The sequence below is a fragment of the Myodes glareolus genome, chromosome 7 (genome assembly GCF_982192425.1).
Source record: "Myodes glareolus chromosome 7, mMyoGla1.1, whole genome shotgun sequence".
Taxonomy (NCBI): domain Eukaryota; kingdom Metazoa; phylum Chordata; class Mammalia; order Rodentia; family Cricetidae; genus Myodes; species Myodes glareolus.
This window is the reverse complement of record NC_142032.1, coordinates 54,254,483-54,379,476: the sequence shown is the minus strand read 5'-3', so window position 1 is coordinate 54,379,476 and position 124,994 is coordinate 54,254,483. Positions and strand designations below refer to the sequence as shown.

At 38.4% G+C, this 124,994-nt stretch overlaps 1 protein-coding gene and 1 pseudogene across 1 annotated transcript; one reads left to right on the top strand and one right to left on the bottom strand.

Moving 5' to 3' along the window:
• Window positions 1–65,335: 65,335 nt before the first annotated feature.
• On the top strand, window positions 65,336–96,973 carry LOC125415707 (solute carrier family 22 member 19-like). The gene is given in 11 exon segments (XM_048458176.3): window positions 65,336–65,940; window positions 69,806–69,909; window positions 70,265–70,419; window positions 70,521–70,689; window positions 71,236–71,359; window positions 74,191–74,306; window positions 75,611–75,825; window positions 77,259–77,367; window positions 95,401–95,440; window positions 95,442–95,605; window positions 96,794–96,973. Coding segments are annotated over 11 exon segments (1,659 nt in total). The 5' UTR covers window positions 65,336–65,538; the 3' UTR covers window positions 96,855–96,973.
• Window positions 96,974–110,897: 13,924 nt separating this feature from the next.
• LOC125415832 (solute carrier family 22 member 19-like) overlaps window positions 110,898–124,994 on the bottom strand; it is a 16,712-nt pseudogene continuing 2,615 nt past the window's right edge.

Genomic DNA, 124,994 nt, shown 5'->3' with positions numbered 1-124,994 from the left:
TTGATTTCTGTTCAGAAAATCCACACATTAGTAACACTGGGACCAGAGTTCCAGTGTCTCTGGGCTGCTCTATTAGTGGTCTAACTATGACACCTGCTGGCCCATATTGTTATTCAACCTTAAAATTCTCATCTGAACCAGAATTTTAATGAAAATGAGTCATCTGATAATGGCAGACAATATCACAATTCAGGAATTTAAAACCTTTTCATTTTTACTATGGAGGAAATTCTAGAAGAGGTACCTTACCTCCCTGGGACATATACATTCTTAGCCATAGCTGTTATTAGATTGTAATTTCATATTATATACTTAAATAAATTGTTTGATAACAGATTAAGAATGATAAACTTTTAGAAATGATACAAACTTTTCAGACTAGTAATAAGAAGTTGACTGAAAGGATTCATATCATTGAAAATGATAACCATAATTTAACAGGCAAAATTCACTCCATGACAATAGGTTTGTACTGAAAGTTATAAGTTAGCAGATAAAACATTACTCCTGGAAGGCAATCTACATGCCATCCAAATAATCTCTAAGGATGAGATGATATCATTAATTAAAGACTTGGACTCATATGTACATGATGAGAATCAGAAGTTAACTTATTGATGAAATGGTTAGAAATATTCACAGATTAAGAAATTCACACTCTACAAAAGACAGTGGTATGCAGATTTGAAACCACTGAAGAACTTTTCAGAACTGATAAGCAAAGAAACAACTGAAGACAAGAGTAAAGACCTAACATCACCAGTATCTCTCAGAGTCAGAGATGACTTTCCAAGAGTTTTAGTTACTTATCCTGTTACTTTTTCTGAAAAGCCAACAAATAGTAAAAGGACATACAGAATATAAATGGTAACCTATACGTATGAAAGGTCCAAAAGATACTAAGGAAGCAGTAGCATCTTATGGCCTGCATCCACTATATGTGAGGCAATTGGCAAAGACATAGGCTTCAAGAAATAAGGTTACTCCACATGATTGGCTTCAATTAGTCTCAGCTGTATTAGACCATGTCCCATAGCTACAGTGGGAAAGTTATTGGAGAGAGGAAGCTAAAGCACTTGAACATCAAAGTAGAGTCAAAGGTTTTGAGGCCTCCCAAGATCAAATTCTTGAGGGATGTTGTGCTTATTTTGATAGTGAAGCTATATACAATGAACATAGCTTGTCCCTATGTTGTATAGCAGCCTTGGCTGCTTGTGACAAGATTCAAAAACTAAGAAAAAGAATTGAATCATATACTAAGGTTATACAAAGCCCAAGAGAACCATTTAGTGCATTTTTGCAAAGATTAAATAAATCTGTACAAATAGGGGTAGCAGATCCAGAAACTAGAAGAGTACTCATTGAAACTCTGACTTTGAAAATGCTAATTTAGAATGCAAAAAGATATTTGGATACTTAAAGCTCAGATAATTACCAATGGACAAATGGATCCTACACACAGCCAATGTTGAGTCCTTAGAGTATAACACTGAGGCCTGGGTAGAAGAAATGATTTCCAAAGGTATGAAGAGACATCAAAATACCAAATGTCTTAATTGTGGTAGAATAGAGCATCTGAAAAAGTATTGTAGACAGGGCATTCCTAGAAATAATGTTTATTCTGGGAATGACACAAATAGAAGGCCCCAACCTTCTGGATAAAGCAGAAGATGCAGCAAAGGCTGACATTTGACCAATAAGTGCAGTTCAAAAAGAGACAAAAAGTAACACATTACCATTGAAAAACTCCTTGGGGGCTGCTCACAGACCCCCAGGTTGAAAGTGGTCTAGTCTTTCCCACTCAATATGGAAGACATGCCTCCCCAGGAAAATTAGAAAACCCAGTGCCTGTTGTAAAAAACTATACCGATCTGCATGGTAGAATGACAATGGAGGATGAATCAAAAATTCCAATAGAAAATGTATATTTTGTCAGATGTTTATAAATGATCAAAGACCAAAATACAGAGAATAAATAAATACTATTATAATTGAAGGATTGCTAGACACAGATGCAGATGTAACTATTATTACTCCAGAATCTTGGCATCTGAATTGGCCTCTTCAAGAGGCAGATGTTCATTTCCTAAGAATTGGAACCCTATCTCTGGTAAACCAAAGAAAGAGATGGGTTGAATGCATAGTGACAGATGGACAGAGATGAAGGCTGAGGCCATATGTGGTTAAAATAACAGTGCATATATGGAGTTGTGATATGTTACATCAAGGGAATACACAGATTAATAATCCTGAAGGCTCAGAAACAGACCATAAACTAATTCATGTTTCTGGGAAGGATCTCATAAGGTACTATAAAAAAAAACTCACCTTGACCTGTTGATAGGGCAGAACTTAGGTAGACAGGGAAAGCTAAACTGAATGCTGGGAGAAAGAAGGCAGAGTTTAGGAGTCATGTAGTCCTGACTGGAGACAGACTCAGGAACTTCACCCGGCAAGCCACTGCCACATGGTTCTACACGGATTACTCGAAATGGGTTAAATTAAGATGTAAGAGTTAGCCAATAAGAAGTTAGAGCTAACGGGCCAAGCAGTGATTTAATTAATACAGTTTCTGTGTGGTTATTTTGGGAGTCTGAGCAGCCAGGAAACAAACAGGCAGCCTCCTTACAACAGTTACCAACCATTCAGGCTGTACAAAAACACAGAAAAACAACTGCAAAACTCTCAGAGGTAACAATGGCCCCACCCTTAAAATGGTTAACTAAAAAACCTATATAAGTCATGCAATGTCTTTAACAAAAGACAAACTGCTGACTTAGAACAGCTGGTACAGGAGCAACTAGATGCTCAGCATATTGAAGAATCTACCATTTCTTGGAATTCTCCAAGTCAGTATTGTGTGCTATTTTAATGGTACCAAGGGATTCTAAGTAACCTCTCAGCATAGTTGCTAATTCACAATATGTTTTAAATACTGAAACCACTTAATTTATAGCATATATATATATAATTGATTTTATTATTTATTCAGGTACAAGATATAATAAGAAATAAGAATTATCCCATATATATATAAAACACATCTCAACCCATACATGTCTGTCAGAACTACCAGCACAAAGTAATACAGAAATCAATCAATCATTTATTGAAAATGTGCTGAAGGCCTCAGAACTTAATAAAAAGCCTAATATCAACAGCAAAGGGTAAAAGGACTTTTACATCACATGACAACAAACAAAGGACATTATTAGATGTCCTACTTGTTATTTTTACAACCAAACACCACTACCTGCAGGAAGTAACCTAAAGGGTACTCAAAGGAATGAAATCTGGTAGATTTCTAAAAAACTAAAATATGTATACCACACCATTGATACCTATTCAGGTTTTCTTTGCTTTCTTTTTCTTTTTGTTTTTTTATATGTTATTTTTTTCATATTTTTATTTCATTAAAAATTTCTCTTTTTCCATTTTACATACCAATCCCAGTTCTCACTCCCTTCCCTCCTCCCATTTCCTCTGCCTTCCCCACCCCTACCCCCATCCACTCCTCAGAGAGGGTAAGGCACATTGCTTTGAGGAAGAACCAAAGCCCTCTCTACTATATGTAAGCTGAGCAAGGTATCCCCCCACCAAAGAAAATGAGTTCCAAAAATCCAGAACAAGCAATAAGGATAAATCCTGATCCCACTGCCAGTGGCCTCTAAGTATGTCCCAGCTATATACTTGCCACCCATATTCTAAGGGCCTAGATTCTTCCTATACTGGTTCCTTACCTGTCCTACCAGAGTCTGTTAGTTCCCATTAGCTCAGGTAAGCTGTTTTAGTGGATATCATATCATAGACACCATCATAGTCTTGACCTCTTTGCTCATATTCTCACTCTTCTCACTCTTCGACTAGACTTTGGGAGCCCAACCCAATGAGCTGTTGTGATTCTCTACCTCTGCTTCCATCAGTTTCTGGATGAAGGTTCTATCTGACTACAAGGCAATCTCAGTTCCAACACTATCTTCACTATTGCTTAGAGTCTTAGCTGGGGTCATCCTTGTGGATTCCTGGGAAATTCTCTAGTGCCAGGTTTCTATTTTTTAAATTAAATTTATTTCATTTTTTATTGACTTTTATTGAGCTCTACATTTTTCTCTGCTCCCCTCCCTGCCTTTCCCCCACCCCCCCCCCACTTCAGCCCTCTCACAAAGTCCCCATGCTCCAAACTTACTCAGGACATCTTGTCTTTTTCTACTTCCCATGTAGATTAGATCTATGTAAGTCTCTCTTAGTGTTCTCATTGTTGTCTAAGTTCTTGGGGATTGTGGTTTGTAGGCTGGTTTTCTTCGCTTTATGTTTAAAAACCACCTGTGAGTGAGTACATGTGATAATTGTCTTTCTGTGTCTGGGTTACCTCACTCAAAATAATGTTTTCTAGTTCCATCCATTTGTCTGCAAAATTCAAGATATCGTTATTTTTTTCTGCTGTGTAGTACTCCATTTTGTAAATTTTTCTTATCCATTCTTCAGTCGAGGACTATTAGGTTGTTTCTAGGTTCTGACTATGATAAACAATGCTAATATGAACACATGTATTTGTGGCACGATTGAGCATCCTTTGGATATATACCCAAAAGTGGTATCACTGGGTCTTGAAGAAGGTTGCTTCCTAATTTTCTGAGAAATAGCCACACTGATATCCAAAGGGACTGTACCAGCAATGCAGAAGTGTTCCCTTTTCCCCCCAATCTCTCCAGCATGAGTTGTCATTAGTGTTTTTGATCTTGGTCATTCTTACAGGTGTAAGATGGAATCTCAGAGTTGCTTTGATTTGCATTTCTCTGATGACTAAGGATGTTGAATATTTCCTTAAGTGTCTTTTAGATATTTTAGATTCCTCTGTTGAGAGTTTTCTGTTTAGGTCTGTATTCCATTTTTAAAATTGGATTATTTGTTCTTTTGATGACCAATTTATTGAGTTCTTTGTATATTTTTAGAGATCAGACCTCTGTTTGATATGGGGTTAGTGAAGATCTTTTTCCATTCTGTAGGCTGTAATTTTGTCTTGTTGACCATGTCCTTTGTTTTCCAGAAGCTTTTCAGTTTTAGGAGGCCCCATTTATTAATTGTTTCTCCAGTGTCTGTGCTGCTGGGGTTCTATTTAGGAAGTGGTTCCCTGTGCCAATGCGTTCAAGTATACTTCCTACTTTCTCTTCTATAAGGTTCAGTGTGGCTGACTTTATGTTGAGGTCTTTGATCCATTTGGACTTGAGTTTTGTGCATGGTGATAGATATGGGTCTATTTTCATTCTTCTACAGGTTGATATCCAGTTATGCCAGCACCACTTGTTAAATATGCTTTCTTTTTTCCATTTGATATTTTTTAAAAAGAAAACAATCTTTTTTCAGTTTTACATACCAATTACAGTTCTTTCTTTCTCTCCTTCTCCCATTCCCTCTATCTATTCTCTTCCACCCCCATCCATTCCTCAAAGAGGGTAAGGCCTAGTGCCAGGTTTCTTGCTAGACCCATAATGCCCCCCTCAATCAAGATATCTCTTTCCTTGCTCTCAGTCTCAGCCATCCCCCATCTTGACTATCCAATTCCCTCCAGTTCTTCTCCCTGCTCACTTTCTCCCCCTCCTACTTCCCCTTCTCCCCTTTCTTCTCCCCGACCCCATTGTTTCCAATTTTCTCAGGAGATCTTGTCTATTTCCACTTCCCAGGGGGATCTATTTATGTTTATCTTAGGGTTCTCCTTGTTACTTAGCTTCTCTGGGGTTGTGGACTATAGGCTCATTTTCCTTTGCTTTATAGCCAGTATCCACTTATGAGTGAGAACATACAATGTTCATCTTTCTGGGTTTGGGTTAACTCACACAGGATGGCCTTTTTTTCCAGTTCCATCTGTTTGCATGCAAATTTGAAAAAAAAATTGAAGATGCCATTTTTTTTAACCACTGAGTAATACTGCATTGTGTAAATGTGTCATATTTTCTTTATCCACTCTTTGTTTGAGGGGCATCTAGGTTGTTTCCAGGTTCTGGCTATTACAAATAATGTTGCTATAAACACAGTTGAATAAATGTTGTAATACGATTGAGCATCCTTTGGGTATATGCCCAAGAGTGGTATTACAGGGTCTTGAGATATATTGATTCTTAATTTTCTGAGAAACCACCATACTTATTTCCAGAGTAGCTGTACAAGTTTACATTTCCACCAAAAATGGAGGAGTCTTCCTCTTTCTCCACAACCTCTTCAGCATGACCTATCATTGGTGTTTTTGTTCTTAGCCATTCTGACAGGTGTAAAATGATATCTCAGAGTCATTTAGATTTGCATTTCCCTGATCGCTAAGGAGGTTGAACATTTCCTTAAGTATCTTTTGGCCATTTGATATTCTTCTGTTTGAGAATTTTTTGTTTATAGCTGTACCCCATTTTAAATTGGATTATTTGTTATTTTGATGTCAATTTTTTTAGTTCTTTATATATTTTGGAGATCAGTCATTTGTCTGATGTGGGGTTGGTGAAGATCTTCTCCAATTCAGTAGGTTGCCTTTTTGTCTTATTGACTGTGTCCTTTGCTTTACAGAAGCTTCTCAGTTTCAGGAGGTCCCATTCATGCTCTTGTTGTCTGTGCTACTGGGGCTATACGTAGGAAGTGGTCTCCGGTGCCTGTGCATTGCAGGCTACTTCCCACTTTTCTATCAGGTTCAGTGTGGTTGGATTTATATTGAGGTCTTTGATCCCTTTGAATTTGAGTTTTGTGCATGGTGATAGATATGAATCTATTTTCATTCTTCTACAGGTTGACATCCAGTTATGCCAGCACCATTTGTTGAAGATGCTTTCTTTCTTCCATTGTATAATTTTAGCTTCTTTGTCAAAAATCAGGTGTTCATAGGTATATGGATTAATATCCAGGTCTTCAATTCGATTCCATTGGTCAACGTCTCTATTTCTATGCCAATGCCAAGCTGTTTTTATAACTGTAGCTCTGTAATAGAGTTTGAAGTCAGGGATGGTAATGTCTCCAGAAGTTTCTTTATTGTATAGCATTGTTTTGGCTATCCTGGGTTTTTTGTTTTTCCATATAAAGTTGGTTATTATTCTCTCATGGTCTGTGAAGATTTTTGTTGGGATTTTGATGGGGATTGCATTGAATCTATAGATTCCCTTTGGTAGGATTGCTATTTTTTCTATGTTGTTCCTACCAATCCAAGAGCATGGGAAATCTGTCCATTTTGTGGTATCCTCTTCAATTTCTTTCTTTTAAGACTTAAAGATCTTGTGAAATAGATCTTTCACTTCCTCGGTTAGTGTTACCCCAAGATACTTTATGCTATTTGTGACTGTTGTGAAAGGTGATGTTTCTCTGATCTTCTCAGCTTCTTTATCATTTGTGTATAGAAGGGCTACTGTTTTTTGTTCTTTGTTTTTTTGGAGTTGATCTTGTATCCTGCCAATCACTGAATGTATTTATCAGCTGTAGCAGTTCTCTGGTAGAGTTTTTGGGGTCACTTATGTACACTATCATATTATCTGCATATAATGAAAGTTTGACTTCTTCCATTCCAATTTGAATCCCTTTGATCTCCTTATGTTGTCTTATTGCTACTGCTAGAACTTCAAGCACTATGTTGAAGAGTTATGGAGAGAGTGTACAGCCTTGTCTTATTTCTGACTTTAGTGGAATGGCTGAGTGAGTCTGTTTCATCTTTTTTTCTAGATCTTTCAGGTGTGCTGTTAAGTCTCTAATGGGAGCTTTCTCTGTTTTCTTTAATTGGGCACTTAGTGCTATGAATTTTCCTCTTAGCACTGCTTTCATAGTGTCCCATAGATTTGGGTATGTTGTATCTTCATTTTTGTTGAATTCAAGGAAGACTTTAACTTATTCTTTCTTTCTTTCTTTCTTTCTTTCTTTCTTTCTTTCTTTCTTTCTTTCTTTCTTTCTTTCTTTCTTGACCCAGGGGTGGTTCTGTAGTTGACTGTTCAGTTTCCATGAGCTTGTAGGCTTTCTGGGAGTAGTATTGTTGTTGAATTCTAACTTTATTCCGTTGTTATCCAATAAGACACAGGTGGTGACTCCATTTTTTTTGTATCTGTGGATATTTGCTTTGTTACTGAGTATGTGATCAATTTTCAAGAAAATCCATGAGGTTCTGAGAAGAAGGTATATTGTTTTCTATTTGCATGGAATGTTCTATAGATGTCTGTTAAGTCCATTTGATTCATCACATCTGTTATTTCTCTTATTTCTCTGTTAAGTTTTTGTCTGGTTGACCTGTTCATTGGTGAGAGAGGATTGTTGAAATCTCCTATTAGTGTGTGGGGTTTGATGTGTGATTTGTGTTTTAGTAATGTTTCTTTTACATATGTGGGTGCTTTTATATTAGGGACATAGATATTCAGGGTTGAGACTTCATCTTGATGAATTGTTCCTGTTATGAGTATAAAGTGTCCTTCACCACCTCTTCTGATTCATTTTAGTTCAAAATTAATTTTGCTAGATATTAGGATAGCCACACTCGCTGGTTTCTTAGGTCTGTTTGCTTGGAATACCTTTTCCCAACCCTTTACTCTCAGGCATTGTCTGTCTCTGAAGTTGAGGTGTGTTTCTTGTACACAGCAGAATGTTGGTTCCTGTTTTCATATCCATTTTCTTAACCTTTCCCTTTTTTATAGGTGAATTGAGCCCATTGATATTAAGTGATATTAATGACTAGTGGTTGTTAACTCTAGTTATTTTTTGGTGATAGTGTTTGTGTGTTTCCCTTCTTTGAGTTGTGTTGGTGTAGGTTTATCAGATATCTGTGTTATTGTGGGTGTTGTTGGCTTCCTTGGGTTGAGGTTTTCCATGTAGTACTTTCTGTAAGACTGGGTTTGTGGATACACATTGTTTAAATCTGTTTTTGATATTGGATTGCTACATCCACGGCTGTCTCACCAGTGTAGCAGAATTGCTGACTGGACGGGCAGGTGTTGCCGGAGGATTGGGATCTGTGCTCCTCGGAGCTGAGTTCCAGGCTGTCCCTTGGCAATCAGTTGTGGTGTAATGCTCCTGAGTCACCATTTGTACTGACTCGACCTGGCTGTCTTTGGAAGCCATATGTATGTCCTTTTCTTTGTCTTTGTGTTCTTTGTGATCCTTGTATATTGCTAACAGATCAGACTATTCCAGGCAGTTGCGGATACAAACAAGACTGCTGAGGACATTTTTGAGTTTTGCCCCACTATTCATTAAAGCCTTTAAGGAAATAGCCAGTTCTGGAAATAGGGAAGTCATTGTTAATATAATTCCTTAATGACGTGGAGCAAAAGGAGTTGCTTTTATCAGGAGAAACCTTAGAAGCCTTCTGGAGGAAAACAGCTGCAGCAACACTAGATGTTTGCTTGAGAAATATGTGCAGGAGGCCTATGAAGCCTTCATTATGGCCAGAATAAGCTAGGCTAATTACAACATCTGACCCTGAGAGTCGGGAGGGGGAGGAAGAAAGTTGAGATTTATGGTATGAGACCAGTTTCAGACAAGTTTGAGATCATGTCTTTAAAATTTCCTAGCAGAAAGTTTTCCCAGGAAGATAGTGACCTTCTCTTCTCACACCCCAAGATATTCTGAGCACAAGGTCACTTAGCCCAGCCAGCCGCCTGGTACAGACTGGGCAAAAGTCCTTGTGCCCAAGTCAAAGCATTTTCAAAGATTCTTTTTGTAAACTGTTTTATGCTTTTTTTAAATGATCTGATGATGTATGCCTTTGCCAAGTTCTTTGTTTGTAAAACTATAAAAGCCTCACACTGAAAAAGTAAAATTGCAGCAGCATTTTCAAATCATATTGAGAGTGACTGCCTGTCAATTTCCTCCACCGTATCCTGAAATCTTCTGTCCTTTGTCCTGTTCCCCCACGGTCTGAGTGGCTCCCCTGAGCTGGTCCGTAGCATTGGATATCTTGTTTTCTTCTTCAATGGTGAATGAAAGCTTTGCTGGGTATAGTAGGCTGGGCTTGCCTCCATGGTCTCTTAGTGTCTCCTGCACATCCATCCAAGACCTTCTGGCTTTCATTGTTTCCATTGAGAAGTCAGGTGTAATTCAGATAGGTTTACCTTTATATGTTACTTGACCTTTTTCTTTTGCAGCTCTTAAAATTCTTTCTTTATTCTGTATGTTTTGTGTTTTGATTATTATATGGTAAAGGGATTTTTTTTAAATCCAGTCTATTTGGTGTTCTGTAAGCTTCTTATACTTTCATAGGAATATTCTTCTTTAGGTTGGGAAAGTTTTCTTCTGTAATTTTGTTGAGTATACTTTCTGGGCCTTTGAGCTGGAGTTCTTCTCCTTCTTCTACCCCTATTATTCTTAGGTTTGATCTTTTCATGGTATCCCTGATTTCTTGAATGTTTTGTGTTAAGAATTTGTTGTGTTTGCTTTTTTCTTTGATCAATGAGTCTATTTCCTTTATAATATCTTCAGCACCCGAGATTCTTTCTTCAATTTATTGTATTCTGTTTGTTATATTTGTCTCCTAAGTTCCTGTTCGTTTACTCCAATTTTCCATATCAAGCCTTCCCTCAGTTTGTGGTTTCTTTATTACCTCCATTTTGGTCTTCAAGTCTTGAACTGCTTCCTTTACCTGTTTGATTACTTTTTCTTGGTTTTCTTGGGTATCTTTGAGGGTTGTATTAATTTCTTCTAACTTTTTGCTTGCCTTCTCTTCCATTTCTTTTTTTATTTTTCCATTCAAAAATTTAAACTTCCTCCCCTCTTCCCAATCCCCTCCTGCTCCCCCGTTCACCCTCCTTCCTCCCCCTCCCTGCTTGAGAGAGGGCAGGGAACCCTGCCCTGTGGGAAGTCCAAGGCCTTCCCCCCTACACCCAGGCCTAGGAAGCTGTACATCCATATAGACTAGGGTCCCCCAAAACCAGAACATGCCATAAAAACATTGTCTGGAAATTGAAAGCAAACAAGATTGCCAGGCAAAAGTTGGGAACATGGGGGTGAAGGTAGGGGTGGGGGTGAGGTTGTGGGAAGGAGAGAGGGGGGAGGGAATGGAGAAGGGAAAGACTGGAGAGTGCTTGGGGGAGTGGGAGGGTGAAGATGGAGGAAGGGCAGATATAGGAGCAGGGAAGAAGATATCTACATTAAGGGAGACATTTTAGGTTTGACAATAGACTTGGCTCTAGGGGGGAATCCCAGGTGTCCACAGGGATGTCCCCAGCTAGGTTCTTGGGCAGCAGAGTAGAGGGTGCCTAAACTGTCCTTGCCCCACTATCACACTAATGATTATCTCGAATATCACCATAGAATCTTCGTCCAGTGATGGATGGAGATAGAGACAGAGACCCTCATCAGAGCAATGGACTGAGCTCCCAAGGTCCAGTTGAAGAGCAGAAGGAGGGAGAAGACGAGCAAGGAAGTCAGGACCGCCCTCCTTTAGATCCCCTCAGCACTGGAGCTGGTTGTGTTTGAGGATTGCAAGGACCTCACAAGCGAAAGGAGGACTTGGGGGAAGGGTGAGTTGGGGGAAAGCCCAGCAGCAGGGACACTCCCAGCTGGCTGGCCAGAAAAGTTAGGGAGTTGTGGAGGGGCCCTATGTTTCGGCCCACTGGTAAGATCCTGGAGAGTGGGGGCGTCTGTCTGTCCAGGCTTGTGGGCCCTGACTCACCTCTCTGGTCTCCTTAACACTGAAGCAGGGTCTGTTGCAGGCTTCCAAAGACCTCGCAGATGAAAAAGCCAGCTTGGGGGCAGGGTGGGCTGAGGTAAAGAAAGCCCAGCAGCAGGAACACACCCTGCTGGAAGGCCAGAAAAGCTTAGGGAATTGGTGGGGGGTCTGGATCCTGTCCCCCAGGGAGGTCCCAGAGAGTGGCACTTTCAGTTATTCGGCTGTGTGGCCACTGATTCACCTGTCTGGTTCCCTCAGTACAGGAACAGGGTCTTTTGCAGGGTTCCAGAGACCTCGAAGATGAAAAGGCAGGCTTGGCGGCAGGGTGAGATGGGAGGAAGAATGCATATATACAATCTGACAAAATAACTTTGTATATATGTACAAATAATGTAAACAAAAGTAACAAATATAATTTGAATTTGTATCAATATACAAAAACTATACCGATGTAAATTATCCATAAATAATAACTCACAAGTATTCACTTTATTACCCACTATTACTATACCCCTTTTTTTTGAACAAACATAGTTTTCACCCCAACCCTCTATCTAGTACAAGTAATAATTATCCACTCCTAAACAGTGTTCCCAATCCTATGGACAAACTTTTTTGGGATAGTGGGCATCATCTTCTAGAATTGCTTCCTGCTGTCATGAGGGTGATGTTCTCTTAATGTGATCTTGCAAAAATTAAGTGGTGGTTAAGTTCCAAAATTATTGTCTAGTATAGTTGCAAACAATTTCTGATCAGTCAATAGTTTTTTTGTTTTTTGTTTTTGGTTGTTGTTCAAAGTTCTCGTTTGGAGTTCTGGCCAGAATATGCACCATTTCAGCAGCTGGTACCCAAAATGGTTTTATAGTAGCAATGTCTACATCATGATGTCAGCTCAACTAGGTGGAGTGGTTGCTGTGGGGCCCCATCTTCTTCTTGGAAAATTCAAAGATTGCTGCAGAAACAGGATCTATAGAAAAATCTATTGTTCATCGTGGGAAACTTAAGCATCATTCATATAAACATATATACAATGAAGAATATGATATAGACAAAATAGGCATGAAGAAAGTAAATTTTTTCCTAAAATCTTCCTTCTGGCCCATACCAGATGGCTCCCAATATGAGACAGAAACTCTGAATGTTCCTTTTAACAACAAGCTTGGATTTAGAGAAGTACAGAGTCATTGTTCAACTCCAAAACTCCAAAAACTGGTTTTGTGTGTGTGTGTGTGTGTGTGTGTGTGTGTGTGTGTGTATGTGTGTGTCTGTGCATGTGTGTGTGTGTGTGTGTATGTATAAATGTAAGTATAACCAGTATCTTTATACATAATCCATATTCCATTTTCTAGATAATCCTTAGTGGATAGTTAATTTTTGTTCTGTCAGCATTCAAACATCAAGGGTCTCTTGAATTTTTGATGATGTGTAATTTTCCTGCAAAAACAAGAGCAGAACCCTGCACCAACACTATATGGCTTTCCTTACTACCTGTATGGTTGCCAATGTTGTGGATGAGCTGTCATTTCTCTGTTTCAATAGGTTTCACTTTTTCAAAACAAATCTTTATTAATTTTGATGGTATCCATAATTTTTCTTCTCCTGTGGAAATAAGAGCAAAACCCCTTTCCTAATGTAGCACAATGGTTTTCACTGTGAGGTTAGCACATCCTTGAAATAAACTGGTTGATTTAGTTCAGAAGACTTCTCTATTATCCAACATCTCTCTGCTGCTGTTGTTCCTTTCTCATTAGTGTTAAGAAAATTCAAGGTTAATAAAGCATTATGCAATCGATTTCTGGGGGGTATTTTCCATCCTTTTCTGTTTGTTCAACATATCCTTTATAGTTCAATTTGACCTTTCTATAACTGCCTGACCTGTAGGATTATTTGGTATACCTGCAATGTGCTTTATATTATAAGCAAAAAACATTTCATTTTCTTAGATACATATGCTGGACCATTGTCTGTCTTTATTTGTGCAGGAATGCCCATGATGGCCATAACTTCTAATAAATGCATGATTACTGAATCAGCCTTTTCTGAGCTCAAGGCATTTGCCCATTGAAAATCTAAATATGTGTCCATGGTGCTGTATACATATTTTAATTTACCAAATTCCATAAAGTGGAACACATTCATCTGCCAGATCTCATTCCTCTGAGTACCCTTTGGGCCATTCCCTGTACAAAATGGTGTTTGATTATAGAAAGAGCAAGTAGGACACCTCTTTATAATCTTCTTAGCTTGTTGTCATATAATAGAAAACTCTTTCTTTAAACCTTTGCTATTTACATGATTTTTTAAATGAAATTCAGAGGACTGCAACACACTTCCAATCAATAATTGATCAATTTCTGCATTACCTTGTGCTAGAGAACCTGGCAGACCTGTATCAGATCAGATGTGTGCTATGTATAAAGAATAAAGCCTATTCCTGATTATATCTTGCACCTGGATGAACAATGAAGTCAATTATGTATAATCTGGTATAAATTCAGCAGTTTCAATATGTAAGACAACTCTTTCTGCATATTCTGAATCAGTAACTATATTGAGAGGTTCTTTAAAATCCCTTAGGTTAGAGAGAAGGGATTAGGGGAGGAATGGGGAAAGCTAGGTGGACTGGGATGGGGGGAGGGAGGATGGACGGATATGAGATCAGGGAAGAATATATCTCAACTAAGGGAGTCATTTTAGGATTTACAGGAGACTTGATTATAAATGGGATCCCAGGTCCAAGGAGAGATCCCCAGACTGTTCTCTAGACAGAGGAGAAGGTGCCTAAACCGGCCTTGGCCTATAACCATACTGATGAATATTTTGCTTATCACCATAGATCCTTCATCTGACGATGGATGGCGATACAGATGGAGACCCACATTGCAGCACCGGACTGAGCCCCCCATGGTCCAAATGAGGGGCAGAAAAAGGAAGAACATGAAAAAAACTCAGGACCGTGAGGGGTGCAATCACCCACTGATACAAGGGGACTGATCTAATGAGAGTTCACCAAGGCCAGTTGGACTGGGACTGAATGAGCATGTGATCCAACCAGATTTTCTGAATGTGGCCGGATCTCTGAATGTGGCTGGTCCGGAGCCTTTCTGAAAACCCACTGACAATGACACTGGGACTTGTTTCCTCTGCATATGCTGGATTTTTGGGATCCAGTCTGTTCGGATACTCACCTTCAGGGACCTGGAAGGAGTGAGGAGGAACTTGAACTTCCCACATGGCTGGAAGCTCTGACTGCTCTTAGGGATGAAGAGGGAGGAGGAGGGGGAGGGGGAAGTGGAAGGGTGTTGGGAGGAGGGGCGGAAATGAAAACTTTCATAATTTAATAAATTTAAAAAAATAAAAAAGTCTATGTTTATAAATTTTATGATCATTATTTAGGTGGAAAATAACCTTCTGACTATAAAATGTTAATCATCTTTCAAATTATGATTTTGGTTATCTTAAGTGAAATTTGAAGTTAATGGCAAATTACTGGTACCTATTACTTTTGCTGTTTCTTTAATCTTTATTGTCCCATTTTAAAATCAGTTATCAAAATATGTGACATAATTCTCTACCCTCCCCTCCATTTAAGTCAACAGGTTGAATATGAGTCTTGTGTTGCTTAGAGAGTTTCTACTTCTGGAATCAGGTTGTCTCAAGGGATCATGAGTTTAGCATATTCCTTTTCATGATTGTAATTGTCCCCTTTGTTTCTGAAGTCTCCTTCAAAACTTAAGTGTTGAGAATCAAGAACTTCCATGAGGTCATTCTATCTGCTTAGCATTAGAGGGACTATTCAAAAAATAATCCACTGCTCAAGACCCACTTTTGACAGATTTATTCATCTACCCAAAGCAGTAAAAATATATATATACAACAAAGATTTGATAAAAACTAAAAACAAAAGTGTTATTAATACTTAATGGTAATCATAATATTTAACAGCTGTTTATACAGTGGTGGAAGAAGTTAACATTTAAAGAGTGCAACTCAAATTTATTTTATAGAACTCATGCTTTGTGGCTCACAATCACCTATAACTTCAATTCTAAGATGTTTGACAGCTCTGGACTACATGGGTGTCTATACTCACACGTTCATGTAACACATACAGATGCACTCCCACAAAATTAAAAAGGAAAAAAGTAAAAAATGGTTAACAGTATCGAGCTATTGCCCCCATGTCCCAGGGAGAGGTGTACCTCTTTAACATGTACAGTATTATTTCTTCTGCAGACCAGAAGGCTTCAATAATTTATAACATAATCATTGTCCTAGTGGTTTCTGGTTTTCATTCAAGGAGCTTTTATTTATACTCTCTAACCTAATTAACTCTAACAATGAACAACTCTAAAGCTAAGCTTGCTTTTGACTGTAGGTTCAATTGCCTCAACCAGAAAGCTGGATTCAACCTAGAAAATACTTTTCACTATTTCCTTCTGTACGTTTCCAATGTTGTATGCTGCTTTAAGCTTATCATCGCTTATATGTGTGTGTGTGTGTGTGTGTGTGTGTGTGTGTGTGTGTGTCTGGTAAGTGTGTACGTGTATTGTGTATGTGTGTGTTTGTTTGCATTTGCTGGTTAAGTGATTAGAGTTTAATGTTAGGTGATGTCGGTGATGTTCTCTACTGCTTTCCTTATTACATACTGAAGAAAGATCTTTCACTTGAAACCTGAGCGTACCTATTGGAATAATCTAGCTAGCCATCATGTCTCAGGGATCCCTTGGATTATAAGTCGGCTCATTCAGCATTTACATAAATACTGGGGATTGAATTCAGGTCTTTATGAAGTTAACAGATAACCCATTTACCCATCTCTTTACCTTTGTGTTTAGAATTCAGAAAAATAACAATTTTGTAATATCTTCCTGTTGATACATATTAATTTTCTTCAGTATGTGAGTGTGTTCATTTCTTCAGTTCATGAAATAATGCTTGTATCTTCCCCTTTGTCGGCTATAGTACTCCTTTGCACATAAAGTACTGTATTTCATGTCATTCCAAGGAACTTTATTATGATATACTTTTCAATTATTGTTTATCTCTGTAGCATATCTTGAATTCTTAAAGCTTGCTTTTATATCTTTTTATCCATTGCCTACTCTGTTTGAAAATTCATATTTCACACATTTTAAAATGTTACATCATTTGATTTTCTGAGTTGCCCATTGAAATTTGTCATATTTTAGAATCATTTTAAACTTTTGTTTTTAAACATAGGTAAAATCAATCTTATGTTCTCATTTTGCTAACTCTAGCAACAGCTCCATCTGCCTATTACTTATATTAGCCATTTTCTATTAATTGTAATGCAAATATTCCTGTTTATTCAGTTGTTTCATAATTATTATGCTGTCACACTTGTCACAGAAAATAATAAATATCTATGTTGCGTTATGTCTCAAACCATTTGCTGTTCTCTATATTGCTTCACGTAGATTGGGTTAAAAGATGATAATGCTTATATACTTTTTAATATACTTTCAATCTGGGTGATAGTTTTTCTATGACTTTGTATCTCAGTATACTTCAGAATTGTTCCTGCTCATTATACAAGTAACACCTTGTTTATTTTTACTTTTAAATTTGTCTCTCAATGTAGTCCAGTCTAGCTTTGTATGCATTATATAGCCCATGATGGATTACCTTAAATTCACATTCCTCATATATCTTCTTTCTTAATACTTACTTTTTTATTTTATCTTATGTTTTTCTTGTCTACCTGAATAATGTTGCAGGAATAAAACACTTTTCCAAAGAAGAAAATTAAGATGACTGATAAGTATGCATATTAAAAGTATGTTCCTTTTAATTCCAAGAAGAATGGACTAACACCCATACTGAAGACAAATCGCACACTTGAAAAAAATAGTTTTTATTAAAAACTCAAAAGATAAACATATCTATCACAAGCAATTGTAACACCCAATTCTGCGTTACCCCTTGGTACAGTTCACGTACCTCTGTCCCATACACAAGTCCGGACAAAGGCCTGGAGATTGAAAGAAACACACAAGAGACCTGGGTCATTTAAAAGGAGATCAGCCTGGATAGAGGTGTTGGTATTCTTTAGTAACATTGATTGCCTAGTATGTGAGAGGTGAAACCAGCTTAACTAGAGACTCTTGTTACCTCTTCTATGCAAGGATAATCAAAGCATTTTTACAATGTGACCACAAGGAGAAGTTCAAATGCCACACATCATTCTGTTTGTTAGTGCATTTATTTAAATTTTATTGAGACTCTAGTAACTTTTTGCTGTGTCTGAGTTTAAAAGTTTCATTTTCCATAAGTTTAAATTATATGACAAGTGATGGCAACGAGAGTTTAGCTCTGATTGGAGTCTTCAGAAAACTGGATGTGGATGAGCAGCTGTCATCAGAATTCTTTATCTTTCTAGGTAGAACGAAGGACTGCTGCTTCTGTGCCCACTGAGAATTAGAAAATCACTTCTTTAGATATTTCTTATGAGTGTATCCAGCCATCAGTAGTGAATCACTGAAAAAAACACCCTTGAAAACAGAAAGTGATTGGGGCTGTAATTCTGGTTGAATGGTCACAAGTACTTGTTCTTTCTGAAGACAAGAGTTCAGTTCCCAGCACCCATGTTAGGAAACTCACAACTGCATGTAAGACAAGCTCGAAAAATCTGAAGATTTCTTTTCACTCTGAGGACAATGTACTCGTGTGCATATTCCCACACACAGATAAAACATATACACATGCTTAATAATAAGTTTAAAAAGGTATCAATTATACAGAATTATTAGTTTCTCAAATACACCAGGAAGTCCTGGTCAATCAATAGCTTAAACCGATGGAGAATAATGGCTGGAATAATGTTAAGATGATACAATGTAACATGAAGAGCATCACTGACATCCAATAAATGATGACAACTTCAACTATCCAATCCCAACACTTAAATTAGTCTTTAATAAATTCCTGCCTATTTAATAATTCTCTTGAAAGTCCATTTAAGAAGTGTGTTTCTAGAATGTTCACATGAAGTGGAATGTACAGATCAGGAGTGCTTAACTTCAGGAGTTTTGACAATTTGATATACTTATGTATGATCAAGATAAGGAGCCCCAGGTTATTCCATTTTTACAGACTTCTGCAGTGGTTCCAAAAAGTCATTCTTCTCATCTTTTCCCTACAGATTAGTTTGGTTATAGAAAGTCAAAGAATTAAACCATGTATCAGTTGTTGGTATCAGGCTTCTTTCATGTCACATTTTTGAGGTTTATTCTTATATTATATCATTGTTTTGTTTTTAAAATTGTACCAACATTCTATTTCTGGTATTAGAAAAGAAAATTTTGTTTTGAATTAATTCTCTCTCTCTCCCTTCTTCTCCCCCCCCTCTCTGTGTGTTCACTCCTGTGTGTGTGTGACTTTAGGTGTGGGTATGCCCTGGCACATGTTAGAAAGTCAAAGGACAATGCCAGGTATCAGTCCTTGTCTTCCACCTTGTTTAATATAGGTCTCTTGTTTGCTACTGCTTATGTCTGGCCTGTGAACTGCCACAGGAGAAATGGTGTTACAGATGCCCACTACTGAATCCAACCTTATGTGGCTTGTAGGGAATAGAACTCACGTCATCATGTGGGCATAGCAAGTACTTTACCCACAGGGTCATCTTCTCAACCCATATGACTATTCCTTTTTAAATTGTTATGTGGAATTACACAAAATCGATAAATATGCCTCATATTTTAATCAATTCCCTGTTAATGACTGTTTCCTACCTGCAATCTCTGTCACTGTGAATAAAATTTTGCTGATGTTTTATTTCACCTACAAAAAAAAAAAAAAGGAGATCAGCCAAATGCCATTTTATTCAGCTTTTTGCAAAACTAATATACTTTGGCTGCTGCAAAAGGATTTCCTCCCAGACAGGTGGGAAATTACCATACCAAAGATGAAACAATGCCCTTCAGCTAATCACCAGGCTAGGGCAGAGGGAGCACAGAGGCAAACAGGAAGCTTAGCTGGCTGGCCAGAAACCGTCCTCAATAATCACCCCAAGGAGCAAGGGTAGACTGGGCTCTACAAGCAGTGAGATAAAAATTGGTATAAAATGGTCTTTCTCACCATTGAAAGACCTGGATAAATCCAGATCCCCCTAACAGGAAAATAGAGCCAAAAATCTAGCAGGAAGAGAAGAATCAGAAATCTAAGGTTAACCAGTTCCAGGGTTCCAGGAACTAGCTGAAGATAAAGGTAAATTGTAATCTTGAGAGTAATCTTGAGAGACAAAGAGATTCCCCCTAGTAATTGTCACCCCCTAGTAATTATCACTGGAATAGGAATTAGCTGATTACGACCTTTGAGAATGATCTTGAGAGGCAGGGAATTGCCCCCTTGTAATCATCACTGGAATTTTCGGAATCTTCTCTGACATCCTCCCTGCCCCCCCTTTCAGATTACTGGTCTATGTGGTTTCTTCCTATAAAAATTACTTCTTCCAGTCACTCGAGGTCAAACTCTTCCCCTGCGTGGGTTATGAGTCTCGGCCCCAGTGCACTGGTCCCTGTCTTGTCGTCTTGTCATTAAACCTCGTGTGATTGCAGCAAGGATGGTCTCTCATGAGTTACTGTGGGTGTTTGCGTCTTCCTGAGGCTCGAGTGAGAGTCTCCCCAAATTGGGGGTCTTTCACCATCAAAACAAAACCAAGAACAAACAAACAAAAAAGTTCAGGACTAGACAAATTGAATTTATAATTCTACCAGGTATTTAAAGAAAAATTAACTCTGATTCCTTTTAAATCATTTCATAGACAGAAGAGGAATGACTGCCATTGAATTTTTTATGAACCCAGCATTATCACCACACTCAATCCTTATAAAGACACAACCACCACCACCAAATAACAAAATTGACAGACCAAGCTATCTGAGAAACACAAATGAACAATTTCTCATTAAAATACTTAAAATAAAATTCAAAAACATGCAAAAAGTTTAAAAAAATCCCTTAGTACCATAAGAATAGCATATAATTCTGCCTTCTGGACAGAATTATAAGGGTTTTGTTCTACCTTATTTAATTCTTCTGATTTGTAACCCGCCTTCCCTGATTTATTTGCATCTGTATAAAATGTATGGGCTTCTGTTATTGGTGCATTACACACAATTTGGGGAAGAATCCAAGAAGTTATCTTTATAAGGTTAAGTCTATCGCTTTTGGGATAATTGCTATTAATTTCTCCCAAAAAATTAGCACAAGCCCTTTACCAGGGTTTATTATCTTCTCATAACTTTTTTTTATTTTATCAACAGTAAAAGGCACTATAATCTTTGCTGGGTCTATACTTGCTAATTAATGAAGTCTCAATTTCCCTTTTATAATCAATTCAGAGACTTTTTCCACATAAGTTTTTAATTTTTTACTTGGTTTATGTGATAAAGAGATCCATTCTAAGATAATATCATCCCTCTGCATTAAAATTCCGGTTGGAGAAATTCTGAAAGGCAATATGACTAGAATACAATTAAGATTTGGATTCACCCCATCCACATGTGCCTCCTGTAATTTCTTAACAATCGCAAATTCCTTTTCCACTTCAACTGTTAATTCTCTAGGACTATTCACTATTCAAGTCTTTATCACCATCTAAGGTTTTGTTTAAATGAATTATAAGATTAGGTGTTATCCCAACAGCTTGTTGTAGACTGGAAATATTTCTCCATAAACTTTGAATGTTATTAAGTATCTGCAACTGGCCTTTCCTAATTTGTACCTTTTGTGTTCTAATTTTCTGTAAGCCTATTCTGTAACCTAGGTAATTAACAGAATCTCCTTTTTGAATCTTTTCAGGAGCAACTTGTAATCCCCATTTAGGCAAGACTTTCTTTACTTCTTCAAACATCCTTTCTAAAGTATCTGTATTTGAATCAGATAACAAAATGTCATCTTCCATGTAATGGTAAATTATAGACCTAGGAAATTGCTTATGTATTATTTCCAATGGCTGACTGACAAAGTATTGGCACAGGGTGGGGCTATTGAGCATTCCCTGTGATGGGACGGTCCATTGATATCTTCTAGTAGGCTGAGAATTATTATAAGTAGGCACTGTGAAGGCAATTTTTCTCTACCCTTTTCTTGTAAAGGTTTAGTGAAGAGACAATTTGTCAAATCAATAACTATGAGAGGCCATCCCTTTAGTAACAGAGAAGGCAGAGGAACTCCAGATTGTAGAGGGCCCATAGGTTGAATAACCTTGTTGATAGCCCTTAGATCTGTCATCGTTCTCCATTTTCCAGATTTCTTTTTAACAACAAATACAGGAGAATTCCAAGGGCTGGTAGATTCTTCTATAAGTCGAGCATCTAATTGCTCTTGTACCAGCTTGCAAAGCTTGCAACTTTTCCTCAGCTAGAGGCCACTGCTTAACCCATTTTGGTTTTCCAGTTAACCATTTTAAAGGTAGGGCTGTTGGTACCTCTGAGGGTTTATCAATTGCTTTGTGTTCTTGTATATCCCAAATGGCTGGTGTCCATAATTTGTATTATCTTCTAGTATTTTCCTCTGAAACATAAGTTTTTGGGGCCTGCAGGAATGTTAATCTGGGTATTTCATTGCTGCAATAGATCATGATCCCACAAATTCACTGCAATATTAGCCATATATAGCCTTAACTGTTTCTATTTACCATTCGGGTTCTATGCATTCAACCCATCTTGTGCTTTGTTTTACCTGATATAGGGTTCCAATTTCCAGGAACTGAACATCTACCTCTTGAAGAGGCCAATTCAGATGCCAAGATTCTGGAATAATGATACTTACATATGCACCCATGTCTAATAAGCCTTCAATAAAATTGCTATTTATACAGACTCTTAGCTTTGGTCTTTGATCATTTATAGAAGTCTGCCAAAATATACATTTCCTTTGTCCTACTGGAGTTTTTGACTCATCCTCCACATTTAAGCCATCATTCAGACCAGTATTGATTTTTAGAGCAGGCATTGAATTTTTAAATTTTCCTGGCAAGACATGTTCTCCATAGTAACTGGGAATGACTGGACCACATTCATCATGGGGGCCTGCAAGAGGCCCCCTATGGTGTTTCCTGATGGTATCGGGTTGCCTTGTCTATCTGTTATTTACCTACATTCATTGGTCCAATGTCGGCCTTTGCCACACCTCCTACATATATCTGGAGGGTGAATCCTCCTATTTCTGCCATTCCCAGAGGAGGCATTATTCCTAGGATTCCATTTTCTACAATCCCTTTTCAAACTTCCCATTCTACCATAATGAAAACATTTGGCATGCTGATATTATCTCTTACCATTGGAAATTGCTTCTCCTACCCATGCTTCAGTACCATAGTCAAGTGTCTCAACATTCATTGTATGTAAGACCCATTCATTCATCCATGGGTGCTGATCTGATCTTTAAAGGCCCAAGGATCCATTTGCACTCAATGTTGGCATTCTCATAAGCCAAAATTCAATTATTATATGTCTAGCTTCTGGGTCAATTACCCCTATTTGTACAGCCTTAGTTAGTCTTTGCAAAAAGTCACTAAAAGTTTCTCTCTGACTCTGTTTAACCCTAAGATATGATTTGCCTCTCTTTCATAGTTCCTGAATCCTGTCCGAAGCCTTTAAAGTTGCTGTGGTACATAGGGACAAGGTGTGGTCATCATAAAGATCTTGATCCTGAGGATCAGAGTAAAGTCCTTCACCTAGAATTTAATCTAGGGAAATCTCAAGTCTTTGCTTTTTTCTTGTTGTTCTAAAATTCTTACTTCCTCTTTTAAAAAGCACCTCCAAAGCAATTGTGGTCCACTTTCTAGGACTGCTGAGATGAACTGAGCCCAATCTTGAGGTGTGACTTTGCTATTGAAAGCCCACATTTTGACCATTTCCCTAACAAAAGACAAACGTAGTCTGTAAGCTACAATTGTTTGTTTAATTTCCTTTAGATCAGTCATATGTGTGGGCTCCCATATATATATTTCTTGACAACCTTAGGGTATATGGAGCCATATACTTTTTCTGATGTTATTACTGGAAAGGCAGGCAGAACTCTGGGGAAGCTATTCCAGAGATTTTTACATGTTGACACGGTTAAATTTTGTCTTTTTACCTTTTGTTCCTGGTCCTCAAATTTAATAAGTTCCTCAGTCTTTTCAAAACTATTTACCACTGCCTTCTGTAATGTCTGGATTTCCTGTCCAGTGTTCTGTTCTAACGCCCTCATTGAGGATTCCAAGGTATGAAGTCTGTCCAGTAGAGATAATGTCTCATCCTTGGACATAATTTTTATAGCAATCATATTACCTTCCTGGAGAGACATTCTATCAATCAATCTGTCATGCCCCTTTGACAGAGTCTGATTAAGACATTCAACAGTGTGAATTCTCTCAGCACCCACTGTCATTGATTGGGTTTTATGTGCCAAATCAGCCTTTTCCTTCTCTAGAGTGCTGAATCTTCCTTTAAATAAATTATTATCAGTCTGTACCATTTCCAAAAGTATCTCAGTTGACTAAGTTTTGTTAGTTTAATTGGTTGTATATTTTTTCAGATTTTCAACCTCTTTCCTGAGAAGTGTAGTTTCATTCTGAAAAGACTGTACCATTTCTAAAAATGCCTCATTCCTAGCCCTATTGTCAAACCATTTTTTAAAGAAAAAATATTGAATAGAAGACTAATTCCTAGAAACAAAAATAGTGATGTAGAAGGGACATCATATAAGTCTTGTAAAACCTTGCACATGGTGTAAGTAAAGAGGTTATTGGAACCTTGGATGGTTAGATTGTCTGACATATTACCCCTTTAAATGAGCAACTTATGCTCTATATTTAGGATATTAAATCTTACCTGTGGTTCAGTTACCTGGATAAGGTGCAATAAACCTAACCTGCCAGTAGGTATCATGGGCCACCTACAAAACTAATCCAGCAGGGCATAGTGGTGCATGTGAATTCACCTGTGGCTGGTCTGAAATCTGATTTTATAGCAGAATGCTAAAACATAAACCACGGACTGTGTGCTCTCCAGATGTCTAGAGCAATGAAATAGGCAAATGCAAACAACCGTTAGAACACTATGTCTGCTTGTTGGGGTTTCTGTCCTGCCCAGTTCCTGCAGTCATTATGTCCCAAAGGAAAATCACACAGAGTTCTACATAAGTTATAAACTGATTGGTTCATTAGCTCAGGCTTCAAATTAGCTCTTATAACATATATTAACCCATTATTCTTATCTGTGTTAGCCACATGGCTCAGTACCTTTTTCAGTGGGGCAGGTCAAATTTTCTTTCCTTGGTGTCTGGACAGGACTGGGGAAAGAACTTCCTTCTTCCCAGAATACTCATGTTCTCATTGCCCTGCCTCTACTTCCTCTCTGGTTGTCCTGCCTATACTTTCTGCCTGGCTACTGGCCAAATAGCATTTATTTAAAACATAATTGACAGAATACAGAATTGTCCCGCACCACCCCAGTGGGCTGGTATCTTAAAGGCTATTGACTGAAGAAGCAGAATGTGTTCCTTCAACACTTAGTGAATTGGGGGCCTGGATTCTGTCCCTCTGGGAAGGTCCAAGAGAGTGGCACATCTGGCTGTCTGGCCATGTGGCTATGGACTCACCTCTCTGGTCCCCTCACCATAGGAGCAGGGTCTCTTGCAGGGTTCCAAGCTAAATATTTTCTTTATAAGTGTTGCTGTGAACAGTGTGTCTTTTCACAACAATAAAAATCCTAAAAATGACAGAGGCTGGTACTAGGGACTGGGTTGTTCCTGCAATAAGCCTGACCTTTTTTTTTTGGTTTGGAGTATTATGAACTTTTGAACTTTGTATTAGGAAAACAGTGGAATGCTTTAAGCATTGATTAATGGGCCATACTTGTAGGAACATGGAAGTAAAGGATACTGATAATGATTGGAAATGCTGGGAATTGGCTAAAGATATTTCAGAGAAGAATTTAGTATGTTGCCTAAAAATAATTCTAGTGATGCTTTAGTCAAGGAAGTGACTCTCTCTTGCCCTTGCCTGAAGAGTCTGACTAATGCTAAAATTGAAGATCTTTGGATTAAATTCGTTGGCAATAGAAACCCCCAAACAGTCTAGTATTGCTTCTGTCATGACAAGATACCAAAATCATGTGGCAAAAGCTGCCACTTTCTGTTGCTTACTGGAAATTGTAACATGTCCTCCCTCTTTCAATTACATCTTTACTAGCTTTCTGTCCTTCACTACCTAAGCCTGGTTGTCTTAAAACTGGATCTCTAGGTCATGCTATACTCAAACTCAGCCTCTGCCTTCCCAGTGCTGGGATTAAAGACAAGAACCACCTCACTTGGCTCTAATCTTTTCTTTAATTCCTTTTAAAGAGTTGGAAACTTAGCTGGAAGGGATCTTGCCCTAATTATATCACTACCTTCATTGTATTTCTTCATTCATCTACGTCCTTGAACACAGATTTGTCTCCATTCCACTTTCTGGTGATCCCTTCCTCCTCAAGTATTTTTCCTTGCTCCATTTGCTCCTTTTTTTTTTAAAAAAAGAACTTCATTACAGTTATCACTAATAATGACACAACAGAGGTCTATTTACATTTCTCACCTGGTCTTGATTTAAATTTGGTATATGGTATCTATCTAAAAAATTGTTCATTTCTTTTACATTTTCCAATTTTATGGTGTACACAGGATACCTCATGAAAGATCTAATTAACAACACCCCTAATCAATAGGAAGTAGTCTAGAAAACAATGCCCAAGTTCTCTAAATGATTTTTATAAATGCTTGTTTACCTTTAAAGGGGGATATGATATAGAGATGAACATTTAGTCTTGGTATGGATCTTGGCTTATTGGTACAAATTTAAGATCAATTTCATCATATGTGTATTTCTGCTCTGAATTAAGATATTGCTTTTGTGTAGTTCATTTAAAAATGTAATGTATAATTAAGAAATAGAAGTCAATAGATAGTCATCTATAATAGTCAAGCTTGTAGTCACATTAGTTAGGTTTTCTAGATGTATAGACATATATTTCAGATGGATAGGTATTCTTCAAACCTTTCAAAGACTAATAGAATATGGTATTTAAAAGGTTTTAAGAACATAAGACTTTTCATGACAATGAGACAATCTGCTCCTGGCAGCACCAGTCTACTTCAAGACGATGATGGGCATCGAAGAGGCTCTTTGTACAGTTTTTTTTTTATTAGCCATCTGGGGAAGAAGTTGCTCTTGTTTTGACTGCTTGATGGTATGCTGTATGAACTGAATATGCAGGACCCACAAAAATGACTACTGAACTTGCCTAAGGGTTGATATGATGTCATGATACTGATAACATTACTATAAGACCTGTTTTGGGTACCGGCTACACAAGACAGTTCCAACTTGGTTAGCAGAAATGGTGCACATCTTTTACAACATTCTGGCCAGACCTCTACAAAATACTCGGAGACTAATTGCAATCTTACCAGATATTAATCTTCATTTAATGATGGTTAATTTAACCATCATTCTATTTTCAGAAGGTTCCCTAAAAAGAACGTTGCCCCCATGACAGCTGGAAGTAATTTTAGAGGACGAAGTTCCCTCTCCCAGCAAAGTTTGTCCTCAGGTTTAGGGACATCATTTAGGGGTTTATTATAATTGATATACGGTTCAGGGTTGGGGGCGTAATTTTATAAGCTCAGGGGTTTTTTTTGGAAAAAAAAGAGGGAAAATTGGATGATGGGATAATAGATTGGTATTTGTGAGTCATTGTTTATAGACAATTACACTGGTGTAGATTCTTATATATGAATACAAAGTTAAATTATATTGAATATTGTATGCATACAAGCTTCTATCTCTGCTTAAAACATTTTTATGTATTGATATATATATGTACATATATATATATATTTTTTTACCATATTGCAGTGTACATTTCTACCTCTGATCGAAATACTTGTACATTGTTTACATTTGGAGGTCATTATTTTCATTTATTGCACAGTTGTTTATTGTCTTAATCTTTAAGTTAGATAGGTATTAAGAATTATAGATCAATATGTTAGCCTCCGCACTTTTCTGTGAATACCCACACCTGATCCAGGCGCGCACTTTCCCGAACTCGGGCCCACGAGAATGGACGATTGTCCTAAGGGTTTAAACAGACACACACAAAGAGACCTGCTCATTTACCAAAGAGTAAATGGCCACTTTATTAAACTCAAGTCGGGTATTTATACTAGTGGGCAACGGGGGCAAAAGGGCATGGCCCCCTCCCATCAGGAGCAGTGGAATAGGATGACAGGTGCCCAGCGCCTCAGGCAGAATCAGCTGGGGGAGCCAGGCGTGGCAGGCGTATAGGGCCCACAGCTGGAACCTTGTTTACAGGTGGAATTACCATAACAAAAGAGAGCCAAGTTCTTTCTAAACTATACCCTCAAGCTAGTGCTAGTGCAGAATCTCCACGAAGAAAAGGGGGAAAGACCTATGTACCTACATCAATAGTCATCTATGTTTGTCATATTTATAGTTAGACTAATCGGGATTTTTATATACATAGAAATTATATTCTGTATAAATAGATAATCTTGGCAGGATACAAGATCAACTCAAAAAAATCAGTAGCCCTTCAATACACAAAGGATAGAGAAGCAGAGAGGGAAATCAGAGAAATTTCACCTTTCACGATAGCCACAAATAGCATAAAATATCTTGGGGTAAAACTAACCAAGGAAGTGAAAGATCTATTTGACAAGAAATTTAAAGCTTTGAAGAAAGAGATTGAAGAAGACACCAGAAAATGGAAGGATCTCTCATACTCTTGGATGGGTAGGATCAACATAGTAAAAATGGCAGTTCTACCAAAGGCAATCTATAAATTCAACACAATCCCCATCACAAACCCCTATCCAAACCAATCAAACTGCAGAGAGAGAACATGCAAATTAATAAGATCAGAAATGAAAAGGGGGACATAACCACAGACACACAGGAAATTCAGAGACTCATTAGATCTTACTACGAAAGTTTATATGCCACAAAGTTGAAAAATGTAAAAGAAATGGACTTTTTTAAGATAAGTACCATATACCAAAGTTGAACCATCTAAATAGACCTGTTAGTTGCGAAGAATTAGAAGCTGTTATCAAAAACCTCCCGACCAAAAAAAGCCCAGGGCCAGATGGTTTCAATGCAGAATTCTACCAGAACTTCCAAGAAGAGCTGATACCTATACTCCTTAAGGTATTTCACAATATAGAAACAGAAGAGTCATTGCCAAACTCTTTTTTATGAAGCTACAGTTACTCTGATACCAAAACCACACAAAGACACAACCAAGAAAGAGAACTACAGGCCAATCTCACTCATGAACATCGATGCAAAAATTCTCAATAAAATACTGGCAAACAGAATCCAAGAACACATTAGAAAAATTATCCATTATGATCAAGTAGGCTTCATCCCAGAGATACAGGGCTGGTTCCACATACGCAAATCTATCAATGTAATCCATCAGATAAAAAAAATGAAAGAAAAAAACCATATGATCATTTCATTGGATGCTGAAAAAGCATTTGACAAAATTCAACACCCCTTTATGATAAAGGTGTTGGAGAGACTGGGGATACAAGGATCATACCTAAATATAATAAAAGCAATATACAGCAAGCCGACAGCTAACATCAAATTGAATGGAGAGAAACTCAAAGCCTTTCCACTAAAATCAGGAACATGACAAGGCTGTCCACTCTCTCCATAACTTTTCAATATAGCGCTTGAAGTTCTAGCAATAGCAATAAGACAACAAAAGAAGATCAAGGGGATTTGAATTGGAAAGGATGAAGTTACAATTTCGTTATTTGCTGATGATATGATAGTGTACATAAGCGACCCGAAAAACTCTACCAAAGAACTCCTACAGCTGATAAACACCTTTAGTAATGTGGCAGGATACAAGATCAACTCCAAAAAATCGGTTGCCTTCCTATACACAAAGGATAAAGAAGCAGAGAGGGAAATCAGAGAAACATCACCTTTCACGATAGCCACAAATAGCATAAAATATCTTGGGGTTACTCTAACCAAGGAAGTGAAAGACCTATTTGACAAGAACTTTAAGTCTTTGAAGAAAGAAATTGAGGAGGATACCAGAAAATGGAAAGATTTCCCTTGCTCTTGGATTGGGAGAATCAACATAGTAAAAATGGCAATTCTACCAAAAGCAATCTATAGATTCAATACAATCCCCATCAAAATCCCATCAAAGTTCTTCACTTGAGAAGAACAATAATCAAGTTTATATGGCAAAACAAAAAACCCAGGATAGCCAAAACAATCTTATACAATAAAGGAACTTCTGGAGGCATTATCATCCCTGACTTCAAATTCTATTACAGAGCTACAGTATTGAAAACAGCTTGGTATTGGCATAAGAACAGAGAAGTCGACCTATGGAATCGAATAGAAGACCCGGATACTAACCCACAAACCTATGAACACCTAATTTTCGACAAGGGAGCTAAAGGTATACAATGGAAGAAGGAAAGCATCTTTAACAAATGGTGCTGGCATAACTGGATGTCAACCTGTAGAAGAATGAAAGTAGATCCATATCTATCACCATGCACAAAACTCAAGTCCAAATGGATTAAAGACATCAACATTAATCTGTCCACTTTGAACCTGATAGAAGAGAAAGTGGGAAGTAGTCTACAAGACATAGGCACATGAGGCCACTTCCTAAGTAGGACCCCAGTAGCACAGACAATAAGAGAAACAATGAATAAATGGGACCTCCTGAAACTGAGAAGCTTCTGTAAAGCAAAGTACACTGTCAGTAAGACCAAAAGGCTGCCTTCTGACTGGGAGAAGATCTTCACCAACCCCTCATCAGACAAAGGTCTGATCTCCAAAATATACAAAGAACTCAAGAAACTAGACACTAAAACTCTAATTAACCCAATTAAAAAAATGGGGTACTGAACTGAACAGAGAATTCACAACAGATGAACTTCGAATGGCCAGAAGACACTTAAGGTCATGCTCAACCTCCTTAGCGATCAGGGAAATGCAAATCAAAACCACTTTGAGATACCATCTTACACCTGTCAGAATAGCTAAAGTCAAAAACACCAATGATGGCCTATGCTGGAGAGGATGTGGGGTGAGGGGAACACTCATCCATTGTTGGTGGGAATGCAAATTTGAGCAGCCACTGTGGAAATCAGTGTGGCGGTTTCTCAGGAAACTGGGAGTCAACCTCCCTCAGGGCCCAGCAATTCCACTCTTGGGAATATATCCAAGAGATGCCCTATCATACTACAAAAGTATTTGTTCAACTATGTTCATAGCTGCACTATTTGTAATAGCCAGAACATGGAAACATCCTAGGTGGCCCTCAATAGAAGAATGGTTAAAGAAGGTGTGGAACATATATACATTAGAGTTTTACTCTGCGGTAAAAAACAATGACATCTCGAATTTTGCATGCAAATGGATGGAAATAGAAAACGCTTTACTGAATGAGGTAACCCAGACCCAAAAAGAGGAATATGGTATGTACTCACTCATAAGTGAATTCTAGCCATAGTTAAAGGTCTTTGAGTCTATAATTTGTGATCCTAGAGAAGCTAAATAAGAAGGTGAACCTGAAGAAAATCATATATAGTTATCCTCCTGGATAGTGGAACTAGGCAAGATTGCCAGCCAAACTCGGGTGCATGGGGGGTAGGGGTGTGGAAGTAAGGGATGATGGTCAAGGAGAGGGGGGAGGGGAGAGGGGGGGGATTGGGGATGGCTTGGTGGAATGGGGGGGAGGGAGGAAGGATGGTTGTGGGAGTAGGGAGGTTTATATCTCAACTAAGGGAGCCATTTTAGAGTTTGCAAGAGAGTTGATTCTGGAGGGGTTTCCAGTAAAAATTAAATAAAAAATAAAAAAATAAAAAAAAATAATAATAAAAAAAGGAAACGTTTTACTGAGTCAGGTAAGCCAGACCCAAAAAGAGGAATATGGTATGTATTCACTCATAAGTGAATTCTAGCCATAATTAAAGGTCTTTGAGCCTATTATTCGTGATCCTAGAGAAGCTAAATAAGAAGGTGAACCTGTTGAAAATCATGTAGCTATCTGCCTGGAGATTGGAAATAGAGAAGAGTCCCAGGTAACCTCGGGTGCATGGGGGGGGAGGGTTGTTGGAAGGGGAGAGGGTTAGAGAGAAGGGAGTAGGGGAGGAATGGGGAAAGCTCGGTGGACCAGGATGTGGGGGATGGAGGAAGGATGAATATGGGATCAGGGAAGAATATATCTCAACTAAGGGAGTCAGTTTAGGGTTTACTAGAGACTTGATTATAAATGGGATCCCAGGTCCAAGGAGAGGTCCCCAGATTGTTCTCTGGACAGAGGAGAGGGTGCCTGAACTGGCCTTGGCCCATAACCATACTGATGAATATTTTGCTTATCACCATAGATCCTTCATCTGGCGATGGATGGAGATGGAGACGGAGACCCACATTGGAACACTGGACTTAACTCCCTAGGTCCAAATGAGAAGCAGAAGGAAAGAGAACGTGAGCCAGGAAGGCAAGATCAGAGGGAACCTTCGTCCAACGATGGATGGCGATACAGATGGAAACCCACATTGGAGCACCGGACTGAGTCCCCAAAAGTCCAAATGAGGAGCAGAAGGAGGAAGAACATGAAAAAGGAAATCAGGACTGCGAGGTGTGCGATCACCCACTGATACAAGGGGACTGATCTAATGAGAGTTCGCCAAGGTCAGTTGGACTGGGACTGAGCGAGCACGTGATCCAGCCAGATTCTCTGAATGAGGCCGGATTCTCAGAATGTGGCTGGCCTGGAGTCTTTCTGAAAAGCCATTGACAATGACACTGGGACTTGTTTCCTCTGCATATACTGGATTTCTGGGATCCAGTCTATTTGGATGCTCACCTTCCTGGACCTGGAGGGAGGGGGGAGGAGCTTGAACTACCCACAGGGCAGGAGACCCTGACTGCTCTTGGGGATGGAGAGGGAGGAGGGAAGGGAGTGGGGGGAGTGGGAGGGGGTTGGGAGGAGGGACGGAAATGGAGACTTTTGTATTTTAATAAACTTTGAGAAAAAAAATCTCAACAAAATTCTTCACAGACCTTGAGAGAACAATAGTCAACTTTATTTGGAAGAACAAAAAACCCAAGATAGCCAAAACAATTCTATACAATAAAGGAACTTTCAGAGGCATTACCATCCCTAACTTCAAACTCTATTACAGAGCTATAGTAATGAAAACAGCTTGGTATTGGCATAAAAACAGAGACGTTGACTAATGGAATCAAATCGAAGATCCAGATATTAACCCACAAATCTTATTTTTGACAAGGGAGCTAAAATTATACAATGGAAGAAAGAAAGCATCTTCAACAAATAGTGTTGGCATAATTGGATGTCAACCTGTAGAAAAATGAAAATAGATTCATATCTATCACCATGCACAAAACTCAAGTCCAAATGGATTAAAGACCTCATTATATAAATCCAACCACACTGAACCTGATAGAAGAGAAAGTGGGAAGTAGACTGCAACACGTGAGCACAGGAGACCACCTCCTATGTATAACCCCAGTAGCACAGACAACAAGAACAATAGTGAATAAATGGGACCTCCAGAAACTGAGAAACTTCTGTAAAGCAAAGGACACTGTCATTAAGACAAAAAGACATCCTACTGAATGGGAGAAGATCTTCACCAACCCCACATCAGACAAAGGCCTGATCTTCAAAATATATAAAGAACTCAAGAAACTGGACATGAAAATTCCAGTTAACCCAATTAAAAATGGGGGGTACTGAACTAAAAAGAGAATTCTCATCAGATGAAGTTCAAATGGCCAAAAGACAGTTAAGGATATGTTCAACCTCCTTAGCGATCAGGGAAATACAAATCAAAACAACTTTGAGATATCATCTTACACCTGTCTGAATGGCTAAAATCAAAAACACCAATGATAACCTATGCTGGAGAGGATGTGGAGTAAAGGGAATACTCATCCATTGCTGGTAGGAATGCAAACTTGTGCAACCACTTTGGAAATCAGTGTGGCGGTTTCTCAGGAAACTGGGAATCAATCTACCTCAGGATCCAGCAATACCACTTTTGGGAATATACTCAAGAGATGCCCAGTCATACTACAAAAGCATTTGTTCAACTATGTTCATAGCAGCATTATTTGTAATAGCCATAACCTGGAAACAATCTAGATGCCCCTCAATGGAAGAATGGATAAAGAAAGTGTAGAATATATACACATTAAAGTACTACTCAGTGGTAAAAAATAATGACATCTTGAATTTTGCATGCAAATGGATGGAAATAGAAAATACTATCCTAAATGAGATAACCCAGGACCCAAAAGGATGAATATGGTATGTACTCACTCATTAGTGGACTCTAGCCATAAACAAAGTGCATTAAGCCTATAGTTCACAAGCCTAGAGAAGCCAAATAACAAGGTAAGCCCAAAGAAAAACATATATAGGTCCTCCTAGAAATTGGAAGGAAACAAGATTGCCGGGCAAAAGTTGGGAGCATGGGGGTGGGGTTAGGGATGGGCGTGAGATTGAGGGAAAGGGAAAAGAAGAGAGAGAAGGGAGAAAGGAAAGACTAGAAAGAGTTTGGGGGAATGGGAGGGTGGAGATGGAGGAAGGGTGGATATAGGAGCTGGAAAGAAGATATCTACATTAAAGGAGACTTAGCTCTAGATCGGTTCCCAGGTGTCCACGGGGATGTCCCCAGCTAGGTCCTTGGGCAGCAGAGGAGAGGGTGCCTGAACTGGCCTTGCCCCACTATCACACTGATGATTATCTCGAATATCACCATAGAATCTTCGTTCAGCGAGGAATGGCAATAAAGACAGAGACCCTCATCAGAGCAACAGACTGAGCTCCCAAGGTGCAGTTGAAGAGCAGAAGGAGGGAGAAGATGAGCAAGGAAGTCAGGACTGCTAGGGGTTGGTCCACCAACTGAGACAGTGTGCCTGTTCTAATGGGAGCTCACCAAATCCAGCTATACCAGGACTGAATGAGCATGTGATCAAACTGGACTCTCCGAATGTTGCTGAAAATTGGGGCTGACTGAGAAGCCATTGATAAAGGCACCAGGACTTGTTTCTACTGCATGTACTGGTTTTTCCGGACCCTAGTCTCTTTGGATGCAAAGCTTCCAAGTCCTGGATATAGGGGGGAGGGCCTTGGACTTCCCACAGGGTAGGGTTCCTTGTCCTCTCTTAAGGAGGGAGGGGGAATGAGAGGGTGTGTGGGGGAGCTGGAAGGTATGGGAGGAGGGAAGGAAGTGTAAATTTTTGAATGGAAAAATAAATAAATAAATCAAAAACAACAATAAAAAATTAAAAAAATCTTCAACCTCTTCAAAGAGCTGTATAAAATGGCATTTAATCCCACTTAGAATTCTGTGGTAGTGAGATATAATAGCTCCTGGCAACACTGATCTATTCCTGAGAGATTGTTGAGCACCAAAGACACTCAATTTGGAGCTTGTCATCTTCTTGGGAAAACTGGCCTTTGGGCAAGGAACTGCCCTTACCTCAACCACTGACAAAATACATAGTATCCGGAAATGGATAAGCAGAACTGTCAAATCTTGCCAAGACAGGGTAAGGCGGTTTTGAAATTTTTTTTTTCTTTAAAAGTAATCTGTCAGTTTTTCTAGGCCTTAGCCAAAGTTGGTTTCTTCAACGTTGCAAATGTGACTTTGGGTGATTGCCCAGGTAGCCAGTTATCTCTGTGATTTGTTGCATGTTTTGGAAGTTGTTTGATTGCACTTCCTAATTAATTACCTAGGAGGTAGCATTATTTCCCTTCTCAGATCTACAATGGGGTTGAAGACTAGATAAATGTAGTTACTTTCCTCTCATGACTTGGTCAAATTGTTTATTATACAAGACTTAAGCTAATTAGAATAGGATATTTGTTCTTATTGTATATACTTTTGTAGTAGGTTTAGAACTCTCTTACTTAAACAAAAGCAGAAGGTGTTGCAGGAGCTCCTTCTGCTCCTTCAGCCAATGGCCTTTAAGATACCAGCCCATTTGGGCATGGTCTCTTTTGCTTTAAAAAGCAGCAGTAACTGTGTGCTCTCTCTCTTGCTTCGGACTCTGCTTCCAGCTACTAGACTCCTTTCCTGGTCGTGCAAAATGCTGTTGTCTAGGACAGTGATCTGTAAGTTTTTCCTTTAAATAAATTACCCTTTTATTAATCATAATTCCAAACTGGTGTGGGATTGTTTTGTGACTTACACCTTCACCCTCCATCTTATATTCCTCTCTATAGCTGGGATTAAATGTGTGTGCCACTGTCATTAAAAGTGCATGTCATTGTGACTACTGGGATAAAGGTGTGTGTTATTGTGGCTATTGGGATTAAAGGTGCGTGTTACCATAACCTGGTATATAAGGCTGACCAGTGGGACTGTTTTACTCTCAGATCTTCAGGCAGATTTTATTTATTAAAATACAACTGAAATGCCACTACATTTTCCATTTATTCTATTTTAAAATAAAAAAGGTTATAACTAATATAAGAAAACTACATACAATATGTACAATGACTATATAGAATATATACAGCAATAAATATATCACCAATGTCTAGTCGATTTGTATTTGACAAATTCAGAGAAAATATTTCACATTTATCCTATCTGTTGAGTCTAAAGTCTTATACCTAATTTCCTTTCTATCATAACTTGCTTTCTGTGTCTGGTAAAGTATAGCTAATCTTCAACTCCTTCAGAGACCCAGAAGGAAATAATATTACCTGAGTAAACAGGAAGTGCAAGCAATCAACTTCCAAAAAATGTGAGTAATGACAGAAAGAGCTGGCTGTCTGGACAGTCACCCAAAGTTACTCTGCAATATTGCGACATCCAACTTTGGCTTACAGGTCTAGCACATTTAAAAAAAAAAAACTTTTCTGTGAAGCAGAATATTTTGTGCTCCTGTTTTTCTAATTGGGACAGCATAATGTCAACAGTTGAAACTGGGGCATTTTCTTGCCCAGTGGCTTACTTTTGCCACAAAGAAAATAAATTCCATGTGGTTTTTCTTCAATGCCCACTACCTTCTCTGAAGAAAATTGGTGCTACTAGGAGCAAACATGCCTCATTGTCATAAAAAGAAGAACCTGGGTTATTAATACATCTTAAAAGCCATATTCTGTATATCTCTAAAGTCTTTGAAGATGACCTATATATCTAAATTATATCTTTGTTTCACCTTAAAAACATACCTAATGTGAGTGCAAGTTAGATTATACTAGGTGTTTAAATGCTAACCTATATTTATTATCCTAAACAGCTGAAAATAATAATTTTTAAGGACTAGAAATATGCATTACATTGTTAAAAGAGCTGTATAGGTACAATATCTTGAACAAGATTAGAAATGTATGTACAATATGTTTTAACAAAATTAATCATAAATTTTTATCAATATACAAAATTTGCATACAATATAAAAAAGTAAAACCAATGTAAAACATTAAAAATTAATAGTTGCTTTTAAAATGTAAATTCAATAATCTTCCTTTCTATCTCATCATGTTTATATTCCTTTTTTACTTTTCTCCAAAGGAAATCCCTGAGATTACAAAATTTATACCCCAATCTCCAACCCTATACCAGTTATAATCAACCCCTAATTGGTGTCCCTAATCCTGAGGACAAACTTTGTTGGGAAAGGGGACTTCATCTTCTAGAATTACTTCCAGCTGTTCCACCCTGAATGTGCCCAATCATATCTGATTTTGGAAGCTAAGCAGGCTCTTGCCTGGTTAGTACTTGGATGGAAGACCACCTGGGAATACCAAGTGCTGTAGGCTTAAAGACTTGCTCAACCACCGCCTAGACTTTTTTTTTTCAAAACAAGAATCTTGAACCTAATTTCCGTCGTTTAACTTTTTCCCTCACCATTATACACAACAACTTTTAACCAACACATTAAACAAGGACAAACATCCATAATCCATATTTTGGGAATATGGGCATAGTTGATGATTGGGGGAACTTAAAACCTTATGGGGACACAAAGAAAGTTTAAGATTATTGCCAAGTATTCCTGGAGTATTCTGTGAGGCTGGATCATTTCAGCCACCAGTCTTGAAACTGTTCGGATGTAGAACACATAGGAAACTACAACAAATGTACTTTGAAATGTTGGATCATCTGGGTCATCTGATTCTATTGGAGATTTTTCGGCTGGTCTTCCTTGATCAAACCTTATTTTTCTTAGCCATAAATGAATCCACAGACTCATTTTCTGGAAAAATAAAAGTAAAACCTCTTATTCAAAGTGACATATCTTTAGACTTAAATTTTGAAGTCAAGGCATTTTGATCAAACCTTATTTTATTAGCCTAGAGTGAATCCATAGTATCTCACTTCCTGAGGAAGAAAAGCAAAATCTCTTCTTCAAAGTAACATACATTTTGACATAAATTTTTTTAAATTTACTTATTTATTTATTTGTAAAAATTTCCACTTTCTCCCCTCCTACCAATACCCTCCCATTCCCCCCACTCCCTCTCTTCCTCCCTCTCCAGTCCTAAGAGCAGTCAGGGTTTCCTGCCCTGTGGGAAGTTCAAGGTCCTCACTCCTCCCTCCAGGTCTAGGAAGGTGAGCATCCAAACAGACTAGGATCCCAAAAAGCCAGTACATGCAGACGAAACAAGACCCAGTGCCATTGTCAATGGCTTCTCAGTCAGCCCCTATGTCAACCACATTTAGAGAATCCGGTTTGATCACATGCTCGTTCAGTCCCAGTCCAGCTGGCCTTGGTGAGCTCTCATTAGATCAGCCCCCATGTATCAGTGGGTGAACGCACTCCTCGTGGTCCTGACATCCTTTTCCATATTCTCCCTCCTTCTGCTCCTCATTTGGACCTTGGGGTCTCAGTCCAGTGCTCCAATGTGGGTCTCCGTCTCTATCTCCATCCATTGTCGGATGAGGGTTCCCTCTGGTCCTGCCTTCCTTGCTCACGTTCTCCCTCCATCTGCTTCTCATTTGGACCTAGGGAGTTAAGTCCAGTGTTCCAATGTGTGTCTCTGTCTTTATCTCCATTCATCACTAGATGAAGGTTCTATGGTGATATGCAAAATATTCATCAGTATGGTTATGGGCCTAGGCCAGTTCAGGCACCCTCTCCTCTGCTGCCCAGGGAACAATCTGGGGACATCTCCTTGGGCCTGGGAACCCCTCCAGAATCAAGTCTCATAAAAACACTAAATTGGCTCCCTTAGTTGAGATATATACCTCCCTGCTCACATAACCATCCTTCCTCCCTCCTCCCATCCCATTCCCCCAAGCTATCCCCAATCCTCCCCCCCTCTCTTCTCTCTAACCCTCTCCCTTTACTTGCATCCCTCCACCCCCCGTGTACCCAAGTTTGCCTGGCAATCTTGTCTACTTCCAATATCCAGGAGGATAACTATATGATTTTCTTCAGGTTCACCTTCTTATTTAGCTTCTCTAGGATCACGAATTATAGGCTCAAAGACCTTTAATTAAGGCTAGAATCCACTTATGAGTAAGTACGTACCATATTCCTTTTTTTGAGTCTGGGTTACCACACTCAGTAAAGCGTTTTCTATTTCCATCCATTTGCATGCAAAATTCAAGATGTCATTGTTTTTTACCGCTGAGTAAAACTCTAATGTGTATATGTTCCACACCTTCTTTAACCATTCTTCTATTGAGGGGCACCTAGGTTGTTCCCAGGTTCTGACTATTACAAATAGTGCAGCTATGAACATAGTTGAACAAATACTTTTGTAGTGTGATAGGACATCTCTTGGGTATATTCCCAAGAGTGGAATTGCTGGGTCCTGAGGGAGGTTGACTCCCAGTTTCCTGAGAAACTGCCACACTGATTTCCAAAGTGGCTGCACAAGTTTGCATTCCCACCAACAATGGATGAGTGTTCCCCTCACCCCACATACTCTCCAGCATAGGCCATCATTGGTGTTTTTGACTTTAGCTATTCTGACAGGTGTAAGATGGTATCTCAAAGTGGTTTTGATTTGCATTTCCCTGATCGCTAAGGAGGTTGAGCATGACCTTAAGTGTCTTCTGGCCATTTGAAGTTCATCTGTTGTGAATTCTCTGTTCAGTTCAGTACCCCATTTTTCAATTTGGTTAATTGGAGTGTTAGTGTCTAGTTTCTTGAGTTCTTTATATATTTTGGAGATCAGACCTTTGTCTGATGAAGGGTTGGTGAAGATCTCCTCCCAGTCAGAAGGTAGCCTTTTGGTCTTACTGACAGTGTACTTTGCTTTACAGAAGCTTCTCAGTTTCAGGAGGTCCCATTTATTCATTGATTCTCTTATTGTCTGTGCTACTGGGGTCCTACTTAGGAAGTGGCCTCATGTGCCTATGTCTTGTAGACTACTTCCCACTTTCTCTTCTATCAGGTTCAAAGAGGACAGATTAATGTTGAGGTCTTTAATCCACTTGGACTTGAGTTTTGTGCATGGTGATAGATATGGATCTACTTTCATTCTTCTACAGGTTGACATCCAGTTATGCCAGCACCATTTGTTAAAGATGCTTTCCTTCTTCCATTGTATACCTTTAGCTCCCTTGTCGAAAATTAGGTGTTCATAGGTTTGTGGGTTAGTATCCGGGTCTTCTATTCGATTCCATAGGTCGACTTCTCTGTTCTTATGCCAATACCAAGCTGTTTTCAATACTGTAGCTCTGTAATAGAATTTGAAGTCAGGGATGATAATGCCTCCAGAAGTTCCTTTATTGTATAAGATTGTTTTGGCTATCCTGGGTTTTTTGTTTTGCCATATAAACTTGATTATTGTTCTCTCAAGGTTTGTGAAGAAGTTTGATGGGGTTTTGATGGGGATTGTATTGAATCTATAGATTGCTTTTGGTAGAATTGCCATTTTTACTATGTTGATTCTCCCAATCCAAGAGCAAGGGAAATCTTTCCATTTTCTGGTATCCTCCTCAATTTCTTTCTTCAAAGACTTAAAGTTCTTGTCAAATAGGTCTTTCACTTCCTTGGTTAGAGTTACCCCAAGATATTTTATGCTATTTGTGGCTATCGTGAAAGGTGAAGTTTCTCTGATTTCCTTCCCTGTTTCTTTATCCTTTGTGTATAAGAAGGCAACCGATTTTTTAGAGTTGATCTTGTATCCTGCCACATTACTAAAGGTGTATATCAGCTGTAGGAGTTCTTTGGTAGAGTTTTTCGGGTCACTCATGTACACTATCATATCATCTGCAAATAACGAAAGTTTAACTTCATTCTTTCCCATTTGAATCCCCTTGATCCCCTTATGTTGTCTTATTGCTATTGCTAGAACTTCAAGCGCTATATTGAAGAGTTATGGAGAGAGTGGACAGCCTTGTCGTGTTCCTTATTTTAGTGGAAAGGCTTTGAGTTTCTCTCCATTCAATTTGATGTTAGCTGTCGGCTTGCGGTAAATAACTTTTATTATATTTAGGTATGATCCTCGTATCCCCAATCACTCCAACACCTTTATCATAAAGGGGTGTTGAATTTTGTCAAATGCTTTTTCAGCATCCAATGAAATGATCATATGGTTTTTTCTTTCAATTTATTTATATGATGGATTACATTGATAGATTTGCGCATGTTGAACCAGCCCTGCATCTCTGGGATGAAGCCTACTTGATCATAATGGATAATTTTTCTAATGCGTTCTTGGATTCTGTTTGCCAGTATTTCATTGAGAATTTTTGCATCGATGTTCATGAGTGAGATTGGCCTGTAATTCTCTTTCTTGGTTGTGTCTTTGTGTGGTTTTGGTATCAGAGTAACTGTAGCTTCATAAAAGGAGTTTGGCAATGACTCTTCTGTTTCTATATTGTAGAATACATTAAGGAGTATAGGTATTAGCTCTTCCTGGAAGTTCTGGTAGAATTCTGCATTGAAACCATCTGGTCCTGGGCTTTTTTTGGTAGGGAGATTTTTGATAACAGCTTCTAATTCTTCGCGACTAACAGGTCTATTTAGATTGTTCACCTGGTCTTCGTTCAACTTTGGTATATGGTACTTATCTAAAAAAAAGTCCATTTCTTTTACATTTTCCAATTTTGTGGCATTCAGGCTTTTGTGGTAAGATCTAATGAGTCTCTGAATTTCCTGTGTGTCTGTGGTTATGTCCCCCTTTTCATTTCTGATCTTATTAATTTGCATGTGCTCTCTCTGCCGTTTGATTAGTTGGGGTAGGGGTTTGTCGATCTTGTTGATTTTCTTCAGAACCAGCTTTTTGTTTCATTGATTCTTTGGATTGTTTTCTGTGTTTCTATTTTGCTGATTTCAGCCCTCAGTCTGATTATTTCCAGTCTTCTGCTCCTCCTGGGTGAATCTGCTTCTTTTTTTTCTAGAGCTTTTAGGTGTGCTCTTAAGTCTTCAATGTGTGCTTTCTCCGTTTTCTTTAATTGGGCACTTAGTGCTATGAACTTTCCTCTTAGCACTGCTTTCATAGTGTCCAATAGGTTTGAGTATCTCGTGTCTTTATTTTCATTGATTTCAAGGAAGACTTTAATTTCTTTCTTTATTTCTTCCTTGACCCAGGGGTGATTCAGTAGTTGACTGTTCAGCTTCCATGAGTTTGTTGGTTTCCTGGGTGTAGCATTGTTGTTGAATTCTAACTTTAATCCATGAAGATCTGACAAGACACAGGTGGTTACTAATGTTTTTTTGTATCTGTGGAAGTTTGCTTTGTTACCGAGTATGTGGTCAATTTTCGAGAAGGTTCCATGAGCTGCAGAGAAGAAGGTATATTCTTTCCTATTTGGGGGGAATGTTCTATAGATGTCTGTTAAGTCCATTTGATTCAATACCTCCAATAATTCTCTTATTTCTCTGTTAGGTTTCTGTCTGATTGACCTGTCCATTGGTGAGAGAGGAGTGTTGAAGTCTCCTACTATTAGTGTGTGTGGTTTGATGACTGCCTTGAGTTCTAAAAGTTTTTCTTTTACATAAGTGGGTGCCTTTATATTAGGGGAATAGATATTCAAGATTGAGACTTCCTCCTGATGAATTGTTCCAGTTATGAGTATGAAATGTCCATCTCCATCTATTCTGATTGATTTTAGTTTGAAGTCAATTTTGTTAGATATTAGAATGGCCACACCCGCTTGTTTCTTAGGTCTGTTTGCTTGGAAAACCTTTTCCCAACCCTTTACTCTGAGTAGGTTTCTGTCTTCTTGGTTGAGGTGTGTTTCTTGTAAACAGCAGAATATTGGATCCTGTTTTCTTATCCAGTCTCTAAGTCTGTGCCTTTTTATAGGTGAATTGAGCCTATTGATATTAAGTGATAATAATGACCAGTGGTTGTTGACTCCGGTTCTCTTCTTTTCTTTTTCTTTTTTTGGTGGGGGTAGTAGAGTGTGTTTGTTTCCCTTCTTTGAGTTTTGCTTGTGAAGGGTCGCTAGCTGTCTGAGTTATTGTAGGCAGTATTGGCAATGTTGGATTCCTTGGGTTGTGATTTTCCTTCTAATATTTTCTGTAAGGTTGGATTTGTGGCTACATATTGTTTAAATTTGTTTTTATCCTGAAATATTTTGTTTTCTCTGTTGATAGTGAATGTTAGCTTGGCTGGGTATAGTAGTCTTGGCTTGCATCCATGGTCTCTTAGTTTCTGCAGTACCTCTCTCCAGGATCTTCTGGCTTTTATGGTTTCCATAGAGAAGTCTTGTGTAAGTCTGATAGGTTTACCTTTATAAGTTACTTGACCTTTTTCCTTTGCAGCTCTTAATATTCTTTCTTTAATCTGAATGTTTTGTGTTTTGATTATTATATGGCAAGGGGATTTTTTTTGATCCAGTCTATTCGGTGTTCTGTATGCTTCTTGAACCTTCATAGGAATATTGTTCTTTAGGTTGGGGAAGTTTTCTTCTATAATTTTGTTGAATATATTTTCTGGGCCTTTGATCTGCAATTCTTCTCCTTCTTCTATCCCTATTATTCTTAGATTTGGTTTTTTTATTGTGTCCCACATTTCCTGAATGTTTTGTGATGAGAATTTGTTGGATTTGCTGTTTTCTTTGGTCAGAGCGTTTATTTTCTCTATGGTGTCTTCAGAGTCTGAGATTCATTCTTCTATCTCTTGTATTCTATTGGTTATGCTTGTTTCTGAAGTCTCTGTTTGTTTACCTAGATTTTCCATAGCCAGCTGGCACTCGGTTTGTGTTTTCTTCATTGCCTCCATTTCAGTTTTCAATTCTTGAACTGTTTCCATTACCTGTTTGATTGTTTTTCCTTGTTTCCCAGGGTTTCATTTACAGATTTACTCATTTCTTCAAACTTTTTGTTATATGTCTCTTCCATTTCTTTACTTATTTCTTCAATCTTTTTGCTATACTTCTCTTCCATTTCTTTGCGGCAGATTTTCACCTCCTGTTTAAGTTCCTCTATTATTTTCATAACGTTCCACTTAGAGTCAATTTCTTCTATTTCTTCTGGAGTAGGGTGTTCAGTTCTTCTAGTTCATGATCCCTGGATTCTGGTGATGTCATACTGCCTTTCAGGTTGTTGGAGGAATTCTTGCATTGGTGTCTGCCCATCTCTTCTTCTCTGGATGGGACTCCTCAGCACTCTCTGGACAGAACTCCTCAGCACTCTGGATAGAACTCCTCAGCACTGAAATAGGGACAGCTTGTATTCCAAGGACACAGGAGACAAAAGGGCAATAGTGGAGCTGGGAAGATTCCAGCAGAACACTGAAGACCCTGCCACAGTAACTGAGGGAGGGGGCTGTGCTCTCTTCCGGGACAGTCCACCCCGGCTAGCACACACTCACCTCTGGATAGAACTCCTCAGCACTGAAATAGGGTCCTTGACTTAAATTTTGAAGTCAAGACATTTTCAAAATATATAGGCTGGATTATTCCAGCAGCATTTTCATTTATTTAGTTATTTGAAAGAGACAGAGTTCTGATCTCAAAATATACAAAGAACTCAAGAAATTGGTCATCAAAAGAACAAATAATCCAATAAAAATATGGAGTACAGACCTAAACAGAGAACTCTCAACAGACGAATCTAAAATGGTTGAAAGACACTTAAGGAAATGTTCAAAATCCTTAGTCATCAGAGAAATGCAAATCGAAACAACTCTGAGATTCCATCTTATACCTGTAAGAATGGCCAAGATCAAAAACACTGGTGACAACTTATGCTGGAGAGGTTGTGGGGAAAAGGAAACACTTCTGCCTTGCTGGTGGGAATGCAAGCTGGTACAACCCCTTTGGATGTCAGTGTGGTGATTTCTCAGAAAATTAGGAAACGACCTTCCTCAAGACCCAGTAATACCACTTTGGGATATATATCCAAAAGAAACTCAATTGTACCACAGGACATGTGCTCAACTATGTTCATAGCAGCAATGTTTATCATAGCTAGAGCCTGAAAACAACCTAAATGCCCCTCGACCAAAGAATGAATAAAAAAAATGTGGTACATTTACACAATGAAGTACTGCACAGCAGACAAAAACCAACAGCATCTTGAATTTTGCAGGCAAATGGATGGAGCTGGAAAACATCATTTTGAGTGAGACCCAGAAATACAATTATCACATGTACTCACTCAAAAGTGGTTTTAAAACATAGATGTAACAAAAAACAGCCCACAAATCACAATCCAAAGAACCTAGACAACAATGAGGACCCTAAGAGAGACATACATGTATCTAATCTACTTGGGAAATAGAGAAAGACAAGATCACCTGAGTAAATGTGGAGCATGGGGACCTTGGGAGAGGTTTAAGGGGAGAGGAGAGGCAGGGAGAAGAGCAGAAAAAAATGTAGAGCTCAATAAAAATCAATAAAGAAAGAAAAAAGAAAATAGACTATCTTCTTTCATTATACTTACCAATCCAAGTTCCCTCACTCTCTTCTTCTCCCATTCCCTCCACATTCTCCCACCTGACCCCCATCCAATCCTCATAGAAGGTAAGGCATATTGCTTAGGGGAAGTGCCAAGGGCCTCTCTACTATATCTAGGCTGAGAAATATATCCATCCAAAGAGAATAGGTTCCCAAAACCCAGTACAAGCAGTAGGGACAAATCCTGGTGCCAATGTCAATGACTCTGCAGTCTGCCCCAGCCATGCAACTTATTAAACACATTCAGAGGGACTCGTTTGGTCCTATGCTTGTTCCTTCTCAGTCTGACTGGTGTTGGTGAGCTCCCATTAGCTCAGGCACACTGTTTCAGTGGGTGACCCATCATGGTCTTAACCTCTTTTCTCATATTCTCTTTCTTCCCACTCTTCAACAGGACTTTGAGAGCTCAGTCCAGTGCTCTTATGAGGGTCTCTGCCTCTGTTTCTACCAGTTCCTGGATGAAGGTTCTATAGTGATATTTAAGATATCCATTAGTCTGACTACAGGGCAAGACCAGTTCAGGCTCTTTCTCCTCTATTGCTTAGGGTCTTGGCTGTTGTCATTCTTGTGGATTCCTGGTAATTTCTCTAGAGCCAGTCTTCTTGCCAGCCCCATAATGACTCTCTCAATCAAGATATCTCTTTCCTTGCTCTCATCTCTGTTCTTTCTCCATCTTGACTATCCCAGTCCCTCAAGTTCTCCTCACCTCTCCCCTTCTCCACTCCTCTTCTCTTTCACCTTCCATTCTCTCCCCACCCTCATGTTCCCAATTTTGTCAAGCAATCGTGTGTATTTTGACTTTCCAGGTTGATCTATATATGTATTTCTTAGGTTTCACCTTATTACTTAGCTTCTCTACGATTATGAACTAAAGGCTAACTATCCTTTGTTTATAGCTAGCATCCACTTATGAGTGAGTACATACCATATTCATCTATTTGGGTCTGGGTTACCTCACTTAGGATAGTGTTTTCTAATTCCATCCATTTGCATGTAAAATTCAAGATGTTAATGTCTTTTTCCACAGAGTATTACTCTAATGTATAAATGTGCCACATTTTCTTTATCCATTCTTCAATTGAGTGATATCTAGGTTGTTTACAGGTTTGGCTATTATAAATAATGCTGCTATGAATATAGGTGAACAAATGTCTTTGTAGTATGATTGAGTATCTCTTGGGTATATTCCCAAGAATAGTATTGCTGGATCCTAAGGTAGGTTCATTCCCAATTTTCTGAGAAAATGCTATACTGATTTCCAAGTTTCAAATGTTTGACTTCTTTCTTTCTTATTTGAATACCCTTGATCTCCTTTTGTTTTCTTATTGCTGTAGCATTTATAATCAAATGTCTTTTAGCAGCTGTTGCTCCTTCCTCAGCAGTCAAACAATTCAAAGACAACACAATAATATTCAGTATTCAGATTTTCTGCTCATTTTTCTTCCTTACATGCCTAAACCAGGGCAGATGGCAGGTGTGAATGCTAGTTTTTCTCCTTAACCTGATTGACTATGTTTGGGTCCAGCTCCTAGAGCTGGAAGTCCAGTCCCAAATCTGACCTGAGCTGGTGGCTAAAAAACCTCAAGCAAATGGTATTTTTGTGAATTCATATCCTAAAAAGTTGGGCTCCAAATGAAACAAGATAATAAAAGATCAGGGTCAGAAATTGTGGTTCAACCTAAAGACCTAAAAAGAAAAATAGCCAGTTACTGGCTCTTACCTCAACCTTAGTCTGAAATGGCGATCCTGCTTCTATGAATCTCAGAATGAGATTGTGTTTCTGAGACCTGTCTCCCCCATTTTATAGTCCTCTCTAGGGCTGGGATTAAAAGTGTGTACCATAGGAAATAAAGGTGCATGCTATTGTGGCTACTGGGATAAAAGGTGCATGCCATCGTGGCTACTAGGATTAAAGTTGCATATCATTGTGGCTAGTGGGGTTAAAGGTGTATTTTACTATAACCTGGTCTATAAGGCTGACCCATGGGACTGTTTTACTCTCAGATCTTTAAGCAGTCTTTATTTATTAAAATAAAATTGAAATGCCACTACAAAAAGCAATATACAGAAAGTCAACATCAAATTAAATGGAGAGGAACTTCAAGTGATTACACTAAAATCAGAAAGATGACAAGGCTGTCCATTCTCTTCATATCTATTCAACATACTTCTTGAAGTTCTGGCTAGAGCAATAAGAAAACAAAAGGAGATCAAGGGGATTCAAATTGGAAAGGAAGAAGTCAAGTTTTTGCTATTTGCAGATGATATGATAATATATAGAAGGGACCCCAAAAACTCTACCAGGGAACTCCTACAGCTGATAAATACCTTCAGTAATGTGGCAGGATACAGGATAAGCTCAAAAAATTAGTAGCCCTCCTCTATACAAATGATAAAGAAACTGAGAGAAAAAAAGAAACATTACCCTCCACAATATCCACAAATAATATAAAATATCTTGGGGCAACATTAGACAAAATAATGAAAGAAGTGTATAACAAGAATTTGAAGTCTTTTAAGAAAGAATTTGAAGAAGTTACCAGAGAATGGAAAGATCTCCCATGCTCTTGGATATGTATGATCAACATAATAAAAATCACAGTCCTATGCAATTTATAGATTCATTGCAATCCCCATCAAAATCCCAACACAAATCTTTACAGACTTTGAAAGAAGAATAATCAACTTCATATGGAAAAACAAAAAACCTAGGATAGTCAAAACAATACTGTACAATAAAGGAGCTTACAAAGGGATCACCATTCCTGATATCAAGCTCTATGATAGAGATACAGTAAAGAAAACAGCTTGGTATTGGCATAAAAGCAGAGAGGTTGACCAATGGAATCAAATTGAAGACCTGGATATTAATTCAAACATCTATGAATACCTTGTTTTTGACAAAGAAGCTAAAATTATACAATGAAAAAAAAAGAAAGCATGTTCAACAAATGGTGCCAGAATAAGTAGATTTCAACATGTATTAGAATACAAATAGATAAATATCTATCCCCATGTACAAAACTCAAGTACAAATGGATTAAACACCCCAATATAAATGTGACTACACTGAACCTGATAGAAGAGAAAGTGGGAAGTAGTCTTCAATGCATGAGCACAGGAGACCATTTCCTAAATATAACACCAGTAGCATAGACACTGAGAGCAACAATAAATAAATGGAACCCCCTGAAACCGAAAAGCTTCTGTAATGTAAAGGACAGACAGTAAGACAACCTATTAAATGTGAAAAGATCTTCACCAACCCCACATCACAAAGAGGCCTGATCTCCAAAATATGCAAAAAACCCTCAAGAAACTAGACATCAAAATTCCTAATAATCCAGTTTAAAATGGGGTACAGAGCTAAACAGAAAATTCTCAACAGAATTGGAGAAGAATCTCAAATGCCTGGAAGACACTTAGGGAAATGCTCAACATCTTTAGCCATTGGGGAAATGCAAATGCAAATCAAAACAACTCTGAGATACCATCTTACATCTGTCAGAATGGTTAAGATCAAACACATCAATGATGGCTTATGCTAGAGAGAATGTGGAGCAAAAGGAACACTCATCCTTTGCTGGTGGGAATGCAAACTTAAATAATCATTCTGGAGATTAGTATGGTGGTTCCTCAGAAAATTCGGAATCAATCTAACTCAGGACCCAGCAATAGCACTCTCGGGCATATACCCAAAAATATTTGCTCAACTATGTTCAAAGCAGTATTATTTATAATATCCAGAACCTGTTTACAAACTAGATGCCCCTCAACTGAGGAATGAATATACAAAATGTGGTGCATTTACACAATGGAGTACTACTCACTGGTAAAAAACAATGACATCTTGAAATTTGCATGCAAGTGGAAGGAACAAAAAGCCCATCTTAGGTAACCCAGATTTAGAAAGATGAACATGGTATATACTCATTTATAAGTTCACTCCTAAGTGGATACTAGTTGTAAAGCAAAAACAAACAAAAAATGAAAAACAAAAACAAACAAAACAAGCCTATTGTCCACGACCCTAGAGAAGCTAGGTAACAAGGTGAACCCTAAGAAAAACATATATAGATTCACCTGGGAATGGGAAATAGACAGGAATTGTCTGATAAAATTGGGAACATGGTGGTGTGGGGAGAAAGGAGGATGGAAGGGGAAACAGAGGAGAAAGGGGGAGGGGTGAGGAGAACTTGGGAGAATGGGATAGTCGAGATAGATAAAGGAGGGACATAGATGAAGAGCAGGAAAGAGATGTTTTGGTTGAGGGAGCCATTATGGGACTGGCAAGAAACCTGGCACTAGAAAAATTCCCAGGGATCCAGAAAGATGACCCCAGCTAAGACCCTAAGCAACAAAGGAGAGGGTGCCCAAACTGTCCTTGCCCAGTAGTCAGATTGATGAATACCTTAAATGTCACCATAGAACCTTCATCCAGCAACTGATGGAAACAGAGGCAGAGACCTGCATCAGAGCACTGGACTGAGCTCCCAAAGTCCAGTTGAAGAATGGGAGGAATGAGAATATGAGCAAAGAGATCAAGACCATGATGGGGACACCCACTAAACAGTTTACCTGAGTTCATGGGAGTTCACCAACTCCAGCCGGCCAGAGAAGGAACCAGTATAGGACAAATTAGATCCTCTAAAGATGAGTGACAGTTGTATGGCTGGGGCAGACTGCAGGATCACTGACAGTGGCACCAGGATTTATCCCTACTGCTTATACTGGGTTTTTGAGAACCCATTCTCTTTGAATGGATACTTTGCTCAGCCTAGATATAGTAGGGAGGGCCTGGGCTTTCCCCAGAGCACTGTCCCTTACCCTCTCTGAGGAGTGGATGGAGGTGGGATTTGGAAAGAGGTGGAAGGAATGGGAGGAGGAAAGGGATTGGGAACTGTGATTGGTATGTAAAATGAAAAGAAAGAAAGTTTTTTTTAATTATAAAAAGTTCAAATAAAAAATAATTTTTGGACATATTTTCTATCCATCACAGAATGCCCTCTTTCCAATAACTAAAATGTGGATTTCTTCTACGTGTAAACTCCTGATCATACTCAAAATAACCAAAATTTCACATTATTATAACAGAAGGTGAATGAGCAGAATGTATTCATGTATATTACATCAAGGTGCTAGTCACATATTAGGGTTTGGTATGCTTTGATCTTAGGTATCCTGAAACCTTATTTTATGAATATTTAGTCTCCAGCTAGTCACTTAATATGCAAAGGATGGGACAAAAATTGTCATAAGCAGATTACAAAGGTAGGCCTTTGAAAATCTTATACCATCTCTTTGCTCCAATCTATGTTTTCTGAAATGACAGATTTTTTTGAATTGATTTTATTAAGGCTCCTCTAATGCATGCTAAGTGTTTGAAAAACCTCATCAACCTTTTCCTGAATGATCAGTTAAAAAGCTACTGTCACATAAGAGTTTAATATAATGGCATCTAACTGCAGGGACCAAAGTCTATGCTAATCATTCACTGGCACCAAAGAAACAACTTAAAACCCAGTAAATTTTTAACAGCAATCTCCTATTACAAATGCATTCTGTCAATGCCTAGAAGCATTGACTTATGTTCTTGTATGTGGTAGGACTCAAAATATCAGCAGAAGATACAATAGTCCAAGGACTTGACCAGGGACGTGTGTGTGTGTGTGTGTGTGTGTATGTGTGTATGTGTGTGTGTGTTTGTGTGTATGTGTGTGTGCGTGCGCTTGTGTGTGTTTTTATATTGTTAGACAAGGTCACAAGTATGGAGCCATGGCACTAGGAAGTTGTTATGTAAACCAGACTGACCTTGAACTCAGAGATTTATCTGTCTCTACTTTCCAAGTGCTGTGATTGAAGGTATTGCACCACTGTGTCCAGAATGACTGTTTGCCTGTCTTAGATTGTTAGTTTCTCCTGTCATACCATCAGGGGAACATGAATCCCATCCTGAATGTCCTGTCTTAAGTTGAAAGAAGGCAAAGAAACTTAATTGTCACTAGTTACCATCTTCTGGTATAATAAGTTAAGGGAATGTGTGAAGCTTTACTCTGTGAAGTTTTGAGTGTACTTCCCACAGCAAGTTTATAATTATAGGTAAACAAATTATGCCCAATAGAACACATGCTCCCATAACTGCAATACTACTAAGAAGTGATGTGAATATTGACCATGATGGAAAAACAGCCTTTTTAAATTATTAGAAAATATCTTCAACTGCTTTTGCTACAATAAAATCTAATTTAGCCATTTTCATTTCCATAATCTTTTGATGTAATTTAACCAAATCTAAGGATTCAAAATGCCAAATTCCTTTAAGATGTGATTTAATTCTTTCCCAAACAATAACACTTTGATTACACACAGAAGATGTAACACAAATCCATGAACAGCATGACATTCCAATTGTATTCTATTTTTTAGGCTCTGTAGCTCATCTCATAAAGATTGTACTGCATTATACAAGGCATTCAAGTTACATCTTTATCTTCTTGCGTCTCCTATGTCATAGAAACATTCTTAGATATTGATTAACAAGCTCCACATTCTTAATGGACAGAGACGAAGTCACTGAAGAAACCACAGTATCAGTAAGCATAACAACGAGAGCTGAATATCTCATTCCTTCATGCTATCCTCCTTCTTCCCCTTATCCCCCTCTATTTCCTGTTGTATATTCCCTTTGCCCCCACTCCCAATTTTTAAGGAGAACTTCTTTGTTTCCCTTCCCAGAGGATCCATGTATGTCTCTCTTAGGTTCTCTTTGGGATCAAAGACTATAGGCTGCTTATCCTTTGCTTTATATCTATATCCACTTATGAGTGAGTAATACCTTGTCTAACTAGGACTGAATTACCACACTCAACATTTTTTTCTAGTTCCATTTGCATGCAAATTTCAAGATGTCATTGCTTTTTTTTTTTTTTTTTACCACTGAGTTGTACTCCATTGTGTAAACGTACCATATTTTACTTATTCATTCTTCAGTTGAGGAGCACCTAGGTTGTTTTCAGGTTCTGACTGTTACAAATAATATTGGTATAAACACAGGTGAGCAAATGCCCGTGTGGTATGAGTGTGCATCCTTTGGGTGTATGCTGAAGATAGTACTGCTGGGTCTTGGGGGAAGGACAGAGAAGGAGAGAAAGGAAAGAGATACCTTGATTGAGGGAATCATTAAAGGGATAACAGAAGCATAGCACTAGGGAAATTCCCAGGAATTCACAAGGATGACTCCAGCTAAGACTCTAAGCAACAGTAGAGAGAATGCCTAAATTGGCCTTCCCCTGTAGTCAGATTGATGCCTACCTTAATTGTCATCATAGAACCTTCATCTAGCAACTGATGGATACAGAGATCCACGGCAGAGCACGGGGCTGAATCTCTGGAGACTAGTCCAAGACAGGGAGGAGCAGTAATATGAACAAAGTGGTCAAGACCATGGTGGTGATACCCACAGAAGCAGCTGGCCTATGCGAGCGAGAGCCCACTAACTCTGGACTGATAGCAAGGGAATCTGTGTAGGACCAAACTAGGCCCACAGAATGTGGGGAACATGTGAGGCATAGGCAGTCAGTAACATCACTGACAGTGGAACCAGAATTTATTCCTAGTGCTTGAAATGGCATCTTGGAGCACACTCTCTTTGGAGGGTTACCTTGCTCACCCTAAATATAAGGGGGGCGGTCCTTAGTCCTGCCTTGAAGTGACGTGTCAGATTTAGTTTACTCTCCAAAGGAAGCCTTACCTTCTCTGAGGATGGGGGAGAATAGAGTGGTAGAAGGGTGGAATGGGAGGAGGGGAGGAAGTGGGCAAGGGGAAAACTATGAAAAATGAGAAAAGATTGCATTAAAAAAATAAAACAGCTGAAACCCCTCTATAACTAGTCTGATAACACGTATCTGCCTATTTAAAGCTTTCTTAATTTCTTCAATCACTTGTAACCCTTTGTCATCAAACCATGAATCATTTACATGCACTGGAAATGTTACAAAAGATTGCTTTAACAGATGGATATTAGCATCCCTTTGAGAAATACACTTAGTCAAAGTGCAATTAGAACATGATACATTAAACACAGAATTATCCATAGAAATATTCACCTTTCCCACTAAAAGAACTTAAGACATTTAAAAATAACCTTAAGCAGTTCTTTTTAGGGGAAAACAGATTTTGAAGAACTGGATTATTGTCACTGTTCTTGTTGTTTTGATCCTATTGCATTTTTTTCTTTGTCTTCATTTTCAAAGTATTTTTAAAAGATTTTTATTTTAGGGGGCTGGAGAGATGGCTCAGAGGTAAAGAGCACTGACTGCTCTTCCAGAGGTCCTGAGTTCAATTCCCAGCAACCACATGGTGGCTCACAGCCATCTGTAATGAGATCTGGTGCCCTCTTCTGGCCCAAGCATACAGACAGACAGAACACTGTATACATAACAAATAAATAAATCTTAAAAAAAAGATTTTTATTTTATTGTATCTACATTTGTAGAAGGGAGGCTGCTAGTTTGTTCCCGGCCATTTAGCCCTGAAATAATCACACATAAACTGTATTAATTAAATCACTGTTTGGCCCATAGCTCTAGCTTCTTATTGGCTAACTCTTACATATTAATTTAACCCATCTCCATTAATCTGTGTATCGCCACGTGGCAGTGGCTTGCTGGCTAAAAGTTTAGCATATCTGACTCTGGTGTTGGCTGATGGAGGAGGGTCATCAGTCTATATGTTACTCTCATTGTTTAATTAATAAAGAAAACTGGTTGGCCTGATAGGTCAGAATATAGGTAGGTGGGGAAGACAGAACAGAATGCTGGGAGGAAGAAAGCAGTGAGGTAGTCGCCATGACTCTCCTATCTGAGACAGACACAGGTTAGGATCTTTCCTGGTAAGCCACCACATTGTGCTACACAGATTACTAAATATGGATTAAAGCAAGTTGTGAGAATTAGCCAATAAGAGGCAGAAACTAATGGGCCAGTCAGTGTTTAAAAGAATGCAGTTTTCTTTCTTTTTTTTTTTTTAGTAAATTTTATTAAATTATAAAAGTTTCCATTTCCACCCCCCCCTCCCAACACCCTCCCACTCCCCCTCCTCCCCCTCCTCCTCCCTCTTCGTCCCCCAGGGCAGTCAGGGTTTCCTGCCCTGTGGGAAGTTCCAGTTCCTTCCCCCTCCCTCCAGGTCCAGGAAGGTGAGTGTCCAAACAGACTGGATCCCCAAAATCCATTATATGTAGAGGAAACAGGTCCCAGTGTCATAGTCTATGGCTTTTCAGAAAGACTTCGGGTCAGCCACAGTCAGAGAATCCGGCCAAATTCGGAGAGTCTGGTTAGATCACGTCCTCTTTCAGTCCCAGTCCAACTGGCCTTGGTAAACTCTCATCAGATCCGTTCCCTTGTATCAGTGGGTGATAGCATCCCTCGCAGTACTGATTTCGTTTTTCATGTTCTTCCTCCTTCTGCTCCTCATTTGGACCTCGGGGGGCTCAGTCCCGTGCTGCAATGTGGGTCTCCGACTGTATCGCCGTCCTTCGTCAGATGCAGGATCTATGGTGATAAGCAAAATATACATCAGTATGGACATGGGCCACGGCCGATTCAGGCACCCACTCCTCTGTCCAGAGAGCAATCTGGGGGATCTCTCCTTGGACCTGGGATCCCATATATAATCAAGTCTCCTGTAAACCCTAAAATGGGTCCCTTAGTTGAAATATAATCTTCCCTGATCCCTTGTTCATCCTTCCTCCCTCCCCCCCCATCCCAGGCCACCAAGCTTTCCCCTTTCTTCCCCTACTCCCTTCTCTCTAACCTTCTCCCCTTCCATCGACCCTCCCTCCCCCCCATGCACCCGAGGTTACCTGGGACTCTTGTCTATTTCCTACCTCCTGGTGGATAGCTAAATAATCTTCATCAGGTTCATCTTCTTATTTAGCTTCTCTAGGATCACGAATAATAGGCTCAAAGACCTTTAATTATGGTTAGAATCCACTTATGAGTGAATACATACCGTGTTCCTCTTTTTGGGTCTGGCTTACCTCACTCAGTAAAGCGTTTTCCATTTCCATCCATTTGCATGCAAAATTCAAGATGTCATTGTTTTTTACCGCTGAGTAAAACTCTAATGTGTATATGTTCCACACCTTTTTTAACCATTCTTCTATTGAGGGGCACCTAGGCTGTTTCCAGGTTCTGGCTATTACAAATAGTGCTGCTATGAACATAGTAGAACAAATGCTTTTGTAGTATGATCGGGAATCTTTAGGGTATATTCCCAAGAGTGGAATTGCTGGGTCCTGAGGGAGGTTGACTCCCAGTTTCCTGAGAAACCGCCACACTGATTTCCACAGTGGCTGCACGAGTTTGCATTCCCACCAACAATGGATGAGTGTTCCCCTCATTCCACATCCTCTCCAGCATAGGATATCATTGGTGTTTTTGACTTTAGCTATTCTGACAGGTGTAAGATGGTATCTCAAAGTGGTTTTGATTTGCATTTCCCTGATCGCTAAGGAGGTTGAGCATGCCCTTAAGTGTCTTCTGGCCATTCGAAGTTCATCTGTTGTGAATTCTCTGTTAAGTTCAGTACCCCATTTTTTAATTGGGTTAATTAGAGTTTTAGTGCCTAGTTTCTTGAGTTCTTTGTATATTTTGGAGATCAGACCTTTGTCTGATGAGGGGTTGGTGAAGATCTTCTCCCAGTCAGAAGGCAGCCTTTTTGTCCTACTGACAGTGTCCTTTGCTTTACAGAAGCTTCCCAGTTTCAGTAGATCCCATTTATTCATTGTTTCTCTTATTGTCTGTGCTGCTGGGGTCCTGCTTAGGAAGAGGCCTCCTGTGCCTAAATCTTGTAGACTACTTCCCACTTTCTCTTCTATCAGGTTCAAAGTGGACGGATTAATGTTGATGTCTTTAATCCATTTGGACTTGATTTTTGTGCATGGTGATAGATATGGATCTACTTTCATTTTTTTACAGGTTGACATCCAGTTGAGCCAGCACCATTTGTTAAAGATGCTTTCCTTCTTCCATTGTATACCTTTAGCTCCCTTGTCGAAAATTAGGTGTTCATAAGTTTGTGGGTTAATATCTGGGTCTTCTATTCGATTCCATAGGTCGACTTCTCTGTTCTTATGCCAATACCAAGCTGTTTTCAATACTGTAGCTCTATAATAGAGTTTGAAGTCAGGGATGGTAATGCCTCCAGAAGTTCTTTTATTATATAAGATTGTTTTGGCTATCCTGGGTTTTTTGTTTTTCCATATAAACTTGATTATTGTTCTCTCAAGGTCTGTGAAGAAGTTTGATGGGATTTTGATGGGGATTGCATTGAATCTATAGATTGCTTTTGGTAGAATTGCCATTTTTACTATGTTGATTCTCCCAATCCAAGAGCAGGGGAGGTCTTTCCATTTTCTGGTATCCTCCTCAATTTCTTTCTTCAAAGACTTAAAGTTCTTGTCAAATAGGTCTTTCACTTCCTTGGTTAGAGTAACCCCAAGATATTTTATGCTATTTGTGGCTATCATGAAAGGTGATGCTTCTCTGATTTCCCTCTCTGCTTCTTTATCCTTTGTGTATAGGAGGGCCACTGATTTTTTGGAGTTGATCTTGTATCCTGCCACGTTACTAAAGGTGTTTATCAGCTGTAGGAGTTCTTTGGTAGAGTTTTTGGGGTCACTTATGTAAACTATCATATCGTCAGCAAATAACGAAAGTTTAACTTCATCCTTTCCAATTCGAATCCCCTTGATCTCCTTATGTTGTCTTATTGCTATTGCTAGAACTTCAAGCACTATATTGAAGAGGTATGGAGAGAGTGGACAGCCTTGTCGCGTTCCTGATTTTAGTGGAAAGGCTTTGAGTTTCTCTCCATTCAGTTTGATGTTAGCTGTCGGCTTGCTGTATATTGCTTTTATTATATTTAGGTATGATCCTTGTATCCCCAGTCTCTCCAACACCTTTATCATAAATGGGTGTTGAATTTTGTCAAATGCTTTTTCAGCATCTAATGAGATGATCATATGGTTTTTTCTTTCAGTTTATTTATATGATGGATTACATTGATAGATTTGCGTATGTTGAACCAGCCCTGCATCTCTGGAATGAAGCCGACTTGATCATAATGGATAATTTTTCTAATGTGCTCTTGGATTCGGTTTGCCAGTATTTTATTGAGAATTTTCGCGTCGATGTTCATGAGTGAGATTGGCCTGTAATTCTCTTTCTTGGTTGTGTCTTTGTGTGGTTTTGGTATTAGGGTAACTGTAGCTTCATAAAAGGAGTTAGGCAATGACTCTTCTGTTTCTATATTGTGGAATACGTTAAGGAGTATAGGTATTAGCTCTTCCTGGAAGTTCTGGTAGAATTCTGCATTGAAACCATCTGGTCCTGGGCTTTTTTTGGTAGGGAGATTTTTGATAACAGCTTCTAATTCTTCGCGACTAACAGGTCTATTTAGATTGTTCACCTGTTCTTGGTTCAACTTTGGTATATGGTACTTATCTAAAAAAATGTCCATTTCTTTTACATTTTCCAACTTTGTGGCATATAAACTTTCATAGTAAGATCTAATGATTCTCTGAATTTCCTCTGTGTCTGTGGTTATGTCCCCCTTTTCATTTCTGATCTTATTAATTTGCATGTTCTCTCTCTGCCGTTTGATTAACTTGGCTAGGGGTTTGTCAATCTTGTTGATTTTCTCCAAGAACCAGCTTTTTGATTCATTGATTCTTTGGATTGTTTTCTCTGTTTCTATTTTGTTGATTTCAGCCCTCAGTTTGATTATTTCCAGTCTTCTAGACCTCCTCGGTGAATCAGCTTCTTTTTTTTCTAGATCTTTCAATTGTGCTGTTAATTCTCCAATGTGTGCTTTCTCCGCTTTCTTTAATTGGGCACTTAGTGCTATGAACTTTCCTCTTAGCACTGCTTTCATAGTGTCCCATAGGTTTGAGTATGTTGTGTCTTTGTTTTCATTAAATTCAAGGAAGAGTTTAATTTCTTTCTTTATTTCTTCCTTGACCCAGGGGTGATTTAGTAGTTGACTGTTCAGTTTCCATGAGTTTGTTGGCTTCCTGGGGGGAGCATTGTTGTTGAATTCTAATTTTAGTCCATGGTGATCTGACAAGACACAGGTAGTTACTAATATTTTTTTGTATCTGTGGAAGTTTACTTTGTTACCGAGTATGTGGTCAATTTTCGAGAAGGTTCCATGAGCTGCAGAGAAAAAGGTATATTCTTTCCTATTTGGGTGGAGTGTTCTATAGATGTCTGTTAAGTCCATTTGATTCAATACCTCCAATAGGTCTCTCAATTCTCTGTTTGGTTTCTGTCTGATTGACCTGTCCATTGGTGAGAGAGGAGTGTTGAAGTCTCCTACTATTAGTGTGTGTGGTTTGATGACCGCCTTGAGTTCTAGAAGAGTTTCTTTTACATATGTGGGTGCCTTTACATTAGGAGCATAGATATTCAGGATTGAGACTTCCTCCTGATGAATTGTTCCAGTTATGAGTATGAAATGTCCATCTCCATTTCTTCTGATTGATTTTAGTTTGAAGTCGATTTTGTTAGATATTAGAATGGCCACACCCGCTTGTTTCTTAGGTCCATTTGCTTGGAAAACCTTTTCCCAACCCTTTACTCTGAGTAGGTGGCTGTCTTTGTGGTTGAGGTGTGTTTCTTGTAAACAGCAGAATGTTGGATCCTGTTTTCGTATCCAATCTCTAAGTCTGTGCCTCTTTATAGGTGAATTGAGTCCATTGATATTAAGTGATATTAATGACCAGTGGTTGTTGACTCCGGTCATTTTTTTTTTTGTTAGGTAGTAGAGTATATGTGTTTTTCTTCTTTAATTTGTGCTTGTGAATGGTCGCTAGATGTTCGAGTTATTGTAGGCCGTGTTGGGAATGTTGGATTCCTTCGGTAGTGATTTTCCTTCTAATATTCTCTGTAAGGCTGGATTAGTAGCTACGTATTGTTTAAATTTGTTTTTATCCTGGAATATTTTGTTTTCTCCGTTGATAGTGAACAGTAGCTTGGCAGGGTATATTAGTCTGGGTTTGCATCCATGGTCTCTTAGTTTCTGCAGTACCTCTATCCAGGATCTTCTGGCTTTCATGGTTTCCATAGAGAAATCCGGTGTAAGCCTGATAGGTTTACCTTTATAAGTTACTTGACCTTTTTCCTTTGCAGCTCTTAAAATTTTTTCTTTAATATTTATGTTTTGTGTTTTGATTATTATATGACGCGGGGATGTTTTTTTCTGATCCAATCTATTCGGTGTTCTGTATGCTTCTTGAACCTTCATAGGAATATCGTTCTTTAGGTTGGGAAAGTTTTCTTCTATAATTTTGTTGAATATATTTTCTGGGCCTTTGATCTGCAGTTCTTCTCCTTCTTCAATCCCTATTATTCTTAGATTTGGTTTTTTTATTGTGTCCCAGATTTCCTGAATGTTTTGTGAAGAGAATTTGTTGGATTTGCCGTTTTCTCTGACCAGAGCATTTATTTTCTCTATGGTATCTTCAGAATCTGAGATTCGTTCTTCTATCTCTTGTATTCTATTGGTTATGCTTGATTCTGTAGTCTCCGTTCGTTTACCTAGGTTTTCCATATCCAGCCGGTTCTCGTTTTGTGTTTTCTTCATTGCCTCCATTTCAGTTTTCAATTCTTGGACTGTTTCCTTTACTTGTTTGATTGTTTTTTCTTGGTTTCTCAGGGTATCACTCACGGATTTACTTATTTCTTCAAACTTTTTGTTATATTTCTCATCCCTTTCTATACTCATTTCTTCAAACTTTTTGTTATACTTCTCGACCAGTTCCTTAAGGGAGTTATTCATATCCTGTTTAAGGGACTCTATTGCTTTCATAATGGCACTTTTTTCCACTTCATCTGGGTTAGAGTGTTCAAATCCTTCTGTTGTAGGTTCGTTGGGATCTGATATTTTCATGTTGTTTTTCAGATTGTTGGAGGAGGTCTTGCCTTGGCGTCTGCCCATCTCTTCGATCCAATGCTCTCTATTGGAGCTTCTGGTATCGGGTCAGGTTCCCTTGTTGGGCAGGGAGTTCACTGATAGAATGCCTACCTTTCCCCAGGCAGGGTATTGAAGCACAGGCACTCCCTCTTTCCGGGATGCCCCTACAGAGCAGGCCCAGTGTGCAAGGCAGCTGAACTGGGGAAATTTTATGGCCTCAGTGGGAGGGGAGAAATATAGAAATTTGTACCTGGATGGAAGCTGGGATGGCAGGCGGGAGAGCCTAGCAGTGTGGACACAGCACTGCAGGCTGACCTGGGAGTCTATGGGGTCGGGGAAAGTCCTAGCTCCTCCTCGCTGGGCCCCTGCCGCGGGCCCGAATCAACTCACCACTCCGAAGGCCCACTGGATGGAAGCTGGGATGGCTGGCGGGAAGCTAGCAGGGTGGAGCAGGTAGAGCAGGCTGACCTGGGGGTCTATGGGGTCGGGGAAAGTCCTAGCTCCCCCTCGCCGGGCCCCTGCCGTGGCCCGAATCAACTCACCACTCGGAAGGCCCTCTGGATGGAAGCTAGGATGGCTGGCGGGAAGCTAGCAGGGTGTAGCCAGCAGGGCAGGCTGACCTGGGAGTCTATGGGGTCGGGGAAAGTCCTAGCTCCCCCTCGCCGGGGCCCCTGCCGTGGCCCAAATCAACTCACCACTCGGAAGGCCCTCTGGATGGAAGCAGGGATGGCTGGCGGGAAGCTAGCAGGGTGGAGCCAGCAGGGCAGGCTGACCTGGGAGTCTATGGGGTCGGGGAAAGTCCTAGCTCCCCCTCGCCGGGGCCCTGCCGTGGCCCGAATCCAAGAATGCAGTTTTCATGTAATTATTTCAGGTAAAGCTAGCCGGGAGCCGGGCGGTGGGAAACGGCTCGCAGCCGCTCCTTTTAACAACAGTTGGCTCCATGGTGTCTCCCTGACTCCACACTTCTTTCTCCCAGCATTCAGCCTAGCTTACCCTTTCGACCTAAGTTCTGCCTTGCTATAGGTCCAAAGCAGTTTTCTTTATTCATTAATGGTTATCACAGCACACAGAGGGGACTCCCACATCACCCCCCTTTTCTGTTTAAACAAAAAGGAAGGCTTTAACTTTAACATAGTAAAATTACATATAACAAAACAAGTATCAAACAAAGAATTACAGTTACAATATTTATATCTACTTTACCTTTTATCAAAACTAAGGACAACTATAACTATAAATTCTTCAACTCAGTCAAAGACTCCAGAAGGATATAATATTATCTAAGTAAAGAGGAAGGACATTGCAAGTACCTTCCAAAACTTTAGAATTGACAGAGACATCTCGCTATCTGTCACCCAAAATTCTTCTTTACTGTTAGGGCATCCATCTTCAGCCTACAGGCCCATAGTACCTAGCAGACTTTTCCACAAAGCAGAAAGTTTCAAAGACAATTCTGCCTATATTGGCAGTTTGTCGGTTCCTTTTTTATTCTGTGTCCTTCAGAATGTCTAGTAGACTCTTTCATGAAGCAGAAAACCTGAAGGATCATCTCACCTTTAGGCAAGCTCAGCAGTCATTTCTCTGTGGGTCCTGCATGTCCAGTTAGGCAGTCCAGGCAAGAGCAGTTTCTTGCCCAAATGGCTAACAAACTCCATAAGGAGCCTCTTTGATGTCCATCTTCCTCTTGAAGTAGCCTGGTGCTGCCAGGAGCAGATGTTGTCTCATTTTCATAAAAGGTCTTAAGCTCTTAAAGCATTTTAAATGCCATATTCTGACGGTATTTTACAGATTTGAAGAATACCCATCTAACTGAAATATGTATGTATGTGTGTGTGTGTGTGTGTGTGTGTATAACATAACTAACATGACTACAAGCTTGACTATTATAGATGATTATCAATTAACCTATATTAATTTATACATTTTTAAATGAACTACACAATCACAATTACTTAATCAAGAGCAGAAATATATATATATATATATAATATACATATACAGAATTGCCCTTAAATTTGTATCAATAAACCAAGATTCATACCAATGCAAATCTCTATAACATAGTCCCTTTCAAATGTGAACAAACATTTATAGACAATATTAGGGAATATGGGCATAGTTTTCTCCATACTGCTTCCTGCTGATTGGGGGCACTATTAATCATATCTTTCATGGTGTATCCTGTGTGCTAGGTTCATCTTAGTTAGCAGTTAGGTGAAGTAATTTTGAGGGTGTTCACAGCAAACTTTCAGAGGGTCATGGTCCATCAAACCATATTAGCCTGGAATGAATCCACAAGTTCTCATCTTCTGTGGAGACAAAAGAAGAACCTCTTTTCCAAAGCAACATATCCTTAAACTCAAATTCTGAAGTCAAGATACCTTTATAATATACATGCTGGTTTAGCTTAGCAGTCCATTCAGTGAAATGTCTCTCTATACTTAGCCCCTTCACAGTCAAAAAAATTCAAAGAAAACACAATAATTTACATAATCCAAACTCTCTGTGGATTTTCCATTTTTATGTGGCTTTTTTCCTTTACTCTTTTTTTCTATGATCTTTATCTCTTTAAAGACTTTACACATTTTTAAAGCATTAACTTTATTTTATGACTCTCTATACTCTTTTTCTTCTCTCTTCCAAGCCTATATACATTTATCTAACACCATGACTCATCTGGATTTGTCCTTATTGCATATTTGTAATTCTTCACTGTCCGGGAGCAATTTTTAAAATGCTAAGTGCTTCTTAAAACTTAAGCTGTGCCATTACTATGATACATATGGTACTTCCTACTTGCCCCACCCAGTTCAGCATGTGGAGCCACTTGTGCCTCTAAGCCAAGCACATCACCCCACTTCTAGGCACACAGCCAGTCCAAGTTGCTACCAAGCAAGCTATAGCATGCTGCTTACAAACCCCATCCAAATGCTCAGTTTCCCAAAAACGTCAGAGTTCAAGCTAGCAGTACAGTCCATGGCTGTGAAGCTGCTGTTTTGAAATGGCACTGCTGCTACCTCTGAATCAGCAAGATCTTTCTTAAAGGAACTACAACATGCCACCTCAAACAAAGTCCATTTGGAAAAATGTAGCTAAACATTGTTTTTTAGTATCTAGACTTTCTTTCCAAGCCCTCTCAGGTTTTACATAGATTTAGTTCACCACATTGGCACCAATCAGTTGGCTATGTCTGTTATACTATTTGTGTGCCTGATTCCCATGAATGAGAGAAAATAGCATCAGATTCCCCTGGAACTGTTGATAGACAGTTGTAAGCCACCATGTAGGTATAGGTAATCAAATCAGAGCTTCTGTAAGAGTAACCAATGATCTTAACCACTCAACCACCCCCCCAGTCCCTATTCAGGGATTTTTTGCTTTTGCTCTTTGTATGGTTGGTTTCTTTTGTTTTTGATTGAGAAAAAATATGAAATTGGGTGAGTTGAGAGGTGAACAGGATCTTGCTGGTGTTAAGGGGATGAGAAAAAACATAATAAAAATATATTATGTGTGAAAAAACAAAAAGAAAGTAGGCTCATAGAGGATATTTATAGAATTAACTTGAGAGCAAACAAAGGGATCATCATCAAGGCAAAATAATGTCAGGTCAGTATATATGTTATGCATTAAATATCATATATGTGTCAATGCAAAAACACAACTCTCTTTGAAAGGGGATAAAAGAGTGTCACTATGGACCCAAATATGAATGAGTACATCCCAGAACCTGAGATTTTGCCTGTGCCAAATCCCATGTTCCTATGTTATATCAGTTTCCTGCAGTTTTATACTCACAAAAAGAAAAAAATATAAATCATGGCATTCTACATCGGATAGGGGGGTCACAGAAAAGTGGGAAAATCTCAGATATTCAGATGGCAGCATCAGATTTTTGATTGTCAGAAAATGGGGATTTTTGTACAGTCCAAAGACTATACTTAATGCTCACAAAGTCATTGGTCACAAATAGTAAGGATGGTAAACAGTTCTTAGAAGGATGAGTGAAGGCCCTGAGTGATTTGACTCAGAACCTGCAACATTTTTTTTCTCCACATGACTGAAGTTCTATTCATTTAATTAGCCTTTGTAGTAACAACTCCTGTCCAGGAAATTTCATTCACATGTGTACATATGTATGTATGTAGGTAGATAGTTTTATATTTTATACACATGGAGATGAATTTAAAATAGCATAATGTAACTCCTTATGTGCCTCTCTATTACTCACTGAACTCTAAGATCTCTGACACTTATCTTTCACTTACTGTTCTTCTGATATTAGAACAAAAGTTATTCTCACATTTACTACTTGAATCATCAAATTTTTTATTAAGAGATTTTTAATACAATCTTTTCTCCTTTTACATAACTATCCCCATTCCCATTCCCTACCCTCTGTGAGGTTGGCACTAGTGAACTTTAAGATTCTGTCTTTGTCAAGTCTGCCACAACATTGAGTAATATTTTTACAGAGGGAATGAATTGCTCGAAATCAGCTCATATAGTAAGGGTGGAGAATTGTACTGTAATTCTTTTGCATTAGCTTCCATAATCTTTTCATTAACTTCATTAAACAAACTAAAGATGAAGCAAATTACTCCCAAGGAAGAGAAAATGGAAAACACTTCACTATAGTTCCTATAAATTGTACATCTGACCAGTGTCTGCAAGCAATGGAAATGATTAACTCTGCTTTATTTTCAGGGAGTTGCAGGTCATTTTCCAGGGATGACCACGGCAGGTGGTAAGCAAAGTTTCTCAGAAAATAAATGTTTAACAGACTGAGTAACAGAAAAAATATTGGCAGTTTTTTTTGGTTACTTTTTAGGAAACAGTTCCCTCCCTAATACCAACAATACAACAGATCACAGTTCTATGAAACTAATGTTATGTGAAGGCAGTCATATTAAGAAGAGGTCAAGATCAACAGTATTTAGTATATTTCTGTCAAACAGAAATTTATTTAAAGGTTTATACTCCCATAGCTATAAGCATTTCTATTTCCCATTGGAGACAGTCATTTCGCCTCAATGGCTTTTCAGGATCTCTTGAATCGAGTTGGAAACATGGGGAGATTCCAGATCCTTCAGATAGCTTTCCTTCTGATCTGCAATGTCATGCTGGCTCCTCAGACTGTTTTGGAGAACTTCACTGCAGCCATCCCTGGTCATCGCTGCTGGGTCCACATCCTTGATAATGATACTGCCTCTGACATTGACAGTGGGGTTCTGAGCCAAGATGACCTCCTGAGGATCTCTATCCCACTGGACTCTAACTCCAGGCCAGACAGGTGTCGTCGCTTTGTTCAACCACAGTGGCATTTCCTTCATTTGAATGGCACGTTCTCCAATGTGACAGAACCAGACACAGAGCCCTGTGAGGATGGTTGGGTGTATGAAAGAAGTACCTTCCTCTCCACCACTGTCACCGAGGTAAGTGATTTCAATAAAAACAAATCCTCAGCGCATTAATTACAACAGTACATCAATAGCACAAATAGTGTATATTCTTTGAGCTTAGTTATTGCCTAATAAAATGCAAGAGTCATATTCAATATTTCTAAAGAATCTGGCATAAAGGTTTATGTATTTGATCCTTTCATTCAAGGAATGACCTTAGATTAAGAAGTTATATTTAAACTTCCCTGCTCCCATAACCATCCTTCCTCCCTCCCCCCTCCCATTCCCCCAAGCCATCCCCAACCCTCCCTCTCCCCCTCCCTAGCCATCTCTCCTTACTTCCACTCCCCCCCCCCATGCACCCAAGTTTGTCTGGCAATCTTGCCTACTTCTAATATCCAGGAGGATAATTATATGATTTTCTTCAGGTTCACCTTCTTATTTAGCTTCTCTAGGATCACAAATTATAGACTCAAAGACCTTTAACTATGGCTAGAATCCACTTATGAGTGAGTACGTACCATATTCCTCTTTTTGGGTCTGGCTTACCTCACTCAGCAAAGCGTTTTCTATTTCCATCCATTTGCATGCAAAATTCAAGATGTCATTGTTTTTTACCGCTGAGTAAAACTCTAATGTGTATATGTTCCACACCTTTTTTAATCATTCTTCTATTGAGGGGCACCTAGGTTGTTTCCAGGTTCTGGCTATTACAAATAGTGCAGCTATGAACATAGTTGAACAAATACTTTTGTAGTATGATAGGGCATCTCTTGGGTATATTCCCAAGAGTGGAATTGCTGGGTCCCGAGGGAGGTTGACTCCCAGTTTCCTGAGAAACCACCACACTGATTTCCACAGTGGCTGCACAAGTTTGCATTCCCACCAACAATGGATAAGTGTTCCCCTCACTCCATATCCTCTCCAGCATAGGCTATCATTGGTGTTTTTGACTTTAGCTATTCTGACAGGTGTAAGATGGTATCTCAAAGTGGTTTTGATTTGCATTTCCCTGATCGCTAAGGAGGTTGAGCATGCCCTTAAGTGTCTTCTGGCCATTCGAAGTTCATCTGTTGTGAATTCTCTGTTCAGTTCAGTACCCCATTTTTTAATTGGGTTAATTAGAGTTTTAGAGTCTAGTTTCTTGAGTTCTTTGTATATTTTGGAGATCAGACCTTTGTCTGATGAGGGGTTGGTGAAGATCTCCTCCCAGTCAGAAGGTAGCCTTTTGGTCTTACTGACAGTGTCCTTTGCTTTACAGAAGCTTCTCAGTTTCAGGAGGTCCCATTTATTCATTGTTTCTCTTATTGTCTGTGTTACTGGGGTTCTACTTAGGAAGTGGCCTCCTGTGCCTATGTCTTGTAGACTACTTCCCACTTTCTCTTCTATCAGGTTCAAAGTGGTCAGATTAATGTTGAGGTCTTTAATCCATTTGGACTTGAGTTTTGTGCATGGTGATAGATATGGATCTACTTTCATTCTTCTACAGGTTGAGATCCAGTTATGCCAGCACCATTTGTTAAAGATGCTTTCCTTCTTCCATTGTATATCTTTAGCTCCCTTGTCGAAAATTAGGTGAGGGAGGAGGAGAGGGAGTGGGGGGAGCGGGAGGGTATTGGGAGGAGGGGAGGAAGTGGAAAGAGTGTTTTCGAATACTTGAATAAACAAGTCTAATGGAAAAAAAAGTTATATTTAGAAGGAAATTTGACAACAGGGCCATTTACCAAAATAACAATAACAATAGTAGCTGCTTCTGCTGCTGCTTGTTCTTCTTGTTCTTGTTCTTGTTCTTCTTCTTGTTCTTCTTGTTCTTGTTCTTGTTCTTCTTCTTCTTGTTCTTCTTCTTGTTCTTCTTGTTCTTCTTCTTCTTGTTCTTCTTCTTGTTTTTCTTGTTCTTGTTCTTGTTCTTGTTCTTGTTCTTGTTCTTGTTCTTGTTCTTGTTCTTGTTCTTGTTCTTCTTCTTCTTCTTCTTCTTCTTCTTCTTCTTCTTCTTCTTCTTCTTCTTCTTCTCCTTCTCCTTCTCCTTCTCCTTCTCCTTCTCCTTCTCCTCCTTCTCCTCCTCCTCATCCTCCTCCTCCTCCTCTTTCTTCTTTTCCTCCTCCTTCTTCTCTTCCTCCTCCTCCTCTTTCTCCTCTTCCTCCTCCTCCTCCTGGGTCTATTTCATTCCAAACCATGGGATTCTAAGTTGATTTACAATATCAGATATGACTTTCTGCCTCTGTAGGAAACTTTAAATCCAATCAGAAATAAATATTTTTCTAGTGCAACAATGACCATACTGTCCTGTAGGTTGGTTTTGTCATATGTAGGATAAAGTGCTAGGTAAGGCCATTGATGTCTTTTCTCTACCTGCAGTCTACACCACAACATCTGGAACTATGAAATGCAGCCAACAGTAGATAGTTTCCATTTTGGTTTTACAGTGTTCTCTATGACATGCAAAAATTTTGCATGGTGTCTTCAGGAATAGGGTCTTAACATTTAGTTACAGTAGGTAACCATGTGCAGTAATAACACATTGTATTGTTTTGGATACCTATGAACCTTTCCTGACCAGTAACACATATACTATTATTATATGCCTGGTACAGAGATTACTCCTTACTACCCCAGGTCTTTGGAAAGAATCATTGGCCACCCAAATATTCTACCCTCTTTAAAGTTCCTTCTTATAAATTATATTTTAAAATTAGCTTACTCAAGAGTAAATTTCCATAAGGCTTTATGGCCATGCTTCAGGGAGGTTCTGGAGGTAGGGATTGGAGGGATGAAAGAGAAGGATGGAAGTGATGTAAATGTTTTTCATTTAAATTTTTAAGAGCAATGAAAAGAATTTGAAAGAGGAAGAAGCACCCATATACATGAAATCACAGAAACAGTGATTGCTTACACAAGACCAGCACAAGATCAAGCAATCAAAATCCCAGCATTGAAGGGAGCAAAGCTCAGGACGCCCCACGCTTCATTGAAGATCTGTTAAAAGTTGTTGGTTCCTGGGGGCAGGGACCATTATCGTACTTTAGTGGTAGGCCAGTACTAGGTTACCTATGCTCCAGTGCACGTATAGGAAACATTATCCAAGCAACAGAAATGCAAAAAAAAAAAGAAATTAGAAAGGACATGAAGTTTGGAGAGGGATGTGTTCAGACATCTTGGAGTTTTAGGGGATATAAATGTTTGAGATTTTCATACTGATTTCTATACACATTTGAAATTCTAAGAATGAATGAAATAATAATAAGGAAATGTATGTAAAAGATGTAATTCTTGTGGGTCTAATTAGTTAAATTGTCCATGTGTTGTGCAAAGTCACTATTATTCAGCTTTGACTTCAAGTTTAAAATATCTGGAGGGTTGCAGAAAGCTACAATGATGGCTAAATATGCAGTTCATGACAGAATGCATCTGGAGCACTCAAATACTCAAATGTTCAAGATTTAGTAATGAGCACTGAAAAAAAAAATTCCCAGAAAGTAGATAGTTTGTAGTTCACTGCACCCATGCCTGAGCCCTAAGTTCCATTCTCTCTATTGACATAACTATACAAGTAAATAAATAAGATAGTGAACAGGTGCTATCTGTGCTCTGCTCTAAGAGGAGTCGTGGAAGAGGTTATGCTCTGATACATAGGATTCAGTAAAAAAAATTAAGGATCATGAATTATTTTATTCTAGGACCTCATTTGACAATTTCTGAATATAGGCAACAACTCATTACTACAACCTACTTGGTTACAGGAACCTCTCTAAGAAAATAGAATTATTAAAGCCGAGACTGGATGGTAGAAGTCAGGTGATAATGAAATTGGCAGCTGCAGAGTAAGGATTTGGAAGTTCACATTGAAGAATTTTGAACAATTTACAGGACAGGCTGTCATGTTGATTTCTTTCTCTTCCAGTGGGACCTGGTGTGTGGATCTCAGGTACTGGGTTCAGTCTCTAAATTTATATTCATGATTGGAAATTTGATAGGACCTTTCCTAGGTGGACACTTATCAGACAGGTGAGTGTCTGTGCTTTGTAGATCTCTCTGCATGTGAGTATTTTCATCAGCTACAACTCACTCACTCTTTAAAAAACAGTCCTGGCAGATTTGTTCCTTTATCCGCACCTTTGACCCTGGAGATCACTAAACACAAACAGATATTTCTGTTAGTGTTTAAAAGTCTATGTGTTGTGTTGACACAGAATTAATTCTTGTTAGACATGGAAGAAGTTCAAGAAAGTTTAAGACAATATGATAGACATGGTTTAGGAAATGAGAAAAGTTAACCACGGGGATTACACAAATTTTTTTTGTCTGCTATTTTTAACAAGAACTGTTTATTTCCCTGATGGAATCTTTGTCTTTTCCTCAGGTTTGGGAGGAGGTTAACCTTAATATGTGCTTTACTGCTGATGGCCATCAGTGGGAGCTGTGCAGCTTTGGCTCCCACCTTCTTCATCTACTGCTTACTTCGCTTCCTAACAGGGCTTTGTGTCATACCCACATACACAAATAGTATTTTACTCAGTAAGTCAGAGTTTTTGATGGACTTTGTTCAACCTTTTCTTTGTTGTGGATGTCCTTCCCACCCATAGTAGAAATCAAGGTTCATTTTTCTTTCCTTTCAGTGATAGAATGGACAAGCCACAAATTCAAAGTCTTGGTCACAACACTGACAATTTGTGCTCAATGTTTTGGACTCATACTAATGTCAGGCCTGGCATTTGTATTTCGAAATTGGCACCATCTCCAGCTGGTAGTGTCTGTGCCAATATTTTTCCTCCTTATACCCACAAGGTATGAGTGTTCTTTCCTCCTCTGTTTTGCAATCCTGAGATGACCATATCTTTTAAATCAGTACATAAGAAATGCATTTGTCACCATCTCTGTGAGCTCATATGTATATCAGTCCTGTTGTGTCCAGAAGACAAAATTTAGTTGATCATGTGGGTGATGTAATTAAGGAAAATGTATTCAGGGGTTCTTAATTTAAGGCACAGACATAAGATAAATAAACATTCCTTAAACAACCGAACAAAAAATATGGAAACCATGTGATGAAATGTCCCTCACATTCAGTTGTATGACTTCTAGTAAAATCTGTATCCATGTGAGGGGGACAGACCAATGTGGCTCCAGGTCTACATTCTAGGAATACAAGTGCACTGAATGGCTGATCATTTCCTGTTTTCCTAGGTAATATACCACGTGATATAAGATTATACATTCTTGTTATAACTGAACGACTGACAAATATTAAAATTTTATAAAACTGCTCAAGAATAAATTTAGTATATAGTAATATGACTCCTTGAGAAATATGAACAATATCTTCTTGAGTAGGTGGTTGCCTGAGTCAGCTAGGTGGCTGATTGTGACCAACAAACCCCAGAAGGGCTTACAGGAACTTAGAAAAGCTGCACGTATGAATGGAATGAAGAATTCTGAAGACACCTTAACCATGGAGGTGAGCATAATGCAAGATCATTATGACATATAGGAAACAAGGTTCACAAGTGTATGGGTTACTGCCCAAGAGACAATTTCCTATTATTAAATCATTAAATGCAGTTTTTTTCATTCAAAGATGACTTTGTAAGGAAAAGCCTTCATTGATTATTTCTTTCAATTTTAAACTTCTTATTAGAACATTTAAGCTATACATGATGCATTAAGTCTGAAATTTTATACATACATATATTGCATTGATTCACTTATACCCCCTCAATATTACCGTACCTGATGATTCTCATATACTTCCTAACAAGTCCTATTTCTACCTTCTATTATCCTGGCCTTTTTTGGTATCTTTCTTTTTTGTGATCTAATTTGTTTAATTAAGGTCATTTACTGAAACATGTTGAGGATTTAACTGTAGAAACATGGGCAACTTACCTGTGAGTACACTACTGAAGAAATGTCTATCTCTCTCTCAACAACCATTAGCTGCCCCTCTTTCCTCAGGAGGGAGTATGACTTTGTGAGGCCCTGTGAATTAACAATGACTAACTACACACAGATTGTGAAACAAAGATAGGGCTTATGAGCTCTTCTCTCAAAATTCCATCTACTCTCAAAAATGATATTTTGACTGTCATAACATTAGCAGGTCTTGTGCAGGTAAACACAGGAGATGAAAGCTCAAAGTTCCAATGTGCAATGCATGTCTGTAAGAAGAAGTCACACATTTCCCACCACTTCTCAAGGACCTTATCTTCACCTTTTCCATGGTGTTTCTATAACCTAGAAAGGAGTGAAAAAGACATTTCTCTTAGAGGTGATACTGAATAGTCACTCTCATTACTTTGACAGTTTCAAGTCTTCAAAGACTGCTACTCAAAAAATGCAAAATCTTCTTTATTAAAGCTTACAGGAGCTTTAACCTATGGCTACGAACAAAGACATTTAAAGACTACTTAAATTTCTTTAGTGATCAGAAGATACTATTATGAGCACTAGATGCCAGATATGGACCTTCAGAATTAAATGCTTTCCCTTCTGAGTTTCAGTCCTGCAGTAGGCCAGTTGTTTGTTGTTACATACCTACTCTTCTCTTTTGAAATGGGAATGTTTGTTCTGTTCCCTTGAATACTAGAAGGAAATTATGTATTTATATATAAAATTTTGAGTTATGAAGGTAAAAGCATTGGTAATATGATTTCCAAAACAAAGAAACATTTTACAGGCTTTTAGAAAAAAAGAGACCCACTTGAGTCTTAGATGAGCCTTGTATTTATATTTACCTATAGAGTCATTGCCTATCAAAATATAGAAATAAGATGTGGAAAGTTATGACCCAAAGATGATGTGTTATGATGTCAAGTTGACAAAAAGTAGAGCCATGATGGTTAACTTTGATTGCACCTCAACAAGATCACCTAGGAGAAAACTTGCAGACACATCTGTGAGGGATGACTTAGTTTAATTCACCCTCTCACCATTCCTCTGTGGGATTATCTTGATGACATGAACTGAAGATGTAACATGTACACTAAAGGACAAAAGAGCCTTGAGGTTGGGTCTTAGAGTATATAAGATGGAGCCTAGCTCAAATAGGCGCTCATCACCTTCTACAGCATGTCACAGCCTAAATGCTGTGCAGTCTCAAAATTTTAATTTATAAATAAATTAGTACACAGCTTTGGCATCAGTCTCTCTCAAAATTTCAGAACATAGTAAGAATACTGCCAGAATTTGTTGTTGTTGTTGTTGTTTCTATTGTTGTTTCTGTTGTTCCTCAAAAGGGGAAGATGAAATTCCTCCTCCCAAATTCTCAGTGAAGTGCCCTTTCCCATCTGAAGTCTCATGGAGAATGTCTTCACTGTTCAGATTTGTGTCAGCATTTAAGCATACAGAACTTCCACAAGAAACATCTTCTCTACTTTGCCTCTGAAACATTTCCCAAAATCCATCACCAAACCACAAGCATGGTCTAAAACATGGTCAGATTTTTCAAAATAACGACTGCATATATGGTACCAATTTATTTTGTTGACTACTTTTGTTTTGCTGTAACCAAGATCTCCATGAGCAATATTCATGTCAGAAACAACAAAACGGAGTAAAAAGGATTTGTGCTCATAGATTGACAGCAATCAGTTAGCCATAGTGAACAGGCATGGCAAGACTGAGACAGAGTTTGTGGTAAAGGCTTGTTACATCATGGTGGACCAAGAAGCCATAACTAAAGGCCAGCTACCCTATTTAAAGGACCACTCCCATGAGGTAATCTTTACTTCTTAATAGTTCCTCGGACTCTGAAACATACAACCAGCCAGAGAACCAACATCTCAGTATCACACTATGTATTCTTTCAACTATCAGGACTCTAAAATGGGCATAAAGACCTTGAAAGGAATTCATTTTTCTAAGTCTGTTTTCCACCCAGGGAGGTAATAACTAGGCATTGAAGAAGAATGAGATACACAGAAATAAAGCAAAAAAAAAAAACAGGCAGACGTGTACATACACACGAATGCACGTATGAGAGAACCACAGTAATTTGCTATGTCATTCAAATTCATTATGGTATGACTGGAGTTTTTGACAAGATTCTTAGTAACTCTTCACTTGATGTCAACATTCTGTAGCCACATACTATTTTGAGGATCCTCTCTAGAAAAAGCATGAGTTTCCTTTATTTATTTGGCTCTCACTTCTTATTCCTTTGATTATGCTTTCCTTAGGTCCCTGATGTTTGTGTTTTTCACTAGACAGAACTAGTAGATACTGCTCTGGTATTCTGTGAGTGCTCATTATTTTGTGAGAATTAAACAGTTCTTGATGCTGTTGCTGAAGGTTGTGAGAACCACCATGAGGGAAGAGCTGGAGGCCGCACAAATAAAACCTGCTCTGTGTGACTTATTCCGCACCCCCAACTTACGAAGGCGTATATTTCTCCTGTGCCTTTTGAGGTAGGCTTCACATGGTGAGTCTTAAAACAGTATAGAAATGAATTTTTCCAACAACCAAGTTGAAAATAAAAATTGTGGGATTTCTATATCTTTTGGCATTCAAGGGGTTTTGAATATAGAAATACAGAACTAATTTATACAGTAAGGGGTATGTCTACAGCACCCTGACAGATTTATCAATACAGACTCATGGTGAATCTTCAATCATATTCCAGACTTCTCTGTGCTCACCATTTTCCATTTTCCATTTCAAAGGAGACAAAATTTCAAAAGTAAATTATGTAAGTGTATACATTTCAATTAATACAAACAAAGGCAAAGTTATATCCTCACTTGGAGAAAGCCCAGTTAGGGCCACAGGAGGGTTCAGTTCACTTGCAAGTAAAAAATTAATTTCCTCCAAATTTCAACAGAGAAAACCAACTTTAAGGGCAAGTACCATTCCCAACAGTATGTGACCAACACAAATCTGGCTCAATGGTATCTTCGGAGGGATTTTTTTTTGTGTCTCATAATGTTGTGTCAGGGCATTTTGTTTTTATCTTACAAGTCATTTATGTCATTATTGAGTCCTGTATTGTGTTTTAATGGGATACTTGTGTATGTATGAACATGTGTCTCTGCATGTATATGTGTTTCTTTTGCTTTCCTCTTTTGTTCTTTTTTTGTTTGTTTATCTTGTCCTATTCTGAATTATTTATGCTTTATCTTACCATAGTATATTGTGATTCCTTAGATTCCTGTGTATTTTCTAATGAGAGACAGTAAGGGTGAAGTCCCACATGTTAGGGAAAGTGAAGAAGACCTGGGAGGAGTTGGGGGATGGGGAACTTATTCAGAATATATTGTATAAAAAATCTATTTTTAATGAAAAACAAAAAGACCATGAAACTTGGAGTGGTAAGAATGCACTTGTGGGCCTGGGAGAAGTTATGAGGAAGAATGTCATAAAAGACACTGTATATGATTCTCTTGTATAAGCAAAATATTTTTAAAATTGAAAAAAGTTATAATCATCACTAAGTTCAAGTTATAGGGAAAAAAGATCTCTAAAAACCTAACTGGATCTATCATGCCTCCCACAAAGTCTCTACCTCTCCTTAAAACCCAACAGTAATGATATCACATGTCTACATATGATGATTTCATGATCATTATTAAATTATCAATCAAGTAAATATTCCAAAATACAGATAGGCCATTATACTTTATCAACTAAAACAAACTTCTGGGGATAATCATATTTTTGCTTTTGGACACGAATTCTAAGTAGTATATGTAACTTTCCTCTTTGTTTCTTATAGATTTACAATAGCAATACCTATATTTGGATTTGGCCTCCATCTCCAACACCTGAAAAGTAATGTCTTCCTAATGCAGTGTCTCACTGCTGCATCATCCATCCCAGCCTCTTTTGCTGCAATGTTTTTGCTGAATCACATTGGCCGTAGAATAAGTCAATTCTTTTTCTCTTTCCTGTTGGGAATCTCCATACTGGCCATAGTGTCTGCTTCTGAAGGTGAATAAAGAGTTTATGGTGAGAGGGGGAAAATATCCAGTCCCCTTTCCCCAGTGTTTTACAGGTCCTTCCTATTTATGAGAAAAAAATACATCCAGAGAATTTTCTGTAACCAGACATTGAGGAATATTCTTCCACTCACATACTGAGAGAAGAGACAAAAATCAGTAAGTTTAGTTTAAATATGTGAAAGTATCTGGAACATGAAGCCATTTATACCAAAGTATCTGCAGGTCAGTAATGGATCATTTGTTCATTGTTTAGTTACATTTTAAATTAAAATGTAATTACATCATTTTCTGCTTCATTGTCCTCCCTGCAATCACTCTGGAGCATCTGCCCCTACCCCATTCAAGCTCAATAATATTTTCATAGCAGTAATGTATGTTTTAGATACTATAATTCCAATCAGAAATGACGCTTCCTCTGTCCCACTGAGTCTTGTTGCTTTAAATTCAGTGACAAGATGTTTTTCAAGCTGTATGAATGCAGTTATGACTCTTGGATCACTACAAGTACAACCCTAGTTATGAAAGTTGTATCAAGATACTAAATATTGCTTGTACTGAAGTGCAAACAAAGTGCAAGGCAGTAGGAGTAGAACAGCAGCAGGACTGCCAGACTTAAATTGTGGAGTTAAGTGGACGCATGCAGTGAGTACAGTACCCAGGCAGTCTTCAAGTTTGTTTTAAATCTCCATGACTCTTGAATATCAGCAGCAACTCCTGCTTCTTGCGTTTTCTCAAAACACCTTCCAATGTTCAAGTTTTTGAGACTTTAGTTAATAGAAAATGGCTCTATGAAAATGCTAATGATTGTCCTAGAAGTCATTATTCTTGAATCTTGAAACACTCTTGGAAAAAGAGCTGATCCCCAACTTGTCTACATATGTCCTTCCATAACATACCTCTGTCTTATTGAGCATTGAAAAATGAATAAACATCTTGTGTGAATATTTGGAGTCTCTCAAAATGCAGTGCCATGAGAAATACAACTTCTATTCTTCCAATGTTTATTTTGTTTTCAGAACATTTACTTTTGTTTTTGACATTCATGCAGGTGTATATAAAATGTACTCTGGTCGTGTTCACTCTCCATCATTCTTGTTCATGTCTTATTCCGGTTGAGTGTTTGAATGTGTACACGGACCTCATTAATTTTCCCACGAAAGCCCTACATTATGTTGGAAGGACATAGTGGGTAGAAAAGATGAAAGTTGATTAGTAATTCCTTACTTTCATCAACTCCTGAAATTTGCTACAAGTATTGATTCTCCATAAACCAGTACATGGAGATAGGTGACCTTTCTTAAATTAATTTTAACTGTGGACTTTTACCTCTGTAAATTTTTCCACTTTATATGTCACCCCTAAGGGTGGAAAGCAACTTCCTTCACCTGACAATGACCACTGTCCCTGATTTCCTCTTCACAGAAATGCAGATACTGCGTGGAGTTTTGATAACATTGACTGGAGCAAGTACTTATGCGGTTCTTAGTGGTAACAATCTACACATAAATGAGCTAATCCCCACTGTGATCAGGTACATGACTTGGTGTAAACACCTGGGTAGCTATCAACAGTGATCAATTGTAGTGATTACAAAACTGGCCAAAGTTTCTCAAAAGTTTGATTTATGCATGATACATTAAGTCCAGCTGTGAACCAGCTATACGCACTAATAAAGATCTTATAGGAATATTTGGAATCACCCAAAACGTAAGTAATGTGAGGGATAAGAATTCTGTTCCTTTCACTTCTCATTAGGTTTTTCTGACATTTATTTTTGTTCTAACATTTTTCCTACAGATCTAGACTGTATTGTGGTTATGTTCACCTCTATCACTCTTGTCCATGTGCCATTTCTGCTGGTGCCACCTCTGCCCTCATATCTTGGTGTTCATGTATGTGTGTGTGTGTGTGTGCTCAAGCACCCTTGCATGTGCTCATGGACCTGTCTTAAAGTGCATATAAGTAATGGGTTTCATCATAACATTATCATAATTTTTCAGCCTTCTATACCTCCTTCTACAAGCACTTCTTTCTGCTAGTATCAGCCTTTCTCCACGTCATTTCATTTCAATGTATGCTACTAATCTCGCTCCCTCATTCAAAACTTTTAACATTATAAATTTTATCATAAAAAATCTTTGAGAACAAAATGAACATCACACACACCAAAATTAGCTATATACAAAATAAATGCATTTCAAGAACTTCTATCCAGTTAGAACAGCAATTCTTAAGCTGTAGAGCTTCGCATTCAATTTTACACTTTCACCATCACATACATTTCTCTGTCCTCACCCACCACCAAAAGTGAAAAAGTTCACGACACAGAACTGACAAAACATTTACCTTTATATCCTCTTTTATGTCTCCTGCACATTACAAGAATTCATTCCTGCCATATTCCCTAATATTCCATCTGTCTTCTTCTCTTTACACTTGTTACAATGTACAAATGTATACATTTGTTTACAGATGTGTACATATTATTAACTACAGTCTTCAAATGAGGGATAAAATGTGCTTTCCTTTCACGGCTGTGAGGCATCACTTATACTTTCTAAGTCTATCCATTGTCCTACAAATGCGTAATTTCATTTTTCTTGAGAGTAGAGTAGGATTCCATATATATATATGCATATATATATATATATTTACAGTAAATTTTTGTTATCCATTCAACCGTTGCTGAGCAACATTCATTCTAGGCAGGTCTTTGGTATCATAAATATATTTCTAAAGCAAAATTTGGAGGCTTCAGTGTTTATGTCCAAACATGCAATTGCTTGGTCCTTTGGTAGTTATAGTTGCAATTTTTTTTAGCAATCTTAAACCAGTTTTCTCAGCAGCTGTATTAATTTGCACCATACCATCAGTGAATTAATGATCCCCACTCTATACAGCTCCTCAAATATTTGTTGTCAGATTTCTTGATGATGACCATTCTGACCAAGGTGAGGTGATATCTCAAAGCAATTTAAATTTGCCTTTCCATGATTTCTAGGGATACTGAACATGTTTTAAAAGAGTTTGGCATTTTGTGTTCACTTCTTTCTTTTTAAATGCCATCTATTCAGTTTACTAGCCTATTTGTTGATCAACAGCTTCTTTTATTTAGTCTTTAATATCTACAATTTGTAAATTCTGGATATTCAGCCCTGCCTTAAGTATAGCTGGTAAAGGTTTTCTTCAAAGCTGAATGCTCTGCTGATCCTTTCCTTTCCTTTGCTGTGCAGAGATTTTATCTCCACTTAGTCTCATCCACTGGTAAGGGGATTTGTTTCTGCCATTGGCGTTCTATCTAGAAAGTTCGGCTTACCCCAATACCTTACATGGTATCCCTATGTTTGTGCTTAGATATTTCAAATTTTAGGCTTTTTTCTTTTTTCTTATTTATTTAAAAATAGGGAAAAAACTGCCTTTTTTCATTTTACATATCAATCCCAGTTCCCAATTCCTCCTCTCTTCCTATTCCCTCCACACACCCCCCACTCCACATCCACTTCTCAGAGAGGATAAGGCAGTTGGTTTGGGGGAAGATTCAAGGACCTCCCTCCTATATCTAGGCTGAGCAGGGTATTCATCCAAAGATTATGGGTTCCCAAAAACTCAGTACAAGCAGTAGGAATAAATGCTGGTGCCACTACAAGTGGCCCCACAGTGTGCCCCAGCCACTGTCACCCACATTCAGAGTGTCTTGTTTGGTCATTTCCTGTTCGACTGGAGGTGGTGAACTCCCATCAGCTCAGGTAAATTGCTGCAGTGGGTATCCACATCATGGCCTTGACCTCTGCTCATATTCTCACTCCTCCCACTCTTCAACTGGATTTTGGGAGCTCAGCCCAGTGCCCCACTGTGGGTCTCTGCCCTTGTTTCCATCAGTTGCTGGATGAAGGTTCTATGGTGACATTTAGGATATTCATCAGTCTGACTACTAGGCAAGGGCAGTTCGGGCACTCTCTCCACTATTGCTTAGGGTCTTAGCTGGAGTCATCCTTCTGAATTCCTGGGAATTTCCCTAGTGCCAGGTTTCTTGCCAGTCCCACAATGGCTCCCTCAATCAAAATACCATTTTCCTTACTCTGCATCTCTGTCCCTCCTCTCTCTCAACTATCCCATTACCTCAAGTTCTCCTTCACCCTCTCCTTCTCCATTCCTTTTCCCCTTCCACTTTTCCTTCTTCCCACACCACTATGTTCCCAATTTTGTTAGAAAATCTTGTCTATTTCCCCTTCCCAGGTAGATTTATATTTTTTCCCCACAGGGTTCACCTTGCTACTTAGCTTCTCTAGTGTCATGGACTATAGGCTCATTATTTTTTGCTTTACAACTAGTAAAGCACTCCTAAGTGAGTACATACCATGTTCATCTTCCTGGGTCTGGGTTACCTCCCTCAGGATGGGTTTGTATGTTCCATCCATTTGTATGCAAATTTCAAGACGTCATTTATTTTTTAACCAGTGAGTAGTACTCCACTGTGTAAATGCACCACATTTTATTTATCCATTCCTCAGTTGAGGGGCATCTAGGTTGTTTCCAGGTTCTGGCTATTGGAAATAATGCTGTTATGAACATAGTTGAACAAATACCCTTGCAATAGTATTGAGCATCCTTTGAGTATATGCCTGAGAGTGCTATTGCTGGGTCCTGAGGGTAGGCTGATTCCCAATTTTCTAAGGAACCACCATACTGATCTCCAGAATGGTTGTATAAGTTTGCATTCCTACCAGCAATGTAGGAGTGTTCCCCTTACTACATATCCTCTCTACCATAAGCCATCATTGATGAGTTTGATCTTGGCCATCTGACAAGTATAAGATGATATCTTAGACCCATTTTGATTTGCTTTTCCTGATGGCTAAGGATGTTGAACATTTTGTTAAGTGTCTTTTAGACATTTGTGATTCTTCTGTTGAGAATTATGTTTAGTTCTGTATCACATTTTTAATTGGATTACTAGGAATTTTGATGCCTAATTTCTTGAGTTCTTTATATATTTTGGAGATGAGGCCTCTGTCTGATGTGGAGATTGGTGAAGATCTTTTCCCATTCAGTAGGCTGCCTTTTTGTCTTACTGACTGTGTCCTTAGTATTACAGAAGCTTTTCTGTTTCAGGGGGGTCCCATTTACTTATTGTTGCTGTCAGTATCTGTGCTACTACTGGTGTTATATTTAGGAAGTGGTCTTCTGTGCCCATGTATTCAAGGCTTATTTCCACTTTCCTGTCAGGTTTAGTGTAGTCACATTTATATTGAGGTCTTTAATCCATTTGGGCTTGAGTTTTGTGCATGGGGACAGATATGAATCTATTTGCATTCTACTACATGTTGACATCCATTATGCCAGTACCATTTGATGAAGATGATTTCTTTTTTCTATTGTATAATTCTAGTTTTTTTGTCAAGATCCAGATGTTCATAGGTGTGTTAATTAGCATCCAGGTCTTTAATTTTATTCCATTGGTCAACTTGTCTGTTTTTATTCCCATACCAAACTGTTTATCCTACTGTAGCTCTATAATAGAGCTTGATGTCAGGGATGGTGATGTCTCTGAAAGTTCCTTTATTATACAGGATTGTTTTGACTATCCTGGATTTTTTGTTTTTCCATATGAAGTATATTATTGTTCATTCAAGGTCTGGGGAGAATTATTTTGGGTTTTGATGGGCATTGCATTGAATCTACAGATTGTTGTTTGGTAAGATTGCCATTTTTTTATGTTAATCCTAGCTATCCAAAAGCGTGGGAGATCTTTCCTTTTTCTGGTATCATCTTCGTTTTCTTTCTTCAAAGACTTAAAGTTCTCGTTGAACAGGGTCTTTCACTGATGTGGTTAGTGTTTACCCAAGATATTTTATGTTATCTGTGGCTATTGTGACAGGTGATGTTTATCTGATTTCTTTCTCAGCTTCTTTATCATTTTTATATAGGAGGGCTACTGATTTTTTTTGAGTCGATCTTGTATCTTGCCACATTAATGAAGTTATTTATCAGCTGTAGGAGTTCCCTGGCAGAGTTTTTGGAGTTACTTATCATCTGCAAATAGCTAAAGTTTGACTTCTTTCTTCCATTCCAATTTGAATCCCGTTGACCTCTTTTTGCTGTTTTATTGCTCTAGCCAGAACTTCAAGAGCTATGTTGAATAGATATGGAGAGAGTGGAAAGCCTTGTCTTCTTCTTGATTTTAGTGGGATCACTTTGAGTTTCACTCCATTTACTTTAACCATTGCTCTTAGTTTGCTGTATATTATTTTATTCTGTTTGGATATATTCCTTGTATCCCTGATCTCTCCAAGACCTTTATCATGAAGAGGTGTTGGATTTTGTCAAATGTTTTTTTTGTCATATGTTTTTTTCTTTCATTTTATTTATATGGGGGATTACATTGATAGATTTTTGTTATTTTGAACCATCCCTGCATCTCAGGGATGAAGCCAACTTGATAATGGTGGATGATTTTTTTTTGATGTGTTCTTGGATTTTTTTGTCAGTACTTTATAGAGTACTTTTACATCTATGTTCATGAATGAGATGGGTTGTTATTGGTTGAGTCTTTGTGTGGTTCATTTTCAGGGTAAATGCAGCCTCATAAAAATGAGTTTGGCATTGGTCCTTCTGTTCCTATTATGTGGAACACTTTGAGGAATATAAATATTAGCTCTTCTTGGAAGTTCTGGTAGAATTCTGTACTAAATCCATTCAGCCCTGGGCTTTTTTGGTTGGGAGGCTTTAGATGACTGCTTCTATTTCCTTGTAGGTTATAGGTCTATGTAAATTGTTCACCCAGTCTTGATTTAATTTTGGTATGTGGTACCTATCCATAAAATTGTCTGCTTCTTTTATGTTTTCCAATTTTGTGGCGTACAGGTTTTTGTAGTCTGACCTAATGACTTTCTGGGTTTCCTTGGTGTCTATTGTTATATCCCCCTTTCCATTTCTGATTTTGTTAATTTGGATATTCTCTCACTGCATTTTGATTAGTTTGGATAAGGGTTTGTCTATCTTGTTGATTTTCTCAAAGAACCAGCTCTTTGTTTCATTGATTACTTGTATTGTTTTCTTTGTTTTTATACTATTGATTTCAGCCCTCAATTTGATTATTTCTTGTCATATACTCCTCCTGGGTGCGTCTGCTTCTTTCTATTGTGGAGTTTTCAGGTGTGTTGTTAAGTCACTAGTGTAAAATGTCTCCACTTTCTTTATGTGGGCACTTAGTGCTATGAACTCTCCTCTTAGCACTGCTTACATAGTCATCCATAGGTTTGGGTATGTTGTGCCTTCATTTTTGTTGAATTCTAGGAAATTTTTATTTTTTTTCTTTATTTCTTCTATAACCCAGGGGTGGTTCAGTTGCTCACTGTTCAATTTCCATGAGTTTGTAGGCTTTCTACAATTAATGTTGTTGCTAAATTCTAACTTTATACCATGGTGATCTGATAAGATACAAGGATTTATTCCTATTTTTTGTATCTGTTGAGTTTTGCTTTGTTACTGAGCATGTGGTCAATTTTAGAGAATGTTCTATGAGGTCCTTAAAAGAACGTATATTTATTGTGTTTGGGTGGAATGATCTGTAGATGTCCATTCAGTCCATTTGAGTCATGACATCTGTTAGTTCTCTTATTTCTCTGTTAAGTTTCTGTTTGATTGACCTGTCCATTGGGGAGAGTGGGGTATTGCAATCTCCTACTATTAGTCTCTTGTGTTTGATGTGTGATTTAAGGTTCAGTAATGTTTCTTACATATGTGGGTGCTCTTGTATTTGGGGTATCGATGTCCAGGATAGAGACTTTATCTTCATGGATTGTTCCTGTTATTGTTGGAGGAGGGACTACTTGTTTCTCCCAGCCTCTCAGCTAGCTTAAACCCAAAATAATCACACAGAAAACTGTATTTATTAAATCACTGCTTGGTCCATTAGCTCTAGCTTCTTATTGGCTATTTCTTACATCTTAACACATTTCACACCATGTTATGAGTATAAACTTTGCTTCTCCATCTCTTCTGACTGATTTATTTTGGTGTCTGTTTTGTTAGATATTAGTATTGCTACACCTGCTTGTCTCTTGGGTCTATTTGATTGGAAAATCTTTTCCCAATCCTTTACTCTGAGGAAATGCCTGTCTTTGAGGTTGGGTTGTGTTTCTTTTATGCAGCAGAAGGATGGATCCTCCTTTATACATTCCCTTAGCCTGTGTCTTTTTACAGGTGAATTGATTCCATTGATATTAAGAAATAGTAATGATCATTGATTGCTAATTCCTGTTATTTTTTTGGTAGTAGTTTTGTTTGTCTCCCTTCAGATGGTTTTCTGGTGTGAGGTTATCTCTTGCCTGTGTTTTTGTGGGTGCATTTAACTTCCTCAGGTTGGAGATTTCCTTCTATTTTTTTCTGTAGGGCTGTATTTGTGAATAGGTTTGTTTAAACCTGGTTTTGTCATGGAATATTTTGTTTTCTCCACTGATGAAGATCGAAAACTTTGCTGTGTATATTTATCTGTGCTTGTATTTGTGTTTTCTTAGTTTCTGCAGCACATCTTTCCAGGGCCTTCTGGCTTTCATGGTTTCCATTGAGATGTCGGGAAAAATTCTGAAAGGTCTACCTTTATATGTAACTTGATATTTTTCCTTTGCAGCTCTTATTATTCTTTCTTTTTTCTGTATGTTTTCTGTTTTGGTTATTATAAGGCGAAGACACACTTTTTTTTTGGTCCTATCTGTTTGATGTTCTATAAGCTTCTTGTGCTTTTATAGGGGTATTTTTCTTTAGTATGGAAAAGTTTTCTTCTACAATTTTGTTAAATATATTTTCTGTGCCTTTGAGCTGGAATTCTTCTATCCCTATTATTCGGAGGTTTGGCCTTTTCATGGTGTCCCAGATTTCCTGGATATTTTGTGTTAGTAATTTGTTGGATTTAATGCTTTCTTTGATCAAATGAACCTATTTTCTTTATAGTATCTCCAACACCTAAGATTATATCTTTTATCTCTTGTATTCCATTGTCTATGCTTTCCTCTGCAGCTCCCATTTGTTTACCCAGATTTTCCATGTCCAGAATTTCCTCCCTTTGTATTTTTTTTATTGCCTCTACTTCAGTTTTCAAGTCTTGAACTGTTGGAACTGTTTCATTTGCCAGTTTGATTGTTTTCTTTTCTTGATTTTCTTGAGTTTCTTTGATATGTTTATTGAATTCTTCCAATTTTTGTTTGCCTTTTCCTCCATTTCTTTAAGGAAATTTTTCATTTCCTTTTTAAAGGTCTTCATCATCCTCATAAAGCTATGTTGAAAATTGTTTACTTCTGCTTCTTCTGTGTTAGGATGATTAAGTCTTCCTGTTTTATGACCTCTGGGCTCTGGTGTTACCATGTTGCTTTTTAGGTTGTTGAATGAATTCTTGCATTGGCACCTACCCATCTCTTCCTCCGATTGTTGCTCACAGTCTATTTGCATCTTGGTCCAATCCTTGCAGTGGCTTTGTGTGTCTTTGGGAACTGTTCTTGGTCTGCTCTATACTGCCAGTGTCTCAGGGAACCTCTGAAATCTCTCTTGGACTCCTTTCTTGACCTGCTCTCTTGGTTTGCTCTATTGGTCCACTCTGTAATGTCACAGAATTCCTTGCTTGGTTCTCTCTTTTCATCCTCTCTGTGTTGTTGCAGTTTGTGTTTCAAAGTTCCACTGAAATTGCAGTGGACAGGTATTAGAGGGTTTAGGGGCAGAGTGGGACATATAGTTTGTAGGGTTCAATGGATGGGATGGAGGTGTTAGAACAGCTTACATGCAGGAAACTTGTCTGCTGACTGGCTAGAGAAGCTAAGGCAGGTGGGAGAGGAACCCAGGTATTTACCCTGGTATGGAAGGCCTAGATAATGGGATTTCCAGCCGGGTGAGTGGCCACTCACCTCTTGGTCCTCTGTGTAGTGGCAGGCTGTGTTGACTGTGTTTCATAACACTAGAATTTCAGTAGGTTTATTTATTCTCTAAATTAATATTAGTAGTACAGTAATTTCTATAATATTTATTCTGTTAATTCAGGAATGTGAAATTTCTTCCAATCATCTGGCTTCTTCTTTGATTTTCTTCATATCTTTAATTTTCATTGTAGAGGTCTTTTACCTCTTTGGTTAGATTCATATCTTTATCCTTCTTTGAAGGAAGTTACTTTGAATGGGATGCTTTTCATAGCTTCTTTCCTGAGAGTAGTCAGATGGTATAAGTGAAGGCTACTGAAATTTATAATGATTTCTGTTCTGCAACATCACTTTAAGGATTTAATAGGTCAAAGAGTTTTCTGTTAGAGTCAAAAAGCTCTTTTAAGTAAAGAATCATGTCGTATGCAAATAGAGACAATTTGACTTTTTCCTTTACTGATGCTATCTATGTGTTCTGTGTATTTCTCATGTTCTAATTGCTATAGTTAAACTTCAAGCACTATATCAAATATGAGAGAAATGAGTTCTTCATGTGTTCCTGGATTCAGTTTGCAAGAATTTTGTTAAGTTTTTTATATCTATGCTAATTATAATAATTGGTATCTAGGTTTTTTATTGTTTCATTCTTTTGTGGTTTTGGTATCAGGATACTACTGGATTTATTGAATGAATTTGGCAGTATTCATTAACTTTCTATTGTGTGAACAAATTAAAAAGCATGGGTCTGGGGTCTTACTTAAATGTTTGATGGAATTTAGCAGTGAATCTATCTGGTCCTAGGCTTTTCTTTGAGGGAAGGCTTTCAATAACCACTCAAATTTCATTCCCTGTAATGGGTCTCTTTAAGTTTTCATGTCTTAGGGACATGATTTTGGTAAGTGAAAAGCATTTAGAAGTTGTTTTACTTCTCACGGACTGTCCAGACTTTCAGAAGGTGAGTTTCACAGTCGATCCTAACGATGATCTCTCTCTCACTGGTGTCAGTTGCAGTGACACCTTCTGTGCTCTAATTTTATTAATTTTTATCTTTTGTCTCTTTGTTTTAGTCATATTAGATAAAGGTTTGTCAATCTTATTAACCTTTTAGAAGAACAAGTTCTTTGTTTGCTTGGCTTTACCAATTGTTCTTTTAATCTCAATTGCCTTGATTCATTCCTTAATCTTTATTATTCCTTGCCATTTAATGTGTTTAGAATTGGCTGCTGGTTGATTTTGAAAAGTCATGAGGTGCATCAATGGGTTATTTGGTTGATATGTCTCAAATTTTCATATGAAAGTTTAAGCTATAAATTTTTCTCTTAGGATTGCCTAGGCAGCATCCTAGAGATTCTGAAAGGTTCTGCTATCACTTTTACTTGTCTCAGTGAATTTTTTTTAATTACCTCCTCAATTTCTTGTATGACACACTGTTCAGTCAAAAATGTCTTGTTTAGTGTCCAAGTATTTTTCTGGTCTCTACAGTTTCTCTTATGGTTGATTTTGGGTTTTATTGGGTTATACTTTGATAGGAAACAAAAAACTGACTCATTTTTTTATTTGTTAGATATTACTTATATCATATTATTGACCAGTTTTGGAGAATATTGCATTTAATTACTGAAAATTTTATATATTTCTATATACTGCATGGACTATTCTGTATATATATGCATATATGTGCATATACATATATTTGTATATATATATATGTGTGTGTGTGTGTGTGTGTGTGTGTGAGTGTTAAGTTCATCCATAGAAACATCAACTATGAAGTCTCTATTTATATTTTGGAAGACATATCTAAATTTGAGAATGGAGTATTAAAATTGCCAACTATTATTGCAACAGAAGATATTTTATGTACTTTTAATATTTATTTTATGAAATTAGAGGTACAAATATTTGATGCATAAGCATTTATAATTGTTATATTTTCTTGATTAACTGTTCCTCTTATTAATATGTAGTGTCCCTTTTTTCTCTCTTCTAAGTAGCTTTGATTTGAATTTTAATTTGCTTTATGGCTACATCTCCGTGTTTACATTTGTTTGTCAGTTTGTCTTCCATCCTTCAACATTCAGGTTTTTTTTAGTGTCTTTCCTAGATGAGTTTGTTTCTTGGCCACAACATACAATTTTGTTCTTGTTTGTTAAATCTGTCAATTAGTCTGCAACTTCCTAGAGGAGAATTCAAGCTAGTTACTCATAAGTTTCTTATAGGAAGGGTTGATATTTCCTAAAAATTTGTTAGGTGATGGTCTAGCTTTCTGTATTATTAATTGACCAGAACCTAAAGGAATAAAGATACCAAATGGAGAGGTGTTGAGATAGGAGTACCACAAATGCAAATACAAGGAAGACAGAGAGCTGGGGTCAGGAGGTCTACGTGAGTTGATGACTCATGACAGCATGTTTATTGAGAAAGCACAGCATCTTATATACTTTCTTCAGGAGAACTAGGACAGAATCATCAGAAAGCTATCACATGATGGGAAAATATGGCAGGAACTAATCAAACAATATTATGCAAAGAGTTCACAGGATGTCTCAACTATGTCACACACCAATTACAAGGAAGCCTTGGAACTCACATGCCCCAACCCAGGACAAGATGCCGCCAGGTCTGGTACTGGACACGGACACAGAACTAGCATTGCATTTGCCTTCCATCTAGGCCTCTGAGAAAGGCTGGGACTGGCCTGACTCCCAGCAGTTGAAACTGATTTTCTTCCTCCAATATTAATGTCGAGGGCTTGCGGAGTTGTAGTGTTGCATATGGTTGTTTCTATTCCAAGTACAGTCTATTTATCTGTGGTAGTGACTAAGGGTATGCATGCACATACTCACATGGAGAAAGCTACCTTTCGTTTTCCTCCTTGCAAATCATTTCACTAAGAATGCTTCTGCAGTGCCTGCTTGGTTGTCATTGATTACCTTAATTTGTAATTGTCTTGGACTACTCTCATTTCCCCATCGATTTTGAAAAATAAATTTACTGGATATAACATTTTGTCTAACACTTATGTATATTCAAAGATTGACATATTTCATTTGATGCTCTTCTGGCTTTTATGGTTGCTGGAAAAAAAAGTCTGTGGAAATTCTGACATTGCTGTCTTGTGTGTGAGTGGTTGCCTTTTCCTTGCTCCTTTTAGGATTCTATCTTTATTGGATTTTGGCATACTGTCTATAATATATTACAGAATATTTCTATTTTTATTATGTGGGTTTGGAGTTCTCTATGTCTCTTGAAATAGTATGTCTGCATTCTGTACATTTGGGATGTTTTCTGCTTAACTTTACTCAGTGGCCTATCTATTTCATTACATTTATTCTTTTTCTACACCACAAATTCTCAGGGTTGGCCTCCTGGACATATTCCAGAGCCTATTAGAATATGCTGTGTTTGTTCCTCTTCTTAGAAGAATGTCTATATGGTATTCAGCTATTAGGATTGATGAAACATGGTGTTATTGAATGAATTGCTAAAGTTGTCATGGTTGTATGCAAAGGACCAAGAGTAGATCTGGATACTAAAAACCAAGGTGACCAGCTGACACCAAAACCTTGGTCTTTATTATTATTATGTTTTATTGCTTTATAAATAATACCATTCAAAATTTCCACTTCTTCCCCTCCCGCTTTCCCATTCACCCTCCCCTCTCCCTCTTCAGTCCTAAGAGTGCAGGGTACTATGCCCTGTGGAAAGTCCAAGGCCCTCCCTCCTCCATCCAAGCTTAGGAAGGTATGCATCCAAATAGACTAGGATCCCCAAAAGTCAGTACATGCAGTAGAGACGAATCCCAGTGCCATTATCAATGGCTTCTCAGATGGCCTCAGTTGTCAGCCACATTCGAGGGTCCAGTTTGATCACATGTTCATTCAGTCCCAGTCCAGCTGGCTTTGGTAAGCTCCCATTAGATCAGGCATACTGTCTCAGTGAGTGGACCTGCCCCTCGCTGTCCTGACTTCCTTGCTCATCTTTTCCCTCCTTCTGCTCTTCAACTGGACCTTGGGAGCTCAGTTCAGTGTTCCCATGTGGGTCTCTGTCTCTATCACCATCTGTTGCCGGACAAAAGTTCTATGGTGATATTCAAGATAGTCATGAGTCTGACTACAGGACAAGGCCAGTTCAGGCACCCTTTCCTCCACTGCCCAGGGTCCTAACTGGGGACATCCCCATGGATGCCTGGGAACATCTAGAGCCAAGTCTCTTACCAACACCAAAATGGTTCCCTTAATTAAGATGCCTTCTTCCCTGCTCCCATATCCATCCTTCCTCCAGCTCACCCATCCCACTCCCCCAAGGTCTCCCAAACCCTCCCTTTCCCCCTTATCTCTCCCCCTTCCTCTTCCCCCAACCCCACCTCTACGCCATGCTCCCAACTTTTGCCCTGCAGTCTTGTTTCCTTCCAATTTTCAAGAGGATCTATATATGTTTTTCTTTGGGTTCACCTTGTTATTTGACTTCTCTAGGCTTGCGAACTATAGGCTTAATGTCCTTTGTTTATGACTAGAGTTCACTAATGAGTGAGTATATACCATATTCATCTTTTTGGGTCTGGGTTATCTCATTCAGGATAGTGTTTTCTATTTCCACCCATTTGCATGCAAAATTCGAGATGTCATTGTTTTTTACCACTGAGTAATACTCTAATGTGTATGTATTCCATACTTTCTTAAATGGGACCTCCTGAAACTGAGAAACTTCTGTAAAGCAAAGGACATTGTCATTAAAACAAAAAGGCATCCTACTGAATGGGAGAAGATCTTCATCAACCCTGCATCAGACATAGGTCTGATCTCCAAAATATATAAAGAACTCAAGAAACTGGACATGAAAATTCTAACCCAATTAAAAAATGAGGTACTAAACTGAAAAGAGAATTCTCATCAGACGAAGTTCAAATGGCCAAAAGACACTTAAGGTCTTGTTCAACCTCCTTAGCAATCAGGGAAATGCACACCAAACAACTTTGAGATAACATCTTACACCTGTCAGAATGGCTAAAATCAAAAACACCAATGATAGCCTATGCTGGAGAGGAAGTGGAGTAACAGGTACATTCATCCATTGCTGGTGGGAATGTAAACTTGTAAAACCATTTTGGAAATCAGTGCGGCAGTTTCTCAGGAAATTGGGAATCAATTTACCTCAGAATCCAGCAATACCACTCTTAGGAATATACCCAAAAGATGCCCAAATGCTTTTTTAAAGCATTTGTTCAATTATGTTCATAGCAGCATTATTTGTAATAGCCAGAACCTGGAAACAACCTAGATGCCCCTCAATGGAAGAAAGTGTGGAATATATACACATTAGTGTTTGCTTTTTTTTCCCGAGTATATGATCAGTTTTCAAGAAGGATCCATGAGGTGCTGAGAAGAAGATATATTCTTTCCTGCTTGGGTGCAATGTTCTATAGATGTCTGTTAAGTCCATTTGATTCATTACATTTATTAGTTCTCTTATTTCTCTGTTGAGGTTCCGTCTGGTTGACCTGTCCATTGGTGAGAGGGGAGTGTTGAAATCTCCTACTATTAGTGTGTGGGATTTGATGTGTGATTTGAGTTCTAGTAATGTTTCTTTTACATATGTGGGTGCTTTTATATTAGGGGCATAGATATTCAGGATTGAGACTTCATCTTGATGAATTGTTCCTGTTATGAGTATAAAGTGTCCTTCTCTATCTCTTCTGATTGATTTTAGCTTGACATCAATTTTGTTAGATATTAGGATAGCAAAACCTGCTTGTTTCTTAGGTCCATTTAATTGGAAAACCTTTTCCCAACCCTTTACTCTGAGGTATTGTCTGTCTGTGAGGTTGAGGTGTGTTTCTTGTAAACTCAGAATGTTGGATCCTGTTTTCATATCCATTCTCTTAACCTGTGCATTTTTATAGGTGAATTGATATTAAGTGTTATTAATGACCAGTTGTTGTTAACTCTGGTCATTTTTTTTGGTGGTAGTGTTTGTGTGTTTCCATTCTTTGAGTTGTGCTGATGGAGGTTTGTCAGATCCTGTGCTATTGTGGCTATTGTTGGATTCCTTGGGTTAATGTTTTCCTTCTAGTACTTTCTGCAAGGCTTGGTTTGTGGATACGTACTGTTCAATTCTGTTTTTATCATTGAATATCTTGTTTTCTCCATCGATAGTGAAAGAAAGCTTTGCTGGGTATAGTAGTCTGTGCTTGCATCCGTGGTCTCTTAGTATCTGCAGCATATCTATCCAAGACCTTCTGGCTTTCATGGTTTCCATTGAGAAGTCAGGTGTAATTCTGATAGGTTTACCTTTATATGTTACTTGACCTTTTTCCTTTTCAGCTCTTAATATTCTTTCTTTCTCTGTATGTTTTGTGTTTTGATTATTATATGACGAGGGGATGGGTTTTTTTTTTTTTTGACCTAGTCGATTTGATGATCTATAAGCTTCTTGTACTTTCATAGGAATATCTTTCTTTAGGTTTGGAAAGTTTTCTTCTACAGTTTTGTTGAATACATTTTCTGAGACTTTGAGCTGGAATTCTTCTTCTGCTTCTACCTCTATTATTCCTAGGTTTGATCTTTTCATGGTGTCCCAGATTTCCTGGATGTTTTGTGTTAAGAATTTGTTGGATTTGCTGTTTTCTTTGATCAATGTGTCTATTCCCTCTATATTTTCTTCAGTGCCTGAGATTCTTTCTTCTATTTCCTGCATTCTGTTGGTTATACTTGTCTCTGTAGTTCCTGTTCTTTTAACCAGATTTTCCATACCCAGTCATCCCTAGATTTGTGTTTTCTTTATTACCTCCATTTCAGTCTTTAAGTTTTGAAGTGTTTCCTTTTCCTGTTTTATTGCTTTTCCTTGGTTTTCTTGGGTATCTTTGAAGGATTTATTAATTTCTTCTAACTTTTTGTTTGTCTTCTCTTCCATTTCTTTAAGGGAAGTTTTCACTTCCTGTTTAAGGGTCTCTTCATTTTCATAAGGTTATGTTTAAAGTTGATTTCTTCTACTTTTTGTTTTAGGATGTTCCAGTCTTCCTGTTGCATGTCTGCTGGATTCTGGTGTTATCATGTTGCTTTTCAGGTTGTTGGAGGAATTCTTGCATTGGTGCCTGCCCATCTCTTCAAATGAGGCCAGGAGAGTCTTGGTATCTTGGTCTAATCTTTGCTGTGGCTGACTGTGTACTTGGGAGCTTTTCTTGGTCTGCCTTTTCTTAGGTCCCCTCAGCACTGGAGATGGCTTTCAGATCCCCTCCAGTCTCTGAAGCAGGCTGAGTTGGGGGGATCCAAGACCCCAGCAGATGAAAAGGACTGCTTGGGGGCAAGATGGGATGGGGTAAAGAAACTGGGAACACCCGCTGGATGGCCAGAAAAGTTTAGGGAATTGGAGGGGGCCTGGACTCTGTTCCCCAGGACCATCTGGCTTGGCAGTCACTCAATCACCATTCCAGATCTCCTCGGCCCAAAACCTTGGTCTTTAAGATTCTATAATGACCTGGATATTAATCCACACACCTAAGAACACCTGATTTTTGACAAAGAAGCTAAAATTATACAATGGAAAAAAGAATATCTTCAACAAATGGTGCTGGCATAACTGGATGCCAACATGAAGAAGAATTAAATTAGATCCATATCTATCCCCACGCACAAAATTCAAGTCCAAGTGGATTAAAGACCTCAATATAAATCTGACCACAGTGAACCTGATAGCAGAGAAAGTGGGTAGTAGTCTTCAATGCATGGATACAGGAGACCACTTCCTAAATATAACCCCAGTAGCACAGACACTGAAAGCAACAATAAATAAATGGAACCTCCTGAAACTGAGAAGCTTCTGTAAAGCAAAGGACACAGTCAATAAAACAAAAAAGCAAGCAAATGAATGAGAAAAGATCTTCACCAACCCCACATCAGAAAAAGAATTGATCTCCAAAATATATAAAGAACTCAAGCAACTATACATCAAAATTCTAAATAACCCAATTAAAAATGGGTTACAGAACTAAACAGAGAATTTGCAACAGAAAGACTCTCAAATGGCTAAAAGGTACTTAAGGAAATGTTCAATATCCTTAGCCATCAGGGAAATGCAAAGCAAAACAACTCTGAGATATCATGTTACACCTGTCAGAATGACTAAAATCAAAAACACCAACGATAGCTTATGCTGGAGAGGATGTGGAGTTCACTCATCCATTGCTGGTGGGAATGCAAACTTGTAAAACCACTTTGGAAATCAGTATAGCAGTTTCTCAGAAAATTTGGAATCAACCTACCACAGGATCCAGCAATATCACTCTTGGGCATATACCCAAAAGATGCCCAATCATACTACAAAGGCATTTGTTCAACTATGTTCATAGCAGCATTATTTGTAATAGCCAGAATCTGGAAACAACCTAGATGTCCCTCAACTGAAGAATGGATAAAGAAAATGTGGCACAATTACACATTAGAGTACTATTCAGCTATAAAAAAACCAACAATGACATCTTGAATTTTGCATGCAAATTGATGGAATTAGAAAACACTATTCTGAGTGAGGTAACCCAGACTCAAGTAGATGAATATGGTATGTACTCACTCATAAATGGATACTACCTATAAACAAAGGGTATTGAGCCTATAGTTCATGATTCTAAAGAAGCTAAGTAATAAGGTGAACACTAAGAAATACATATATAGATCCATCTGGAAAGTTAAAACAGAAAAAAAATCACTTGATAAAATTAGGAGCATGGGTGTCAGGGGGAGAAGAGATGGTGAAAGGGGAAGAGGATAAGAGAAGGGGAGGGGTGAGGAGAACCTGAGGGAATGGGATGGTCGAGATGGAGGAAGAACAGAGATGAGAGCAAGGAAAGAGATATCTTGATTGAGGGAACCATTATAGGGGTAGCAAGAAACCTGGCTCTAGGGAAAATCCCAGGAATCTACAAGGATGACTCCAGTTAAGACCCTAAGCAATAGAGGAGATGGGGTCTGATCTTGACTTGCCCTATAGTCAGACTAATGAATATCTTAAATATTACCCTATATAGTATCTTCATTCGGCAGCTGATGGAAACAGAGGCAGAGACCCACATCAGAGCACTGGACTGAGCTTCCAAAGTCCCATTGAAGAGTGGGAGGAGTGTGAATATGAGCAAAGAGGTCAAGATCATTATGAGTTCATCCACTGAAACAGTTTGCCTGAGCTAATGGGAGCTCACCAACTCCAGTCAGACTGGGAAGGAACAAGCATAGGACCAAACTAGTCCCTCTGAATGTGGTTGACAGTTGCATGGCTGAGGCATACTGAGGTGCCACTGGCAGTGGCACCAGGATTTATTCCTTCTCCAAGAACTGGCATTTTAGGAACCTATTCTCTTTGGATGGATACCTTGCTCATCCTAGATATAGTAGGGAGGGCCTTGGACCTTCCCTAAAGTAATGTGCCTTACCCTCTATGAGGGTAAGGTATGTGGAGGAAATGGGAGGAATGAAGAGAGTGGGAACTTTGATTGTTATGTATAATGAAAAAAGAGCTGAAATTTCCAAAGCAAAGTAATTACCAGCAACCTTAATTTATAATATACTGCATATTGATTCTCATAACAATGCAGGATGCTTAGTCCTAATACAATAAATTCAATTTTGCTAACTTTTTTTTAAAAAAAATCTGTTTTATGTTTCAAGGGCAAGAGCATTAGGAGTCATTGGAATTGCTAATAATGTGGGGGGTAGCCCTGACTCCCCTCTTTATGATCCTTGCGATGTACTCTGCCTCCCTACCCTGGATCATCTATGGAGTCTTCTCCTTCCTTGGTGGCCTTGTCCCTCTTCTCCTTCCTGAGACCAAGAATCAGCCTCTGCCTGACTCCATCCAAGATGTAGAAAATGAGTGAGTAATACCTCCACCTCCCATTGAGGGGGACTTGTGTGTCAATGGTCTATGATGTGAAAAGTGAAATAGCATTCAGTCCATCTCTCTCCCAAGCAGTCAGACGTCTAGACTTTTTCCCATTTGGTCATTCAGTTTCTCATAGGAGTCTTCCCTGTATCCATTAAAAATGTAGATACAAATCTTCTTGAATTTCTTTAGAAAAAAGATCAGCTCTACTAGAATGCACCCAGAGACTTCTTGATAAAAGTCAAAAAATTGATCTTCTTCCCACTCTGCCTTCACATAAAACACATGAAGTATATGTGTTAATGTGTAACATATATATGTATGGAGAGGCCAGCAAAGGGCTGTAGATATTCAGTTCATACTTTTCCCATTCTGAGGATTCTATCAATGAACCTGGAGATGGGATGGAATTTAAAGAGAACCAGTGAGAATTCTGTCTCTTCTTCCCACAATACTGTGATTAGAAGCATTTGTGCCCATGCACAGTTTTTCACACTATTACCTATTATTTGAACCCAGGGCCTTCTTCTGCAGGAAACAATACATTGGGCCTAGCCATTAACCCATGAAACAGCTATTTTTGCCTATATTTCACAAGTATGCACAAATACAAATGGCATTTCATCCTTCAGAATCAGAATAATCTATCAGACCAATGAGTGCTGGTAAGCTGTCTGAAACTGATAGTTTGTGGAGGCTTGGGGGCCCACCATGATCAATGAATAACTTAGAAGAAATAGAACTGGACACAGGTCACAGTGCATCTGAGGGAAGGGCTATTTATTGTCTTTGCTGTGAATTTCACACCATATTGGTTTCATTAAGTATGAAATATTCACAATAGAAAGAATGACAAGATCAATAACGAGATTAAACATAAAAGAATGGGCAGAATTTTAAAACTTTTATGTGTTTCCTGTGCTTTTTTCCTTCAAACCTCCTTGGAGAATATTATGACCATTAAGGTAGTAAGTAACAAAGCTAACTCATAGAACTTACTAGGAAATAATTGTTTTTTATTTCCTGAATTTATTCAAGTCCTTTATAGGACTCTTAGATTTCTACAAAAGCTAAGGGGTAAAGGATAAGATTTCTCTTATGAATTCAGGAGATGCCTTTATTCTCTGTGTCATTTCAGGTCTATCTACATGCTGATGGTATTTGTTGTGTGTGTTCTAGGTGGAAAGGTTCAAGACAAGCAAAGGAGGAAGGTGCCATCATCAAAGTGACATCATTTTAAGGAACTCTGGGAATTGGCCTCTGCTCAAAGAACAGGATAAAGAAAAATGTCACTCAGAATGCAGTGTCCTAGGATCATTCTTAGACATTAGCAAGCTTTTCATTAAACACTGATACAAATATGGATTGTATTTTATACTATATTACTAAATTATCATTTTAAAAACACCTATTATTATTCACAGTAAGCAATGTGAAGGTGCCACACAAATGCCTGCCCTGGTTCCATGTGTTGGGGCAGTAGTTGCCACTACAATGAACAAACATATAATGGGAACTTGGGAAAGATAGAGTACTTGGTGCAAAGATGGGAGAGAAAGAGAAGTGCAGCAGTTCATATGCTATGGATGGAAGTGGAATTGGTGATTTAATGGCTGTGAAGAAGAGGCAGATATGAGGAGCCTTTTGCTGCAACCTGAAGCCAAGTTAAAGCTTTGGTGCCTTGCTGTCACTGGGGTCATACTAATTTAAATAGCCTGTGATGCCATCTAAGACAATGGGGATGTCTAGGTTCTCATGGCCACCAAAGATCATGCCCTGGTCCATGGCTCTGTCAGAGCCGAGATCTGAGTTGATGTCCATGGCCCATGTGCTCACCAAGGGCCACAAATATTATCTATGGTCTGTGCTGTTGTTTTAGGCAGTTCAGTTATCTGGGAGCCATGATACCAATGAGAACCAAATTGACTTGAGTATCCTGTACTACCACCTGTGATCATGGTGATATTCTGATCCAGGTTGATGCTGAAGGCTATATCTGGGTCCATGAACCTATTGTAGCCATGGTCTGTGTTAAGGAACATGGTCTGAGGTACCACAAAAGGCCTTACAGTTGTCCATTGTCTGTCCTATCACCTGAAACCATGGTTACATCCAGGTCCATGTTGTTACTCAGCTCCATATTTAGGTCTGTGGTCCTACTGTTTCTGGTGACTATATTGATTACTGAGTCCTGGGTTGCATTGAGGGCCACTCAGATGTCTATGGTCCAGGCTGCCTTGAGGATGTCTGGGCCTAAGGTACCACCGAGGGTCGTGGGTTCATAGTCTTACCTCAGCCGGAGTCTGTGTTTATGTTTATGATATGTCTTACACCAACGGCCAACTTTACATTCACCATCCGTGCTGCCACCTGAAGCCATGCTGATATCCCAGCACCATACTTAGGGGACTCCACTTCCATTTGCTGCAAGAATACTAGTCCCACACCTCACCAGCTTCACTACTCAAGTCCAAATGGATTAAGGACCTCAATATAAAACTGGTTACATTGAACCTGGTAGAAGAGAAAGTGGTAAGTAGTCTTCATTGCATGGACACAGGAGACTGCTTCCTAAATATAACCCCAGTAACACAGACACTGTGAACAACAGTAAATAAATGGGACTTCCTGAAACTGAGAAGCTTCTGTAAAGCAAAGGACACAGTCAAAAAGACAAAAAGCAGCCTACTGAATAGTGAAAGCTCTTCACCATCCCCATTTCAGACAAAGGACTTGAATAACCAAATATAGTTGAAGCAGAAGAAAATGACTTAAAAATAACTTTAGGAGAATGTTTGAGGCCCTTAAAGAGGAGATGAATAATCTCCTTAAAGAAATGGAGGAAAAGACAAACAAATTGGAATAAAAAATTACTTAAAGAAAATGAAGAAAAAGCAATCAAACATATAAAATAAACTATTCAAAACCTGAAAACTGAAATAGAGACAATAAAAAACTGAGGGAAATATAGAAATAGAAATTATGAGAAAACAATCAGAAACCACAAATGGAAGCATAAACAGCATAATACAAAAGATGGAAGACAGAATCTCAAGAATTGATGATATAATAGATGAAACAGACTCTGGTGTGGGAGGTCCTTCTGTCTGTGTGTTGCTTTTCTTAGTTAATGAATAAAGAAGCTGCTTTGGCCTGTTGATAGGACAGAACGTAGGTAGGCAAGGAGAACTGGACTGAATACTAGGAGAAAGAAGGGTGGAGTCAAAGGGACACCATGGATCTGCTGTCAGAGATAGGCACGCTGGAACTTTGCTGGTAGGCTACAACCTCATGGTGATACACAGATTAATGGAGGTAGGTTAAACTAAGAATTTAGAACTAATAGGCCAAGCAGTAATTTAATGAAAACAGTTTCTGTGTGATTATTTTGGTTCTGGGTAGCTGGGACAAACAAGCAGACCCTCCTCCAACAAGACTCATTGGTCAAAGAAAACATTAAATCTAGTAAAAACTTAACACAAAACATCCAAGAAATATGGGACACTGGGGATAGAAGAAGGAGAAGAAGTCCAACTCAAAAGCACAGAAAACATATTTAACAATATTATAGAAGAAAACTTTCCCAACCAAAAGAACGATATGCCTATGGAAACACAAGAAGCTTACAGAACACCAAATAGACTGGATAAAAAAAATACCCTAGCCACATAATAATCAAAAATAAGGACTATTAAGAACTGTAAAGGAAAAAGTTCAAGTAACATATAGAGGCAGAACTATCATAGTTATACCTGATTTCTCAATGGAAACAATGAAAGCCAGAAAGACCAGGCCAAGTGTTATACCAACACTAAGAGACCAGAGATGCCAGCCCAGAATACTATACTCAGCAAAACTTTCAATCACTATGAATGGACAAAACAAGATATTCGGTGACAGAACCAGATTCAACCAATAAGTAGCCACAAACCCATCCCTACACAAAATACTAGAAGGAAAACTCCAACTCAAGGAAGTAGGCAACATCAACAAAACCAAAGAAAATCGAATATCTCACAGCAACAAATCCCAAAAAAGAGAAAAATACACGCAATAACATCGTTGATGATGTTATTGATGATGTTGTAGAAGGCTGCAACCACACTCTCCACCATAGATGGCGCTGCACCGCCAGGTGAGCTAGAAAGCTCACACGTGTTGGTATTTTTCCACTACTCCCAAGGTATCACCTGGGACTGGGAGCAGTTGACCAATCCAAGAATGACACGTCCAAAGCAGGGTCTGTTTCCTATATAAGGGATGGGTTCCATCATATCTGGGTCTCCGCCATGTGGCTTATGCTCTAGCTCCCAAGAGACATAAAGCTTTTCTGCAGAAGGATCCTATGTGTACCGCGTGGTTCTTGCTGGCGAGACAGTAGCGCGCGGGGCAATCAACAATGAAAACTAAAATAACAATCTGGCAATCACTGGTTATTAATATCCCTTAATATAAATGGACTCAACTCACCTATAAAAAGACACAGGTTAGCAGATTGTATATGAAAACAGAATCCATCATTCTGCTGCATGCAATAAACATACCTCAACCTCAAAGAAAAATATCACCTCAGAGTAAAGGGTTGGGAAAATTTTTCCAATTCAATGGACCTAAGAAACAAGCTATCCTAATATCTAACAAAATAGGCTTCAAACTAAAATCAATCAAAAGAGACAAAAAAGAGACATTTCATATTAGACACAGGAAAAATTCATCAAGAGGAATTCTCAATACTGAACATCTATGCCTTGAATGTAAGGCACCCTCATATGTAAAAGAAACACTTCTATAGCTTCAATCACACATTAAACCCCACACACGAATAGTGGAAGACTTCAACATGGCACTCTTACCACTGGACAGGTTGGTCAGAGAGAAAATTAACAAGGAAATAAGGAAATTAACAGATGTTATGACTCAAATGGACTTAACAGACATCTATAGAACATTCCATGCAAACATAAAAGAACATACATTTTTCTCAGCACCTCATGGAACAGTCTCAAAAACTGACCACATACTAGGTAAAAAAGCAAACCTCCACAGATACCAAAAACAAAAAACAAAACAAAACAAAAATAAAAACAAAACTGGATTAACCCCATGTATCTTATTGGATCACCATGTCTTAAATTAGAATTCAACAGCAACACCAATTCCAGAAAGGCCACAAACACATGGAGATTAAACAGTCCTTACCTGAATCATCAGTGGATCAAGGAAGAAACAAAGAAAGAAATTAAAGTCTTCCGAAAATTCAATGAAAATGAGCACACAACATATCCAAATTTATGGGAAACAATGAAAGCAGTGTTAAGAGAAAAGTTCATAGCATTAAATTCCTACATAAAGAAACTGAAAAATCCCACACCAGTGAGTTAACAGATCATTTGAAAACTAGAACAAAAAGAAACAAACTCACCCAGGAGAAATAGATGACAGGAAATAATCAATCTGAGAGCTGAAATCAACAAAATAGAAACAAAGAAAACAATACAAAGAATCAAAGAATCAATGAGACAAAAGAGTTTGTTCTTTGAGAAAATCAACAAAATAGACAAACCTCTATATAAACTATTCTAAAGGCAGGGAGAAAATATTCAAATTCACAAAATCAGAAATGAAAAAGGGGACATAACAACAGACACAGAGGAAATTCAGAGAATTATTAAGTCATATTTTGAAAACCTGTACTCCACAAAATTGGAAAACTTAAAGGAAATGAACAACTTTCTGGATAAATATCACTTACCAAAATTAAAACAAGAGTCTCCCAACCAAAAAAAAAAAAAAAAAAAAAAGCTCAGTACCAGATGGTTTCAGCTCAGAATTCTACAAGATTTTCAAAGAAGAACTAATCCCAATACTCCTCAAATTGTTCCACACAATGGAAACAGAAGGAACATTGCCAAACTATTTTTATGAAGCTACAATTACTCTGAAACCCAAACTACATAAAGACATTATTAAGAAACAGAATTACAGACCCATCTCACTTATGAACATTGATGCAAAAATAGTCAATAAAATATCAGCAAATCGAATCCAGGAAGACTTCAGAAAAATCATCCACCATGATCAAGTCGTCTTCATCCCAGAGATGTGGGGATGGTTCAATATACAAAAATCTGCCAATGTAACCTACCATACAAACAAACTGAAAAATAAAAACCACATGATCATCTCATTAGATGTTTGAAAAGCCTTTGACAAAATACAACATCCCTTCATGATAAAGGTCTTGGAGAGAGCAGGGATACAAGGAACATACCTAAACATAATAAAGGCAATATACAACAGGCCAACAGCTAACATCAAACTAAATGGAGAGAAACTCACAGCGATTCCACTGAAATCAGGAACAAGACAAGATTCTCCATGTTCTCCATATCTATGCAATATAGTTCTTGAGGTCCTAGCTAGAGCAATAAGACACCAAAAGGAGATCAAGGGGATATAAATCAGAAAAGAAGAAGTCAAACTCTCACTATTTGCTGATGATATGATAGTTTACATAAGCAGCCCCATAAATTCTACTCTCTTTGAGGATCTTCTACAACTCATAAATACTTTTGGTAATGTAGAAGGATACAAGATTAACTAAAAAAAATCAGTAGCCCTCCATTACACAAATAACAAATGGACTGAGTGAAATCAGAGAAACATCACCCTTCATAATAGCTACAAATAGCATAAAATATCTCGGAGTAACACTAACCAAACAAGTGGAAAACCTGTATGACAAGCAACTTGAGAAGAAATTTTTTTATTTCCCTCTTATTTTCATGTAACAGTTCATCCTCAAAAACAATGAGAGCAAGAATTCAGGCATTGCCAGAGCCTGCAGTTATGAGCTGATGCAGAGGCCATATAGAAGAACTGCTTACTGACTTGCTCACCCATGGCTTGTCAAGCCTGCTTACTTATAGAACTCAGGAGTACCAGCCCAGGGGAAGTGCCACCCACTGTGGAATGGGCCCTCTCATATCAATCACTAATCAAGAAAATGCTTATAGCTTGCTTACAGCCTTTTATGAAGGCATTTTCTCAATTGAGGCTCCATATTCCCTGATGAACCTTGCTTGGGTCAAGTTGACATAAAATTAGCCATCACAGTTATGCTCTATCTCCCTCAAAGACAGCCTATACTGGCCAATAATGACATATTAGCATCAAATTTTAAATTTCATTCCTGGTTGAGTCTTTCAGGGAAGTTGTACCTCCAAAGAGTTCAATTTTTAAGTAGATTTGAAATGTACTAAAATAAGCAATTCTTTTTTAAAAAGCATATACTTCATCTTTTGCTTTAATCTATTTTTTAAAAAATTAGTAATAAATTTCATTTTTTGACATAATCTGTTCTAGCTATTCTATTTGTGTCTCCTCCAATTTCTCTACCACTTCTGCGAGTCTTTCTTATTCCTTACAAATCTTCTTCCCATTATCACTATATTTTTCTTTTGCTTTATATATTACAAAGTGTAGGCAGTGCCTTCTCTGTGTTCCAGGTTGTTAGACTACCTTTGTTGTAGAGTTCAAGAAATTACTGGAAATCTCATTTCTTTTTCTCCTACTTTAGTGACCATTGAGAAATTAGCAACCTAGCTATGACACAGCATGTTCACCATGGTGCTCTACTTCACCAACAGGATAATGCAATGCACTTATCTGGATTGAATTTTTAAAAAGGGTAAATATATATTGCATTATATATTAAACATTTTATATATAGTGTTTCATTTAGATGAGACACACACACACATACACACAGTGGCTTGAATGCACATGGCCCCAATAGTCTCATAGGGAATGGCACTATCTGAAAGGATTAAGACTTGTAACCTTATTGTTATAGGTAAGGCTTTATTGGAGGAAGCATGCCACTGGGGGCAGGCTTTAATGTGTCAGAAATTTTAGCCAGGTGCAGAGGCTTTTCATTCTTCCTGCTGCCTGTGGATCTGGATGTAGAGCTCTCAGATGTTATGCCAGGCCACTATGCTCCTGACCATGAGCACAACTAACTAAACCTCTGAAAGTGTAAACAAGCCCTGATTAAATGCTTTTTAGTAAGAGCTGTCATACCCATGGTGTCTCTTCCCAGCTAGAGAGTATTGACTAAGACAAATCTTTCTCACTTTGCTTTTGGGACTGGCAGTAATGTCTGACATCTCTCCACCCAAAAAAGACACTTTGAATATCCTGCAAGATTCTATTGTTTTTGTCTTTGGTCTGGTACCAAAGTTCTCAGGGAAGAGAAAGAAATTTGGTACTGTGATTGAGGGTCCACTTTTGCAGTTCCTTTGATAACATTTCCAGCTGTGAGCCTTCTGAATCATCAAAGGTCTGCTTTTTTTGTAGAACATCTAAAGATTCCTGGAAGATCTTTATAACACAGTTGAGTTAATAATTTATGAGGCTCCAAGGCAAAGGGCAGAACCTCAAAAGCTAGCTGTAATACATGTCCTTAGTCTTGGAAGAGACCCAAGGTTTCAACTCCAACAAGCAAAAGTGCAATAGTTTTCAGATGTAAGAGGAGAGAATCGCTAACTTACACTTGAAATAATCACACATAAACTGTATCCATTAAATCACTGCTTGACACATTAAATTAAGCCATCTTTATTAATCTGGGTATTGCCACATGACAGTGGCTTACTGGGTAAAATTCCCAGTGTCTGTCTCTGGCAGTTCCATGGTGTCTCTCTGATTCTGCCTTCTTCCTCCCAGCATTCCATCCAGTTTTCCCCACCTATATAAGTTCTGCCCTATCAGCAGGCCAAGGCAGTTTCTTTATTCATTAACCAATAAAAGGAACACATAGACAGAAGGACCTCCCACACCATTTTCCCTCTTCTGTTTAGATAAAAAGGAAAGTTTTAACTTTAACATAGTAAAACTACATATGACAAAACAGTTATCAAGCAAGAATTACAGTTACAATATTTATATTTACTTTATCTTTTATTATAACAGAGGAAATCTATAACTATCTATCTATTCTTTGCCTCCATCAAGGACTCCAGTAGGATATAGTTTTACCGAAATAAACAGGAAGTACATTGCAACTTCCAAAATTCTAGAATTGACAGAGACATCTCATTGCCTGGACAGTCACCTAAAGTTCTTCTGTACTATTGGGGCATTCATCTTTAGCCTACGGGTCCATAGAATCCATCAGACTTTTTATGAAGCAAAAAATCTTGAAAACAGTACTGTCTATATTGGCAGTTTGTCAATCACTTTCTTCAGAATGTCTAGCAAACTCTTTCATGAAGCAGTAACTCCAAAGGATCATCTCATGTTTAGACAAGTTCAGCAGTTATTTCTATGTGGGTCCTACATGTACAGTCAAGCAGTCCAGGCAAAAGCACTTTCTTGCCCAAGTGGCTAACCAAGTTCATAAGAGCCTCTTCAATGCCCATCTTCCTCTTAAAGTAGCTTGTGCTATGTCATTGCCATGAAAAGTCCTAAGTCATTAAAACATTTTAAATGCCATATTCTGAAGGTCTCTGAAAGTTTTGAAGAATACCTATCTAACTGAAATACATCTCTATACATCTAGAAAATCTAACTAACATAACTACAAGCTTGACTATTATAGATGAGTATCTATTAACTTATATTTCTTAATTATACATTATATTTTTAAATGAGTTACACAAACACAATACCTTAATGAAGAGCAGAAATATACATATAAACAAAATAACAAAATTGACCTTAAATTTTTACCAATAAACCAAGATCTATACCAATGCAAATCTCTATAGCATGTCCTTTAAATGTAAACAAACATTTATAGACAATATTTGGGAATATGGGCATAGTTATTTCTCACCAACCTCTTCTTGCTGTTTGGGGGTGATATTAATCAGGTCTTTCATGGTATATCCTGTGTTCTAGGCTGATCTCAGTCAGCAGTTGGGCAAAGTAATGAGGGGATGGGGATTTTTAACAGCAACCTTTCAGGGGGTATTGTTCCAACCAACCATATTGGTCTGGAAGCAATCCACAGGTTCTCATCTTCTGTGAAAACAAAAGAAGAATGTCTTTTCCAAAGTAACATATCCTTAGACTCAAATTTTGGAATCAAAATATCTTTATGTTGGTTTAACTTAGCAGTCCATACAATGAAATGTCTCTCTGTACTTAGCTCCTTCACAGTCAAAAAATTCAAAGAAGACAAAATAATATACATAATCCAAACTGTGAATTTTCCATCTTTAAATGACTTATTTTTTGTTACTCCTATTTAATCTCTGTAGTCTGTCCCTTTAAAGACTTTATTTTTTTAAAAAAAATTATTTATTTTTTTTATAATTCTCTATACTCTTTTTCTTCTCTCTCCCAAGCCTATGTACATTTATCCAACACTGTGACCCATTTAGAGGTCTTTTTTAAAATCAGGATTTGTCTTTATTGCATATTGTAATTATTTTCTGACCAGAAGCATTTATTATTATTATTATTATTTACTTTAAAAAATACCAATCCAAATTTCCACTCCTTCTCCTCCTCCCACTTCCCTCCCACTCCAGCCACAGACTCTCCCACCCAACCCTCTCCGATACTAAGAGAAAACAAGGCACCCTGCTGTGTAGAAAGTCCAAACACTCCCTTACAACATCTAGGTTGAGCAAGGTACACATCTGAAGAGAACAGGATCCCCAAAAGCCAGTACATGCAGGAGAGACAAATCCCAGTGCCACTCTGAGTGGCCCCTCAGTCTGCTCCAACTGTCAACCATATTCAGAGGGACTAGTTTGATCCCATGGTCATTCACGCCCAGTCCAGTTGGAGTTGGTGAGCTCCATTAGCTCAGGTAAACTGTCTCAGTGGTCTTGACTTTCTTGCTCATACTCTCACTCCTTCCACTCTTCAAATGGACCTTGGGAGCTCAGTACAGTGTTCCAATATGGGTCTCTGCCTCTGTTTCCATCAATTGCTGGATGAAGGTTTTATGGTGATATTTAAGATAACCATCAGTTTGATTAGAGGGCAAGGCCAGTTCAGGCACCCTCTCCTCTATTGATTAGGATCTTAGCTGAGGTCATCCTTGTGGATTCCTGAGAATTTCTCTAGTGCCAGTTTTCTTGCTCGCTCCATAATGGCTCCCTCAATCAAAATAACACTTTCCTTGCTCTTATCTCTGTCCTTCCTCCATCTCAACTATAATGTTCCCTCAAGTTCACCTCCCCCTCTTCTTCTCCCCTTGTCTTCCCCTTCTGCCCTCTGTACTCCTCCCACCTCCATGCTCCCATTTTTGTCAGGCAATCTTGTCTACTTCCCCTTTCCAGGTGGACTATGTTTGTTTATCTCAGGATTCACCTTGTTACATAGCTTCTCTAGGGCCATGAACTATATTCAATTTTTTTTTTTTGCTTTACAGATAGTATTTGCCTATGAGTGAGTATATACCATGCTCATCTTTCTGGGTCTGTGTTACCTCACTCAGGATGGTTTCTTCTAGTTCTATCCATTTGCATGCAAATTTCAAGATGTCATGGGTTTTTTTGTTTTTTTGTTTTTGTTTTTGTTTTTAACACTGAGTAGTACTCTAATGTTAAATGTGCCACATTTTCTTTACCCATTCTTCGCTTGAGGGACATCTAGGTTGTTTCCTGGTTCTGGCTATTACAAATAATGCTGCTATGAACGTAGTTGAACAAATGTCCTTGTGGTATGATTGAGAATATTTTAGGTATATTCCCAAGAGTGGTATTGCTAGGTCCTGCAGTAGGTTGATCCCCAATTTTCTGAGAAACTGCCATACTGATTTTAAAGTGGTTGTACAAGCTGCATTCCCACCAGCAATGTAGGCATGTTCTCCTTACTCCACATCCTCTCCAGCATAAGCTATCATTGGTATTTTTGATCTTAGCAATTCTGACTGGTGTAAGATGCTATCTCAGAGTCAGTTTGATTTGCATTTCCATAATGGCTAAGGATATTAAACATTTCCTTAATTGTCTTTCAGCCATTTGAGATTCTTCTGTTGAGAATTCTCTGTTTAGTTCTGTACCCTATTTTGAATTAGGTTATTTGGAATTTTGATGTCTAATTTCTTGAGTTCTTTATATATTTTGGAGATCAGTCCTTTGTCTGATATGGGGTTGGTGAAGATCTTTTCCCATTCAGTAATCTGCCTTTTTGTGTTATTGACTGTGTCCTTTGCTTTACAGAAACTACTCAGTTTCAGGAGATCTCATTTATATATTGTTGCTCTCAGTGTCTATGCTACTGGTGTTATGTTTAGAAAGCAGTCTCCTGTGCCCATGCATTGAAGACTACTTACCAGTTTCTCTTCTATCAGGTTCATTGTGGTCAGATTTATTTTGGGGTCTTTAATCTATCTGGACTTGAGTTTTGTGCATGGGGATAGATATGGATCTATTTTCATTCTTCTACATGTCGACATCCAATTATGCCAGCACCATTTGTTGAAGATTCTTTCTTTTGTCCATTGTATATTTTTAGCTTCTTTGTCAAAAATCAGATATTCATAGGTGTGTGGGTTAATATCTAGGTCTTAGATTCAATTCCATCTGTCAACCTGTCTGTTTTTATGCCAATATCAAGCTGCTTTCATTACTGTAGCTCTATAATAGAGAATGATGCCAGGGATAGTGATACCTCCTGTAGTTCCTTTATTGTAAAGGATTGTTTTGGATATCCTGAGTTTTTTCTTATTCCATATGAAGGGGGAGTACTGTTTTTTCCAGGTCTGTAAAGAATTGTGTTGGGATTTTGATAGTGATTGCATTGAATCTACAGATTGCTTTTGATAGTATTTCCATTTTTTTAATGTTGATCCTGCCTATCCAAGAGCATGGGATTTCTGATATATTCTTCGATTTCTTTTTCCAAAAACATAAAGTTTTTGAGGAATCTTACACTTCTTTGGTAAGTGTTACCCCATGATATTTTATGTTATTTTTGATAATGTGTAGCGTGGTGTTGCTCTGATTTCTTTATCAGCTTCTTTATCATTTTTATATAGGAGGGCTACTGATATTTTGAGTTCATCATGTATCCTGCTACATTACTGAAGGTGATTATCAGCTGTAGAAGTTTCCTAGTACAGCTTTTGGGATCATTTATGTATGCTATCATATCTGCAAAAAGCTAAGTTTGACTTCTTCCTTTCCAATTTGAATCCCCTTGATCTCCTTTTGTTGTCTTATTGCTATAGCCAGTATATCAAGAACTATGTTGAATAGATATGGAGGGAGTAGACAGCCTTGTGTTGTTCCTGATTTTAGTGTGATTGCCTTGAGTTTATCTCCATTTAATTTGATGTTGGCTGTCAGCTTGCTGTATATTGCTTTTATTGTGTTTAGATATGTTCCTTGTATCCCTGTTCTCCCCACAACATTTATCACGAAGGGGTGTTGGATTTTGTCTAACGCTTTTTCAGCATCTAATGAGATTATCACATGGCTTTTTCTTTCAGATTATTTATATGGTAAATTACATGGATAGATTTTCATGTTGAACCATCCTTGTATCTCTGGGATAAAGCCAACTTGATCATGGTGGATGATAGTTTTGATGTGTTCCTGGGTTAAGTTTGCCAGTATTTTTTGAGTATTTATGCATCCTTGTTCATGAGTGAGATTGGTCTATAATTTTCTTTCTTGTTTGAGTCTTTGTATGGTTTTGGTATCAAGGTAACTGTAGACTTATAAAGAAAGTTTGGCAATGTTTCTTCTGTTTCTATTATATGGAACACTTTGAGGAGTATAAATATTAGCTCTTTTTGGAAGTTCTGGTAAAATTCTATGCTCAAACCATCAGGCCCTGGGCTTTTTTGATTGGGAGGCTTTTGATGACAGCTTCCATTTCCTTGCAGTTTGTAGGTCTACTTAAATTGTCCACCTGGTCTTAATTTAATTTTGGTATGTGGTCTTTTTTCTCTAACATTTTTCACTTTTGTGGAGTACAGATTTTTGTAGTATGACCTAATGATTCTCTGGATTTCCTCAGTGTCTGTTGTTATGTTCCCCTTCTCATTTCTTATTTTGTTAATTTAGATGTTCTCTCTTTGCCTTTTGATTAGTTTGGATAAGAGGTTTTCTATCTTGTTGATTTTCTCAAAGAATCAGCTCTTTGTTTCATTGATTCTTTGTATTGTTTTCTTTGTTTCTATTTTGTTAATTTCATCCCTCGTTTTGATTATTTCCCATCTTCTACTCCTCCAGGTGCATCTGCTTCTTTTTGTTCTAGAGCTTTGAGGTGTGCTGTTAAGTCACTAGTGTGAGATTTCATCACTTTCTTTATATAGGCATTTCATTCTATGAACTTCCCTCTTAGCACTGCTTTCATGGTGTCCCATACATTTGGGTATATTATGCCTTCATTTTTGTTAAATTTTTGGAAATCTTTAATTTATTTCTTTATTTCTTCCTAGACCTAGGTAGGGGTGGTTCAATAGAGCACTGTTTAATTTTCATGAGTTTGTGGCTTTCTGAAATTAGTGTTGCTGTTTAATTCTAATTTTAAACCATAGTGATAGAGGGGGATACTGCAATTTTTGTGTCTGTTGAGGTTTACTTTGTTACCACGATGTGGTCTCTAGGATATTGCTTGAGGAGGAACATCCCAAGACATCACCCTATCCACCAAGCACCAGAGATCCTAAGCAGCCTCCACACACCTGCTACCATCCTCTACAATATCTGTGACCACTGCAGCCTTGACAGTCCCTGGAGACATAAGCATCTGGGCTCATCTCTCTAGACTCTTGTTCTTTGAAGAACATCCAGTTGCCCTACATCTACCCACTAAGACCAGGAGACCATGAGCCGTCTACACACACCTGCTATCATCCTTTTCCACCTCTTGGTCCAGACTGCCCCTGGAGAGGTAAGTGTTTTGATGATATTCTTCCTCAGGTCTTCCTTATAACTTCTCTCAGCCCTATCTGCATATCCTTACCACTCCAAGATTCATGGCCTCTTTGTTTTTCATTAAAAATAGTCTTTTCATGCAATATATTCTGATTAATGCTCCCCTTCCTCCAACTCCTCCCAACTCCTCCTCACTTATCCTTCAATCCATACCCTTTCTGTGTCTCATGAGAAATCACACAGGCATCTAAAGAATTATAATAAACTGATGTAAGATAAAAACAAAAACAAGTCAGAATAGGACAAAATAAACAAACAGAAGACAAAGAGCAAAAGAGGAAAGCACAAAAAACACATTTAGATGTAGAGACACACATGATCACACACACACAGGAATCCCATAAAAACACAACTCCTGAAGCTATAATGTGTACTCAAATGAGCTGTAATATAAAACACAAAATGCCATAACACAACATTATAAGACACAAAAAAACCCTCCAAACATACCATTGAGCTAGTTTTGTGTTGATCATGTACTGTTGGGAATGGGTCCTATTCTTAACAGCGGTTTGTTTTCATAGTGAGACTCCTTTGGAGAAAATGAACTTTTTATTTGCCAGTGGACTGGGTCTTCCCATGGCCCTAACCAAGTTTTCCCAAATGAGAATATTATAATTTTATATTTGTATGTATTAATTCAACTGTGTAAATTACTTGTGTAATTTACATTTGAAATTTTATCTCCCTTGAAATGGAAAATGACAAGTAGTGAACATAGAGAAGAAGTCTGGGATGTGATTGACGATCCATCATGAGTTTGTGTTGATGAGCCTGCCAGGGTGCTGTAAAAACCATGCCCCTCACTGTGTAATTAGTTCTGTGTTTCTATATTCAAAACCCTTTGAATAACAACAGATACAGAAATCTCTCATTTTTTATCTTGAATTCTGCTGTTGGAAAAATGCATCTCTATTTGTTTTAATAGACACCAAGTGAAGCCTACCTCAAAAGAGACAGGAGAATTTTGCAAGTTGGGAGTGCAGAATAAGTCACACAGAGAAGGTTTTGCTTGTGCCGCCTCCAGCTCTTCCCTCATGGTGGTTCTCACAACCTTTAGAAATAACATCTAGAACCATTTAGTTCTAACAACACACTAAACATTTTGATGTATACTGTATACTCACTATACACAAGATCAGTTTCTACTGGTTGTGCCTAGTGAGAAATAGAGACATCAGGGGACCTAGGGCCAGCATAATAAAATTGGTAACAAGTGAGGGTCAAGTAGTTAAAGGAAATTCATGTTATTTCTGGAGAGGATCATTTAAATAGCAGGTAACTATAGAACATTGAAATCAAGTAAAGAGTTGTTTAGAATCTTGTCAAAAGCTCCAGTCATGCCATAATGACTCTGAACAATACATCAACTTAGTGTGGTTCTATGATATGTGTATTCATGTGTGTGTGCATGTCTGCCTATTTTCTTTGCTTTATTTCTTTTTGTCTCATTCTTCTTTAATGAATGTCCCATGTTTAGACATTACCTCCACTGGTGGAAAAGGAGACTCAGGAAAATGAATTCCTTTCAAGGTCTTTATGTACATTTCAGAGTCCTAATATTTGAAAGAATACATAGTGTAATCCTGAGATGTTGGTTCTCTGGCTGGTTGTCTGTTTCAGAGGCTGAGGAACTCTTAGGAGGTAAAGTTTATCTAATAGGGTAGGTGTTTGAAGAGGTAGCTGACCTCTAACTATGGCTAAGCTTCTTGGTCCACCATGATGTGACAAGCCTTTATCACAAGCTCTTGTCTCAGTATTGCCTTGCCCGTTCAGTATGATTAACTGACTGTTGTCAATCTGTGAGTCTATCTCCTTTTTGGGGGGTGGGTTGATTTTTCAAGACAGGGGTTTCTTTTTTTGTTTGTTTGGTTGGTTTTTTTGTTTTGTTTTGTTTTGTTTTGCCTACTACTCTACGCGGATCTACGGTGGACGGTGAGAGACTGTGTGTGGGTCATTCTGCAGGCTGCCGGGCGACTACATGCGGTGCTGGGCCAGGACTCGAACAGGGGTCTTCAGGCGGAACGGTCGGGCGCTCTGCCTCCTGAGCCGTCTCTTCGGCTAAGACAGGGTTTCTTTGGAACCTGTCCTGGTACTAGCTCTTGTAGACCAGACTGGCCTTGAACTCATAGAGATCCCCTTGCCTCTGCCTTCTGATTGCTGGGATTAAAGGCATGTGCCACCACCCCCCAGACCAAACCCTTCTTATTTCGTTTCGTTGTTTTTGACTTGAATCTTGGTCACAGAGATATTGGTCACATCAAAGCAAAAGTAGTCAACAAAATAAACTGCTTTATGTGTAGTTGTTGTTCTGAAAAATCTGACCATGTTATAGATCATGTGCTATGGTTTGGTCATAGATTTTGGAAAAATTTTGAGAGGCAAGATAGAAAGGATGGTTCTAGTGAATGTTCTGTATGCTGAAATGCTGATACAAATCTGAACAGCAAAGACATTCTCCATGAGACGTCACATGGGAAAGGGCACTTTAGTGAGAATTTTGGAGGAGGAAATTCATCTTTCCCTTTTGAGGAAAAACAAAAACAACAATAGCATCATCATCAACAACAACAACAACAACAACAACAAATTTTGACAGTATTGACCGTATTCTGAAATTTGAATGAGGTTAAAGTCAAAGTAGTGGACTTATTTATTTATCAGATGAAATTTCAAGCCTCCAGGCTGTGACACGGTGAAGACCTGGAGGTGATGAGCTAGCTTGCAGCTTATGTACTCTGAGACCCAAGCTCAGGGCTGGATCATCTGTCCTCTAGGGTAGATGTTACCTCTTCAGTTAATGTAATCAAGGTAATCCCACAGAGGAATGGCCAGAGGCTGAATAGAACTAAGTCATCCCTCACAGATATGCCTGGAAGTTTTCTGCTAGGTGATCTTGTTGAACTGAGAGTCGGAATTAACCATGAGAGCTCTACTTTTTGTCAACTTGGCATCAGAATACATCATCTCTATGCCATCACTTTCTACCTCTTATCTCTATGTCTTGATAGAAAATGAGTCTATGGAGAAATACAAATAATTTAAAACTCCAAAATCGAAGGCTTAATTGAGACTCAAGGGAGTTTCTTTTTTCTGTGTCCTGTATAATACTTCTTTATTTTGAAAATCATTAAATATATCAAGAATGATTCTCCTTCATAAGTCCAACTTTTATATAACAAACTAGATGATTTACTTGTTGTATTCAAGAGAAGCAGAATAACTGTTCCTATTTCAAAAGACAAGAGTGGAATATAAGAAGAAATGACTGGCCGAATGCAGGACTGAAATCCAGAAAGGAAAGCATTTAATACTGCAGGTCCATATCCAATATCTGGCATTCATGTGGAATCTTCTGAGCACTAAAAATATGAAGTAGTTATTAAATATTTTTGTTCATGCCCATAGATTAGTGCTCCTGTCTGCCTTAATAAAGAAGATTTGCATTTAGTGAGTAACAGTCATTGAAGATTCACAACCATCAAAGTCATGAGAGTAAGTGACTGACTATTCAGTGATCATCTCTAAGGAAAATGTCTCTATCATCCCTTTCCAGGTGACAGAAACAGCATAAAAAGGGGAGATAAGGTACAGAAGACGTGGTAGAAAATGTGTGGTTCCATCTTATAGGCATGCATTGGACATTGGACTCTTGACTGTCATTAACTCTGATTGCCTGCACAAGACTTGCCAATGTTCTGCCAGTCAATACTCTCAAAGATTACTATCTTTGAGAGCAGATGGCACATTGAGAGAGGAGCTCATTAGCCCCATTATGTTTCACAACCTGTATTATTTAGTCATTGTTTGAGAACAGGGTCTCACATAGCCATGCTCCCTCCTGAGGATATTACGGACAGCTAATGGGTGCTGAGTGAGAGATAGACGTTAGTGGTGTACCCACCACATGTAAGTTGCACATCTTCCTCAAAATGTTTCTGTAAGTGGCCTTAACTAAACAAACTAGATCACAGAAAAGAATATACAAAAAGAAAGACTAAGGTACTAAAAGATAGAAATAGGACTAGTTAGGAAGTATATGAGAATCATATATGGCAATAATGACAGATTATAAATGAATCAATGCACTATATGCATTTATAAAATTTAAGACTGAATGAATTGTGTATAACATATATATCTCAATAGGAAGCTTAAAAGTAAAAAAAAAATCAATGATTTTTTTTTTTACAAAGTTCTCTTTGAATGAAAACAACTGTATTTAATGATTTAATGATGGGACATTGTCTCTTGGGCAGTAATGCATACACATGTCAAACTTGTGTTTCATTTATGTCATAACAAACTTGCATTATGCTCACCTCCATGGTTAGGGTGTCTCCAGAAATCTTTACTCCATTCTTGCAATCAACTTTTCTCAGCTCCTGTAAGCACTTCTGGGGTTTGTTTGTCACAATCAGCCACCTAGCTGACTCAGACAGCCACCTACTCAAGAAGATATTGCTCGTAAACTATCAAGGAGTCATTTCCTATACTAAATTTATTCTTGAATAGACTTTTAAAGATCTAATACCTATCAGTCACTCAATTATAGCAAAAATGTAAAATCTTATATCACGTGGTATATTACCTAGGAAAACAGGAAATGATCAGCCATTCAGTGCACCTGTATTCCTAGAATGTAGACCTGGAGCCACATTGGTCTGTCCCCCTCACATGGATACAGATTTTACTGGAGGTCATAGAACTTGAATGTGATAGATGTTTCTCCAGATAATTTCCAAATGTCTTGTTACTTTGTAGGGAATATTTGTTTATCATATGTCCCTTAAGAACCCCTGAATACATTTTCCCTGATTAAATCACTCAGAGGAGCGATGATGCCAATGAAACTTAGTCTTCCATACCCAACAGTACTAACACATATACGAGCTCACAGAGATTGTGACAAATGCTTTTCTTATGTCCTGATTTAATCTCAGGATTGCAAAACATAGAGGAGGAAAAATATTGGCACAGACACTACCAGCTGGAGGTGGTGCCAGTTTCGAAATACAAATGCCAGGCCTGACATTAGTATGAGTCCAAAGTTTGAGAGCACATTGACAGTGTTGTCACCAAGCCTTTAAATTTAGGGCTTGTCCATTCTATTGCTGAAATAAAGAAAAATGAATCTTGATTTCTACCAAGGTTGGGAAGGACATTCCCATCAAACAAAATCTTGAACAATGTCTGTAAAATCTCTGACTTACTGAGAAAACACTATTTGTGTATGTGGGTATGACACAAACCCCTTTTAGGAAGCGAAGTAAGCGGTAGATGAAGAATGTGGGAGCCAAAGCTGCACAGGTCCCACTGATGGCCATCAGCAATAGAGCACATATGAAGGTTAACCTCCTCCCAAACCTGAGGAAAAGACAAAGATTCCATCAGGGAACAATACAGTTGCTAAAGACAACAAACAGGAATTATTTGTACAATTCCTATGATTAACTTTTCTCTTTTTTCTAAATCATGTCTGCCATATTCTCTTAATCTTTGTTGACCCTCTTAATTATCCAATAAGAGTTAGTTCTGTGTCAACACAATACAAAAACTTTTACACATTAACTAAAATGTCTATTTGTGTTTATTGATCTTTAAGGTCAAAGGTGCACTTAGAGGAACAAATCTGCAATGACTTTTATAGAGCAAATGGGTTGTAGCTGATGAGAAAACTCACATGCAGAGACAGCTACAAAGCACAGACACTTACCTGTCTGATAAGTGTCCACCTAGGAAAGGTCTTATCAAGTTTCCAATCATGAATATAAATTTAGTCATTGAACCCAGTACCTGAGATCCACACACCAGGTCCCACTGGAAGAGAAGGAAATCAGCATGTCAGCCTGTCCTGTAATTTGTTCAAAATTCTTCAGTATGAGCTTTCAATCCACTGAACCCATCTTCCTCTCCAGCTTCCCATTTTGTTAACACATGTCTTCTACTATCTAGTCTCAGCTTCAGTACACTTCTCCTCAGGAATCTTACTGTATTCATTTAGCTTAGAGTGAGTAGAGGCTTACAACCTATGCTCAGAAGTTCTCAAATGAGTCCATAGAGTGCAATGATTCACGATACTTAAATTTTTTTTACTGGATCCTCTATATCAGTGTACAGCCTTTCCATGACTCATCTGATAAACACCAAGATAGAGCCTTATAACTCTTTTTACTTTACTTATTTACTTGCAAACTTTTGGCAATACAAAGGATGAAACTCAGTGCCCATGTGTGGGTGGAATGTACTAGCAATTACCCACATTCTGATCTACAAAGGAATGTGAATTACTGGGAGTTTCTCCTCAGTGCTCAATACTGAATCTTGGGCCTCACAAATGCTCCAGATGTATTTCATCATGAACTACATATTTAGCTAACACTTTGGCTTTGTAAGACCTTCTAGATAGTTTAAATTTGAAAACAAAGCTGGAAGGAGGAAATGGAGTGGGAACTTGGATTAGTATGTATAATGAGAAAAGATAGTTTGTTTTCTTTTTTAAAAAATAAAATAAATAAATAAAAGCTGAATAATGTTGACTTGTTACAACAAATAGGCCCTTTAATTAGACACACAAGAATTTTATCTTTTACGTATATTTTCTTATATTATTTAATTCATTCTTAGAAATTTCATACATGTATACAAAACACAATGATAATATCCAACTTTTATATCCCCTAGAACTCCCTCCAAGATGACTGAAAACATCCCTTTACAAACCACATGTTCTTTTTCTTTTGTCCATATTATACTCTTTGGTTAAGTTTGCCTATATGTACACTAAAGCACAGGTAACCTAGTATTGGCCATACCCCTAAAGTAAGATAGTAATCCCTCCCTTAGCAACCATCAATTACTAACAGATCTTCAGCTAGGACTGGTGCCTCCTGAACTTTGCTCCAATCTATGCTGGAATTTCGATTGGCTTGAACGTGTTCTGGTCTTGTGCAAGCAATCACTGTTTCTGTGAGTTCATGTATCAGGGTGTTTCTTCCTCTTTCAGATTCTTTTTATTGCTCTTAAAATATTTAAACTAAAATATAATCATATCACTTCCATCCTTCCTTTTCCTCAGTCTAATCCTTCCCTCCAGCACCTTCCTGAAGCATGTCCGTAAAGCCTTGTAGAAATTTACTCTTAAGTAGGCTGATTTCAAAATAAAATTTAAAAGAAGGAAATTGAAAGAAGGTGCAATACTTGGATTGACAATAATGCTCCCTGAAGAACTGGGATGTTAAGCAATAATCCCAGTGCCAGGTATATGTAATAATGTTACATGAGTTACTGCTCAGGAAAGCCCACAGGTTCCCCAAACAACATAAGCTGTTACTATTGCTCATGGTTACCTACTGTAACTAAATGTTAAGACCCTGTTTCTGAAGTCACCACACACATTTGTTTGAATGACACAGAAAACATTGTCAAACCAAACTGCAAACTACATGTTTGCTACATTTCATAGATGCAGACATTGCTATGTAGACTGCAGGTAGAGAAAAGATATCTATGGACTTACCTAGCACTTTACCCTACACACTACAAGACAGCATAGTCATTGGTGCAATAGTACCATAACTGTATAGGAAGACAATCATTTCTAATTGGATTTGAAGCCTTCTATAGAGCAAGAAAGTCATGCCTGATACTGTAAACTCACTTAGAATCTTATGGCTTGGAAGGAGATAGGCCCTGAAGAAGAAGCTACTGGCTGCAGTGCTGGCTACCCCCTCCCACCTGCCATCCCAGCTCCCATCCAGGTACGAATTCCTATATTTCTCCCTTCCCCCTCGGGCCATAAAATTTCCCCAGCTCAGCTGCCTTGCGAACTGGGCCTGGGCTGTAGGCGTAGCCCGGCTGGAGGCAGTTCCTGGGTCTTAAAGGCCTCCCTGAGGACAGGTGGACCAGGTGCCAGCTCAGCCACATTCCTGACCAGCAGGGGCCCTGACTTCTAGCAGAGGGCCATCGGAGGGGTGGGGTGAGTTTGCTTCGGGCCTTGACAGGGTCCTGGTGAGGAGGAGCTTGGGCGTTCCCCGACCCCACAGACGCCCAGGTCGCCCTGCAGTGCTGGCTACCCCCTCCCGCCTGCCATCCCAGCTCCCATCCAGGTACAAATTTCTATATTTCTCCCTTCCCCCTCGGGCCATAAAATTTCCCCAGCTCAGCTGCCTTGCAAGCTGAGCCTGCATTGTAAGCGCATCCCGGAAAGAGGGAGTGCCTGTGCTTCAATAGCCTGCCTGAGGAAAGGTGGGCATTCTGTCAGTGAAGTCCCTGCCCAAGAAGGGAACCTGACCTGGTAACAGAAGTTCCAATAGAGAACATTTGAAGTAAGAGATGGGCAGACGCCAAGGCAAGACCTCCTCCAACAATCTGAAAAACAACATGAAAACACCAGATCCCAAGGACTCTACAACAGAAGGACTTGAACACCTTAACCCAGAAGAAGTGGAAAAAAAGTGCCATTATGAAAGCAATAGAGTCCCTTAAACAGGATATGAATAACTCCCTTAAAGAATTGGAGGGAGAAATATAACAAAAAGTTTGAAGAAATGAGTATAGAAATAGATGAGAAATATAACAAAAAGTTTGAAGAAATAAGTAAATCCGTGAATGAGACCCTGAGAAACCAAGAAAGAACAATCAAACAAGTAAAGGAAACAGTTCAAGAATTGAAAACTGAAATGGAGGCAATGAAAAAAACACAAACCGAGAACCGGCTGGATATGGAAAACCTAGGTAAACGAACGGAGACTACAGAATCAAGCATAACCAATAGAATACAAGAGATAGAAGAACGAATCTCAGAATCTGAAGATACCATAGAAAATAAATGCTCTGGTCAAAGAAAACGGCAAATCCAACAAATTCTCATCACAAAACATTCAGGAAATCTGGGACACAATAAAAAAACCAAATCTAAGAATAATAGGGATTGAAGAAGGAGAAGAATTGCTGATCAAAGGCCCAGAAAATATATTCAACAAAATTATAGAAGAAAACTTTCCAAACCTAAAGAACGATATTCCTATGAAGGTTCAAGAAGCATACAGAACACCGAATAGACTGGATCAGAAAAAAAAATCCCCTCGCCATATAATAATCAAAACACAAAACATACAGATTAAAGAAAAAATTTTAAGAGCTGCAAAGGAAAAAGGTCAAGTAACTTATAAAGGTAAACCTATCGGGCTTACACCGGACTTCTCTATGGAAATCATGAAAGCCAGAAGATCCTGGATAGAGGTACTGCAGAAACTAAGAGACCATGAATGCAAACCCAGACTACTATACTCAGCCAAGCTATCGTTCACTATCAACGGAGAAAACAAAATATTTCAGGATAAAAACAAATTTAAACAATACGTAGCTACTAATCCAGCCTTACAGAGAACATTAGAAGGAAAATTACTACTGAAGGAATCCAATATTCCCAACACTCCCTACAATAACTCAAACATCTAGCGACCATTCACAAGCACAAATCAAAGAAGGAAAACACATACACTCTACTACCTAAAAAAAAAAAAAAAAATGACCGGAGTCAACAACCACTGGTCATTAATATCACTTAATATCAATGGACTCAATTCACCTATAAAGAGGCACAGACTTAGAGATTGGATACTAAAACAGGATCCAACATTCTGCTGTTTACAAGAAACACACCTCAACCACAAAGACAGACACCTACTCAGAGTAAAGGGTTGGGAAAAGGTTTTCCAAGCAAATGGACCTAAGAAACAAGCGGGTGTGGCCATTCTAATAACTAACAAAATCGACTTCAAACTAAAATCAATCAGAAGAAATGGAGATGGACATTTCATACTCATAACTGGAACAATTCATCAGGAGGAAGTCTCAATCCTGAATATCTATGCCCCTAATATAAAGGCACCCACATATGTAAAAGAAACCCTTCTACAACTCAAGGCAGTCATCAAACCACACACACTAATAGTAGGAGACTTCAACACTCCTCTCTCACCAATGGACAGATCAATCAGACAGAAACCAAACAGAGAATTAAGAGATTTATTGGAGGTATTGAATCAAATGGACTTAACAGACATCTATAGAATACTCCACCCAAATAGGAAAGAATATACCTTCTTCTCTGCAGCTCATGGAACCTTCTCGAAAATTGACCACATACTCGGTAACAAAGCAAACTTCAACAGATACAAAAAAATATTAGTAACCACCTGTGTCTTGTCAGATCACCAGGGACTAAAATTAGAATTCAACAACAATGCTTCCCCCAGGAAGCCAACAAACTCATGGAAGTTGAACAGTCAACTACTAAATCACCCCTGGGTCAAGGAAGAAATAAAGAAAGAAATTAAAGTCTTCCTTGAATTTAATGAAAACAAAGACACAACATACTCAAACCTATGGGACACTATGAAAGCAGTGCTAAGAGGAAAGTTCATAGCACTAAGTGCCCAATTAAAGAAAACGGAGAAAGCACACATTGGAGACTTAACAGCACACTTGAAAGCTCTAGAAAAAAAAGAAGCTGACTCACCCAGGAGGTCTAGAAGACTGGAAATAATCAAACTGAGGGCTGAAATCAACAAAATAGAAACACAGAAAACAATCCAAAGAATCAATGAATCAAAAAGTTGGTTCTTGGAGAAAATCAACAAGATTGACAAACCCCTATCCAAATTAATCAAACGGCAGAGAGAGAACATGCAAATTAATAAGATCAGAAATGAAAAGGGGGACATAACCACAGACACAGAGGAAATTCAGAGAATCATTAGATCTTACTATGAAAGTTTATATGCCACAAAGTTGGAAAATGTAAAAGAAATGGACATTTTTTTAGATACGTACCATATACCAAAGTTGAACCAAGAACAGGTGAACAATCTAAATAGACCTGTTAGTCGTGAAGAATTAGAAGCTGTTATCAAAACTCTCCCTACCAAAAAAAGCCCAGGACCAGATGGTTTCAATGCAGAATTCTACCAGAACTTCCAGGAAGAGCTAATACCTATACTCCTTAACGTATTCAACAATATAGAAACAGAAGAGTCATTGCCTAACTCCTTTTATGAAGCTACAGTTACATTAATACCAAAACCACACAAAGACACAACCAAGAAAGAGAATTACAGGCCAATCTCACACATGAACATCGACGCGAAAATTCTCAATAAAATACTGGCAAACCGAATTCAAGAACACATTAGAAAAAACTATCCATTATGATCAAGTCGGCTTCATTCCAGAGATGCAGGGCTGGTTCAACAGACACAAATCTATCAATGTAATCCATCATATAAATAAACTGAAAGAAAAAAACCATATGATCATCTCACTAGATGCTGATAAAGCATTTGACAAAATTCAACACCCCTTTATGATAAAGGTCTTGGAGAGACTGGGGATTCAAGGATCATACCTAAATATAGTAAAAGCAATATACAGCAAGCCGACAGCTAACATCAAACTGAATGGAGAGAAACTCAAAGCCTTTCCACTAAAATCAGGAATGCGACAAGGCTGTCCACTCTCTCCATACCTCTTCAATATAGTGCTTGAAGTTCTAGCAATAGCAATAAGACAACATAAGGAGATCAAGGGGATTCGAATTGGAAAGGATGAAGTTAAACTTTCGTTATTTGCTGACGATATGATAGTATACATAAGTGACCCCAAAAACTCTACCAAAGAACTCCTACAGCTGATAAACACCTTTAGTAACGTGGCAGGATACAAGATCAACTCCAAAAAAATCAGTGGCCCTCCTATACACAAAGGATAAAGAAGCAGAGATGGAAATCAGAGAAACATCACCTTTCACGATAGCCACAAATAGCATAAAATATCTTGGGGTTACTCTAACCAAGGAAGTGAAAGACCTATTTGACAAGAACTTTAAGTCTTTGAAGAAAGAAATTGAGGAGGATACCAGAAAATGGAAAGACCTCCCCTGCTCTTGGATTGGGAGAATCAACATAGTAAAAATGGCAATTCTACCAAAAGCAATCTATAGATTCAATGCAATCCCCATCAAAATCCCATCAAACTCCTTCACAGACCTTGAGAGAACAATAATCAAGTTTATATGGCAAAACAAAAAACCCAGGATAGCCAAAACAATCTTATACAATAAAAGAACTTCTGGAGGCATTACCATCCCTGACTTCAAACTCTATTACAGAGCTACAGTATTGAAAACAGCTTGGTATTGGCATAAGAACAGAGAAGTCGACCTATGGAATCAAATAGAAGATCCGGATATTATCCCACAAACCTATGAACACCCGATTTTCGACAAGGGAGCTAAAGGTATACAATGGAAGAAGGAAAGCATCTTCAACAAATGGTGCTGGCATAACTGGATCTCAACCTGTAAAAGAATGAAAGTAGATCCATATCTATCACCATGCACAAAAATCAAGTCCAAATGGATTAAAGACATCAACATTAATCCGTCCACTTTGAACCTGATAGAAGAGAAAGTGGGAAGTAGTCTACAAGATATAGGCACAAGAGGCCTCTTCCTAAGTAGGACCCCAGTAGCACAGACAATAAGAGAAACAATGAATAAATAGGATCTACTGAAACTGAGAAGCTTCTGTAAAGCAAAGGACACTGTCAGTAAGACAAAAAGGCTACCTTCTGACTGGGAGAAGATCTTCACAAACCCCTCATCAGACAAAGGTCTGATTTCAAAAATATACAAAGAACTCAAGAAACTAGACACTAAAACTCTAATTAACCCAATTAAAAAATGGGGTACTGAACTGAACAGAGAATTCACAACAGATGAACTTCAAATGGCTAGAAGACACTTAAGGTCATGCTCAACCTCCTTAGCGATCAGGGAAATGCAAATCAAAACCACTTTGAGATACCATCTTACACCTGTTAGAATAGCTAAAGTCAAAAACACCAACGATAGCCTATGCTGGAGAGGATGTGGGGTGAGGGGAACACTCATCCATTGTTGGTGGGAATGCAAACTTGTGCAGCCACTTTGGAAATCAGTGTGGCGGTACCTCAGAAAACTGGGAGTCAACCTCCCTTAGGACCCAGCAATTCCACTCTTGGGAATATACCCTAGAGATTCCCTAACATACTACAAAAGCATTTGTTCTACTATGTTCATAGCTGCACTATTTGTAATAGCCAGAACCTGGAAACAGCCTAAGTGCCCCTCAATAGAAGAATGGTTAAAAAAGGTGTGGAACATATACACATTAGAGTTTTATTCAGCGGTAAAAAACAATGACATCTTGAATTTTGCATGCAAATGGATGGAAATAGAAAACGCTTTACTGAGTGAGGTAAGCCAGACCCAAAAAGAGGAACACGGTATGTATTCACTCATAAGTGGATTCTAACCATAATTAAAGGTCTCTGAGCCTATTATTCGTGATCCTAGAGAAGCTAAATAAGAAGATGAACCTGAGGAAGATTATTTAGCTATCCGCCAGGAGGTAGGAAATAGACAAGAGTCCCAGGTAACCTCGGGTGCATGGGGGGGGGGGGGAGGGTTGTTGGAAGGGGAGAGGGTTGGAGAGAAGGGAGTAGGGGAGGAATGGGTAAAGCTAGGTGGCCTGGGATGGGGGGAGGGAGGAAGGACGAATCTGGGATCAGGGAGGAGTATATTTCAACTAAGGGAGTCATTTTAGTGTTTACAGGAGACTTGATTATATATGGGATCTCAGGTCCAAGGAGAGATCCCCAGATTGTTCTCTGGACAGAGGAGGGGGTGCCTGAACCGGCCTTGACCCATGACCATACTGATGAATGTTTTGTTTATCACCATAGATCCTTCATCTGGCGAAGGACGGCGATACAGACGGAGACCCACATTGGAGCACCGGACTGAGCCCCCCAAGGTCCAAATGAGGAGCAGAAGGAAAGAGAACGTGAGCACGGAAGACAAGATCAGAGGGAACCTTCATCCGACGATGGACGGCGATACAGATGGAGACTCACATTAGAGCACCGGACTGAGCCCCCCAAGGTCCAAATGAGGAGCAGAAGGAGGAAGAACATGAAAAAGGAAATCAGGACTGCGAGGAATGCTCTCACCCACTGATACAAGGGGACGGATCTAATGAGAGTTTACCAAGGCCAGTTGGACTGGGACTGAACGAGGACGTGATCTAACCAGATTCTCTGAATGTGGCCGGATTCTCTGAATGTGGTTGGCCCGAAGTCTTTCTGAAAAGCCATTGACTATGACACTGGGACTTGTTTCCTCTGCATATACTGGATTTTTGGGATCCAGTCTGTTTGGATACTCACCTTTCTGGACCTGGAGGGAGGGGGGAGGAACTTGAACTTCCCACAGGGCAGGAAACCCTGACTGCCCTAAGGGATGAAGAGGGAGGAGGAGAAGGAGTGGGGGGAGTGGGAGGGTGTTGGGAAGAGGTGCAGAAATGGAAACTTTTATAATTTAATAAAATTACTTTCAAAAAAAAATAAACATACTCATGATAGTAGAT